This window comes from Panthera pardus, unplaced genomic scaffold, assembly GCF_024362965.1.
Source record: "Panthera pardus isolate Hobbes unplaced genomic scaffold, ASM2436296v1 HiC_scaffold_26, whole genome shotgun sequence".
Lineage (NCBI taxonomy): Eukaryota > Metazoa > Chordata > Mammalia > Carnivora > Felidae > Panthera > Panthera pardus.
In genome coordinates, this window is record NW_026526832.1 from 3,784,579 (window position 1) to 3,928,757 (window position 144,179).

Below are 144,179 nucleotides of genomic sequence, written 5' to 3' on the forward strand. Positions count from 1 at the left end.
GATATGAATATTAGTGTAATACTTAGTTTCTGTTATAAATAATATATGTATAAAACAAATAGGGCTGCCATTACTTATATACTGCAATAAATACACAAGAATGAATACAAATTAGTTTTCATACAAATACAATTTCTAACCAACTTAGGAGATTTCCAATCTATGAGGACATTAAATACTGTAAATACCAGGCAGTCTCCTCTGTTACAGAATGCCAGTCAGGAGAGATCTGAAAGAGATTCTTTATTGGTAGCCATATACAGTTGATTATACCATCTCTGTGTTTTCTTGCTATTTAAGAAAAAATATAGAACCTGGACATTTAAAACATTATCAATGCAATAATCACTACAGACTGTCACTGGATCTATTAAAATTTTGTTAAAAATTACCAAAGTCATGATGAATACAATTATTGCAGCTACATCATTTGAAAAAGTAATATAAATTATGCTGCTGAAGACAAAAAACATTGAAACACATAAACATCACAATGTAACACAGCAATAACTCATAACTATTTAATATGAAAAACTAAAAAGTTATGTTAGAGAACTTGGGAATTTTCCACTTTAGCAAAAACAATCTATGTATCTCCAACTTCTATGATACAGTATACAATAAAATACTTTTAAAAGATAGGACATTCAAATGCTTCATTTACACAAATAATATTGCCAATACTAATAAAAGTGATGCCCTTAAACATGAACTGCTCTGCTAATTGTGATTTTAAAAATGTTTTCTTTACTTAATTTTACATTTTAGTTAGCAGTTAGCATTACATATTAATCAGTTCTGGGTTGACAAATAGAGAAGATCCTAGTCAAAATACTGTTGCTCAAAAGTAATGTACATCATATTGCTTGAAACTAACAACCATATAAAAGTGGTAATCGTTTATCTAAACATTGATTATGAAAGACAACTGGCATATATTTGGGCAGAGTGTTGAGTTCATGATGGTTTATTTACGATAAAAGTACTTCTACCGAAGCTAACATGATAGATAAGTTTCTATGTCAATTACTACAGTCTCTTAAAGTTATAAAAATATTATATAAAATACCACAGGCTTTAGAGGATATAACTTCATGTGGTTCTGATACTAGCAGCTGAAAAGTATTTATAATTTAAAAATAAATAAACTATAGAGGTAAACCAGTTACAAAACAGCAGAGGACTGCAATAGTCACAAGAGTGAAAAGAACCGCTTAATTACACAATAGCTAACAAAATGGTGAAGCAGTTGGATCAAAAGTTTTAAAAACCTCTTTCAGAGATTTGTCATCTGGTTCTTTACCGGGATCATTTTCTGGGGTGGGACTCATCTGTCCTGGCTGTCTTGACTGCCTTGGATCGCTGTACTGGGGTCTAATTAAGCCTGTTAATGCCTGAATAGGAAGACTGTGCACTGCTGGGACCTGAACCACACCAGAACTCCTGAGATTATCTGCCTGTGGGTCAACTGGCCCATCAACAGTGACTTCCACGTTCGGACTGGTTTTCTGTGGCGGGATTGCCTCTCCGGGAGAAGGTTCATTTTTGTCACTACTTTTTAAACTACCACTTTTTTTCTGGTTCTCTGCATTTTCTGTTGCTAGCTCTGATGTAGATGATGAACCATGCTCCCTAGGGTCATACAAACTAATGCCACTAAGAACTGAACTTGGAGTTCCCAGTGGAAGGCCAGCTGAAGAGGAGAGTTTAGGGGCATATGGAGGCAAGGCCCCGGGACTAGAATTGCTAGTTATTGCCCCTGAGGGCTGTGATGAACCAGGGTTTGATCTGGTTAAGTGAGGGGCACTCTTTAATGTATGTGAATCCTTTGTAACTGCCTGATGAGACTCTGTACCATGCTGTCTATGAAGTCTAGGATCAAAATTTTTTTGTAGCCTAGGATCTCCTAACTTACTTCCTGAACTATGTAAGTCCCCAAATTGTTCTAGGTAGCCTTCTCTGTTTGTTGTGTTAATTTTGGCTTTGGCTGCTAATTTTGAATCAATGGGCACGGTGTTTTGATGAAGATCGCTTTTTGTATTCCATAACCTATTGAGCCTCTGGTCAGCTATAAGAGGGGGTAGAGGTAAATTGATTGAAGATACTGGGTCAGGTTTAGGTAAGGGGACTGGAAGTAAGTCTTCCGGAGCCCACACGATGTGTTTTGCAAAGTTGGGTTTGGTTAGGATAATATCCATTTTAATGTGACTGAACTGTCTCAGTTGTGACCTTGGATCCTGGAGGATTATACCAGGGGAAGAATCCAAAGGTATTAAGAAAGCTTTTTCTCTCAATTCTCTTTCTGTATCTTCATCATCATCATCTCCTCTTTTGTGTTTGACAGAGCCAGCGTTTGCATGGTGTGAATCAAACTTTGTTCCACCAACGGAAGATCCTGTGTGACTACTTCCATTCCCTCTTAATTTTCTGGGATCCCATGCAAGTCTAAGATCCAGCGGGGCAGACTCAGAAGCTTTTCTCATGTCTTGCCTTGGGATAGTACGAAGTCTAGGGTCAACAACTTGGTTTCCTTTACTTTTCTCTTTAGCAAGTCTTGGATCAGTAGGAGTGCTGAGCTCTGTGGAAGGTTGTTGCTGATTCCTTAAAGTTTCTGTTTGTTTCTGTAATGTTTTCAGTATTGACTTGACACTGCTTCCTTCTTCCTCTTCACTACTGGAATACCAGTTAACAGTATCATCTAAATGTAGACAAAAACTTATTGTAAAGAATGAAACAATCATATTTGGCCTTAATTGAGATAATTTAAAAAACACATGCTATTTCTGAAATAAGTGTAGTCTGACTTCAAGAAAATGCATCATAGAAATGCCAGAGTTTCAACACTGGAACAAAATTAGATGTGGGATGACAATGATCAATTTAGTCGTTATACTCCATAAAGAAAGAAGTGTGATACTAGAATATGTGTAATGTCCTTCCAGCCAGGAGAAAGTCAGAACCTTTCATTCCGACTGGCCAAAGTGTGTGTGGTATGACAGAGTTGGGTAAGAAGAGAAATCCTCTTGGAAAAGAACACCAAATGTTTTGGATGTCTTTAATTCAAGTAATACTCAGGTTTCATAGCTCTGGATTTATCAAGATAACAAGGGAGAAATACTTTTTAAAAATCTGGAAAGAAAACAAAAACACTAATAGTACTGGTTAAGGAAGCAATGGGAACTGACCAAATGAGGGATGACGTAGAGATTTTTCATTTATAGCTTATTATATTTTTAGATGTTGACATATGTGAATATATTAGCTATTTAAACATTTAAAATTAAAAGTAACAAAACTAACATCCTGAAATCTATACACTTTATGGGAACACTTCAGACCTTACTCCTAGTCTATGTAACCTTAGTGTGTTAGATACACTGTTAAGAAGCTTAACTATCAGAGGTATTCTCTCTAGTAGTACAGAAGGGATTATAAACTGATGCTGCAGAAGGGGAGTCTCCTTCCTTTCCATTAAAACAACTACATTAACTCTGAATTGGTTACACACATACACTCATACACACACACTCATACATACATATACATACTAGAATATCTTGGATGAATAGAATATTGTAAATATTCTCATTTTACCTCATTTCATTTCATTAATGTGTTTCTATTACATGGAACTTCAGTGTTACACATTTAGTTTGAACATAGCTTGCAAAACAAGTACTGAAATTTAGGCTGAAAAGTGTGGTTTAAAATTGTACAGACTGGGGCATGCGGGTGGCTCAGTCGGTTGAGTGACCAACTCTTGATTTCGGCTCAGGACATGATCTCACAGTTGGTGAACTCGAACCCCGCTCAGGCTCTGCACTGACAACACAGAACCTGCTTGGAATTCTCTCTCTCTCTCTCTCTCTCTCTCTCTCTCTCTCTCTCTCTCTCTCTCTCTCCTTCCCCTCTCTCTCTCTGCCCCTCCCCTGCTCTCTCTCTTTCCCTTTCAAAATAAATAAACATAAGAAAAGTCTTAAAGTAAATTTCAAAAATTGTATAGATTATATCACAATGGAAAAAAGTTTTTTTTTTTAAAGATTTTATTTTTAAGTAATCCCCCTGCCCAACATGGGGCTCAAACTTAACAACCCCAAGATCAAGAGTCGCATGCTCCACCGACTCAACCAGCCAGGTGTCCCAACACAACTGAAAAAAGTTTTACTCATATCTCAGTGTCTGAAGAAAACTACTTTTAGGGGCATCTGGGTGGCTGAGTCAGTTAAGCTTCCTGCTCTGGATTTTGGCTCAGGTCATGATCTCATGGTCATGAGATTGAGCCCCATGTTGGGCCCTGAACTGATGGTGGAGCCTGCTTAAGATTCTCTCCCTCCCTCTCCCTTGGGCCCTCCCCTGCTTGCGCTCTCTTCTCAATAGAAAAAAAAAGTGAGCTAGCTTTCAAAACAACAACAACAACAACAACAACAACAACAACAACAACAGGCTACTTCTACACACTAGATCTCTTTTCTTCTTCTCAGTGACCTCAGGAAGCCTAAAGCTTTTACCTATTGCCATTATTTTAAATACTTCTGTATAGGAATTTCACTCCTCACAGAATTTGTTACTTGATCCAAATAGGTAAGATGATCCAAATCTGATCCATATAAGGAAAATGCTATTTTATTTTGACTTTCATATCTATAAGCAATCTTAAATCCTATTTGGAATGAGAATGAGTATATGACAGAAGGAAAGCAAACCAGTAGAGATAGCCCAATGGAAAGGAGATATTAGATAGGAAATGACAGTTATCAGCTTTTTATCAAAGGACAGATAAACTTATAAGGGCATTAAAATTTATAAAAATGAACACAAACACAAAAAACCTAGCTGTTCAAGATTTTTTCTGGACACAGAGAAAAAACTCTCATAAAACATCACCAATTATATAATACTATAGTACAAAATTTTATATCTAGAAAATTTGTAATTTTCTTATTTATGAAAATACAAATGTTTGTAAAACTTTATAGAAAATAATGAAAATTGTTTTTTCTTAAAATTAAGTTTTAGCACTTAAAGGAGCAAACATAAATTGTACAGGAAATTAACTTATTAGGAATTCCTCGTTTCCCCATGATGTTAAATAAATGAAAAGTTAATGCTACCTTCTTTGAAAAGGCAACAAACAATGTTTATATAATAGCTTGTAGCTACCTAATGTTATCTAGTTCTACACAGTTATTTATAAATTTTATATTTAAGAGTGGGCAAATGGGCACCAGGCTGGCTCAGTTGGTGGAGAGTGTGACTCTTGGTCTGAGTCGTGTGTTTGAGCCCCACAGTGGGTGTGCAGTTAAGAAAAATACACACACACACACACACACACACACACACACACACACACACAAAATAGAGTGGGTAAACACATCAATTTTGTAATTCATAAAAATTTGATGCTTTAAGCTTTCTCTCAATTAACTAATTGCTATACACTTATCAATATCAAAACCACTAGGGTAAACTTGGTGTCTCCACATAATCTTTAAAAAAAATTTTTTTTAAATAATGTTTTTATTTATTTTTTGAGACAGAGAGAGACAGAGCATAGCAGGGGAGGGGCAGAGAGAGAGAGAGAGAGAGAGAGAGAGAGAGAGAGACACAGAATCTGAAGCAGGCTCCAGGCTCTGAGCTGTCAGCACAGAGCCTGACGTGGGGCTCAAACTCATGGACTGTGAGATCATGACCTGAGCCGAAGTTGGACGTTTAACCGACTGAGCCACCCAGGCGCCCCTCCACATAATCTTTTATATTAAAAAGAATACTCCTTCATAATATAGTAGAACCTGAAATACACAGCTTGTGCCCATAAAAACTTCTCTAATAACTGAGTCATTTTAAACTTGGGCTAGAAGTCAAACTTCCTGAACTGGAAGATGTCCTGTTTCTGTTCTATTTCTTTCTTCCAAACACAGGACTTATTAGCAAGTCTGCTCAGCCAGGCCTCATACTATAGCTTCAGATCAAACTTTTTGCAATTAATTACTAAAGCATGTATGGCCCTGGAAACCACAATCAATTCCAAGCAGATAGGAGCTACGAGGTAAATTGGAAATAGAATAGATAGTTTAGAGGAACTCCTTTTCCAAGTTTTAACCTATTCAAGACCGTTTCAGGAACCAAGTAATCCAAAGTAAGATGCTATCACAGCACCTGACACACCTTCTTCCTTGCTTGGTGCCCTCTGAGGTTGGGTGCTGCTTGGTTCATCTTCTTCTTGGTATTTCTGAGTAAGTCTCACAAAAAGAGCTCTCTGCACTGCAGGAAGGAGACCTGGTGCAGGCAGGGGGCCGTGGCCCGTCGTGTTGCTGCTGCCGTCAGATCCGCCACCCCGGTTTGGGGAATCTTGAACAACCGGAGGCTGATGCTGGGCAAATTCAACATGCCACATGCCATCTATACACATAACACAGAAAGACACAGATGCGAATTTAGCACAGAACTCCTCTAGAGGGCACCACGGTTATATTATATATATTATATTATAGTTATAACAAATTGAAGCTCTAATACTAACTACATTTGATTACCAAATTATTATGTGATTGTAAATATTTTTTAAAACTATCTAAAGTTCTGGTGTAACCAATGTTTGGTTAAATTTAAAACATATTTTATGGTTTTGGGGGCACCTGGGTAGCTCAGTTGGTTAAGTGGCCAACCCGATTTCGGCTCAGGCCATGATCTTGTGGTTCATGAGATCAAGCCCAGTGTGGGGCTCTGTGCTGACAGGGCAGAGCCTGCTTGGGATTCTCTCTCTCCCTCTCTCTCTGTCCAACTTCATTTGTGCTCTCATGCATGCTCTCTCTCTCTCAAAATAAACTTAAAAAAAAAAAACATGTTTATGGTTTCAATTTCATTACATTTTACTTAGCTTTATTTAAAACATACATTCTTATGTTTTTAATGAAAGACAGATAACTCCAAAGATTTTAAATTAAAAATGAGTTATTTCAAAAGGAAAACTTACCACCAGAGTTATTGGGTGGCTGGAAATTATGTACAACATGCTGTGAATAGTAATTATCATAAAACTCGGCTGGGTTTTGTACGGACTCGTAACTGGTGTTGAGCTGCATTTCACCAGTACTTTGCAGGTATGACGAACTTGGAGAACAGTGATTCTCTCTAGGTACTTTCATCATGTGTTCTGGAAAGCCTGGGCAATGGTAAGCACCACTCATACTTGGTGGTGTCAAAGGTGGATCTGGTTGAACAAGTACTCCAGCTTGACTGTGAGGACCTAAAATTCCAGGTGGACCAGGTGGCAAAGGTGGGCTGTGCGGCACGGCTGCACACGGATGATGTCCGGGGGAGCCTGGGTGCATCACAGGACTATTATGTCCCTGAGACATATTGGGTCCAGGACCTGGACTTGATCCAGAACTATAGATATGTTGAGGATGTGGACTGCCTTCCTGAAACTGTGGTCCTGGTGGTGAGGCACTATTATAAAATGCTGGTGGCCTGTAGACAGAAGGAATATTTCTTAGCTCAAAGAAAGAGGCAAGTAAGAATGTTACATTTTTAAGTAAGTATTGGTTGAATGTGCTTTTCTATATCAGAACGTGTTTTTAAGAAGCAGTTTATTCCATATTATCTCCAAGTGAAAACACCAATACATGCATCTTGCTTTCATTTTCAGCTCACAGTCTTAACTGCCACTCACTATCACCTGTTCTAAAACTTACTCAGAGATATTTTGAAAAATACAGAAAAGTACAAAACTAAGTAAGAATCACCTCTAATCCCACCACCCAAAGATAAATTTTTCTTTATTAGTTCTCTCCTAGTCTAGGCATACACAGAACTTTTTTAATACATAATGAAATTAAAATTATACTATATAAACATACAACTTTTCAATTTCTGATTGATTACTGGTGGCATATAAAAAGACCTTTAGGTTTTGACTATTGTTCTTCTTTCTGGATATCTTACTAATTTAACTACTATTTCTAATAGTTTTGGCAGTTGGTTCCTTCAGGATTACTGAGGAAAACTGCCCAAATAATGGCCTGTCTCTCCAGGCCATTTTATATCTTTATATCTATTATATCTTTCTCTTTTTGCATTGACGAGGATCTGATCTACAGTATTAGCCAACAGTGCACATACCTGTCTTCTTCTTGACCTTAATAGAAATAATTTTAATGGTTCACATTAACTATGATGTTTCTTATAGAGTTCTTGTTCCTCATTTGCTGACATCTCACTGTTAGGGATCCCTGAGTATTCAGGGTTAAAAGAACAATCAACAATAGGACTTAAGGCCCACCCAGGTGCACAGACCCTGCGGTGTGGGTAGCAAGGCTGGAATGGTGGTGTTAGAAAATGCAGATCTGGATCCAGCTTATCCAAAGATGTTCCTCTACTAGCCCAAGGAAATATTTCTCTAAAAGAACTAAATATTCTTAAGCCATGCTAATGCCACTATCTGAAGGTGTTATCAGTATCCATGCAGCCTCCTAACAAATTGGGAGAAATATCAATTCATCCACCTGGCAGTGCCCTTCCGGATGGATTACTGTGTGGAGAGGTTTCTGAAGCTGTGTTAAGGATTCCAAAGAGAAAAGCGTGGATGGCATGCAGTGGAGGGTGGGGACAAAGAGAAAGTAGGAAGTAGCAACTGGGGTGAATGCCAGGTATCTGCTATCTCTACTTAAGTTTAATTATATGATTACCGTGGAATACAAGTTAGTTTCTTAATAAGAATTTTTAGGAGCAAAAATGATATCACTAAAAAAAAATTTAACTTACTTCTTCCCAATCTTATGTGCTAAATCCACAGTAGGTTTCACAACGATTTCAAAAAGAGATGGGATTTTCTTGAAATCATCAGAGAGATCTGTCTGAAAATCATCTTCCGGATCAGAAAAGGGAAAATGCTCTGGAGGGGTTGGCAGAAGCCCAACTCCTGGAGGTGGTTTGGGAAGAGGAGTTATGCCCCGTTTTCTAAGTTCTTCTAATTCTCTTTCATCTTCATTTGTGGCTTCTTCTTCAGTGTTCAACACCTAAAAATAATTGGCAAAGATTACTATTTCAACACAAGCTTTCTTCCTTACATTTAAAATTTTTTTCAATGTTTATTTTTGAAAGAGAGTCAGAGAGAGAGAAAGAAAGACAGGGACGAGTGCAAATGAGGGAGGGGCAGAGAGAGAAGGACAGAGGATCCAAAACAGGCTCTATGCTGACAGCAAGAGAGCCAACATGGGGATTGAATTCACAAACCATGAGGTCATGACCCCAGCCAAAGGTGGATGCTCAACCGACTGAGCCACCCAGGCACCCCTCTTCCTTACATTTAAAAACTGTGAACACTTTAATGAACTAGTTTTGATATTAGAAAATTATCATTTTAAAGTTAAAATGGATCAGAGAGAGAAAACTCATTTTTGATAATGAGATTCAAAATGGTAAAGGATATTTCTCAAAGTACATAAGCTTTTTAATGGCAGAACAAGAGTAAGAAAAGATTCTTAATTCCTAGCCCAATATTTCTGCTTTTCTAACACACTACATTAAAAAAAATTTTTTTTAATATTTACTTTTGAGAGAGACAGAGACACAGACAGAGCATGAGCAGAAGAGGGCAGAGAGAGAGGGAGACACAGAATTCGAAGCCGGCCCCAGGCTCTGAGTTGTCAGCACAGGGCCCGATGCGGGGCTTGAAACCACAGACCGTGAGATCATGACCTGAGCCAACGTCGGACACTTAACTGAATGAGCCACCCAGGCGCCCCTTTAACACACTACGTTAATGGATTAAAACCTAAAATAGCAAACCCTTGATTTCTCAGGAGGGTTTTATGAAATGTAATTTGTAAAACATGATTCAAGTCAAATGAATTTGTGGTGAGACCTAACAAATAACTGAAGTGCAAAAGACAGTACTTACTTTGTCCAAAAGTTTCTTTGTTTCTTTAGTCAGATCATCATGGGAAAATTTACAATTGTCGCCTTGGTAACATTTCGCTCCACTGTGATAGAACTTACATGGAAATTCATGTAAATAAAAATATTAAGGAATAAACCAAGTAAAATCAAACCCCAATATTTTTAAACCACAAAACATAACTGTGCTGAGTCAATCATATCATACTAAATTTTCTATAATCATGTCAGATTAGACGACTTATTTTTTTATTTTAAGATTAAGTATTTTAATTAGGCAGCAAACATTCAAAAATTTTAAATCTTTCTTACTATATTAAACTAGAAATTTTTTAAAGAAAAAATACTTACAATTGTAATAGCAAATACTATAGTATTCTAGTTATGTAAGTCCTGTAATTTTCCATAATAAAAATATTATATAAAACAAATTTTGTAGCAAGAGCTTATATCTATGAAGAAAACAAAAGGGCTTGATATGTCATGTTAAAGTCAAATATCCCAACATGAAAACTATAAGCAAATCATTCTCATGATTTTGGAGACAAACCTCAAACTTCTAAAGAAAATATTAAATCCATTAAGTTTATTAAAAAAATATACCATTTGTGTTTATGTTCAGGGAATTCCTGAGTGGTTTTAGCATATTTATTACTATAATCATTACATTGACAAGATCAAGAGAGAGAAATCATATGATCATCTCAGCAGATACAAAAGGCAACTGCTAAAATTCAAAATCTTTTTTTGACTTAAAAATAAAAACCTCTCAGTAAAATAAGAACACAGTTACTTAACTTGATTTAAAAAATCTTAGGGACACCTCAGTTGGTTAAGTGTCCAACTTCGGCTCAAGTCATGATCTCACAGTCTGTGAGTTTGAGCCTGCATCAGGCTCTGTGCTGACAGCTCAGAGCCTGGAGCCTGCTTTGGATTCTGTGTCTTCCTCTCTCTGCCCCTCTCCTGCTCTCTGTCTCTCTCTTTCTCTCAAAAATAAATAAACATAAAAAAAATGTATCTTAGAACTATAGTCACAAGGGGTGCCTGGCTGACTCAGTCGATGGAGTATGGGTACCTCAATCTCAGGGTTCTATTGTTGAGCCCCACATTAGGTGTTAGAATTCACTTAAAAATAAAATCTTAAAAACAAAAACAAACAAATAAAAACCTACAGCCACAAGCCAAAGCAAAAAAGCACTATCATTAAAACATGTATTATGTCTGTCACAATCACTACTGTTGAACATCATGCTGGAAGTGTAGCCAATATAATGAAAATTAAGAAGCTTAAATGTGATAAAAGAAGTAGTTATTATTATTTACAGATGACATAACCCTATGGGGAAAATGTAAGAATAGGCTGAAAGCTTTTATTTCAATAAGGTGTTTGGTTTCTAAAGAAATATGCCAAATCTTAAAAAGATTTCCTTTTCTTGAGTAAGTCAAATTTATTATAACATTTTGATAGAGAAAGGAGGATTATTTGCCCTACTACATATCAAATATACTATTAGAGAGGGGAAAAATCAAACAACACAATGTGTAATAGTAGTATAGAGGTAGATCTGGTCAAGATGCCATTTTAAATCAGTGAAGATGAGACAGTAAGTGTAACCATCTGGAAAAAAAATAAGGTCCTTACTGCACATCACACATTAAAAAATAATCCATATCAACTGAAGGTATAAATATTAAATTAAAAAAAATACAACCTTAACAACCATAGCTGGATCACGTTTTTGTAAAAACTTATGTGTAAAAATATATACATATATATGGGGCGCCTGGGTGGCGCAGTCGATTAAGCGTCCGACTTCAGCCAGGTCACGATCTCGCGGTCCGTGAGTTCGAGCCCCGCGTCAGGCTCTGGGCTGATGGCTCGGAGCCTGGAGCCTGTTTCCGATTCTGTGTCTCCCTCTCTCTCTGCCCCTCCCCCGTTCATGCTCTGTCTCTCTCTGTCCCAAAAATAAATAAAAAACGTTGAAAAAAAAAAAAATTAAAAAAAAAAAATATATATATATACATATATACATCCAGTCATACACACATACCTCAGCATGGAAAAAAAATCTTGAAGGCTTCACACCATATTGTTAGCATGGTTATCCATGAAGAGTGAGATTACTTAGGATTAAAAAAAGTCAACTTGAAAATTATCAAACATGTACCAAAGTAGAGAGAAAATGAGCTCCCTCCTGCTGGCCATGTAGGTTCAACAATTTTCATCATTTGGAATTCTGTGAGATCTTTATCACTCCTATACTCTCTTCTCGACTCTCCCCACAAACACTGGAGTATATGAAACACAGCACATTCCAAATACATTACGTCAGAAAATGTTTCCAAATTTATTTCAAATGGATAAGGAATATTTTTCTTAGCAATCACAACCTTACCATCAATCTGAAAAAATTAACGCATTAATTTCATCTGATACTGTCAATACACAAATTTTCCAGACTGTTTGCAAAAAATGTCTTTTTATATAACAGCTTTATTCACATCAGGATCCAAACATGATCCATAAATTGCATCCAGTTAATAGACCTCTCAAATTTCCTTTATTGATCTCTAGAAGTCCTCCTTGATTTTTGTATCATTTGTTAATTTTACTATTTGTCAATAGATGGTGTTTAAACACTCTGTACTGCATCGTATTAGGAGGCATTTAACGTATAGTTGGCTTTTTTTAGTGAGGTTAAGACCAAGCAGTCAGCCCCAGTGCTGTCAGCCCAATCTACCAATTATAAAGTTGCTCACCAACATTTCACCTAATGAGTTTAGCAGCCATCAGTAATCACTGCCCAGACCAATTAGAAAAGGGTGAATTCACATGTAATTTTGCCAGAGCCTGCCAAGCTCCCATCTATAGGCATGAACAATTGTGCATTCTTACCACAAAGTTGGAATGTCATCTGTTTTTTCACAGCCTTGCTAACAAACCTTGCTCTCACTTTTAATTTTTGCAAATCTGGAAGCTACAAATGGTATCTCAACATACATTATATTATGAACAGGATGGAGCATCTTTTTATAACATTTTGGGAACATCTGCATTTCTCTATGAAAATTATCTGTATGTCTTGCTCATTTTTCTTTTCAATTTTTAGAAACTCATGTATTAAGGCTGTTATCTCTCTGTAAGTGATGTAAGTTGCAAATAATTTTTCTCATTTTATTATTTATCTTTGGCTACATAGGTCATATTTTTGTCATGCAAGTTTAAAAATTTTTGTGCAAATTTTCAATCTTTTATTGCTTCTGGATTTTAAGTCAGACTTGGGAAAGTTTTCTACTCTTCTGGATTATGAAGGAATCCATTCATAAAAATCATTTGATTTGTATGGTTTCATTTTTTATATTTAGCTCTATGATAAAAAGGGATTTTTTACTTAATTTGTTAATATTATTTTTTGACCTACATAAGACTATTTTAAATTTTAGGTGGAAGAAATAAATGTGAGGATCTGTGAAATATCAGTTTGCTGGCAAGACAGAAATAATCACAGCAAAGCAACACAGACATTAGGGCAAACAGATCCATGGAGCCCAACAGAAAGTCCAGAACAAAACCAAAACATACATGTAAACACTTCATCTACGATGAAGATGGAGTTTCAAATCAGGGAGGAAAGGCTCCATTAGTTATAAATGGTGATGAATAACCAGCAACATAATGGGGGGCAGTTAACATGGAAAGATTCATGAGATTTAGATATAGATAGACACAAAGATATAGATATATATAAATTTTTTTAAAAGAAGAATTATGTATAATGAAATACCAATTTGAGTGGGGACAGGAGTTACAATTTAAATGTATAGATATCCAAAGAGAAATAGGGAAGAATGTACTGTGTTTGTCACTGTGTGATAAGATTTGATGAGACTTCGGTTTTATAATGTTCAATAACTTAATACTTATATTCATAAGTAAAATAATTAAGTCATAGAATAAACAGTTTGCCAACTACTCCTTTAGGAAGTACAGTTGCTTGAAGTACTTATAAGCTGAGTATATTAAATATAAAGTACCTTTAGTTCACAGATTTTCTTTTCCAAAGGGAAGTTATTTTATTTTCCTAGAGAATACCTCAGTTTGCCCTTTCGAAGCACAAAGGCTACCTAGACTTGGTTTATGTAATGTGCCATTTTAAATTTACAACCAAAGTAGACTGTAGAGGTTGTAACTAGGATTTTTAAAAACCTCAGTAATGTTAATAAATAAATAAATAAATAAATAAATAAATACCTCAGTAATGTTTTACAACTTCAATATTTTGGTTAACATATTTTTAATAAAGGATATTATGCATATAAATGCAGTTCTCTCCTTTGGTACAATATCCTTGTAAATAAAATTTGCAGATCTCTTTTCTCTTCTCCAACTCTGCATCATGATCAAATTTACATTGATCTCCCTGTCACAAAAAAGAAAAGCAAAAAAAGAAGAGAAAAAGAGAAACATTGAATTTTCTCTTGGTATTTCATGGTAGAACTATGGACACATCTTCAGTCTTTAAATAAAGAGCTAATAATAATTCAAGCAATCCCTTGGAATTCTTGCCCAAGACAGTGGATGTGGCCATGTACAGAGGCCGCACAGTGAGCATGGCCTCAGAGGCTACTGCCTGGCTCTACCAGCACTCATCATTTCTAGCTGAGCTACTGTGGTCACTTAATTAATCTCCTGGTTTGGCCATGTTTAAAGTGGGTAAAATATGAGGTGCCTGGGTGGCTCAGTCAGTTAAGTGTCTGACTCTTGGTTCCAGCTCAGGCCATGATCTCATGGTTTGTGAGACTGAACCTGCTTCAGCTCTGTGCTGACAGCACAGAACCTGCTTGGGATTCTCTGTCTCCCTCTCTCTCTCTGCCCCTCCCCTACTCTCTCTCTCTCTCTCAAAAGAAATAAATAAACATTAAAAAAAATAAAAAAATAAAGTGGGGAGAATAACAGTAACTACTTCATAGGTTTGCCGTAAAGATTAAAATGTTTAATATTAGTGATCCACTTTGAACAGTACTTGCCACATAGTCAGCATTATGTGTTTGTTAAATAAAACCTGATTTAACAAAGTATATTACTGTCCCAGAATATAATTAAATGAGCTCTGTGGTACAGTATTTCCATGCAAGATACATTTCAAAGAAATAGCTTTATGACAACTATATGAGAAATGAAAAACCTAACCACCCCCAAAAGACTAAATTTTAAAGATTATTTTGGAAGTTAAAATGACTCATGAGATATCACTATAAATTTACCTTAATACATCTCCCTTCCAGAAAGTATTTACAGATTTGTTTTCCTTTGTGTTCCACTGTGTGCTGATTAATGAATTCCTGAGTCATAACCTTCCATTTCTTCGCTGGTTTATTATACTGCGAGAAAAAAACAATTCATTTGAATACAACATATGAAATATTAAAGGTATTAAAATGGATTGAGAAAGCAGTATAATTACAACCTAAAGTGGCCAAGACTGGACATTCCGATGCTATCATTTATTTGGAGTTATGTTTCTAATACACTGCTTATTGCTACTAGTGGTTCAAATAACCCTATTTCTATTTTAATGAGGATGTACAACTACTTTTTAAAGATAAAAAGCTTGGGGCGCCTGGGTGGCTCAGTCGGTTGAGCAGCCGACCTCGGCTCAGGTCACGATCTCGCGGTCCGTGAGTTCGAGCCCCGCGTTGGGCTCTGTGCTGACAGCTCGGAGCCTGGAGCCTGTTTCGGATTCTGTGTCTCCCTCTCTCTGACCCTCCCCCGTTCATGCTCTGTCTCTCTCTGTCTCAAAAATAAATAAACGTTAAAAAATAAAAAAATAAAAAATAAATAAAGATAAAAAGCTTGAAAATTAACAATAATACTCAGTGTTGGCAAAGGTATGATAAAGTGTGCACTCTCATATTATTCTTGATAGCTATGTTATAAAAGACTTATAATATCCATATTGTTAGACACAGAATTTGTACTTTTCAGGAGTATTCTGAGGGAATCATCAGGGAGGCACACATATATTTATTCACAAAAATAACTACTGCAGAATTACTTACATGATAAAACAACAAACAAACAAAAATCTAGAAATACTCTACACATCCAAGATAAGAAGACCAGTTAAATACCTATCAGTGGTAGACTACTATGTAATCATTAAAAACTGATGAGATGGAGGAGCGCCTGTGTGGCTCAGTTGGTTAAGTGTCTGACATCAGCTCAGGTCATGGTCTCACAGTCTGTGAGTTCGAGCCTCACGTCAGGCTCTGTGCTGACAGCTCAGAGCCTGGAGCCTGCTTCAGATTCTGTGTCTCCCTCTCTCTCTGCCCCTCCCCGCTCATGCTCTGTCTCTCTCTGTCTCAAAAAATAAATAAAAACATTAAAAAAATTTAAAAAAACTGATGAGATGGAGAGATAATTTGGGGACATAAGAAATGTTCATAGGGGTGTCTGGATGGCTCAGTTGGTTAAGCGTCCCACTCTTAATGTCAGCTTGCATCATGGTATTGCTGTACATGGGATAGAGCCCTGCATTCTCTCTGCACTGGCAGCATGGAGCCTGCTTGGGATTCTCTCTCTCCCTCTTTCTCTGCCCCTTGTGCACTCTCGCTCTCTCTCTCAAAATTGATAGACATTTAAAAAAAGAAAGAAAGAAAATGCACATAATACTTTACTAAGTGAAAAATTGATCCCAATTTTATAATAAAAAAAGACTGAAGAATAAAAAAGAAAAAAGACTAAAAGAATATACCCCCACATTTAAAAGTGTATGTCTTGGGGCGCCTGGGTGGCTCAGTCGGTTAAGTGGCCGGCTTCGGCTCAGGTCATGATCTCACGGTCCGTGAGTTCGAGCCCCGTGTCGGGCTCTGTGCTGACAGCTCAGAGCCTGGAGCCTGTTTCAGATTCTGTGTCTCCCTCTCTCTGACCCTCCCCCGTTCATGCTCTGTCTCTCTCTGTCTCAAAAATAAATAAACGTTAAAAAAAAAAAAATTAAAAAAAAAAAAAGTGTATGTCTCTAGGTGTACTCCAAAAAAAATTAGAAATTTTTTGAATTATTTTTGTACTTCCTTTAAGAAAAAGAGGAAGGATATATTTCCTTTAGCTTTTAAATTAAAAAACAAAACAAAACAGAAAGAAATTGTATTGTAGAAAATCTCACAGCCCTACATGTTTCCTTAGTTCTCCTTTAACCCCTATTCAACTTTTTTTTTTTGTCCCTATTCAACTTTCGCTAGGAGTACAAGAAGATTGATTTGCTAACAAAAGTATGATGCTTAGCCATGCTAAGGACTTAAGATTCATGAGCTCTATAAAACAACGCTATTTTTCAAACACCCGGTATGCACCATGCTTGGCATACAGTAGGAGCTCAGTAGCTACTTGCTCTTATAATTTGATTTGTTTCCCTTTCCCTCAGTTTGCTGGAGATGGAGAACAAAACACAACCTACTGGAAATAGGAAATTTCCAGCAAACACTTGAGGCAAGAGATGGCTAGACTGAAATCTGACCCTCAGCACTTGCATTTGAAATATGCTTTACTGTAGGAATTCTTGGGGGAAAAAAGCACAAAAATACCAAGAAAACAGACAATCCTATAGGTTCTTTAAAAAAATATAAGCATAATCAAATTGCCCCAGGGAAACACAATGAAATTGCTTATACTATACTATGATAGAACCATTTAAACTGTCTTAAATTTATGTAGATTTGACTCACAAACATTTTCTATTTCTAGGTTCACTTAGAACAAGTAGATATAAATGACCAGCTCATATATGCCTTCTCTACAAAGAATGGTGGCTATAATAAAATAGGAAGCCAAGGAGAATGCATTACACAAAATCAATGGGCCAGCTTGAAGAATATAACTCTGAAATTAAAAAGTAAAAAATTAGGTAATCACCAAAAAAACCCCACCCAAACACCCTGAAAAACACACCAAGTTGCACCTATATTTCATTAATAACTCATTCTATGTTACTTTCTAATGATATGCCTCATTGTTGTAATAGAGGATAGTGGTTTTTTCCGTTTTGTTCTTTTTTTTTTTTTAATTTTTTTTTTTAAATGTTTATTTATTTTTGAGACAGAGACAGAGCATGAACAGGGGAGGGTCAGAGAGAGAAGGAGGCACAGAATCTGAAACAGGCTCCAGGCTCCGAGCTGTCAGCACAGAGCCCGACGTGGGGCTCGAACTCACGGACTGTGAGATCATGACCTGAGCCGAAGTCGGCCGCTCAACCGACTGAGCCACCCAGGCGCCCCCCGTTTTGTTCTTTAGTTTGGTAAAAAAGTAGAAAGTATCTCAGTATCCATAACTGTGAGAAATCTAATTATAATCATGATATTCCAGAAAATCTAACTTTAACAATAAAATTTTAGGACAAAATAAAGTGCCTAGAAGATCTGATCTTTTACGTCTGAATCTACAGAAGCAACATGAATGTCCTCTACCCTTAAAGATCACTTGTAATGTAAGAGCTGGAAGAATCAGTCATCTAGTTCAGCACCCTCACTGGACAAGTATAGAAACTGAAGATTAGAGAAATTAGTGACTTGCCAAGGGTCATATGGTGAGTGAGCAGGCAGGTTAGATAGAACTCTCTGCACTGTATCACAATTACCTCTAAGAAAACACAATTCAAGAAAAGAGGAAGAGAAAGGAAAAATGGAGGGAGAGAGAGAAAGCTAAACTATCTACTTGGTTATTTTAAAATTTACTCTAGAAGATGTATTACACTGGTATAAGGAAAACAAGCATAAAATATTTTTTAAATATATAAAGAAGAGGAAATGAAAGGATCTACCAGTAAAATAATATATATTTACAGAAAATTTAACAGCTGTTATAAAGACAAAAAAAATTTAGATGCTTTATGGCTAACAGAATAAATAAGTCTTTCAAATCCATCAAAACTTTGCTTGTTCTGTGCCTACCCTTGAGTTTTCAAGACTGTGTGAACATACAAGTATCTGTGAGTTTATCTGGCTTTAGGAAGATCTTACACTCCTTGGAAAGGATGGATCTATATTGGCCACTTTACCATGTTCACTCTATCCTGAATAGGTCTCCCCTAGACTACTCCCAAACATGAGCTACATGCTTGGGCTCTGGCACTCTTCTGGTTGTTTCTGGAATAAAAAGAAATCTCTCTTGACAGCCAATAAACTGAAACAGTTGGTAACATTTTAACCTTAATAAACAAAAGGAAAAAATATTCTAAATCTGATGAATGTAAGAGAAAGAATTTATTCTGATTTTCTATACCATGATAAAGAATTTTTTAGTTACAGTCCAGATCTGTAAACACCAAAATGTCAGTGCTTGGGGTGCCTGGGTGGCTCAGTCAGTTAAGCGTCTAACAATGGCTCAGGTCATCTCACGGTTTGTGAGTTCAAGCCCTGGGTCAGGCTCTGTGCTCACAGCTCGGGCAGAGCCTGGGGCCTACTTCATATTCTGTGTCTCCCCTCTCTCTGCCCCTCCCCGCTCACGCTCTGTCTCTCTCTCAAAAATAAACAAACACTGAAAAACAAAAAACATAAAAAAAATAACATGTCAGTGCTTGAAGGGCTCCTTAGAGTTAATTTAATTCCATACTTTCATTTTACACATTAAGCAAATTGAAACTCAGAGACAGGTAGTAACTTGTTCAAAGCCACACTTTCTTGGAAGCTAATTTTTTTTTCCAGGTATAGCGTGTAGGTATTGGTTATAGGAGAAAACTTACTTTAGAAAGTATTCACATTAATTTAGTCTAGGGAAAGTAGCACATTCTAGGGGAGTCTAGGAAGATGGACAGACAGGTTATAATTACTCAGAAATTTCAAGCTTGTTTCCAAAGCTGCTATTCCATGGAACAGTGAGTGGTTCAATGAATGTTAATAAATGTGGGTGGGATGAAGGAGTGAGTTCAGGGTTAAGTAAAATTTGAAAACAGTGGATTGAACAAAGTAAAACAGGATTTTTTATATCTAACTTGCAAGGAGCCTTTAATACATTAAAAAAAATTTTTTTAATGTTTATTTATTTTTGAGACAGAGAGACAGAGCATGAATGGGGGAGAGGCAGAGAGAGAGGGAGACACAGAATCCAAAGCAGGCTCCAGGCTCTGAGCTGTCAGCGCAGAGCCTGACGCGGGGTTAGAACCCATGGACCATGAGATCATGACCTGAGCCGAAGTCGGACGCTCAACCGACTGAGCCACCCAGGTGCCCCAAGGAGCCTTTAATACATTAATGTTAACTGAGAATCCCCAAGAGTAGAGTGGTATGTGTTGGGTTTCACTAATTTACCTGGGCCTGAACTTTTTTTTTTAGCTCATACTTATTAACATCTCCCTAAATAGTGTACTAACGAATACATATTAAGAAATCTATGCCCATTATCTTTAAACCCAGACATCAGAAAACCAAGCATTTTCAAATTACAATACATTGCTATCAGTTTGTTCCCACTCAAGGTTGCAGCTTTTAATAATCTACCCTTGCTCTGTATAATTCAATCAATCTTACTGGAACAGTGACAGAATACTGAAATTGGGCCACTTAATCCAGAGTTGCCAAAAGGCTGAAATGTACATGTTCAGAGTTCAAATCAACACATATTTATTCAATATCTACCAAACACAAGGTACACAAATTCATCTTTCCAACCATTTATATCTCTTTTTCCTCTCTTTCAATGCTTTCAGTTTTACTAAGTTAATTTACCACTACAGTATCTCCCTTCTTATCAGCCCTGCTACATATTAAGCTATTATCATTTTAGTTCCATTTGCATCTGGGGAAAATGACTCCTAGGAAAGGAAAATACAGCAGAGAACTAATAGACCATACATTTTTGTTTTCTGACATACCAATTTTATTTTGAGGTGCTTTCAAACACATCCATTTTATTTCAAGGTGACCTAAATTTGCATCTCTATACTTGTATCATGACTATTAAAACAATTCTTTAATTATTTTTTTAAGAATCTGTTTATACTCATTTGATCTTAGCTAGAGAATTTTCATTTACTAGGAAAGTAGCATTACAATCACAGTGATTTCTCTGCAGCCAAACAGGTTAAAACTAGTACCTCTTGAAAGTCATCCATTCCTGAAAAAATATTAGGCCCTTTATTGGTTCTTCCCCCACGGTCTTTGCGTTTGATTTTCTTCGGCAAACCACGTCCACGACCAACATTAAAACTTTTAACCCTCTGTTCAATACCTAAAAGAGTTAAAATGTACTTCAAATATTACAGAAAAACAACGCAACTGTCAATCTATTAGCTTATAAGGAACAGCATATTTTAAATAGTATATAATATACAGTGCATTCTTTTTCTTTTTCTCTAGATTCAATGAAAAATATTAATTAAGTTTTTCCATTTTACTTTCTGGGTATTGCTTTTCATTTTTTTCTTTTTAAGGGATGTTAATGATAATAAAAAAGCAAGGCACAAGAATACACATGACTAGAGAAGTTAAATCTAGTTTTGTTCTTTTTAATTTTCCTTAGAATAAGAAAACAGTTTTTCAGAGAATTAAACATTATATTCATCCCTAAGGAAGACATTATTGATATTAGCGATTAACTTGACCAAATTGAGTTTCTTTTTTTTTTTTTTAACGTTTATTTATTTTTGAGACAGAGAGAGACAGAGCATGAACGGGGGAGGGTCAGAGAGAGAGGGAGACACAATCTGAAACAGGCTCCAGGCTCTGAGCTCTCAGCATAGAGCCTGACGCGGGGCTCGAACTCACGGACCGTGAGATCATGACCTGAGCCGAAGTCGGACGCTTAACCGACTGAGCCACCCAGGCGCCCCAACCAAATTGAGTTTCTAGTGATAATTTTGAATAGATATCACATATATTTCCAAGTAAAATTTATACTTGTCTTACTTTTTAAAAACTTGGTATTAAAAGTATCTAAAATTACCAAAATTAAATATTAGTATAGAATACAGAGTATTTCTCATTTTACCAAAGTCCCATAGAACTAATATATTTTCTTACGTATTACGTGATCTTAAACCTACAAAACAGCAAATAAATATATGAAAAAAATGTTTTTATCAAAAAGAGTCAAAGAAATTAAAATTTTTAAATAACATCAATTTTCACCTTTTCAAAGAATAGGGTTGGTAGGGATTTGGAGAAATTGGCATTTTCACACACTGGCATGCTGTTAAAAAATTGGTCTATCAACTTTTTGTAAATCAACCTTGGTATGTGGATTAAAATTCTTCAAATATGTGGCTATATCTTTTGACTCAATTCTGCATTTCAGAATTTATTCTTAAAAAGTATTTGTGAAGATGTTTTCTGAGACATGTATAAATATGGTTAATCACAGAATTAAAAAAAAAACCTGGGTGCAACTTAAATGTTAAGTAGCACTTAAATCTCAAGTGGTTACTGTTACACAAACCTAAGACTTTGTTAAACAAATTATCGTATATCTATTTAATTGAATAGAATGCAGACATTAAAAGCTACTTGTTAGCGGAAGAATGAGATATACTTCATAGTTAAGGGAAAAAACAAGTAAAACAGCATGCATAATTTTTTGTTAAAAATAACTGTCAGAAAGATTCTGGAAGAATGTACACCAAATATACTAATGGTCACTGTTTTTGGGTGTAGGGATTCAAATTGCTTTTGTTTTATCTTTGATCTTTGTTGGGTTATTGTTTCCACACACAGAAAAGGTTTTCTGCATTTGGCCATGTATTACTTTCATATTTCAGGGGGAGGAAATGAATGTCAAAAATAAAAGAATACTCAATTCTTTAACAGAGCAAACAGGAAGAACTTGAAAGGGAAAACCCCAGGTGGGAATGGATGAGCGAAACCTCTCTATGTTCCCTTATTCCCCAAGTGGAATGATTCCTGACACCACTATGTCTAGACTTCAGGAACAAACTTACTAATTACAATAGCATATGCACAGGCAAATTCTTTTCCTTTTTAGGTCAGCAAAGCCTGGATACATATTTTTCAAAGGAATTTTGCTAGGAAATCAAGAAAAAATAAAGTCATAAAAATTACCACATTTACTCTTAACTAATTCCTTTTTTCAACAATAATTAAAGTATAGTAACATAGGGTTTGGGTGCTCACTGCTTGACTTCAGCCTCATCTTACTCCAGTTTTCATGAAGCAGACATTGAGTGGACAGTTCTTAAGGTTGATTTGACCCTTATGTGACCCACAGTTTCTGTGGCAACTTGCCATGCTCTCTCCAGGCACCATGTGCCTCAATACAGCAGATGAATTGATGATCACTCCAGAAATTTCTTTAGTTTATGTTCTTATTTCCAATCTTGAAGAATATCCATAATCCTAAGTATAAGTACATTTGCACAGCAAAGATGATCACCATCTTTTAAAGTCTAATAAAAGAATAGCTTCCTAGAATTCTCTCCTTACAGGTCTAAAATATAAAGCAATGCATAGAGTAACAGAAACAACTGAAAAAGGTAGGCTATTTTTTCAGTAAACTGGTATTATACAAGGAAAGGGAAAAAAAGTAATGGGAAAATTGTTTTACATTTTTATACACTTTTAAAATATTAGGGTATCTTTCTAACTCAAATATTAAAATACTATGCAGATTAAAATATTTGTAGATGTTTGTCCTCAAAATCTAAAAATAAAGAAAAAAGAATTCAGGAACCACAGGAATAAGCCGATCTTGAGAAGGGACTGAGAAATTTAAGTTTTTACTCCATTGCTACCTGCTGTAATAAGGTTCCCATATTAAAACACAGCCCGACAATTTCACACTTACCTTGCTGAACTTTCATTCTTTGTTTTTTCCCTGGTTCTTTAGAAAATGATCCTAAAGCAGTCGTTGAGGTTTCTTTAGCTTGTCTGTATTGTTTCAGCTGACTGGCAAAATCTTCCTCTGTTTCCTGACTGTAGGTACCAAAGTTGTCATCACTGTAGGTACTGTACTCATCATATTCTTTACTTCTAAATTTTTTGTTATGTTGACTCTTCTTTGATGTCATGTAGCTTCCTGATAAATGTCCATGCTAAGTGAAAATAGACAATAGTTATCAGGATTTTTCAGCTATATAAATGAATTGATAGTAACACAGGACATCTTTTTTCCCCCCAGAAATCTGGAGAAAAAAGGGGAAAGACAATTATAGTTCTGACTCTTGGCTAGTACTTGTCTATGACAGTATTTAAAACTAAGTTCAAAAAGCCAAGTGCTACTCTGGTATTATCAAACATTATAATTAATGTTCATAGATCCTTGCTAATGAGTGTGTTTTGTTCCCTTTTTGTTTTCCATGTCCGGTGTCTCAGTATTTGTACACAAAAGTATACTTAAAAATCCACACCATTATACATGAATTCCTTCTCTAAAAAGTTGAAAACATCTTTTGGAAAATATATGGGTACCTGGGTGGCTTAATAGGTTGAGTGTCTGACTCTCGATTTTCGGTCAGGTCATCATCTCACGGTTTGTGGGATAGAGTCCTGTGTCAGGCTCTGCACTGGCAGTGTGGAGCCTGCTTGGGATTCTATCTCTCCCTCTCTCTCTCTGCCCCTCCCCTGCTCACATGTGTTCTCCTCTCTCTTTCAGAATAAATGAACTCAAAAAAAAAAGAAAATAAGGAAAATATAGTAAAATAGCTTGAGGTGGGAGAAAATATATATTCTCCTAACATTGTCCCAAATGACAAGTTTAAGCATCTTATACTTAACAAAAAATCTGTATGTGTGGAAATTTTAGAAAAAGAATATTCTTATTTCTGAGGCCTAACAAGGATTTCTCTAAAACTTAAAAACATCTAGTGAATAAACTGCTGTTGGAAACTATTTACTATACTATACATGATTAATTTTATTAGTAATTTATTTTACTAAAAGCATATGAAAAATAAGAATACATTTTAGTCCTATAGTTTTATTTAATGGTAGTATTCAATTCTACCTCTATTCACTAAAATACTTTTTATTAGTTCTATCATATCTTCTGTCAATCTTTTACAAGAAAGGAAGAAAAGATGCACGTAATTGCAATTTGAGGATCTAGCAAAAACCGAGGCCATGATTCATCTCCAGCTTAGCACATTTAAAATATAATGCAAAAATACTGCCTACGCTGGCAGATTACCAACATGAGAGTATGTGTTTTTAATAAAACATAGAGAAATATTAAGATCTCTTCAGTAATTATAAAATAGAAAAAAAATAGTTAAGTAAAAATATCAAATCAATTGGCTCATCAATTTTAAATTTTGAAGACACTGTATTAGATTTCTGATTTGTTTCAAGTAGTATTTTTAAAATTTATAAAAAATTTATAAACTGGTCTCATTTAGCACTTCAGAAATTCAGAAGGGGATTAAGAATTGCAGCCAAGGGGCGCCTGGGTGGCTCGGTCGGTTAAGCATCCGACTTCGGCTCAGGTCATGATCTCTGGTCCGTGAATTCGAGCCCCGAGTCGGGCTCTGTGCTGACAGCTCAGAGCCTGAAGCCTGTTTCAGATTCTGTGTCTCCCTCTCTCTGCCCCTCCCCTGTTCATGCTCTGTCTCTCTCTGTCTCAAAAATATATAAATGTTAAAAAAAAAAAAATTAAAAAAAAAAAAAGAATTGCAGCCAAAGGGCAGTGTTTCTCAAATTTTTTATAAAAGTACTATGAAAATAAAATAATTGTTTAGATTAAGTTGAAGATTAATTTTTAGTTGAGTAGTGCTTATTTTTCCTTTTATTAAAAAATGTGATTCTATGACATACCAGACCAAATGGATTTCATAGATATATTCAGAACATTTTATCCTGAAACAGAATATACATTCTTTTTAAGTGCACACAGAGCACTCTCCAGAATAGATCACATATAAGCCACAAAACAAATCTCAACAAATTAAAAAAGATCAATGTGTCTTTTCTGACCACAAGACAATGAAACTAGAAATCAATCACAAGAAAACCTCTGGAAAGATCACAAATACCTAGAGGTTAAATAACATGCTACTAAACAATGAACAGGTTAACCAAGAAATCAAAGAAATAATAATAAAAAAAAAAAACATAGAGACAATTGAAAATGAAAACACAATACTCCAAAATCTTTGGGAGGCAGCAAAAGTGGTTCTAAGAGGGAAGTTTACAGCAATACAGCCTTACCTCAAGAAGCAAGAAAAATCTCAATAACCTAACCTTACGCCTCAAGAAATTAGAAAAGGAAGAACAAATAAAATCTAAAACCAGCAGAAAGAAGGAAATAATAAAGATAAGGGAATAAGTGATATAGAAACTAAAAAACAACATATCAATGAAACCAGGAGCTGGTTCTTTGAAAAGCTAACAAAATTGATTAAATCTCTGGTCACTCATTTAAAAAAAAAAAAAAAAAGAGGACTCTCATAAACAAAATCAGAAACAGAAGAGGAGAAATAACAACCAACACCACAGAAACACAAACGACTGTAAGAGAATATTGTGAAAAATACATCAACAAACTAGACAACCTAGAAGAAATGGATAAACTCCTGGAAACATAGAACCTAACAAAACAATCAGGAGGAAACAGAAAATTGGGACAGACAGATTATTAGCAATGAAATTGATTCAGTAATCAAAAAACTCCCAATAAACAAAAGTCCAGGGCCCAGATGGATTCACAGGTGAATTCTACCAAACATTTAAGGAAGAGTTAACACAACAGCCAAAGTATGGAAAGAGCCCAAATGTCCATCGATGGATGAATGGCTAAAGAAGATGTGGTATATATATACAATGGAGTATTACTCGGCAATCAGAAAAAATGAAATCTTGCCATTTGCAACTATGTGGATGGAACTAGAGGGTATTATGCTAAGCGAAATTAGTCAGTCAGAGAAAGACAATTATCATATGACTTCACTCATATGAGGACTTTAAGACACAGAACAGGGGCCCCTGGGTGGCTCAGTCGACTGGGCCTCTGACTTCGGCTCAGGTCATGATCTCGTGGTTTATGGGTTTGAGCCGCGTGTCGGGCTCTGGGCTGACAGCTCAGAGCCTGGAGCCTGCTTCAGATTCTGTGTCTCCCTCTCTCTCTGCCCCTCCCCCCTCATGTTCTGTCTCTGTCTCCTTCAAAAATAAATAAACATAAAAAAAAATTTAAGACACAGAACAGATAAACACAAAGGAAGGGAAGCAAAAATAATATAAAAACAGGGGGACAAAACATAAGAGACTCTTAAATATGGAGAACAAACAGAGGGTTACTGTTTGTGGGAGGGGGGATGGGCTAAATGGGTAAAGGGCATTAAGGAATCTACTCCTGAAATCATTGTTGCACTATATGCTAACTAACTTGGATATAAATTAAAAAAATAAAATTAAAATTAATAAAATAAAATAAATTAGAGTTAATACCTACTCCTCTCAAACATCTCCAAAAAACAAAAGAGGAAAGAAAACTTCCAAATTCATTGTATGAGGCCAGCATTACCCTGCTTCTAAAACCAGATAAAGACACAACCAAAAGAGAACCACAGGTATCTCTGATAAACACAGATGCAAAAATCCTCAATAAAATCTTAGCAAACTGAATTCAACAATATGTTAAAAAAATCATTCATCACATTCAAGAGGGATTTATTCTTAGGATACAAGGGTAGTTCAATATTCATAAATCAATCAACATGATACATCACATCAGTAAGAGAAAGGAAAAAAATATGATCATTTCAATAGATGCAGGAAAAGCATTTGACATAAATACAATATCCATTCACGAAAAAATTCCTCAACAAAGCAGGTTTACAAGGAACATACCTCAACATAATAAAGTACTTATATGAAAACCCCATAGCGAACATATTCAATGGGGAAAAACAGAGCTTTTCTGCTAAGGTCAGGAACAAGACAAGGATATCCACTCTCATCTCTTTTATTCAACATAGCACTGGAAGTCCTAGCCACAGCAATCAGACAAGAGAAAGGAATAAAAGGTATCTAAATTCGTAGGGAAGGAGTAAAACATTCACTATTTGCATATGACACAATACTATATAGAAAACCCTAAAGACCACTAAAAAACTACTAGAACTGATAAGTGAATTCAGTAAGGTCATGGATACAAAATCAGTGTACAAAAAGCGTTGCATTTCTATACACTAATGAAGCAGCAGAAAGAGAAATTAAGAAAACAATCCCATTTACAGTTGCACCAAAAATAATAAAATATCTAGGAATAAACTTAACCAAAGGGGTGAAAGATCTGTACTCTGAAAACTATAAAACACTGATAAAAGAAACTGAAGATGACACAAGCAAATGGAAAGACATTCCATGCTCATGGACTGGAAGAACAAATATTGTTAAAATGTCTATATTACCCAAGGCAACCTACACACTTAATACAATCCCTATCAAAATACCAACAGCATTTTTTACAGAACTAGAACAAACAATCCTAAAATCTGTATGGAACCACAAAGAACTCAAATAGGCCAAAGAAATCTTGAAAAAGAAAAACAAAACTGGAGGGGTGCCTGGGTGGCTCAGTCAGTTGAGTGAGCAACTCTTTGGCTCTGGTCATGATCCCAGGGTCGTGGGATCAAGCCCAGTGTCAGGCTCCGCACTGAGGATGAAGCCTGTTTGAAATTCTCTCCCTCCTCCTCTGTCCCTCTCCCACTCTTTCTCTCTCTCTCTCTGAAAAATAATTTTGAAAAAAGAAAAACAAAACTGGAGGGATCACAATTCTAGACTTCAGCTTATATTACTAAGAAAGCTGTAGTAATCAAAACAGTATGGAACCAGCACAAATATAGACACATAGATCAATAAACAAAACAGAAAGCCCAGAAATAACCCCACAATTATATGATCAATTAATCTTCAACAAAGGAGGCAAGAATATTCAATAGGATAAAGTCTCTTCAACAAATGGTGTTGGGAAAACCGGAGAGCTACATGCCAAAGAATGAAATTGGACCACTTCCTTACATCATACTTAACAAACTCAAAATGGATTAAAGACCTAAATGTGAAACCTAAAACCATAAAAATCCTAGAAGAGAGCATAGCAGTAATTTCTCTGACATTAGCCATAACATCTTTCTAGATCTGTCTCCTGAGACAAGGGAAACAAAAGCAAAAATAAACTACTGGGACTACATCAAAATACAAAGTTTCTACACAGCAAACAACCAACAAAACTGTTGAGTATTTCTTTTTTTTTTTTTAATTTTTTTAAATGTTTATTTATTTTTGAGAGAGACAGAGACACAGAGCATAAGCGGGGGATGGGCAGAGACAGAGGGACACAGAAGCAGGCTCCAGGCTTTGAGCTGTCAGCACAGAGCCTGACGTGGGGCTCAAACTCACAAACTGAGATCAAGACCTGAGCTGAAGTTGGACGCTTAACCAACTGAGCTACCCAGGCGCCCCAACTGTTGAATATTTCCAAAAAATAAATCTAACTGCAAATGATTAAATTTAGGTATCACATCAGTGTTTGATATATTAAATGGATTTAAAACCTTTGTCATTAGGCACAAAAATAATTCTAGCTATTAAAATATTCTGAGAAATGGCAGCTCCATTTACTCCAAAATCAATAGACACACTGAATATACAGATATATTGACCTAACTAGATAAAATTATTAACTAGAGTATAATCCTTTTTAAATTTTAAAAGATATTATAATAAGCATCATTTATTCAATAGTTATTGAGCAACCTCAACTATAAAGAAGGCAACAGAATAATGAAAGGCAATAGAAAGAACTCTAACATAGTATTTTTTTTTCTAAGCTTATAAGAAATTAGGAACACCAAATTAGGAAAAAGAATATAGCTCTGTCTACAGAGCTCTGTCTACAGAGCTGTATTCTTTTTCCTAATATGGTGTTCCTAATTTCTTGTAACAGACCAGCAGAAACCAGAACTCAGAAAGTCTAGGATTTTTCAGATAGGTGCACAATGATCTGAATACTCCCCAGTGTTCCTGAGAGCATCGTGATTTTTCTAGCATAAAATACGATTTATACTGAAGACTTTGTTCAGATAACACAACATGCCTAAGAAAAATATAAAGTATATCCTATTGTTTAAATTTTTTTCTATTTAAAACACTTCAAATAATTTTTGCACTTAAAGAGGTAGATGTCACAAAATTTGTATGTGAAAGCTCTAACCCCCAATACCTCAGAATGTGAGTGTATTTGAAGACAGGGCATTGAAAGAGATGATGAAGTTAAAATGAAGTTGCTAGGGTGGCCCTGATCCAATCTTACTGGTGTCCTTAGAAGAGGAAATTTGGACACACAGAGACAAGAGGGGTGTACATGCACAGCAGAATGACCATGCACGACAGCAAGAAGGTGGCCATCAATAAGCAAGGAAGAGAGGCTAAACTGATCTATCTCTTATGGTCCTCAGAGAAAACCAACCCTGCTGACACCTTGCTCTGGCACTTCTAGCCTCCAGATTACTAGAAAATAAACTTCTAATATTTAAACCACTAGTCTGGGATATTTTGTTATGACAGTGGTAGCAAACAAATATATGCTGTATGATTTTCAAAGACTTGAAATTTGTGGCATAGGCCTACAAGAGGTTCACTTTAGACCCAAAGACATCTGCAGATTGCAAGTAAGGGGATGGAGAACCATCTATCATGCTAATGGACTTCAAAAGAAAGCTCGAGTAGCCGTACTTCTATCAGATACCTAGACTTTATTTATTTATTTATTTATTTATTTATTTATTTATTTATTTATTAAAAAAAATTTTTTTTAATGTTTATTTATTTTTGAGAGAGAGAGACAGAGCACAAGCAGGGGAGGGGCAGAGAGAGAGAGGGAGACACAGAATCTGGAACAGGCTCCAGGCTCCGAGCTGTCAGCACAGAGCCCGATGCAGGGCTTGAACCCACAAATCACAAGATCATGACCTGAGCCAAAGTCCAACGCTTAACCAACTGAGCTACCCAGGCACCATAACAACCTAGACTTTAAAACAAAAACTGTAACAAGAGATGAAGAAGGGCACTATATTGTAATTAAGGGGTTTATTCACCAAGAAAATCTAACAATTGTAAATACTTATGCCCCCAACTCAAACAACCCAATATACTAATCAATTAGTCACAAACATAAAGAAACACACTGATAATAATACCATTATGGTAGAGGACTTTAACACCCCACTTACAACAATGGACAGATCATCTAAGCAGAAAATCAACATGGAAACTATAGCTCTGAATGATACACTGGACCAGGTGGACTTAACAGATACATTCAGAACATTTCATCCTAAAGCAGCAGAACACACATTCTTCTTGAGTGCACATGGAACATTCTCCAACAGATCACATACTGGGTCACAAATCAGCCCTCAACAAGTGCAAAAAGATTAATACTGTGCCATGCATATTTTCAGACTACAACACTATGAAACTTGAAATCAACCACAAGAAAAAATTTGGAAATACCACAAATACTTGGAAACTAAAGATCATCCTACTAAAGAATGAGTGGGTTAACCAAGAAATTAAAGAGGAAATTAAAGAGTACATAGAAGTCAATGAAAATGAATACATGATAGTCCAAAACCTCTGGGATGCAGCAAAGGAGGTCATAAGAAGGAAGTATATAGCAATCCAGGCCTTCCTAAAGAAGGATGAAATGTCTCGAATACACAACATAACCTTACACCTAAAGGAGGTGGAAAAATAATAGGAAATAAAGCCCCAAACCAGCAAAAGAAGGGAAATAATAAAGGTTAGAGCAGAAAACAATGATATTGAAATTAAAAAAAAAAAAAAAAAAAAAAAACAGGGGCACCTGGGTGGCTCAGTCGGTTGAGCGTCCGACTTTGGCTCAGGTCATGATCTCACAGTCTGTGAGTTCGAGCCCCGCATCGGGCTCTGTGCTGGCAGCTCAGAGCCTGGAGCCTGCTTTCGATTCTGTGTCTCCCTCTCTCTCTGCCCCTCCCCTGCTCATACCCTGTCTCTCTCTCTCTGTCAAAAATAAATAAACATTAAAAAAAAAAACAAAACAGTAGAACAGATAAATGAAATCAGGAGCTGGTTCTTTGAAAGAATTAACAAAAATTGATAAACCCCTAGCCAGATATATCTAAAAGAAAAAGGAAAGGACCCAAATACATAAAATCAAGAATGAAAAAGGAGAGATCAAAACCAACACTGCAGAAATACAAATAAAAATAAGAGAATATTATAACCAATTATATGCCAATGAATTGGGCAATCTGGAAGAAATGGACAAATTTCTAGAAACATATAAACTATGAAAACTGAAACAGGAAGAAACAGAAAACTTAAACAGACTCATAACCAGTAAAGAAATTGAATCAGTAATCAAAATTCTCCCAAGAAACAAGAGTTCAAGGCCATGGCTTTCCAGGGAAATTCTACCAAACATCTGAGAGTTAATATCTATTCTTTTGCAGTTGTTCCAAAAAAAGAAATGGAAGGAAAACTTGCAAACTCATTCTATGGAATCTATTTGATTCCAAAACCAGACAAAGACCCCACTAAAAAGAAGAACTACAGACCAATTTCCCTGATGAACATGTATGTAAAAATTCTCAACAAGATACTAGCAAACCTAATCCAACAATACACTAAAAGAATTATTTACCACAATTAAGTGGGATTTATTCCTGGGATGCAGGGCTGGTTCAATATCTGCAAATCAATCAATGTGATAAATCACATTAATAAAAGAAAGAGTAAGAACCACATGATCCTCTCAGTAGTTGCAGAAAAAGCATTTGACAAAATACAGCATCCTTTCTTGATAAAAACCCTCAAGAAAGTAGGGACAGAGGGAACACACCTCTAGATCATAAAGGCCATATCCAAAAGACCCACAGCTAATATCATCCTCAATGGGGAAAAACAGAGCTTTCCTCCTTAAGTCAGGAACACGACAGGGATGTCCACTCTCACCACTGTTATACAAGATAGTGTTGTCCTAGCCTCAACAATCAGACAACAAAAAGAAATAAAAGACATCCAAATTGGCAAGTAAGAAATCAAACTTTCACTCTTTGACACAACATGATACTGTATGTGGAAAACCTAAAAGACTCCACCAAAAACTGCTAGAACTGATATGTGAATTCAGCAAAATCGCAGGATATAAAGTCAGCGTACAGAAATTGGTTGCATTTCTATACACAAAGAATGAATCAGCAGAAAGAGAAATCAAGGAATCTATCCCATTTACAATTGCACCAAAACCCACAAAATACCTAGGAATAAACCTAACTGAAGAGGTAAAAGATCTGTTTATGGAAAACTATAAAAAGCTTATGAAAGAAATTGAAGACAGAAAAATAGAAAAACATTCTATGCTCATGGATTAGAAGAACAAATACTGTTACAATGTCAATACTACCCAAACCAATCTACATATTCAATACAATCCCTATCAAAATAACACCAACGTTCCTCACAGAGCTAGAACATACAATTCTAAAATTTGTATGGAACCAGAAAAGACCCTGAACAGCCAAAATAATGTTGAAAAAGAAAACCAAAGCTGGAGGCATCACATTCTGAACTTTAAGCTATATTACAAAGTTGTAATCATCAAAACAGTATGGTACTGGCACAAAAACAGACACATAGATCAATAGAACAGAACAGACAATCCAGAAGTGGACCCACTAATGTATGGCCAACTAATCTTCGACAAAGCAGGAAAGAATATCCAATGAAAAACAGGCTCTTCAGCAAATGGTGCTGGGAAAACTGGACAGCAACATGCAGAAGAATGAACCTGGACCACTTTCTTACACTATACACAAAAATATTCAAAATGGATGAAAGACCTAAATGTAGACAGGAAACCATCAAAACCCTAGAAGACAAAATAGGCAGCTACCTCTTTGATCTTGGCCGCAGCAATTTCTTACTTGACATGTCTCTGGAGGCAAGGTAAACAAAAGCAAAAATGAACTATTGGGACTTCATCAAGATAAAAAATCTGCAGAGTGAAGGAAACAACCAACAAAACTAAAAGGCAACTGACGGAATGGGAGAAGATATTTGCGAATGACATATACAATAAAGGCTTAGTATCCAAAATCTATAAAGAACTTATCAAACTCAAAACCCAAAAAACAAATAATCCGGGGAAGAAATGGACAAAAGACTTGAACAGACACTTTTCAAAAGAAGACATCCAGATGGCTAATAGACACATAAAAAGATGCTCAACATCACTCACCATCAAGGAAATACAAATCAAAACGATAATGAAATACCACCTCATACCTGTCAGAATGGCTAAAATGAACAACTCAGGAAACAACAGATGTTGGCAAGGATGTGGAGAAAGAGGATCTCTTTTGCACTGCTGGTGGGAATGTAAACTGGTGCAGCCACTCTGGAGAACAGTATGGAGGTTAGTCAAAAAATTTAAAATAGGGCTTCCCTATGACCCAACAATTGCACTACTAGGTATTTATCCAAAGGATACAAAAATGCTGATTCCAAAGGGCACATGCACCCCAATGTTTATAGCAGTGCTATTGACAATCGCCAAATTATGGAAAGAGCCCAAATATCCATTGAATGATAAATGGATAAAGAAGATGTGGTATATACATACAATGGAATATTACTCAACCATCAAAAAGAATGAAATCTTGCTATTTGGAACAATGCGGATGGAACTAGAGTGTATTATGCTACGCAAAATAAGTCAGAGAAAGATAAATATATGATTTCATTCATATAAGGAATTTAAAAAACAAAACAGATGAACATAGGGGAAGGGAAGAAAAAATTAAAACAGAGGAGGCAAACCATAAGGGACTCTTATACAGAGAACTGACAGTTGCTGGAGGGGTGTTGGGTGGGGGGACAGGCTAAATATGAGTGATGGACATCAAGGAGGGCATTTGTTGGGATGACCACTGGGTGTTACGTGTAAGTGATAAGCCACTAAATTCTACTCCTGAAACCATTACTACACTATATGTTAGTTAACTAGCTTGGATTTAAATATAATCAGAAAATAAAATAAAATAATATCTACAGCATGTGTATACATGTCTCTTTTTCCATACTGAAAATATAAAATATTTTTTCAAAATATCAGAAATCAAAGAATAAAACTGAAAATTGCATTTCTCTCCTTAAAGGCAATACCTCAAAACCACAATAAGAATGCCACTTCAAGGAAGAACAAATATTGTTAAAATGTCAATACTACCCAAAGCCATCTACATATTCAATGCAATCGCTATCAAAATAACACCAGCATTCTTCACAGAGCTAGAACAAATAATCCTAAAATTTGTATGGAACCAGAAAAGACCCTGAATAGCCAAAGCAATCTTGAAAAAGAAAACCAAAGCAGGAGGCATCACAATCCCAAACTTGAAGCTATACTACAAAGCTGTAATCATCAAGACAGTATGGTACAGGCATAAGAACAGACACTGAGATCAATGGAACAGAATAGAGAACCCAGAAATGGACCCACAAACGTATGGTCAACTAATCTTTGACAAAGCAGGAAAGAATATCCAATGGAATAAAGACAGTCTCTTCAGCAAGTGGTGCTGGGAAAACTGGACAGCAACATGCAGAAGAATGAACCTGAACAACTTTCTTACACCATACGCAAAAATAAACTCAAAATGGATGAAAGACCTAAATGTAAGACAGGAAGCCATCAAAATCCTCTAAGAGAACACAGGCAAAAACCTCTTTGATCTTGACTGCAGCAACTTCTTACTCAACATGTCTCTGGAGGCAAGGGAAACAAAAGCAAAAATGAACTACTGGGACCTCATCAAAATAAAAACTTCTGCACAGAGAAGGAAACAATCAGCAAAACTAAAAGGCAACCAAAGGAATGGGAGAAGATATTTGCAAATGACATATCAGGTAAAGGGTTAGTATCCAGGTTCTGTAAAGAACTTATCAAACTCAACACCCAAAAAACAAAGAATCCAGTGAAGAAATGGGCAAAAGACATGAATAGACACTTATCCAAAGAAGACATCCAGATGGCCAACTGACACATGAAAAAATGCTCAACATCACTCATCATCAGGGAAATACAAATCAAAACCACAATGAGATACCACCTCACACCTGTCAGAATGGCTAACATTAACAACTCAGGCAACAACAGATGTTGGCAAGGATGCAGACAAAGAAGATCTCTTTTGCACTACTGGTAGGAATGCAAACTGGTGCAGCCACTCTGGAAAACAGAGGTATGGAGGTTCCTCAAGAAATTAAAAATAGAACTACCCTACAACCCAGCAATTGTATAAATTGGATAAAGCAATTGGATAAATACTAGGTATTTATCCACGGGATACAGGTGTGCTGTTTCAAAGGGACATATGCACCCCAATGTTTATAGCAGCACTATCAACAATAGCCAAAGTATGGAAAGAGCCCAAATGTCCATCGATGGATGAATGGATAAAGAAAATGTGTGTGTGTGTGTGTGTGTGTGTGTGTGTGTGTGTGTGTGTATATATATATGATGGAGTATTACTCAGCAATGAAAAAGAATGAAATCTTGCCATTTGCAACTACGTGGATGCAACTGTAGGGCATTATGCTAAGTGAAATTAGTCAGAGAAAGACAAATATCATATGACTTCACTCATATGAGGACTTTAAGAGACAAAACAGATGAACATAAGGGAAGGGAAACAAAAAGAACATAAAAACAGGGAGGGGGACAAAACAGAAGAGACTTGTAAATATGGAGAACATACAGAGGGTTACTGGAGGGGCTGTGGGAGGGGCGATGGGCTAAATGGGTAAGGGGCACTAAGGAATCTACTCCAGAAATCATTGTTGCACTATATGCTAATTTGGATGTAAATTAAAAAAAAAAAAGAAGAAGAAGTAAAAACTACCAACAACAACAAAAAGAATGCCACTTCACACGTGTTAAGATGGCTATTATAAAACAAACAAACAACAAAAAAAAAAAAGAAGAAGAGAAGAAGAAAACCTAAAGCAAAACAAAATAAAACAGAAAACCCAGAAAATGAGTTTGGCAAGGATGTGGAGAAACTGGAAAATCCCATGCATTGTGGTGGAAATGTTAAACAGTGCAGCCATTCTGGGAAACAGTTTGGTGGTTCCTCAGCAAATTAAACATAGAATTACTATATGATCTAGTAATCCCACTCTTAGGTATACAGTCCAACAGTCAACAGTCAGAAGGTGGGAGAAATTCATGTGTCCACCAACAGAGGAACAAACAAGATACGATATATCCATACAATGGTATATTATCCAGCCTTAAAAAATGAAATTCTGATACATGCTAGATGAACCTTTAAAAAATTATGATGGGGTGCCTGGGTGGCTCAGTCGGTTGGGCGTCCGACTTCGGCTTAGGTCATGTTCTCACAGTTCGAGGTTTGAGCCCCACATCGGGCTCTGTACTGACAGCTCAGAGCCTGGAGCTTGCTTCTGATTCCGTGTCTCCCTCTCTCTGGCCCTCCCCCACTCCTGCTCTGTCTCACTCTCTCAAAAATAAAGAAACATTAAAATTTTTTTAAATTATGATAAATGAAGTTGGACACAAAAAGACATATACAGTATGACTGCACCTATATGCCTACGGAGTAGGCAAATTCATAAAGACAGAAAGTAGAGGAAAGGGGGAAGTGAGATGTTCTCATTTAATGGGTACACACCTTCTGTTTGGGATGATGAAAAAGTTCTGGAAATGGATAGTGGTGATGGTTGTACAACATTGTGAATATACTTAATGCTACTGATTGTATACTGAAAAATGGTTAAAATGGTAAATTTTATGTTATGTATATTTGACCACATTTTTAAAAAGGCAATACCTGAGAAAATGGAATGTCATAATCCCTGTAGAAACCAGCTCTTTTTTTGTGGGAACTTTCTGTATGTTCAACATCTGAATCGAGGCTGTAGTCTGAACTATCATCACTAGACGGAGAATTATGCTAAAAGGGAAAACACAATTATGTTACATTTGCAAAAGGAAGAACATTTAACTAGTAACTAGATAGACTTGTTTCAGCCAGAAGTGCCAACCAATAGACAGTATTAGCCTAGTAGGTTCTGAAGTATTAACTGAAAAATCCTTGCTCTACTACAGGCCACCACCACCCCAACTTCTCTAAAATTTTCTGAGGAAAAGTATATCTTCCCCTCTTCTTAGGGACTTAAGAGCAACATTATCATCATCATCCCTGTGATCCAAGGAACTGTGCTCCACTATGCTTAAAGTGATCTTAAAGTTAATCTCTAAAGAATAAAACTAGATCCTCAAAGAGGAACACAGAACATGAGTAGAGTATGAATCAATTTATTTTTACCTAAAATAGCTTTAGAATTCTTATTCTTTTGTGTAAGTACCCTAAAACTAAAAGATACCAAAACATTCCAAACTATAAATATGAAATAAATCCAACCCCAAAAATTGAACAAAAGTGAAATGGAAACCAGAAGGAACTGATAATGATGAGCAGATATCAAGAGTCAGCTTTTTAAAATATGTGTGCATTTCTTTAAAAAAAGTCACCAAATCTCGATGTAGTCAAAGTAATTATCTTCTCAGGTTAAGCATTCTTTTTAAAGAATTCTTAAAAGTTCTTATCAGTGAAGATACTCAGTAAAACTTAGGTGAACTAAATTGAATTCGGATGCTTTTACAATAGAAGGATCTGTTTTCCTCTACCCCATTCTTTTTTTTTTTTTTTAATGTTTGTTTTTGAGAGATTGAGACAGAGCATGAACAGGGGAGGAGCAGAAAGAGACCAAGACACATAATCCAAAGCAGGCTCCAGGCTCTCAGCTGTCAGCACAGAACCCCATGCAGGGCTCGAACTCACAAGCCATGAGATCATGACCTGAGCCAAAGTCGGACATTAGACCAACTGAGCCACCCAGGTGCCCTCCTTTACCCTTTAATTCTTAAAGGTTCTTTTAAGAAAAACAAACTTTTCCTCCACTTTGTTCTTAAATGTTTTCAGGTTTTGTTTTGTGGTAGTGCTATTCCTGTTTTTGCTGATTTGATAGGTGATACGAAGCAATCTTTTCATAATTATGTTATGAAATCCTTCAAACTTAACTATCTACTATTTGTTAATTAGGGCTTGAAATAATTATTGCCCATTTAAACATTTTTTTTAATGTTTATTTATTTTTGAGACAGAACATGAGCAGGGAAGGGGCAGAGAGAGAGGGAGACACAGAATGTGAAGCAGGCTCTAAGCTCCAAGCTGTCAGCACAGAGCCCGACGTGGGGCTTGAACTCGCGAACCATGAGATCATGACCTGAGCCGAAGTCGGACGCTTAACCGACTAAGCCACCCAGGTGCCCCAATTATTGTCCATTTAAAAGCCAAGTTTGCTAAGTCACTAGCAGAAGTCAGCTCCAGTTCCAAGGAAAACCTTTCAGTTGAAGATCACAGAAGGGATAAAACTTGATTAAGAAGAAACTCAGGGGCACCTGGCTGGCTCAGTTGGTGGAGCATGTGACTCTCAATCTCAGGGTTGTGAGTTCAAGCTCCACGTTGAATATAGAAAATACTTAAAAATAAAATCTTAAAAAAAAAACAAAAACAGAAACAGCTCAGACGAAGACAGTGCTTCAGGAAAAACCACCAGGGAAAAGAAGGTTCTGCTTAAGGGAGAAGTTTCTTCAGGCTACTCCAAAAAAGTGAGGCTAAAAAACATATTGACTTTAAGAAGGCTATTATCAAAATATATATACATGTGGCTCATATATAGTAATAAGTAATTATTACCTGAAATTAGCAACTTGACTACATTAAAAATAGGTAGTAAATAGAATATATCAGAAAAGATGGTGTATCACTTCTGAGATTATGTCATAAAAAAGACTATAATTTTCATCTTGGATGCTTTCTCTTGTTCTCTCTCACTCTTGGGTCACCTGCCTTGGGGGAATCCAGCTGACATCAGTGAGGACACTGAGGCAGCCTGTAGAGAAGTCCACATGGTGAGGAACTGATGAGGCCCACCAAGAGCCAAGTGAGTGACCACGGAACAGGATCCTACCTCTGTCGAGCCAGCCATGAGATGACTGAAACCTCATGAGAAAAGGTGAGCCAGAATCACCTTGTTTAACTGCATCCAGTTTCCTGACTGACAAAAGCTGGGAGATAAATCTCTGTTCTTTTAAACTTCTAAGTTTGGGGTAATATGCTGTTCAGCAATAGTTAACTAATAAGATACTGGTGTCTGGAAATGCTGTGCTTCCATAACAAGCATCTAAAAGGCAGGAGTGATTTTGCTACCAGACAGTGGATGGATATTGGAACGACTTTAAGGAGAGCCTTAGTGAAAGTCTAAATTGCCTTGAATGAGCAGTGCCTGGCTGGCTCAGTTGGAGTAGGCAACTCTTGACCTCTGTGTCATGAGTTTGAGCCCCACGTAGGGGACAGAGATTACAAAATAATAATAATGATAATAATAACAATAACAATACATAAACTGCCTTGAATGATTGTTAGCAAAATTTTGGACTTTGAGGCAACTTAAAGGAAAGTGAGAGATAGCTTATTAAAACTGGAAGAAGGGACATTCTTGTTATGCAGTGGCAGAAAGCTGAACAACACAGCTGCATTCAATAACATGCAAAGTAGAAAATGTTATCTAATGAACTAAGTGATCTAGTTATGATTTTTGAGCACAATGTTGAGGGGTTCCTGGGTAGTTCAGTTGGTTAAGAGTCCAACTCTTTTTGGGTCAGGTCATGATCTCACAGCTTGTAAGATGGAGCTCTGCGCTGGCAGTGCAGAGCCTGCTTGGAGAATGATTCTGTCTCTTCTTTCTCTCCCTCTCTCTGCCCCCTACCTCGTCCTTGCTCTTTCTCACAAAATAAACTTTTTTTAAAAAGTTTATTTTTTGAAATAAAAACGATTTTAAAGCAAAATATTGAAAGTAACTATCTGTCAAAGAAAATAGATAAATGAAAGGCTGTTAAAAAGGAGATGAAACTTGTTAGTTTTGAAAGTTCTTAGCTTCAACAGAGTGAGTTTTAGTTTTGCTTTTCCCTTTTTTCTTTTCATTCTCTTTTTTCTTAGGAAGGCTCTATGCACAATGTGAGGCTTGAACTCAGATTCTGAGATCAAGAGTTCCATGCTCCACCGACTGAGCCAGCCAGGCAATCCCCCCTTTTTTCTAGATTAGTCTGGCCGAAGATTTATACATATACTGTTGATCTTTTTTTCGTAACTACTGACTTTTCATTCTAATTCATTAAGTTCTGCTTGTAACTTTATCAAAAGTCCTTCTTTTTGTTTCTTTTGTTTTGATTTGCCACTTTTCTAGCCTTTAATACTATAATGCTATAATTTTCTCCTGATAACTGCTTTAGACATATTCCACTAGTACTTACATATCAAGAGTTCTCATTATTTTCATGAAATTCTGCAGTTTTAATCTGTTTTCCCTATATTCCACAAGCTATTTATAGTAGGTATTTGAATTATAAAGTAAAAAGGCATTTGTTTTGACTTTATTAGTAATGTCTAGTTTTATTGTATTGTGGTTTGATGTTGCTTTTTGTAACATTTCCACTCTATCAAAGTAATTGGAGCTTATAAGGCATACTATGTGGCCATATAATGAGAGGATGATGTGTTCTCAGGATTCAGAGCTTACAACTTATTTATAATCTCTCTTTAACATCCTTACCACCTTTTCATCCACTTGATTGATCTAAGAAAGGCATATTGGTGTATCTCCTGTTATTACTATATTCCTATTTCTTCTTGTAGCTCCCATAGTTCCTGCTTTTCAGAAGTTGCTTTTTGGGGGGATATAAAATATTAATAAACTTATATTTCATTATCAGTTGTAAACTTTAACATCATAAAATGTTCTTCTTTGTTTCTTTCAATTCTTTTTGACCTAAATTTGACTATCTCAGATATCAACATTATGACTTCTGCCTTCTCTTTCTTTGCATTTGCCTCGCATGTCTTTACCCATTTTTAAAATATTTTTCTTGTACACAGAGTTGGATTTTGCATTGTTGGGGTATTTAGAAAAGTTTATATTTTTGTCTCAATTATTTTTTTCATACAGCCTTTTTCCAATAACCTTACTCCCTGTCCCTTCTTTGCATACTGTTTCTTTTTTTTTTTTTTTTTTTTATTGAGAGAGAGCGAGCACACACGCAGGGGAGGGGTAGAGAGAAGGACAGACAGAATCCCAAGCAGACTTTGTGCCATCAGACCAGAACTCAGGAACTGTGAGATCATGACCTAAGCCAAGATCAAGAGTTGGATGCTTAACCAACTGTGCCACCCAGGTGCACATACTGTTTCTTTACCAACAGGACCAATACTGAAGTTTGGCAGTAACCTCTTCTCCTTTCTCTCTTTTATTCCCAGGATAATAATGTGAAGCAACATCCTTTTACTGTCTGTTAATAACTATAAGGCAATCAGTAACCTTATTCTTCTTGCCATATACTCTTCTGCTTTTCCTGATATTTTTTTCTAGTTGTAATGTACAGATACATAACATACTGCTCTTACGTCCATCATTTAGTCTTAATTTTATAAGGAAATATATGCATGTATATAGATCCCTCTCTTTCAACTAGTCATTTTGGTTATCTAAACTTGTTCTCTAGTAGAGTCTGTAGGAAGGCTCATGATAACAATACTTCCTAAGTTCTACCATATATAGTTTTTCTGAGGACTATATATCTGAAGGTCAGTATTTAGCTGGATATAAAATTCTTGAAACCAATTCTTATTTAAATATGGCATTCCATCATCTTTTGGCATAAAATACTGATATCAAAAATTTCTATATAAATCTGATTTTTCTTAGGGGCACCTGGGTGGCTCAGTCAGTTGAGTATCTGACTCTTGATTTCAGCTCAGGTCATGATCCCAGGGTCATGGTATCAAGTCCCACGTCGGGCTCCTCGCTGAGCATGGAGCCTGCTTAAGATTCTCTCTCTCTCTCTCTCTCTCTCTCTCTCCCTCTCTCTCTCTCTCTCTGTCCCCTCAACTGCTTGAGCTTTCTCTCTCTAAAATAAATAATTTTTTTAAATCTGATTTTCTTTTCCTAATAAGGGACTTGGTCTTTTTTGCCTAGATGACAAAAGGATGTGTCCTCCAAATTGTATTTATGCTGTTTGATCATAGCTTTATATTGCTTTCTTAATTTTTTTATCATTTTGTAAATTAGGTTAAATATTTTATATGTTTTGTGGGAATTCTTTCTCTTTTGGAAGAATATTCTCTCCATTATTCACCCTTTTTTTTAAATAGTAACTTACATGGAATGTGATCATGGCTTTATCTTGTTCTCTAGGGTTATCTGTTCTGTTGTTTGCATGAAGTATTAATAAATATGGCTATGTATCCCCTGAGATATGCCTCCCTTGCTTCTTTCCCTCATTTTTTAAAATCTATTTCTTTCCTTGCCTGGTCCTAATATGCTTGTCCTCTTAATTTAGATTCTACTGTGAGCAGTTATGTTCTCAGTATAGGATTCTGTCCGAGAGAGGGATTTGGTTGATCAGTAATAGGAGTTCATCAGGCCCAGACCATTCAAGCATCATTGAAATTCATGTGATCACCTTACACTCACATGTGAATTGGAACTAGTAAAGCCCCCTCTCACTTTCTGCTGCTGTTCTCAGTTTGGCCTATGGACTTTTCATGTTGAGTGGCAGGGGGATCCCTCCATTTGAGATAAGATGGCAATTAGTTTTCTAGAGGTCGCATTACCTTCCCTCTGCTTCAGTATGCACAGTTGCTGATCCTATACTGGTCTTGTTGCTGTCTGTAGTTTGGCCTTAACCATTTGTATTTTTAAGGTTTGTAGGGTAACTTGTTTCTTTCATTTTTTAAAATATTTATTTATTTATTTTGAGAGAGAAAGAGAGAGAGCAAGATCGCACTTGCGAGCAGGGGAGAGGCAGAGAGAGACAGAGAGAGAGACAGAGAGAATCCCAATCAGGCTCCACACTACCAGCAGAGAGCCCAGTGCAGGGCTTGATCTCACAAGCCATGATAATGACCTGAGCCAAAATCAAGAGTTGGATGTTTAACCGACTGAGCCACCCAGGTGCCCCAGATTTTGCTATCGTTATTGCTCTGTTTTATGGGGGGAATTTCAAAAGCTACCCCACTACAGCTGCCAACTTTTCCCTGAGTTCTCATCAGCATAGATATCCTTTCTTTCCTATCCCAAACTACATTATTTTCTATCCAGCACCCTACTCTTTTTTCTTGATCATATTTTCATTTGTTTATTGCCTTCTCCTTCCACTTTTTTTTTTATAAATTTTTTTTTTTTAACATTTATTTATTTTTGAGACAGAGAGAGACAGAGCATGAATGTGGGAGGGTCAGAGAGAGAGGGAGACACAGAATCTGAAACAGGCTCCAGGCTCTGAGCGGTCAGCACAGAGCCCGACGCGGGGCTCGAACTCACGGACCGTGAGATCATGACCTGAGCCGAAGTCGGCCGCTTAACCGACTGAGCCACCCAGGCGCCCCTCTCCTTCCACTTTTTTTTTTTTTTTTTTTTTAACATTTTTTATTTATTTTTGGGACAGAGAGAGACAGAGCATGAACGGGGGAGGGGCAGAGAGAGAGGGAGACACAGAATCGGAAACAGGCTCCAGGCTCCGAGCCATCAGCCCAGAGCCTGACGCGGGGCTCGAACTCACGGACCGCGAGATCGTGACCTGGCTGAAGTCGGCCGCTTAACCGACTGCGCCACCCAGGCGCCCCTCTCCTTCCACTTTTAATGTAATCTGTTAGAGACTGTTTCACTCATTACTGTAACTTTAACACAGAGCACAGAGATTTCCATAGCAAGCACACAATAATACATATGAATGAATAAATAAATAAATGAATGGCAATGCCAATGCTGCTAATTTAGATCTGTAGAGAATAAAACTTTCTTAACCTTTTATCATCAATTAAAAAGATTTATTTTAACTTGCATTAAAAGTTACCTTAATTTTTAAATCTTTGAGATAATTCATATAATCTTTGTGTTTAGAAAATATATTACTCACATAAATAAAAGTATCTAATCAATAAGTTTTATAATAAAATAAGCAATGATTGGGGCACCTGGGTGGCTCAGTCGGTTAAGCGTCCGACTTTGGCTCGGGTCATGATCTCATGGTTGGTGGGTTCAAGCCCCACATTGGGCTCTGTGCTGACAGCTCAGAGCCTGGAGCCTGCTTCAAATTCTGTGTCTCCCTCTCTCTCTGCCCCTCCCCCACTCATGCTCTGTCTGTCTCAAAGATAAATAAACATCAAAAAAAAATTTTTTTTAATTAAAAAAATAAGCAATGATTTATACTTTCTAATTTTCAGTATTTTAGATTTCATAAAAATTTACTAAAAGAATTAAAAGTAGATTTCAACTAACCTTATGTTTTTCACGTTTTCTCCTTTTGGATTTTTTCTTCTCTCTTTCTTTCTTGTGTTTTTTCCTTGATTTTCTATAGGCTTTCTCATTTTTCTGCTTCTCATCCTCTTTTGCTTCCTGTTCTTGTGTTTCTTCAAATCCTGCATCATCTATTTCACCATCTTCTAATTCACCATCTTCTCTGTAGAAGACAATTAAATTTTTATTTTTAAATGTCAATTTGAAAATGAATCTTCAACACTTCCAAAAGAAAAATAAGCACATCCAGTAATTTGAGTTATATTCATTTAGACCATGGGTGGCAAATTTTTCCTGTAAGGCCTGCAGGCCACATATGGTTTCTGTTGTGAATTCTCCCTTTCTTTTGGAACAACCTTCCAAAAATCTAAGAACCAGTTTCAGCAACAAATATTTGCCAACCTGTGATTTGGATTAAGATCACGGACTTTCACCAAATGAATGAATAAATGCATGAATGCGGTGCTAGTAGTTACCATTTACTAAACCAAAGGTTAAACTAAAATACTTTCGGAAGTAAACATTCTTACTACAGGAAGGAATTTTTAACTTAGTGGTGTGTAAACAACTATAAATAGTTTTAAAATGAAAGCAATCTACATTAATTTTCACCATCACAGTAAACTTCAATAAGAAACAGATTTCAATAGGTAGATAAATAGCAAAACCTGAGCCACAGAAGAATCATAAATTAAATCTGAATCTGTAAAAAAATATTTGTAGTAAAACCATAAATTGAATTCTACTTTCCAAATACTAGTATCTTTGCTATCATGGAAACTGAACTAAAACAAACTTTTATATTGTTTATGACATTTTTATAGTTAAACAAGCCAAAAATATTCAGTATCTTTAAAGGCAAATTAAACAATGATCCTCATAAGAAGATAAATATATAAAATAAGTTTAGGGGTGCCTGGGTGACTCAGTCAGTTGAGCGTCTTGATGCTTGATTTCAACTCAGGTTGTGATCTCATGGTTCATGGGACTGAGCCCCATGTCTGGCTCCTTGTTGACAAGAGTGGAGCCTGCTTGGAATTCCCTCTCTCCCTCTTTCTCTGCCCCTTCTCCATGAGTATGCGCAAGCTCTTTCTCTCTCAAATAAACTTAAAAAAATAAGTTTAGCATTTAATCATGCTTCCATACAGTTTGAAAAAATGCAAACTGCTATAAATAGTACATGGTGGTGCAGAAAGACAAATGTCTGTATAACGGAAGCAAATGAGAAGCAACTAACTATGGTGTACGCATTGTAAATATACTTTGAAGTTACTAGGGATATGTGATTTCTAAAATGCAAAATTGACCATGTACTATCCTGCTCAAAATCTTCAATGATGATATGATGTCTCAAATGTGCTTTAGAACTATTCACTGGGGGAGGGGAAAAGTGGTATCAACAAGATTCGTCATGAGTTGGTAATTGCTCAAATTGTGGGATGTGTAGGATTCGTTTTACTATTCTCTTTGTACGTGTTTGAAGTTTTCCATAATAAAAAAAGACAGTACCAATGATTCCCTTCTGACCTAAGAATGATGTCAAAACCTGATATTGCCAAAAACCCCTTTATAATTGAGTCCCTGCTTACCCAACTACTTTCAATTTCTTGTCTCTCTAAGCTTTAAACATTGTCTTAAAAGCTCTCATTGCACTGCTGTTCTCAACGCCAACTCCCGCCCCTACACCTGGCTAAGTCCAGTTCATTCTATAGGACCCAGTTCAGATATCATTTTCTCTGAGATGCTTCCACTGACTACCCAGGTTTAGGTGAGATGTTTCACCCTAAGTACTCCCCTAATAATTCTCATTTCTTTATCTCTGTGCTCTATACATTATATTCAAATGACCTGAACATATTGGTTGGGGAAAGTAAACTATGACCATGTCTTTCATAGCTGTATCTCTAACACATAGCATGGTTCCCTGCTGTTCACTGAAGGAATGAATGTTATAATATCCATAACCCTTGCATTACAGAACAGGCACATGATACCACTCAAAATTGGTTGTGAAGTCAATGTTATTTTTCCCCAGTTTCTATTATAAAATCAAAAAGGTATATATCCATTTAGGCAGACTTGAAATTTTCTTGTAAGGCAGGCTTGGCATTCTATTTTAACAAAAAAAGTTCTAAACTTTTATAACACTATAAAACCTTAAGGCCCAAGAAAAATGAGTGCATATATTGACGAAAAGATAAGCACAGAATGTTCTATTCTTAGTAGCTTTAATCACAATTGTAAAAAACTGTCAAAAAATTGTAAAAAAAAAAAAAACAACAGTAAATGGATAAATACACTGTGCTTTATTTATATAATGTAATACTACAAAGCAAAACAAATTCACCACTGCTATACACAATATGGATGAATCTTATAGACACAATTATGAGTAAAAGAAGCCAGATACAAGACAGTACTGTTTGATTCCATTTATATACATATTTCAAGAAAAGGCAAAACTAACCTATGGTGACAGAAGCCAAAATTATGATTACCTCTTGGAGGGTTGTAACTACCAAAAAAAAAAGGGGGTACGAAAGAACCTTCTGGGGTGTTGAAATATTCGGTATATTGATCTGTGTGGTGATCAATGTGTAAAAGTCATCAAGTTGTACATTTAAAAATTGAATACTGCCTATATTTATACCATAATCAAATTTGAACAGCACCAAGAAAATCTATGGGCATTCATCCTTTCTTTTACCATCCTTCTCCTCCAAATTGAGCTCCTTAAAGCATAAATCATTTTATATCTTAAAATCACTAATTCATGCTTAACATTTTGACTAGAGCTATTTAAGTACCTCAGTATTCAAGCTAAAAATGCTGCATATGAATTTATGATCTACTTTACATAAATTCTTTAACTGTGAAATATGGGGCATTTATATCTATCATTAGACAAAAAACACTGAAAGGTATTTTACTTTTCTTTCTTCTCCTTAGCCAGCATTCACACAATAACAAATTTAAACTTGTGAATTCCTGTATGCTTCCAAAAAATAGGATAGAAAAAGGACATAAAGAACACCGATCCCCACATCTATGAACTGTTTACAAATGTTTTACAAAAATAAGCTTTGGACACAACGGAAAGCATGTGTGGTGTAATGGGAAGAGGTAACTTCATGGGAAGACAGCCGGATTCTAATTCCAGTTCTGTCACCAAAACAAAACAAAGCTTTCTTGATTGAGCACTTACTAACGTATCAGATACTAATCTAGTTCTGTGAATCAAAAATGGAAGAGATAGTAGATATAGTTAAGAGTGCTTGGCATTCTCTAGATCTTGAATTAGCTCAACGACATTATGAAAGCTGTTTTATTTACTAAACCCAAGATACTTTTCAAAAATTAATAAGTCAAAAAGAGAAACTCCTACCTAGGTCAATTCTATAATGGATGACTTTTTATTAATGTAAAATAATAGAGTGGTTATGACCTTTTTAGGAAGAGACATATTCATGTTTATGGATATGTAAATAATTGTTCAGTTAACAAACAAAATTATTTTTAAACGAATTTATCTCTTAGGCAAATCCATAGAGACAGAAAGTAGATTAGGGACTGCCAGGTAGTTTGGAGGAAGGAATGAGGAGTGATTGTCAGCGGTCATGGGGTTTTTCTTTTCGGAGTGATGAAAATGTTCCAGAATTTTTTTTTTTTAAGTTCTAAAATTAGATAGTCATATGACTGCACAACTCTGAATATCCTAAAAACCAGTGAATCATATACCTTAAAAAGGTGAATTTTATCTCAATAAAGCTATTATTTTAAAAACAAGTTTTAAAATATTTTATCTCTAGATTTAACTACCTAGATTGCAGACAACTAGAGAAAATCATAATACACTGGTATAAATTTAAAACCCTGAAATTGGTCAATGCCAATGATATGTTCTTATTCTGAGGTAAATTATTCACTAAATCCTTATAAATCGATTTGCTTCATAAAGGATTCTACTTTTCTCCTTTCTGATATTGTTGCTATTAAAACAACTTAATCTGAACCAGTCTTACCTCCACAGGTAGTTTCTGCTTTTTCTTTATGCTTGCCTAAAGGCTCCTGTTACAAGCTACAGATCAGAAACTGAGTCTTCTGGAAGAAACACAAAAGCCTCAATAAAAGACTATACACATACTCCTGATGGATGATATTAAAAGATATTACTCATAAATACAAGCTTCCTGAGATAAGCTGATATTATCACCAGAAAAAAGGTATTTCTCAGAAGGTACCAAGTGACTGTCAGGATGTCCAGGATGTCTTTACATTCCAGAAGCAGATGACTTTATAGAAGTAGGCTGCTTATCCCAAGACCAATAGAACATAAATTTCCAACCTACTTGAAACTATTGCTTGTAATACTTCTTTTCGTGCTTTTGTTCTAATTCACCTTGTCATTTCTCTTTCACCAAGGATAATGGAGAAGAACTGCTCTGTACTCATACCCTGGCGACCTTACATGTCTCCACATAGGCAGGCTTAACCACAGGCTGACCTAAGCTCTGGCAGAATGCCTCATGATACTCCAGACTATGGAAATATATGCAGTCGTGGCAGGTGCTGCTACAAAGCTCTCTCACCCACTGCCCTGAACTCTTCTGCCTGGCCACCGTTCCTCAGACACAGGGTATCCTACCACTCGTGTTGCCTGTGATTATCTGGTTTCAGTGTTACCCAGTGAGACAATGGACAAGAGAAGCTGACACCATGGTGATCTGTTGTCTATGTAAGTAATAAACTGAATTTTACTGGCTGAATTTGTCAGCGTGCTTAACAGAAAACTTCCTTGGCTATAGGCTTGCCCATGCCTACTCCGATCTTTTCCCTCAACTATATAGCTTACATATGATCCTCTTGACAAAGCCTTGACCTAACTCCCTACCTTATACTTCCCAAACTAGGTATTTCTTCTCAAGGGAAATACTGTCTGGTCATACCAGGGCCATGGAAGAGTTACCTCACCTGAGTTTTTACGATTTTATGTTTATCCCCAAACTGGACCTTGAACATTTATATCCTAGATGACTCATCTTATTTGTTTCAGAAAAAAAGTTTCTCTTTACAAACTACCGTGGTAAAATCTGATGGATATCTACAACATTTAAAGTGTTTTTATCTTTATCCTCTATCTAACAGGTTCTTACAGCCTCTGGAATGTATTTGGTTTGCAGAAACTCAGCTTATCCCTTTTTGACTGTCTATAGCCATGGCAAGTTTCATTACTTGAGCCAACCTTAGAATTTGTCAAAGCCTCAACTCAAATACAAATTCCTTCAAGAATGAGATTTTGCACAAATTTATGGGCAAAATTTTAAATTCTAATTAGCCTAAGATCCTGCATAGTCTTATGACAATCCTTCCAAATTCTGCTTAACTCTATGTAAGTTATCTCTATCCCAGAGACAACTAAGAATCCCTTTCTTACTCACTTTTGAGCAATTCCTCTTATGGTTTTACATATGTGACCCTTTTAATCTTTATTTTCTGAATCAACAACATCATCCTTATTCATATTTGCCTCATCAAAATCTAACATATATACATATAACAACTGTATATAAAAATATAATAATTAGACGATTTCAGATATTTCCTTCCCATCTCCTTCAAAACACTATGCTTCTGTGGGAGTGTCTGAAGGAACAATGATTTATCTGGAGGAAAAAAAAAACCAGACACTCCCTTTATGCTAGAATCATTGGGGCTCTATTTTCAACTACAGAGGTCACGTAACTTGAAAATGTTATCAAAAATTTGTGACTAACATTGACTATAAAGATAAATAATACTGCAAAGCCCAAGAATTACAACAAACTAAAGTCATTGATCTAAGTGGTGTGGATAACAGCATAGTCCTAAATTTCTTGCTGGTAAGCCAAGAAAAAAATATGAATTACTGCTAATGTTTCCTGCTGCCCATGGAGTAGTATCACAGGGAAAGTTGACCTATGTATATTCAAATAAAAGATAAGACAACTTGATTATCAAAAGTAGACTCAGAAGTCTGAATTTTAAGATCTGATCTCCTAATCAAAGTGAGAGAATATCTGGTCACTCTAAAGTAACTTCCAGTCTCTTCTTATAATAGTTATGGCTATTCTTACTTGTCTGACAGTCTTCTAATTCCAATGCTTGGTCTCCAGAGTCATACATGCTTCTGCACAGCTGTTATTTTATCAGATGATACAAAAATTCATTTTGCAACAGAAGGAAAACAAAAGGACTCTGATATTCAGTCAGGCTAAATACCAAGGCCTTTGATCACAATTCCTCCAAAAATCATAACACATACAGCAGTGAATATGTAGCATACTGTTCTATACCGATAGGACTAAGGCAGTACTGCTAAAATAAAACTCTACCAAATTCCTAGCAGGTGCATACAAAAGTGCTAACTCTGTATCTCTGAGCCTAACAGATACTCTCATATCCCACCTCATACCTCTTTATAAAGAAATCTCTGTACTTTTGTGACAGCAGAACAAAATCAAAAGGAAGAATTTCTAGTTCCTAAATGACCCAATCAGAACATAAAACCTAGGGGCGCCTGGGTGGCGCAGTCGGTTAAGCATCCGACTTCGGCCAGGTCACGATCTCACAGTCCGTGAGTTCGAGCCCCGCGTCGGGCTCTGGGCTGATGGCTCGGAGCCTGGAGCCTGTTTCCGATTCTGTGTCTCCCTCTCTCTCTGCCCCTCCCCCGTTCATGCTCTGTCTCTCTCTGTCCCAAAAATAAATAAAAAACGTTGAAAAAAAATTAAAAAAAAAAAAAAACATAAAACCTAGAATTCCTCCTAATACATAATAAACTTTTTTACTTTTCCCCTCTTTTTCACTTTCAGCATGGAGAGACAGGGTGAACTCATTTCTCACCCAGCAAGCAGATTCATAGCTTAAAAAAAAAAAAAAACCTCAGGTGAATTGTATTATTCCTTGAAAGCTATTTATAGAAACTTTTATTGATCAAAATATAAAATATGTTACAATTCCAAAGATTAAGATGAAGCTAAGACTAAGATTAGTTTACACAGGGGTATGCCAGAAATCTGACTCATTTTTAGATGTGAGCTGCAAATTTGGCTCTGACCTTCAGGAAACAAGGATTAGGTACAAGAAAATGGTGCTTCTTTTTTAAAATTTTTTTAAGTGTTTTATTTTTTTACTTTTGAGAGACAGAGAGAGCAGGGGAGGGGCAGAGAGAGAGGGAGACAGAGGATCTGAAGCGGGCTCTGCGGCTGACAGCAGAGAGCCCAATCCAGGGCTCAAACTCACGAACCTTTGACATCATGACGTGAGCTGAGCTTAACCGAATAAGCCACCCAGGTGCCCCAAGACAACAGTGCTTCTAAGACAAATACAGACCAGTTGCTCGAGAGGCATCTTCTTTTCTAGGAGTGAAACCAGAAAAATTTCTCCCCTGAGTGCTCATAAAGACATTATTAGCTGGTACAATGGTCAGTACTTCACACAATGGACACTATCTTCAGTGCAATAGTTTATCACCTACAGCATGCCCCAATTTGAACCAAGGGTTTGCAGTCAAAATCCAATTGCAAAAAAGCAATTATATGAGGAAACAAAGTAATATTGTTCAAGTATGCAATTGTCTGATGTTCCTATTTTTTAAAATATTTTATTTTATTTTTTAAGTAATCTCTGTAGCCAACATGGGGCTTGAACTCACAACCCAAGAGTCGCTTGCTCTACTGACTGAGCCAGCCAAGTACCCACCCCTCTGAGATTCTGATTTAATCCAAGGATGAAATTCACAACATCTAGAGCAGGGATTCTCAAAAACTTTATGTATATAAGAATTTTTAGTCCTCCCAACAGAAAGGGAGGGGGGGGCATTTGTTCATTTAACATGTATTTATTCACCACCTTCTCAGTGGGGATACAATGATAAACCAGAAAGAGACATGGTTTCTTCTCTCAAGAAGTATTTAATCTAGTGATGGGGGAGATAGACATCAATGAAAGAATCACAAATATATATAAAATAACAACCATACAAGTAAATGGAGGAGGTAAATAGTGCTATGAGAGCACAGAATAGGAGAAAGTCATCTGTCAGGGAAGTCTGAAAGGCTTTCCCTGAGGAAGTCATGAATGAATGGAGGTGATGAGTTAGCCTAAGAGATAAAGGGCTGGGGAAGGACCTCTGGTAGACAGACACAGCAAAATTTCTGTGTAGAACTGAGACAGAAACTGAGACAATGCCAATGTCACTGGATAATAAAGAAAAAGGGAAAGTTGGTTCAAAATTAGGCTGGTTGCTTCTAGATCATGCACAGCTTTGACCATATTTGGAGTTTATTCTAATATAAATGAGAAAGCACTCAAGTGTTTCCAGGAAAGAAGGTGATATAATTAGATCTTCATTCTGAAAGATAGCTTTGGGAGTAAAAAACAGATCTAAAGGGGAAATAAAACAGTTGCAGGAAAGCAGGATGCCACTGCAAAAATCAAGCAAGAATCCAAAAGAAGAATGGAATATATTTGGAGAATCAGATAACTTGACACTCTCCACCCAAATACATACATTTTACCACAGATGGGGATGTTTATTCTCTAACAGTTCTGAGGCAGAAAAAATGAGCTGAAAATCAGTAATACTGAGAAATTAATAAACCATTATCCTTCAGGCAATTCTCCATTAATATTACAAACATTCCCATAATTTGTATATTTAAATGTCACCTCATTATTCCTGAGGTCATTCCTTTGAATGGGGTCAAGATTTTCCTTAAAAGTAGTAAGGAGGTGAATGAATAATGTGTTAATCTTCTATATCACAGGAAGACATAATCCCCATCATTTCAGCCTCAAAATTTTCAAAGCAGGCATTATAATGATCTGACTCAGGTAATGAATTTATCAGTAACATATTAATGAAACATGTGAATTCAAGCAATGTAACTTCCTGATAAACCTCCCAATATAAATTTGGTGCACAGTATACCATTAAGTTGTTAATTAAAAGACCTGAACGAAGAAAAGGAGTCCTTAGAAGATCTATGCTTTTATTTAAACACATTTTTCAGGAGCACCTGGGTGGCTCAGTTGGTTGAGTGACCAACTTCGGCTCAGGTCATGATCTCACAGTTTGAGTTTGAGCCCCCGCATCAGGCTCTGTGCTGACAGCTGACAGCTCGGAGCCTGGAGCCTGCTTCAGATTCTGTGTCTACCCCCCTCTCTGCCCCTCCCCTGCTCATGCTCTGTCTCTCTCTCTCTCTCTCTCTCTCTCTCTCTCAGTAATAAATAAACATAAAAAATAAAATAAAATAAAATAAACACAGTTTTCAGGAAATGAAAAGGTTAAAAACAAATGAACTATATATTCAACTCAAGAATTCAGAAATGGGCAAACCCAAAAGAAGAATGAAAATAATAAATATAAGGACAGAAATAAAAAAATACAGAAAACAATAGAGAACATAAATAAAACTAATGGCTATTCTTTAAAGAAAGCATTAACATTCACCATTCACTGTAGTGCCAGCTTGTCTCAGTAGTCCTGCAATCTCTCAAATCTAGATATTAATAAACAGAAAATGCAAATAATTCCATTTTAGCTTTTCCTCTTCTAAGAAAAAGGGTAAGTTAACTTTGTTATTTTTCCCTTAAAGTCCAAAATACTGCCTGGAACAGAACCTTTAAAAAACTGGGGGCCATCAGAGGATTATGGATATGTGACTTTAACAAATAATTTAAAAATAGTTTTCAGGGGGCATCTAGGTGGCTCAGTCAGTTAAGCATCCAACTCTTGATGCCAGCTTAGGTTGGGATCTCATGGTCCTGGGATTGAGCCCTGCATAGGGCTCCGTGCTGAGCGTGGAGCCTGCTTGGGATTCTCTCTCTTTCCCTCTCTGCTCCTCCCCTCCCCTGTTCACATTTACCCACACACTCTCTCTCAAAATAAATAAACATTAAAAAAATTTTTTTCCAGCAATTTTTAGTCTACCCTTTTTATTATCTAATTCTTTCACTACTTAAGACTATCTTCAATTCCAGCAAATGTGTGTATGACCAAGTAATTGTGAAGTAAAATAACATCTTGAATCAGGTTAGTTAAAAAAAAAAAAAAACAAAAAAACAAAAAAAAAACTAGTATGATAGTTAACAATTACTGAATAATTACTATGCTGCAGACATTTTTGATCCATTTGCTTCATTTTCATGTTAACTCTGAAATATATTATCCCCAATAAACAGGTGAAGAGAAGGGACAAAGACCTTAACTGATTCTGCTAGTAAATGACAGAGCTAGAGCCCAAATTCAAGACAGTCTGATTGCCAGACCCATAGTTCTTAACCATATTGCTCTAATAGCTTCACACATTTGGTCACAGGAGAAAACTGCAAATAGCCAAACCACTTAATATCAGCTAATGTAAAGAAGATTATTTAAGAAGCTCACCAACTAGTAGGTAGGCTATGAGGGTGTTTACTACAAACTTCAACATCTTTGCATGTTTGAAACTTTTCACAATAAAATGTTGAGGAAAAGAAACTTCAACATGCGTTTAAGTGGTATTTTAAGAGACGATACAGAGAAACTGTTAAGGTCTAAAAGTTGCATTTCTGACATGCAAAAGTAAATAATAACTACTTCAGTTCCACAGAAATTATTTTAATGTTTGTTAAGGAAATGGCAGCCACCAGGCTAGATCAGTTCAACTGATAATATGGGACTTGGAGTTATAAGGTGCTATAGGGTTTTCTTTTTATTAAACAGTATTTTTCTCAGGGACTCAAAGAAAATTAGTCCAAATTTTGTATTATATATATATTTTAAAAAGAAGTAAAAAGAATCAAATCATGCAGAGCTGGAAAATGGGGTTCCCTGTTCATTTCAGGGTCCCAGACAAGCTGATAAAGTACTGGTGTAGTTTAGCTGGAATGTAAATTGGTGCATCCACTGTGGAAAACAGTATGGAGGATGGTCCCGTAATTCCACTACTGGGTATTTATTCAAAGAAAATAAAAACACTAACTTGAAAAGATATAAACACCCCTATGTTTATTGCGGCATTATTTAAATACACAAAATATGGAAGCAACCTAAGGGTCCATCAGTAGATGAATGGATAAAGAAGACGTGGAATATTAGCCATAAAAAGAGAATGAGATCTTGACATTTGGGACAACAGGTACAGACAGACATAGAGAATATTATGCTAAATGAAATAAGTCAAAGACAAATACCATAGGGTTTCACTTACATGTGGAATCTAAAAAATTAAACAAACATACAAGCAAACAAAAAACAGAAACAGATTCATAAATACAGAGAACTGGTGGGTGCTAGAGTAGAGGCGGGTAGGGGAATGAGCAAGATAGATGAAGGGGACTAAAAGGTATAAACTTCCAGTTATAAAATAAATAAGTCACAGGGGCACCTGGGTGGCTCAGTCAGTTAAGCGTCCAACTTCGGCTCAGGTCACAATCTCGTGGTTTGTGAGTTTGAGCCCCACATAGGGCTCTGTGCTGACACCTCAGAGCCGGGAGCCTACTTCTGATTCTGTGTCTCCCTCTCTCTCTGCCCCTCTCCCGCTCATGCTCTGTCTCTCTCTCTCAAAAATAAATTAAAATGTTAACAAAATTAAAAAAATAAGTTACGGAGATGAAAAGTACAGCATAGGGAATATAGTCAATAATGTTGTGTAATAACATTCTATGGTGACAGATGGTGACACTTATTGTGAGGAGCACAGAGTAATGTACAGAATTGTTAAATCCCTATGTTGTACACCAGAAACTAATATTATATTTTATTGTCAAATGTACTTCAGTAAGAATTTAAAAAAACATGTATTATCCCACTGCTTTCTGGTCTCCAGGGTTTCTGATGAAAAGTACTGTTAAATTTGATTAAAGATCACTTATGGGACTTGGAAAAGAAAAATGGCGTAGTTTAGGCAATAGCTTACTTAAGGTGAAAGCCTCCATGTCAAAGTCAGAAGATGGAAAGAAAAGAAAGGAATGCTGGAAGTAATGGAAATTGCTATGTTATCACTAGGGTTTGCTGTTCAATGAAAACGAAAAGGGGCTAAGCACCAACATCCAGAAAATAGAGCAGAATACTAATGAGATGGTTGGCTGCCAGAATAGCAATTTTCACCTAACATTAAAGAGGACCCACACCCAAATCAATCAATCAATCAATCAAACAAACAAACAAACAAAACCACCTTATTTAATGAGGACCCAGGATTCTGGCAAAGAGAGATCACCTGAACCTGGAAATTAAAGCAGGAGTGCTAAACAAGAATAACCAAACTTGTGACACGTGAAAACTGGTTACTTAAAAAGGTACTGTAGTAAGGTAGAAGAACAAAAGCTTTAGAGTCAGCAAGATATGGGTTCAAATTCTGCCTCCCAGTCATATACAACCTATATACTAACTTGAACAAATTATTTTACCCCCTAATATTCAGTTTCCTCATCTGCAAATAGGATCAATTAATTTACCATCACAAAGTTGTTTAAGGATTGAGATGAGTAGCCCTCAACTGAAGTTTCCTTTCCTCTTTTGATTTACCTGAAATATATGTCTTTTAAACTGATAAGAACAGATACTACACTTGATCTTAGCCAAAAGGCCGAGAAGCGATGAAATATATGCGATGGCCGAGAAGCGATGAAATAATAGAATGGGTATGGTAGATGACAGGCACTTTCATAGAAATTGGGAAAGGATATAAACCCAAGAAGCATGGATTCCAAGGGGGAAATTTCCTTTATTTTTCTTCAGAAAATAACAATGAAAAATTATCTCAAACAAGTAAAAGCAGAAAAGAAGCTGTGGTAGACCAAATTTGAAGTCTGTTCCTTAGGGTATTTCTCCATTATCCTATCATTAAGCAACACTTGGGTACAGTCTGTATAAAAGCCTCCCATATTTCCAAAGTCTCCTGAACACAACAAGGAAATACAAAATGGAGTATAATACCTAAGGTTCATAGTGATTATGGTGACATTAGATGTTCATGATGATCCAAAGTAACTAAGAAAAGGATAAATCAGTAACTGTCTAGTTAGTACGACAAGAAGGCATGCCATATAAGAGTTCCTTTGAAAATATTTTTAATAAAATTAGTTTCTGATAATCAAGTATCTGTTGATGCTAAATTCCCTGCCTCTATCCAATGCCAGATAAAAGAGGTATTATTGTATATTAATCTATGAAATGAAGAATTTTAAAAAATATCCTTGAGCTTGTATGTTTGACACCATGAAGGATAACCACATTACTCCTCAAACATACTTTATGCCATAAGCAAGACAAACTATTATGGGAATAAAACAAAACTGTGTTAACTTGTCATAAGTTTTTTTGAGACTACATTTTAAAAATTATTCTTTTTTTTTAAATGTTTTATTTATTCTTGAGAGAGACAGAGCATGAGCGAGAAAGGGGCAGAGTGAGAGAGGGACACAGAATCCAAAGCAGGATCCAGGCTCTGAGCTGTCAGCACAGAGCCCCGTGTGGGGCTCGAACTCACAGGTCGTGATATCATGACCTGAGCCAAAGTCAGACGCTCAACTGACTGAGCCATCCAGGTGCCCCCAAAATTATTCTTTTTAAAATTTCATCTACTATCTCAGGTATCTCACTAAGCTAAAATTAATTTAGTCTCATTCCCTTTCAATTTATCCTTCTGACTTAGGCTCTCCAATATAGACTGGAGAAGCTAGAAACTCAACAGAAACAAATCTCAGCAAATACAACACTCTTAGAATTTGAAAGCTAGAAAATAATCTACGTGTCATGTCATCAGAACAAAAGTTGAAAACATCTTGTTGCATGAATCTGTAGTGAACTGGGTAAAACTGCCTACAACCCAGTAATATCCAAAAAAACCCACTCGGTCTGTAAATCTTAAATATGCCAAATTAACTGATATGAGATTACCTATATGAGGCTCCAGGTTTTGGGGAGGGTGGTAGATTTTTTTTTTTTAAGATATGCCAAAATTAGTCTTTGGCCTAGGTATCCAGCTAAAGCATGTTTCTCCATTCTGCCTTGGCCTGCTTCAAGCCATTTCTGGATCCCTGGATATGACATGACTGGAAATTACATGATCCTTAAGTTAGTTACTATTATATCTAATCAGTGCAACAAGGTCATATATATGCCATGTCATCTGGATTTACTATTGTATCTGAATTTTCATTTTCCAGGTTTAGAAGGTATTACAGGTAGAGCTTAAAACAAGAATCTTCTTGTGTGTGTTATATATTGAAATTTTATCAATAAGATGAAGTACAAATGTACATTAATGTAAGAGAAAAATGTGTAATTAATGATTATGAAAACCATTTTATGCACAAAAGAAACTAACAATTTTCAAATAGCCAAGTAGAAAACCTGAGTAATATTATTGATAGGGTAAGTTAGCTATTGATTTTAAGAAGAGTATAACAGAAGTCCCTGGGTGGCTTAGTTGGTTAATCATCAGACTCTTGATCTGGGCTCATGTCATGATCTCACCACGGTTCATGAGTTCAAGTCAGGCTGAGGGCTGGCAGTGTGAAGCCTGATTGGGATTCTCTCTCTCTGCCCTCCCCAGCTCACTTGCGCTCTCAAAGTAAATAACTAAACTTAAGGGAGAAAAAACAACAATTAGACCACTAAAATTTCTAATAACAATTTGAGGGATAATATTTCAGAATTATTTACATATTCCAGAAATTTAATCTATGGTGGGGATATTAACTTTAGTCTGAGCTTTGGTCAAACATTGGTTTTCATACTTGGATATCTGGTATTCCAAAAATATATATATATTTGCTACAATATGTATATACAGCCAAACTATGTAGGTATTTCTTACATAAATGCATTATTCACTTCTGTTTTCATTTGCTTACATAAAACATATTTTTTAAGTAGGCTCCTATGTATCCCAAGGATACAGAAAATAAACCAACCCACAAGCTCCTTTATGGGCCAAAGAATAGACTTCATGAAAAATTCAAAGCTCAGACACAAGACCCAGTGATCTAACATTTTATTGTCAACTGTCAGTCATCAAAGAAAATTCAAGCAAAAGAGGTATTGGCTCTTCTGATCTCTATGCATTTTCTTTTTTTTCTTTTAAGTTTTATTTATTTTGAGAGAGAGAGAGACAGAGTGTGCATGTGAGTGGGGGAGGGGCAGAGAGAGAGGGGAAGACAGAGAATCCCAAAGCAGGCTCCGGACTGTCAGTACAGAGCCCGACTTGGGGCTCCATCTCATGAACTGTGGTGAGATCATGGCCTGAGCATAGATCAAGAGTCCTATGCTTAACCAACTGAACCACCCTGGCACCCCTCAATGCATTTTCAATAAATTGTCTTAAAAGGTTAAAATGCATATACAATAGAAGAATTCTTGTTTACTACAGCTAAAAATGTGCACAGTTACTAAGATTGAACTGATTTCATACTCTTTTAAAAATATGTGAGAAAATTAACCTTCTTTATACATTCCATTCTTACTGTTTTAGGATTTAGAAAAACTCTTTGTCATAGAAAATGAATTTATAGTAAAGTAGGCTCAAATTGCCGTGATCAAGTAATATCTAAAAGAAGAAAAAAACAAAACCCAAGCCCTTTTAAGGATCCAATATCCCAATCCAGCATCAGTAAATGCAGTAAGATTTACCACCATTAAGAGGCAGCAAGGCAGAGAGTTCGAAACCGAATGCAGCAAGACATAGACTGGTTCTCGCTCAGCTGCTTCATCACCTTGGACAAGTTATTTACCCTCTTAACCTGTTTCCTAAACAATAAAATGAAGATAATAATATCTGTCCTTTCTATGTGGATCAAAGGAATTAAAGCATGTGGATTAGAAATAGCAATATATGTAAAATATTAAGTATCGTGAGTTCTAAATCTAGGTTCTTTTTTTCTACCATTTTTTTTTAATGTTTATTCATTTTTGAGAGAGAGAGACAGACAGAGCGTGAATGGGGTAGGGGCAGAGAAAGAGGGAGACACACAATCCAAAGCAAGTTCCAGGCTTTGAACCATCAGCACAGAAACTGATGCAGGGCTCGAACCCACGGACTGCAATGTGAGATAATGACCTGAGCCAAAGTCAGATGCTCAGTCAACTGAACCACCAAGGTGCCCCTTTTCTATCACTTTTATAAATAGATTGTTGTTGATTTTTACATGGTTTTATCCTTTTAATGATAATTAACTTAGGATTCCCTTTAAACACTTCTTGGGACTTGCTTTGGTTACTTGCCATTCAAAAATGTGGGTATGATTTATGAAAGTTGAAGTAATAAAAAAGTTCATTTGGGGCTCCTGGGTGGCTCAGCTGGTTGAGTGTTGGACTTCAGCTCAGGTCATGATCTCACAATTCGTGAGTTCAAACCCCATGTCAGGCTCTGTGCTGACAGTGCAGAGCCTGCTTGGATCCCCATCTCTCTCTCTCTCTCTCTCTCTCTCTCTCTCTCTCTCTGCCCCTCTCCAGCTCACACTCACTTGCTCTCTGTCTCAAAAATAAATACTTTTTAAAAAGTTCATTCAAATTAGTAATGTTAAGTCATGAACTCACATTAAAAAAGTAAAGCAAAAGAAAACAAATACAAAATCATTTTACAATAGAGAAACGTTGCTCTTTGCCAAGAGTAGTAATAATCTGCTAAAACTGCTTTTGCTAAGGTCATCCAGTAACTACTATCTGGGTTGGTACATGGCATCAGCAGTCAAGTAGTATCTCCCAGGAACCAAACACTTCAAAAAAGATACAATAAATAGGAATGACCTCAGAAAGTTCAACCATAAAATGAAAAGAAGATGAACCAAAACAGAGATGAAGAAGTCAGACACACAGGACCAAGTAAAAGATGACTAAATTTAAGACATTAACATGCAACGAGAAGAAATGTACCTATCAGAAAGGAGGGCTGTTTAACAATAGAAATGTTGAAAAAGGAAAGGTGAAGAGACAAATGTGGCCAGTGCCCATGTAAGCACTGCTCAGGAAAGAGGATATCCTGTAAAGCTGATAGATGCAAGTAACTGCTTGGCAGATATATTATGAACTTTATTACAGCCTGATGCCATTTAAAATTCCAGTCATTTACAATCAACTCCTTCATTCTAATCCCATACTCCTGTTCATTAAGCAACTTTTGATAATTTGGTTTTCCATATAGCAGCCTATATGGAGAGAATACCCTCCCTGGTGAAAACATCTTATCCTCATTTTTTGAATTGGTATTCTGATATACACATACACATTCTCTTGTGATAGAGATGTCTATACTCAAATAAAAGTGTAAGCTCTACAATCAGATTACTTGAGTTCCCACTGATTTACTCTGTGACCTTGGAAAATTCATCAGTCTCTCTTCATTTGTAAAATGAGGGCTGTTATATAGGGTTATTGTGAAGATTAAATGAAGTAATTCATGGAAAGCACTTAAAACAGAACCTGGCATATAGTAAGCACCATAAAAATGTTAGCCACTGTTGGGGTGCATGACTGGCTCAGTTGGTTAAGTGTCCAACTTTGGCTCAAGTGATGATCTCGTGGTTCGTAAGCTGGAGTCCCGCATCAGGTTCTGTGCTGACAGCTCAGAGCCTGAAGCCTGCTTCAGATTCTATGTCATTCTCTCTCTGTGTCCCTCCCCTGCTTGTGCTCTCTCTCTCTCAAAAAGAAATAAACTTAAAAAAAAAGTTTTAAAAATGTTAACCACTGTTACTATTTTTTAGCATGAATTAACATCCCCAAGTCTGATCAGCCCTGAGACTGATCAGTTTCTGAATCTGAGAGATTAAAGCAAGACCACTGGGGGCATCGATGCACAAAATATATTCTGACAGCCCTAGACTGGCCGGAGGCTTGACTTGGTGAATTCAAGGTCACCCATCTCTCTGAGATTTTTTTGGAAGTCAGATCACCTCTGTCTATCCAGGTGAAAACTTGACTTCATCGCATAACAAAAGGTCACAAACTCAAATGCATAAGTGGTCAGCAAGTCACTTCATAAGCAGACCTTAGGTGCTGAATATGCAAAGAAAGGATCAGTGAAAAGATTGTGAAGGATGAAGACCACAAGTCTAGTGGCATTCAAGCACAAGTATTGTTAAACATCCTGTCAGGCAAACAACAAGATACTTGGTCTGAAGGCCAGCTGTTTGCAAGCCCTGCAGTACTGTTTCATTCATGTTTTTAAAAGTCCTAATTTAGTATATCCTGTGACCAGTTTTCAACCCTTTCCTTTACCTGCTCTGTGATCACCCTTTCCTTGAAACGTTCTCCTCCCTTGGCTTCCAGAAAACCTGTCTTCACGGTCTACTACACATAGCTGGGTGATCTCAGCATCTAGACTAACATCTTTGTTAGAAACTCTCAGATCTTTACCTCCAGTTCTATCAATGCTAAGAAATATCCCATGAATTTTGCCTTTTGTCTGCCTTCTTACTGTCAATGCTTTCGATTAAGTCCTCGTTACCCAATTTCTAGATTTTTACAGTGGCTTTGATTCATTCCTTTTTTTCATGCTCCACACCCATCAGCAAATCCTATTGGTTCTATCTTCAAAACATATCCAAAATCCAACCATTTTCACCTCCTTGGCCTAAACCATCATCACTTGTCACTTACATTACTTCAAGCAACTTCCTTTTTACCATTCTTTTACTATAGCATCACCTTGTACGTCCTCTGTTCAAATCCTCCAGTGGCTCCCATACCACTCAGAGTGAAATCCAAGTTCCCTAATATGGCCTTCCAAGGCCCTACACAGTCACCCTTGCCCATCCAACTTCATCTCTTCTCTTCCCCTTGCTCATTCTTTTCTCTAGCCACACTGCCCCCTTTTTTCCTTAATTACACTAGGCTCATTCCTAGTTCTAGGCTTTCTCCACCTTCTGTTCCCTTTATCTAGAATGCTTTTCTCCCAGATGTACTGGGCCTGGATTGCTCTTATTCTAGGGCTTTGCTCAAATGCTCCTTTTTCAGTTGAATGTTTCCCTAACATACCCTACTTAAGATGGAAATACCCTTCCCACACCCATAGGATAACCCACCTTCCTTTCTATCAGCATTGATCACATTTGTTTTTCATGTTTATCATCTTTTTCTCCAAAGAAAATGTAAGTTCCATTGGGTAAAGGATTTTTTTATTTATTGCTATCTTTCCCAAGTCCAAAACAATATATACTAAATATTAGCTGCTTAATATTTCATGAAAATCATTGAAAGCTCCCTAACTTGTCTTCCTTCTACTGATATCCCTTTCCACAGTCTGCCTCCTCCTAGCCTCCAGGTATCATGCCAAAAAATGCACCTGAACATTCTCCTGCTTAAAAAACTTGATGAGAGGGGTGCCTGACTGGCTCAGTCAGAAGAACATGTGATTCTTGATCTCGGGGTCTTGAGTTTTGAGCCCCACGTTGGGTAAAGAGATTACTTAAATAAACTACAAAAAAATCAAAAAATTAAAAACTTTGATGAGATCTTTACATCATTCAGGGTCAGATTCCTAATTCACGGAAGCCTTTTCCTCATTCCCCAAAATATGTTGTACATGCTTCACATACTAACACTTTTATCATCTCTAAACCTACTATGCCATTTTACTTCTTCATGCTTTTCATATATTTGTCTCTGGCCAAATTTTTACTCATCCTCCAGACATGATGTCTCCATGAATCCCCCATCTATGCCACTACCGCCTTCAATTTATACCTCTATTATATGACTGGTGCTGCAATTATATATTTACCAGTCTGTTTCTTTTACTAGATTATAAGATCCTAGAGAGCAAATTCAGTGAGATTGTATTCAGATTTGTTTCCTCAGTGCTTAACACTATATACTTGGCACAGAATTCTGCTGAATGGAAATTTAATCAATGAAAATTCAAAAGTAAATGAAACGATTTGTTTATGAAGGGCTAACAAAAGAAAAATGTCTTTCTAAGAGTCAAAGTGGTTTCCAACATCAAACCTGAACATGACGTAGAACTTGAGTTTTTTATATTTGCTAAAGAAAAGCTCACTTTGGTAGTTTTCACAATAGTTAAATGAGTAGATTCAGGAGTAAAAAATAAACTAATGATACAATTTAAGTTTTGCAAGACGAAAAGAGTTCTGAAGATTGGTTGTATAACAATGTGTAGGTCCTTAACACTACTGAACTGTACAATTACAAATAGTTAAGATGTAAATTTTACATGTGTATTTTACCACAATTAAAAATAAAATAAGGCCGCCTGGGTGGCTCAGTCTGAGCGGCCAACTCTTGGGTTTCAGCTCAGGTCATGATCCCAGGGTTGTCGAATTGAGCCCTCCATGTTTAGCAAGGAGGCTGCTTGAGACTCTCTCTCACCCTCTCTCTCTCTGCCCCTCCCCAACTTGCATGCAAGCTTGCTCTCTTTCTCTTTAAAAAGAAAAATATATGTGTGTGGGTGTATACATATATATATACACATACATATATACATATATATAAACATATATATACACATATAAACAAATATATATATACATATTTATGTAAACATATATATGTATAAAACATTAATTAATAGCCTAGTGAGGGAAGGCATTTGCTCAAGTATACATACAAATTTACAAACCAAATATTGTATAGAACATCAAGTGAACTCTAATGTGAGATAAAGCATCTGCAATTTTTTAAACTAAAATTATTGACTAAAATGGGAAGAGAGATGAGTATCACCTAATTCAACTACCTTATTTCACAAATAAGATAAATAATCATGAAAAACAAAAAATATTAACCAAGTTAGAGGAAAAATGATCAAAACTCAGGTTTTACTGCGAATGCAGGGGTTTCTTAGATTTACCACATTACAACCCACAACAACTCAGAAAGTCAAGGCTGGAACTTAGCACGCTGCATCCCTATGCAGACTTAATGAAGAGTGAAAATAATACAAGTAGAAGTTTGCATACCTGTGCGCTATCTAGTCTCCATCTGTGGGATCCCCTAGACAAGGTACTGAATGCTGTAATACTATATGCCTCCTCATGGGATTAATGTGAGAATCAAATGAAAGCCCTATTACAAATGTAAAGTGTAATCATCTTCTACATCCTCATCCCTTCAGATTCTCCAGTGCAGTCTCTTAGTAAGGTTTCAATCATTATGTGCAAGGGAGAGAGAAGAGGGAAATAATATAAACTTGTATAGGGGTGCCTAGGTGGCTCAGTTGATTAACTGTCTGACTCTTGTTTTTGCCTCAGGTCATGATCTCATGGTTTGTGAGAGGGATTCTCTCTCTCTCTCTCCCTCTGCTGCTACCCAGCTTGTGTTCTCTCTCTCTCTCAAAATAAATAATCTTTATATATATTGTACACACACACACATATATGTATATATACACACATATATATGTATGCATACATATATACATACACATACATACACACACCGTAATTCTGACTAGTTGGGAGTTTTGTTGTTCTTGTTTTACATGAGGAAGAAAAGTGGGGAGAGGAGGAAAAGAAGGAGGTGAGGAGGTGGGAAGGTTGCTCATAATGGGCAAAGAATAGCTTCCTCCTAAAGGAAATTATTCTACACATCTCTTAACAATTAAAGACTCTCAGAATCACAAGGTCTTATATTGTTCATGTTAAAATTACCATTTTTCCCAGTGCAGGCCCTGTAAAACTCACTTTTAGAATATTTCAGAAAATTATGTAATACTTAGGTATGTATCTATCTTTCCTACTCCACTGTACATGTGTCCAAAACAGGAACTCACAGTATTTAGCCTTTAAAAGTTGTTTGTGAATTGTTTTAATTGGATTAACACCCTGTGAAATACAAAGCTAGGTGGCTGAAGCTGTGCCAAAGAGAACTAGATGAAAGGGAAGAACTGAATGAAAAGAGGTAAGAATTTTGTCTCACTTTGGATTCTCCCCAACTCCTTCTCCACCTCTTATTGATTTCTCAGATCCTATGCAGAAGTCCTCTACTAACATTCTATATACCCACAAATTTATTTATCGGTATTATTATATTAGTTAACACTAATAAAAATACCATGTTTTCACTCCAGACATGAAAATATTTAAAGAAAAGTACACCAAATGGGTATTTTTTTTTTTTTAAAGCTGGCAAACAAACCTTGTACAAAATGTTCATCATGTAAATCATGTACAAGAGGAGTGCCAGGGTGGCTCAGTCCGTTAAGCATCCAACTCTTGGTTTTGGCTCAAGTCATGACTTCACAGTTCGTGAGATCAAGCCCTGAATCCCGGCTGCCAGCAAGGAGGCTGCTTGAGATTCTTTCTCTTTCTCTCTCTCTCTCTCCCCCCATCTCTTTCTGCCCTTCCCCCAATTGTGCACTCATGCATGTGCGCTCTCAAAATAAATAAATGTTTTTAAAATGCAAGAAAGAGGTTGCCTTCTGAGAATTTCCATTCCCATTTAAAATCTTGTTCTGACACAGAGTCCAAGGGGGGAGAAAGGCTCAATCCCACAAACTGAGATCATAACCTGAGCAGAAATCAAGAGTCAGATGCTTAACCGACTGAGCCACCCATACGCCCTGTAATTCATTATTTTAAAATTCCAAAGTCTTTTTAAAGTCTGGCATCAGAGTTCCTTGCTAGCAAAATTATTTCAATATCTGAATTTGGTGACATGGTTTCTTCATTACATAGAATACATAATTCTACATATTGAAGCTGCTTTGTGAACAGAGAACGTATTTCCTTCTTCCATACAAAATTATGAACTTTAGCTGCATTAGCAAAACCCAGTCATTGGTTTGTCCACAAATATTCAGAGTGGGAAATTTCTCAAAATATTAGTTAACCCATTCCAAGAATTATGTCATTTTAATGACAAGATAATGTAAAATAAGCATGAAAATATGTCAAGTGCAAGCCTAAATAGCCATAATTTTTAGGAGTGTTTTTTGTTGTTTTTTTTTTTACTTTCCAAAAATTACTGCATGTTTAATTGACTTGCTTGGTGATCTACTTGTATTATTACCATATGAGAGTTGTTGAAATATCTGTATCACTCTCAAGGTTGCCAAATATTTAGATATTTCGAATTTCAATGATGTTTGTTATTTCTGCTTGTGGTTTTTTTTTTTTTTTTAAAGTGTTTGGAATGCTTTACCAAAAGCATATCACATTACTCCACAGGTAAAATTTAAGCAATTTGTACGGTTTAGACTAGAGTACAACGTATACTTTTGATTACTTCTATTCCCTAAGGAGTCACTGCAGAGTTCCATATTTTTAAATATTCTAAATAAGAGTTAGATTCAACAGATTTCATTCCAGTAATTTTAACGAACTAAAGCCCTCCTTTTTTTTAATGATTAAGATAGATATCAATGTAAAATAAAAACCTAACCCAAACTTAAATATGCTATTTGCGCTACTAAAATATGTAAATACGCCCAAAACACTAAAAGAACCAAAACTGTTCAAGGCCTAGCAAAAATATCAGAATCTCAGTTAAATGTTCAAATTATACACAGTATTTAGAAAATGCAGCTAGATGGGATAATCCGCGGGGTTTTCACTTTAGAAGAAAACTGTGCTACACTAAGCTTTGCAAAACCTAACATTTTTAACTTGAAACTTACTATTTCAAATTCCAAGGGGGTAAGACTATAAACACATGGCCTTTGGGGGTTTAAGTTTTTCCTTAAAAAAAAAAAAAAAAACAAAAAACACCAAGTTTATTTTTAGGAGTGTGCTAGGGTAGTAGTCAAACAGAACACCGGCTATTACAAATTCCTGGCTCGTCCCATCAGGAAGTGAACGGCGGACCCTGGGCTGGGAGAGGCTTCATTTCAGCCCAGGCTGGACCGCAGCACCGAGCCCGCACGCGGGAGGCGCCGGGCGCAGACCGAACGGCAGACGGAGCCGCCCGGGGGCGGGGGGCTCGCACGTGCGGGCCGGGGGCGGGGCCGGCCGGAAAGGACCCCGGCGCGGGGAGGCGGGCGCGGCCGGGCCGACCTCCCCCGCGGCCGCCAGCCTGGGCTTTACATAAGGGCGCACGTCATGGAACTGATGGAGCCACACAGAGACGTCTAAGTCATGCAGGAGGCGCGCGGCCCCGGCCCGCTCCCGCCGCCCCAGACCCCTCCTCTCATCCGACAGAAAGACAGACAAGAAGGGTTCCCGACCTGTCGTGCCCTGCATGTTCAGAGTCTGTCATGTTTGGTCAAGAACGGGGCGGGGCTGGAGGACAGGTCTGCGAGGCCGGCGGCGGCGGGGCGCGGGGAGGACCCCTGCGCCGCCTGCGGGGTACCTGCTCCCGGCCGCCGCCGAGAGGTGACGAAGTGGTAAAAACTCACGGTTACTAGTGAGCGACACAGACACAGACTTTCCAGTCTATTAACAACCACGCCAGAGAGATGGGACTCTAACTGCAAACACTGGGCAACGGCCCCGCGCTGCCGGCGCTGCCGCTTTAGTCTCTATTCGCCGCCGGTGGCTGAGGCTTGGGAGCGGGCGGGCGGGCGGCGTGCAGCGACGCGGGGATTTGGACACTGGCCGTAACGGTGATTTCTCCTCACCAACATGGCGGCACCCGAGACAGGCGGCTCGATAAAATGGCGCCTGCCGCAACACCTAGCCCGGGACTAAAGGGCAGGAGAGATTCCTCCGCGTGCAGCGGCCCTTGCCCGGCCCGCCGGGGCCGAACGCGTTGCCCATTGGAGGAGGCAGTCCGTCAATCACCTCCAGGGGCGGGTTCCCATCCTTCTCGGTGAACGGCGGAGGCGGCAGCTAGCTGGAGGGGCCGGGCGGCGCCTGGAGTAGTACTGGGCGGGGTAGGAGGCCCGTCGGGCCTTCTTCGGGCCCTCCGGGCCCGTCTTGTGAAAGCCCGCGGGGAAACGGGCGGAAGTCTGGTTCAAGACGCCCCCTAACAAACGGACCCTCAAAGCCCTTCTGCGGCGTGGTCGGGTGGGGTGATAAAGCACTCGCGGGTAGAGTGAAAAAAAAAAAAAAAATCACTTCGGTCGCTTAAATAATGGGGAAATGTACATTCTCTTACAAAGTAGCACCTATCTTTTTGTAATGTTCAGTGCTTGGGAATGCGCTTTGAGAAAAATGGGTTGACATGTGACTTTTTCTGATAGTTAATACTAAATTTACCTACCTGATTATTAGTTAATAAAAGAACACAAAACTAAATCAGATTTAAGTTATATAGTAAAAACATTAACATTCCATCTGGAAATATACACGAATATTTTATATATATATGTATATATTAACTAGGGGTGCCTGGGTGGCTCAGTCGGCCGACCCTCGGACTTTGGCTCCGGTCATGATCTTGCTGTCCGTGCGTTCGAGCCCCGTGCCGGGGCTCTGTGCTGACAGCTCGGAGGAGGTTTCAGATTCTATGTCTCCCTCTCTCTCTCTCTGCCCCTCCCCCGCTCATGCTCTCTCTCTCTCTCTCTCTGTCAATAATAAACACACACAAAAACTAGCCGTCACATGTTTTTATACTTATGAACAGTGTGACCCTTGGAAATATTTTTATTTATTTTTAAAAATATTTTTATTTATTTTTGAGACAGAGACCGGATGAGCAGGGGAGGGGCAGAGAGAGAGAGGGAGACACAGAATCCGAAGCAGGCTCCAGGCTCTGAGCTGTCAGCACAGAGCCCTACGAAGGGCTCGAACTCACAGACTGAGGTCATGACCTGAGCTGAAGTCGGATGCTTAACCGACTGAGCCACCCAGGCGCCCCTGGAAATAATTTTTTAATGATAACTCAATGTTTTGGCCTATTCAGTAAATTATTTAGTTCCAAAGGAAAGTTCCTTGTTTTGTAATGAAATGACGGACTTAATGGTAAACCTCTCAGATATATGACTTTGTGGTATAAATGCATCTGGCTAATGCGTAAATGCAGTGCATTCGGAAGCAATCGCAATTAGTAGGTTAAATTTTAAAACGAAAAAAAAATTGGATATGTACATTGAAAAAGGAAAAAAATAGCACTTTTTTTTTTTTTTTTTTTTTTTTTAAGTTGAATGTAGCCATTGATAAGACCTGCACACTGATAGATAATTCTGCGGGCATCCACCACATTTCGACATAATACATTACTAGTAAACATTCAAAAAGTAGATCTATTTTGTCGGGAGTAACAATTAGCATTCGGAGTTAGATTAGAATCTCAGGACCTTATTTATTGTAAACTATTTTACTTAGGTCTTATGGTAGCTAATTTGGATAGCCCACTTCTCATTTTCCCTTTATTTTTTTAAAAATAGCTTTTTTTTTTTTTTTAATTTTTTTTTCAACGTTTTTTATTTATTTTTGGGACAGAGAGAGACAGAGCATGAACGGGGGAGGGGCAGAGAGCGAGGGAGACACAGAATCGGAAACAGGCTCCAGACTCTGAGCCATCAGCCCAGAGCCTGACGCGGGGCTCGAACTCACGGACCGCGAGATCGTGACCTGGCTGAAGTCGGACGCTCAACCGACTGCGCCATCCAGGCGCCCCAAAAAATAGCTTTTTTGATATTAAAACATATGCCTGAAAATTTACCCACTTTAAGTGTACACTTATATGACTTAGTAAATTTACCGAATTATGCAGCTATCACCAACATTCAGTTTCAGAACATTCCCTTCCCCCAAGTGCCTATTTACAATTAATCCTGTCTTGCCACACCGGTGCCAGGCAACTGATAATCTACTTTCTGTCTCTAAAGATTTGCCTTTTTGGACATTTCACGTAAATTGAATTATACATTATTTCATTGTCCCTTTAAAACACCCAGTCACCCCTGCACAACCTGGAGCTCAGCTCTTTCTCTGAATAAAAACTGAATAAAAATATTGCTACTTTAATGCCTGGCTTTGTTTATCTTTCACAATCATCCCCACCCCTAATGCACACAAAAATTGTAACAACTATAAAGGTGCCAACAGGGGAAGGAGTGCTACTGGCATCTAGTGGGGAGAGGCCAGGGATGCTGCTAAACATCCTATTATGCACAGAACTGTCTCCCACAATTACTCAAACCAAAATGTCAAAATGTTGAGGTTGAAAAACTCTGCTGACCAGTAGAACCCAAAGTTTCAGCGATTACAAGCAAAAATTAAAAAAAAAAACAACAAAACAACAACAACAAAAACACAAAAATTTTACTAGGATGTCAGAGAGATGATAAAGGAAGGGTCCACTCCCATTTCCATGGTTTGACTCCCAGACCCACGAATCCTGACTATGGGAGAAATAGCACCATATTATTGATTGCTGATTTATAGCATATGTCCACAAAACATACTTTGCATCTAGCTGGTACTGAAACTGGTCCTCAAGAGGCCATTCCAACACCTTATTAGGTCAGTTGCTTTTTTGTGTGTGTGGTAAAATATATGATATAAAATTTGCTGTTTTAACCATTTTGAAGTGACAATTCAGTGGCATTAACTACATACTGCTGTGCAGCTATCACTGTCTGCTTCTAAACTTTTTCATCACCCCTAACAGAAACTGTAACCATCAAGCAATGACTCCCATTTCCCCCCTCTCCCAGCACCGAAAGTCTCTAATCTATTATTTGTCTCTGTGATTTGCCCATTCTAGATACCTCATATAAGTGTAAACATAGTAATGTATGCCTTTAAAAAATTTTTTTTTTTACATTTATTTATTTTTGATAGAGTGAGACAACGCATGAGTGGGGGAGGGGCAGAGAGAGAGTGAGACACAGAATCCGAAGCAGGTTCCAGACTCCGAGCTGTTAGCACAGAGCCCGACATGGGGCTCGAACCCACGAACCGTGAGATCGTGACCTGAGCAGAAGTTGGACACTTAACCCACTGAACCACCCAGGTGCCCCAGTAATTTATGCTCTTGAGGCAGACTTACTTCACTTAGCATACTGTTTTCAGGGTTCATCATTTGTAGCATGTGTCTGAATTTTATTCCTTTGTATGGCTGAATAATATTCCATTGTGTGTATATACCACAATTGATTTATCCATTCCTTGGGTTGTTTCCACTTATTCGCTCTTGTGAATAATGCTGCAATGAATATGAGTATGCAAATATCTGTTTGAGTCCCGGTTTTCAATTCTTTGGTGTATATACCTAGGAGTAGAATATGATAATTCTATGTTTAGGCCAGCTGCTTTATAATGATAGGGACATCACTTATCTATTGCTGCATAGCAAATTTTTCCAAAACTTTGTGGGTTTAAAACATAAATGAGACAGGGACCTTGGGAACAAAACCCTATGCACCCGGAACTCTCCCACATGGCTGTTAACACTTCTCTTGCAGAGCAGCCCGTGAGCTGTTACTGCTTTTTCTTGCAAAGCCCCAGCCAAGGAACAAGACTAGACCAGGTTCAGACTAGTCTGATATAAGATGGGCAGCAAATTTATTTTCACTGACTTTCCCCCTCATTATAATGCTAAAAAATGCACCCAGAAGTGGAGACAACACCCAGAACATATGTATGAAGAAGCATGTTTTGTCAACTGGGCCTGTGCCCCAAATTTCCTGGAATTCCTCACCCCTACATGCTTAAACATCCCTCCTTTCCCACCTCAGTCCCTTTAAAAGTTCCCTTGAGGGGCACCTGGATGGCTCAGTTGGTTAAGTGTCCAACTTCGGCTCAGGTCGTGATCTCACGGTTTGTGAGTTCGAGCCCCACATCAGGCTGTGTACTGACAGCTCGGAGCCTGGAGCCTGCTTTGGATTCTGTGTCTCATTCTCTCTCTGCCCCTTCCCCACTTGTGCTCTGTCTCTCAAAAATAAATACATGTAGGGAAAAAAAAGTTCCCTTGACCATTGTTCAGAGAGCCAGTTTGACACCTTTGTCACTACCTGTCTCTCTCCAGCTGTAGCTGTTGCCCCCATAATAAAGCCTTGCCTGTGCTTTTAAATTTTGGGTCCAGCCTCATTTCTACTATGGCTGGGTCCAAAGACCTGAGTCCAGTAACATAATTATTTATCTTCTTATATTTTCTGTGGGTCAGGAATCCAGGAGCTACTTAGCTGGGGTGGTTCTGTTCCAGATTCTCCTGAAGCTGGAGTCTCATTGGCAGATCAGCTCCAAGATGGCCACTCGTATGGCTGGCTTTTCACAGGCTGCATGAGTACTTTATGAAATGGTGACGGACTTTCCTTCAGGTAGGTAATTCAAGAGCCTAAGGCAGAAAGAGCGATGCTTTTCACCATCTGGCCTTGGAAGTCAGGCACCATCTAACAGTGTTACTTATTAGGAGTCACTAAATCTAGTCCACATTTAAGAGAGGGGAATAGGCTCCACCTTTTGAAGGGAGAAGTGTTATAAAGAATTTGTGAAACTACAGGGGAAAATAAGATGTCTGGCTTCAAAGAACTTTCCTTTGTATGGGAAGCGGACTCTGATTCACGCTAGGAATCAGTCTCTCACTAATAGGAGTGAGTCATGTTCGACGTCATTAGCTAACCTACAGATTGAGCCTTCCTTTCATTATTCCCACAATCGCCACTCTTCCCCCGGCGTTGTAGTAAGCAAAACTGAACAATTCCGTTTCCCATATATATGCTCTATTTTCCTGCCTTGACACAATTCTCTCCACCTTGGGATGCCCACTTACCCCTAATGAAAGTGAAAGAAAGAATCCCAAGGACTCAGTTTAAAAATTCTAGTAAACATTTTGGATAACAGATCAAAAAGGGAACGGAAAAAGACTACACCTAAACTGGCGCGTGCGCAGAACCGCGAATGAGCAGGAGACAGCGGGCTTGCGCGGGGACGGGGCGGCGCATGCGCGGGGCGACCTGTGGCCAGTGTGCCGCACTGGGTCCCTTTTCCTCACGCGGTGGCTGTTACTTTATAGCTGCCGGGTCCTTGTGAGGGTGATGGATTTTGAGAATCTTTTCTCCAAGCCCCCCAACCCGGCCCTGGGTAAAAATCCGACCACGGACTCTGATGAAAGGTGATTCCTCATCTTTTTCTACTTTGGTCGCAGGGGCTCAGCTGTGTTCCGCCTTTTGGTTCCATTCGGAGGCCGCTGGGGCTGCGCGTGGGCCACGCCGCGGGGTCGCGCGGGGAGTGCGTGAGCGAGCGCGTGGGGTTGGCCTGGCACACGCGAGGGTCGGACGTGGAGAGGTCGTTCCGGAGCCGCGGGGACGGACGCCGGAGGTGGGGATCCGTTCGTAAGCCGCCACGGCTCTGGCCGGGACCCTGCTTGAGGTTGAGGGGACCGGCGGGGTCCAGGCGGCGACCGAGGGGGGTCGAGGGAGGCGCCAGGATGCTCCCCTTTCCTTGCGCTCCTGACCCTGTGAACCAGGTTAGAAACCCAGTGGGTTCCCAAAGTACTCCTACTTCCACCGGACCATCAGCTCCTAGGGGACAGATTGTCATTTCTCACTGACACATGCTAACCGCTTTTTTTTTTTTTCTTGTAGAAAAAACCGAAACCCTAAGTTCATTAAGCAGTGAAGGGTGAATAGTTTGCCTTTAGTGCATTGATTTGCCTCAAAAGACCCTGAAGACCATAATAAATCAGCAAACACCTTTGAGATGTAACATCTCCTTTAGGTTGAGAAAGTCGGGGGCACTGCTGGCCAGACGGTGCTAGTTTATTGATCTCATTCTTAGAGACGTGTATAGTGTAGTTTCTTTACACGCAGATACTAATTTACTTTTTTTTTTTTTTTTTTTTTTTTTTTTACTGAGTTTGAAATGCAAAAACCAACTTCTAAGCTTTTAATGTATTTTTTCCAATTTCCCTAAGCTGAGACTGTGACACACAGTCCTTTGTTCCTTTATTTCTCTCGTTGTCAATATATCTCTTATTCTGGTTGATTTTACCTTCTGATATCACTCAAATCTGTTCCCGTCTCTCTCAAATACCTTAATTAAAACTATTACCTTAATTCAGGCTACCATCAAGAGTTTTATTTAGTGCTTTACATGAAATACGTCATTTGATCTTAACCTTGAAGAAAAGAACTATCCTCGTTTTTGCAGATGAGAAAATTGCAGAGAAAGGATAAATAACTTGTCAAGATTGCACAGTGTAAGTGGCAAAACTAGGATTAAGTTACCCAGTCTTACTTCAGGAGCCATGATTTGATTTCATTGCTGTGTTTCTAAGGCAAAGTGACTAAAATAAGATCTATAAATATTGAAAAGAGACAAAGACACTAATTAATTGCAGATGGGTGATCATCTACAAAGGAAAACAAGAGGAACCAGTTAGTAGAGTATTGAAATACGTAAGAGAATTCGGCAAGGTGAATCATCACAAAAACAATAGCTGCATGTAAGAAAACAATAGGGTCTGTCGGTTTGAAGATGTGTTGGACAAAAGATTCTATTCACAAGAGCTTTACTGAACTACATACTACACTTGATATTAGCCAAAAGGCGGAGAAGCGATTTTACTGAACTACATAAAAGACACTTCTGGATTTCTGCCAAAGTATTAGGTGGAGAATGGTATTGAAGTATGGAGAGCATCTGTGAACTGTTCCTTGTTCATACATATCCTTTGCCTGTTTTTGTTGGTCTTTCTCTTTAAAATTTTAGGATCTCTGGTCTGCAGATAGTTTACTTCCAATTTGTTGTCTTTTGACTTTGCTTATGGCTTTATTTTCATTGCATAAAGGTTTTTGTGTTTGCTTTAAGTAAGGTCAAATGAATTAATCTTTAATGGTTTCTGGGTTTTTTGCTAGTAATTTTATGATGGGATTACTCGTGTATTGAGCACCTGCCACGTGTGAGACATCCTAGGCCCTGGGGCTATAGCAATAAATAAATAAGAGATAAAAATCTCCATATTCATGAGATTTATATGCTTGGTTCACAGTACATAAATAGATAGTGTTTTAGGTGATGATAAATGCCTGGGAGAAAACGAAAATGATAGGAAGTGAGGATGGGATTGTCGGGAGAATGTAGATGTTTTAAAGAAGATAGTTAAAGCCTCAGTGATATCATCGATAAGTAATATTTGAGTAGGGACTTGGAGGTGAGGAAGATTGATTTCTAGCAGAGAGAACATAAAAGCGCGTATAAAAGTCCTGAAGTGGAGTGAACATGGTGTGATTGGGTCATTGGAGCAGAGGGGCCAGGAGTAGCAGGAGTTGAAGAGAAGTAATACTCTAGAGGTACGCATGATAGGGTCAGGGAGGCAGATCATGTAGGGACTTGTAGATGCCATAAGAATGACTTTGCCTTTTACCCTGAATGAGATGAAAGGCTATTGGAAGGTTTTCAACAGGGTGACATTTTAGCAGAGTCATTCTGGTTGTGTTGAGAGTAGACTGTAACAAGTCAAGAGAAGCTTGGATCATAGTATTTAGTAGCAAGAAGTGGCCAAATATGGGTATATTTTGAAGATAAACTGGATTTTCTCACAGATTGGATGGGGATAGGAGAGAGGAGTCTATGTTGACTTCAAGGTTTTTGGTCGGTATCATTAGAAGGGTAGAATTGGTGTTGAAAATAGCAAGAGGAGTAGATCAAGAGTTCAGTTTTGGCTCTATTAAAAATATGTCAGGTAGCAATCCAGGGGGATATGTTAAATAGGTACTTGGCTCTGCCTGCCTGGGCTCCAGTCTCAACTCTTCCAGTTAACTAGGTCTGTGGGAAGTTTTATAAGCTTTCTGTAATTCAGTTTTCTCGTCTGTGAAATGGTCTGTGTGTCTTAAGGTTGTTGTGATGTGGGTAATATGCATGGAATAGCTTCTGGCAGAGGGAAAGCATAATGCCAAGTGTTAGCTGCTGCTGTTAATGCTATTGTAGTCATTACTGTCGTTATTGCTTTGCCTCAGGGGAGGTTGCCTCCTACTCCATGAAATATTTCATTACTGTAACTGGAGCAATGAAGGCTCACAGTATGTGGCTTATTGGCTCTTGTAATAATGGCTTCTGTAGAAGGCTCAAACTTGGTGTCTTATCTGAAGAAATTTTGAGGCTCTAACTGGGGATAGATCAGTGGTAAACTGTTGAATTGGATTAAGTTGTGAAGCCTGAGCTCCTCCTAAGTTTGAAAGAAGCTCAGAGCCACTCTTCACATTCTTGCGCATTCCATTTGTAACACGTTTTTTTGAGAATGTACACATTGCCTAGTCCTTACCTTTACCTGGCATGTAACTCCTATCTTAAGCTTTTATTCAGTAGTCACTACTTGTCCAGACACAATTACTTTCAGTCTCTTGTATTTATAGTATAAGCCATTATTTAGCTTTACCCATAAATTTCATTGGCATCTTTGTTCACCAGCTTCTTATATTTCCCATCTTCATCTTTCATTTTTAGCTTTGCCAGAATATTCTCAAGTAATTGTCTCAGATGACGTCTCTGCATGTTTAGCTTCTCAGTCCTTGCGAGTCTGGAAACAACTTCTTTTTTATCTTCCCACTTGCTTATAAGTTAGGCTCTCTCCTGACCTTGAAGGACACCCTGCATTTTACCTGAAATACTTTTCTCCCTTACATTCCTCCTTGTTTGCTAACTTTTTAAAAAGTTTACGTGTTTATTTATTTTAAGTAATCTCTACACCCAATGTGGGGCTCAAACTCATGACCCCAAGATCAAGAGTTGCATGCTCTTACAGCTGAGTCAGCCTGGCACCCCTGTTAGCTAATTCTTATATACCTTTGAGGCTTAGAAAACCCTTGGCTCCCAAATGTAAGTTAAGTGTTCTTCATATATGTACCAATGCTTATCAGACTATATTGAAATTGCTTTATTTTTTTTCTCCAAGAATATAGGAAGTTCTCACAAGGCAGGGACAAAGTCTTTTTCATTGTTGTGTTCCAGGATTTAAGGCCTACAGCCTGGTATATGGTGGATACTCAGTATTTGTTGAATGAATGGAATGATGGATGAATGAATGGGTGGTTTCTATAGCTGCTAATACTAGAACATGAAGGTTATGCATTAAATTTCAGGTTTGTACTTTACTTACAAACACATGTTGACATTTACTGCTTCTGTAATTTTGTTCTTGGAGTATTTGGAGTAGAATTTGAATTTGGAATTCCTTTGAGGGCAAGTAGAAGATAAGCCAAAGCAGTGAATTTTAATGGTGTGGTATGAACCATTTCCAGGTTGAAAAACCCTTCTTGTATTATTTGATATTTTTGCTACAGAATCGATGATGAAATAGATGATACAGAAGTTGAAGAAACACAAGAAGAGAAAATAAAATGGGAAGTAAAACTGGAGTGTGAGCAAATACCCAAAAAAGTAAGATTAAGTTGGCATATCAAAAAACCAGACAGGAGTGGGTGTGAGAAATTTATCAGGGGTCCTATTTGTCTCAGTATAGTCAGCATTTGAGATCTAGTTGCTTATATCAAGGAAACCTTGGTTACACGGTCAAAAAACATATTAAAAAACTTTAGTCATTTAACGTGAACTGTTTTAGTGTATTGATTTTATTTTGGTTGTCTCTATTTCTGAAATGGGTTGTAGTCTATTTCAAAACCTTTTCAAATTAGGTCACAATTTTTAAGGGTTTTGATTTGCTGACTCAACTAACCTTAGTGATTTACAGCTAACTCAACTAACCTTAATGATTTACAGCTAACTCAACTAACCTTAGTAATTTACAGCTTAAAGCTTAGATGAATTTGCTAGGACTGCCCTAAACAAAGTACCACAAAGTGGGTGACTTAAATAACAGAAGGTTATTGTCTTGTGTCTCTGGAGGCTGGAAATCTGAGATCAAGGTGCTGGCAAGGTTGGTTCCTTCTGAGGGCTGTGAGGGGGAGTCTGTTTCATGCCCCTCACATAGTTTCTGGTGGTTTGTTGCCAGTCTTTGGTGTTCCTTGGCATGGCTTCCAGAAGCATCACCTTGATCTTTACCTTCATATTTGAATTGTGTTCTCCCTGTGTGCATATTTCTGTATCTAAAATCCTTTTATTTATTTTTCTATTTTTAATGTTTATTTTTGAGAGAGAGAGAGAGACAGAGCACGAGCGGGGGAGGAGCAGAGAGAGAGGGAGACACAGAATCTGAAACAGGCTCCAGGCTCTGTCAGCACAGAGCCCGACGCAGGGCTCGAACTCACAAACCACGAGATCATGACCTGAGCCGAAGCCAGACGCTCAACTGCTCAACCGACTGAGCCACCCAGGCACCCCAAAATTAATCCTTTTATAAGGACACCAGTCATATTGGATTAGAACCTACCCTAGGAACCTCATCTTAACCAATTACACATGTAATGGCCCTATTTCCAAATAAGCCCACATTCTAAGGTTAGGACTTCATCAAGAGAATGTTGAGGGGGTGGACACAGTCAACCCATAACAGCTAGTATCTATGCCTCTCTTGCCTCTTTCTCTCTTTTTGAAAATTTTTTTTCTAAATTTTTTTAATGTTTTTTTGTGAGAGAGAGACTGAGAGAGAGCAGGGGAGGGGCAAAGAGAGCAGGAGACACAGAAGCTGAGGCAGGCTCCAGGCTCTGAGCTGTCCACACAGAGTCCCATGAGGGGCTCAAACTCAACTGAAATCATGACCTGAGCTGAAGTCAGACATTTAACCGACTGAGCCACCCAGGCGCCGGTGAAATTTTTTTTTAATTGTGAATTTTAACACATTACCAAGAGATGGGTTTGAGTGGGGAGTGAGACTCACAAGACACAAATAGGCTTTAATGTGATACTTTGCAGGCTCTGCATTGCCGGTGCGGAGCTGGATGTGGGCCTGGAGCCCACGAACCACAAGATCATGACGTGAACCAAAATCAAAAGTTGGGCGCTTAGCGGACTGAGCCACCCAGGCATCATTTAATGTGCTACTTTTATACTTGGCTTTATAAAAGGATACAGACAGATAATGCAGCAGGTACATCATCTTCAGCTTCTCAGCTACCCAAGTATATAACTTCTTTTGCCCTTTGGGGCATGTGTGGCTGCTGTGGACAAGAACCAAGGTCTTGACACTAAGAAACTGTAGCCTGGATTTCCCCCCAATTTTTAATACTCTTTTAGTCATACAGACCCCAGTTCTTCATACCCACTTAAGCTTCCCTAATCCATGTATAATCCTATACAGGAATTAGGCAGATAGAACATTCTACAGTTAATCTTTTTTTTTCAAAAAAAAATTTTTTTTTAACGTTTATTTATTTTTGAGACAGAGAGAGACAGAGCATGAACGGGGGAGGGTCAGAGAGAGAGGGAGACACAGAATCTGAAACAGGCTCCAGGCTCTGAGCAGTCAGCACAGAGCCCGACGCGGGGCTCGAACTCACATACCGCGAGATCGTGACCTGAGCCGAAGTCGGACGCTCAACCGACTGAGCCACCCAGGCGCCCCTCTACAGTTAATCTTAAGTAGATTCCAAGAAACAGTACTGTGAGAAGATGGACACCTGCATTATTCCTATGTAGGCTTGCTACAGCCCAACTCTTTACTCACAAGTGCATGAAACATAAATGTACAATATCACAGCTGATTAAAAATAGAACACCCCAGCCAACAATTTGCAAGTCTAGAAAGAACATTACGCGCAAAGTCTCTGATGCCTCCTTTCTCAGTCATGACCCCTTGTTTCCTCCTAGAGGTAACTAGAGACCTAACTTGCATGCTAATAATCACTTCCTTGCTCTTCTTTACAGGTTTAGTTTTACTGCTGATGCTGTCATCCTTAAAGAACACAGTTTTTTCTTGCCTGTTTTTACATTTTATAGAAATAAGATAGTGATTGTATTTTTTTCTTTTAAAGATGATTTTTAAGTTTATTTATTTAAAGAGAGAGAAAGAGAGAGTGTGTGTGTGTGTGCATGTGGGAGGAGGGGGAGGGACAGAGGGAGAGAGAGAATCCCAAGCAGGTTCCGTGCTGTCAGTGTGGATCCCGGCATGGTGTTCAAACTCAGGAACTGTGAGATCATGGCCTGATCCAAAATCAAGAGTCAGATGCCTAATGACTGAGCCACTCAGGCACCCCTTATGTGTTCTTTTCTGTCTTCTTTGTCTCAACATTATATTTACAAGATTCATAGATGTTGTGGTGTATACTTGTTTATTTTCTTAGCTGCATGGTATTCCATTATTGAATATACTAGATTTCATTGTTGGTAGAGGTTATAGGTTATAGGAGATTATAGGCAGTGCTGCTACATTCTTTAACTTGTGTCCTGTTGCACGTGTGTTCTGTATTTACCTAGGAGTAGAACTTCTGGGTCTTAGAGTATAAGCATCTATACCTTTACCTTAATGCCAAACTGTATTCCAAAGTGGTTTTACCAATTTTTATTCCCAGAGGTGTATATGAAAGACTGTATTTCTGCTACTCCACATGTGATATTATTATCCATCTTATTTTTTATCACCTGGTGAAGTTTCTCATTGTAATTTAGTTTATATATTTTTTTATTAAAAAAATTTTTTTTAACATTTATTTATTATTGAGAGACAGACAGGGCATGAGCAGGGGAGGGGCAGAGAGAGGAGGAGACACAGACTCTGAAGCAGGCTCCAGGCTCTGAGCTGTCAGCGCAGAGCCCGACACGGGGCTCGAATTCACAAACCGTGAGATCATGACCTGAGCCGAAGTCGGACGCTCAACCAACTGAGCCACCCACGCACCCCATTTATATTTTCTTAATTGCTATTGGGATTGAGCACCTTTTTGTGTTTGTCCATTTGGATTTCCTCTTTTTTTTTTTTTTTTTGGTGCTTGTTCAGGTCTTTTTGTCTTAGTATTACTGGTTTGTCTGTGATTTTTTTTTTTTTCCCTTGATTTGTAGTTCTTTATTTTGGATTATAAGGGTTCCCTCCTGCCCTTCATTGAGTATTATCTGTTGCAGATATCTGCTTATTTTGTGGCTTTACAGGATGGCATTTTTTGATTAAAAGTTTATATTTTAATGTATTCAGATTTATTCTTCTTTATAGTTAGTGTTCTATGTGTTTTATCTAAATATCCTGAGATAATAAAAATATTTTCCTGTAGTGTCTTCTAAAAGATTTATTGTTTTGCTTTTCACAAAGGCTTATAGTCACCATAACTAATTTTTGTATCTGTATACTGTGAGGTAGAGGTAATAAATTTTTTTTACCTTTTTTTTTTTTCCCCTGTTATCATACCCAGTTGTTCCAGCACCATTCACTGAAGGAAAAGAATGGTCTTTTCCTCCACTGGTCTGCAATGTCACCATTTTCAAAAATCAAATGTTTGTGTTTGAGTGGGTTTGTTTCTTGACTCTATTCTCTTCTGCTGGTTTATCTGTTTAGCCCTCCCCTAAGAGCTCACCATGTTAGTTACTGCAGCTTTATAGTGAGTTTAGATGTCAGATAAGCAAGTCCTCTCACCTTATTTTTCTTCTTTAAGTGTCTTGGCTTTTTCTTAGCCCTATATAAATTTTAAAATTAGTGTTTCCGTGGAAAATTCTGGTGGAATTTTCATTGGGAATACATTTAATCTGTAGATCATTTTGGAAAGAATTGACATCTTTAGAATATTGAATTGTCTAATATTTAGGTCCTCTATAATTTCTCTCAACAGTATATGATACTTTTCTTTGTAGGTATCTTACATACCTTCTGTTAGGTTTATTGCTAGATGTTTGATGAGGCTATTATAAATTACGTCTTTTTTAAGCATCCATTTTCTAACTCTTGGTTTCTCATAATTTTTCAAGAGTTCTTTCTTGTTCTTTGTTTTGATGTTATAGCTTTCTAGCATTTTTTAAATAGATAATGTCTTGAATGTCTCTTTTGCAACTATTTATGGTCTCTTTTGCAACTATTCAACTCTGCTGTTGCTCAGCTCTGCTATTGTAGTGTGAAAGCATCTAGTATAATATGTAAATGAATGAGTGTGGCTGTGTTCCATTAAACTTTATTTATGGGTGTTGAAATTTGAATTTTATATAATTTTCATTGTCATGAGATATTATTTTGATTTTTTTCTTCAAACGTTTAAAAATTCTAAAGACCATTTTTAGCTTGCTGTTACAGAAATAAGTGGCAAGATGGATTTGGCCCGGGAACATAGCTTAATGACACCTGCTCTAGATTTCTGTCATGTGTTTTGTGCCTTCATTGTCCCTTGATTTAAGATAGGCCTGGAGTTGATGGACGGCCTAAACTGGTGTGTTGCCGGGTCTGTGTCTCTGTAGGCCTTTTGTCCAGATGGGAAGCTTGACTGGACATTCTCTGTACATGAGTGGGCTGTGTGGATAAGTGGGTTTCCTGCAGCCTGCTTTGTGCTATGCATCCCTTTCAGCGGTCTGGTGAAGCCCATGGGTCCCTTCTCAGAATAATGTTTTTAAGTGAATAAAATAGAATATGTTGGATTACAAAGGAAATTTATTTTATTGAAATATAGTAATCAAAATAAAATGGGAAAAGAGTAATATGTTCTTTATTAATGTACTAAATAATAAGGTCCAACAGGTCTAATTATTGTAGCTTTGATATAGTGATGAACATAAAAGATATTTTGAGATTTGCAACAACTATAAGGTGATATATGAAAGTAACTATGATTCTATTAGTGACAGTTGCTGGTACTGCTGATACTACTGCTGTTTGTTGGCCTGTGTTTCACAACAGGAAGATGCTAAATGTCAACTTAAGGGTTGATGATGCAAATAATGTGTGATTTTTATTGCCATTCAAGTTCATTGAATTCTGTCCATAGACCCCAGTGGGCGGATCTCTTCTGGATAGTGGGGTAGAACTCCTGTTGTAGGTTGAGTGGATGGAGTATATTTCTGGTGGGGGTTGCTCTCAAATGCCAGAATGTGGAGGACTTCATCCTGGGGTCTTAGTACCCAGGTAACAAGACTTGGCTTTTATCAGACATTTTATTCAATTTCTTTATTCTCTTTTTTGCCCAGGGTAAATTTTTGTTTGTATGTGTTCTGGTGAGGAGTAGGGTAGAGAGAATTTGTTAACAATAGCTTTGTCTGTTTTTATGTAGAATTTTAATTCATCCTCATTTACAGCCCCGTTTCTCACACACCAACGTAAGCCCAGCCTCCCAGTTATCATTTGCTTTTTGTTTTTCAAATGTTTGCCAATAATTTGTTAAACTTTTCTCAATTACTGATGAATGTACTTCATTTCCCCCCCACCCCCACTAATATGGAACTGTTTTTACATTTCTATACTTTTATTTCTGTGGACTTTCAGGAGGCCACACTAGTTCAATAAATCATCCTAAATTAAAAATCTTTTGCTTAAAAAAATTTTTATTTAGACTCCTTCACTGAAGGGAAAAAAGTTATATGGTGTATTTATATGCTTTCTAAATTACATAGAGAACAACAAATATCAAAGCAAGGAGTTTATAGCTAGCTGCATGAAGAAAAGTATTAAAGCAATCATTTGTATTTTGTGTATATCATTGCTCTCTAAGAGTAATCATATCCATTAGGAGTGCTCATCTCTAATGTATAAAAAACAACATGATGATCTTCCTGGTTTTATTCATGTTGCCAAGTCGTCTCATCTTTTCATTTAATACAAATGAATCAGACATATTATTACCTGTTAAAAGGGGTCTGCTTTGGTACATATTTTGTGTGTGAGGGAGCACTTAATTATTCATTTGGATCATTGTAATATTTTGATTCAGTTACGTTGAATAGAATTTCCTGTGTGTTTGACTAAGCTTCGCGAAGCTGTTGCATAATTGGATGATTCTCCCTGTGCCCATTAAATAAAATTAAAGGCGAAAACCAAGGTAAACATAATTATCACAGAAATTGGCCAACTTTTTATAAAGGACCAGCTAGTGCATCATTTTGACTTTGTGAGCCATATTGTCTCTGTCACAACTAAGCCACAGGTAGCAGAGAAGTGAATGAATGGGTGTGATTGTGTTCCAGCAAAACGTTATTTACAAAAACAAGAGGCCAGGCTGATACCTGCCAACCCCTGACTAGAAGAAGATACATTTACAAGTTCATTCTATGGCTTTAGTTTTAAAAGGTGCTCTTTCTTGAAAACTTGGAGACCAGGAACTTGGTGGCCTGATGATTGTTGGATTGGTGGTAGTCTTGTCTGGTGTAATGAAGATGAGGTGTACATTAAGGCCACTGTCAGGTTAGGAAACTTTCTCCACTTGTTTGGATTCTTCAGGCAGGGAGCAAAGTCCTTTTGTAAGCCTACGATAAATCCTCTGGTGGTACGACTCCTAGCTTTGAAGTTAACCATCAAAGGTAAACCATTAAATTGGGCCACTTAGTATATTTTATAATAGTCTTCTGGTTTGTTTGAGTCTGCTGCCTTGATCAGTTATAAGAAAGTAGGTAAGAGACCAGGCCCCAAAGCATGCTCTGGAGCAGGATCATTGGCCAATTTAATGGTAGACATGTCATCTCTTCTTGATATCAAAACAGGAGCCCTTTGACACTTGGACTTTTTAAAATAAACCTTAATTAAAATGTATCATATATAGTAACTATAATTATACAACTTGATCCACCTGGGTTATCGAGTATAAATACCTATATAACCAATACTAGGGAATTCTGGTACTTTAATTCAGAGTACTTTAAGTTGTCTGCTGTGATCATCTCAGGCTGACCCAGGGTCAGTTGCCTTACCTGGCTTGCTCTTCCAGTGTGGGTGCCAGTGTTTGCATCTGTCGCCTTGGGGCAGCTGCAACAACAGTGTTAGAAAACTATTTCTGAAAGTAAAATTAACTTGATTATAGAGAACGGGGCAGTTCTTTCTTCCTTGTTTTCAGTGCTGCCACCTTCTCTGCCACCAATGCTGTGAGTTACAGGAAAAATAATGGACTTCGCTAGCTGTGATATATCTTAGTGTAGTATAGATTTTCACTTGGGCCATTACAGTTTACTTGTTCTTTTATGAAATGATGAGTTATTGAATTAAACCATTTAAAGTATGCAAAGGGATGCAAAGGGAGAAATAAAATGTGAATTGTAATACTATAATTCAATCAAATAAAATTATATCAAATAATTAAGATTTGGGGGTTTCGTCTTTAATTCAGTAGAGTACATCTAGTGTACAAATTCAGAATCTTGTGTTAAGTTTTCTTCAAGGACAATATGTTGTGTTTTTTGTTTATGTTTTTTTTAATTCTGGAAAATTTTAAGTATGTAAGAGTGGAAAGAAAAGTATATGAACCCCTGTATACCCATCACCCAACTTCAACAATGATCAGTTCATGGCTGGTCTTTATTTCTTCTTTATAACCAGATTGCGTTGAATTATGCTAGGTTTTTAAAATTGAAAATTTAATTTTTACTTAGTTTAGGCACTTGGGGAACTCTACAGCATCACCGAAGAAATTGCTACATAGAAAATCAAGAAGTAAGGACTATGATGTATATAGTGATAATGATACCTGCAGTCAGGAATCAGAAGATACTTTTGCTAAAGAGCTTCAGCAGTATATACAAGCTAAAGAAATGGCAAATGCTGCTCAATCCTTACCATTTCCTGAAGAATTGAAGAAAGAGGGAGTGAAGGACACCCAGAAAGGTAAGGGTGAGACTGTTTTGTCATTTTGTGTTTATCTAGAGAAGCATCACAGTTGTCCATATACAGATTGGGGTTTGGGGAGGGGGGGAGTTTTCTCTTGCATTTTATTTCATAGGAAGATCTGCTTTCCATGGATCTTATTTATTTATTTATTTATTTATTTATTTATTTTTGTTTATTTACTTTGCGAGGGGGAGGGACAGAGAGAGGAGAGAGAATGCCAAGCATGCTCTGTGCTGTGAGCACAGAGCCTGACTTGGGGCTCGATCTCATGAACTGTGAGATCATGACCTGAACCAAAATCAAGAGTTAAATGCTTAACTGACTGAGCTACCCTGGTGCCCCTCCATGGAGCTATACACCAGATGTGAGCTTGCATGGCCGGAGACCCCCCCTGAGACCTGGCCATTTGGTGTACAAATGCTTAGTTTATAGGAGGAAAGTACAGCAGGGTTATCAAAGGCCATGACTGCTTTGAAAGGGAGAATGCTAAATCCTTTGCCTCTGTATATATGAAGGACAAGATGTGCCTGTTTGTATTGCTGTGTTCTAGGGAGGGATTGATTTCATATCTGTTATAGTGGTATGCCAGACTAAACTCAGAAATAATATTCTTTTAGATTAATCAGATAAAGTTTAGTCATAGATATGAGGACAAATGACCATGGTAAACAAAATTAGTCCTCTTATTTTACTGCTTTTTTTCTCTTGAAATGTTTTTTTGTTTAAAATCGGTCTATAGATAAATTTAATCTATATAAAATGTTTTCTTTTTCTTTTTTTTAATCTGTTTTTATTTTTATTTTAATTTTTTTTTTTTTCAACGTTTTTTATTTATTTTTGGGACAGAGAGAGACAGAGCATGAATGGGGGAGGGTCAGAGAGAGAGGGAGACACAGAATCGGAAACAGGCTCCAGGCTCCAAGCCATCAGCCCAGAGCCTGACGCGGGGCTCGAACTCACGGACCGCGAGATCGTGACCTGGCTGAAGTCGGACACTTAACCGACTGCGCCACCCAGGCGCCCCATTTTTATTTTAAATTAAACACTCTGCCCAGTGTGGGGCTCAAACTCACATCCCCAAGATCTAGAGTTGCATCCTTTACCAACTAAGCCAGCCAGGCACTCATATATAAAATGTTTTCAGTGAAAACTCTGACAGTAGTGTAAGAGGTCATTTTAAACGTTTGAAGGTTTTGCTTTTATAGTGCTATGGCAGTTCCTAATTAGCTCCATTATACTCTGAACACTTCAAAAGGATCTGGCTGGTGGCAAGCAAGATTGATTTCATTAATTATCTTGCTTTTCTTTCTTCCTGACTATACCTTATCTATTAAAAAAAATTTTTTTTAAGTTTGTTTATTTATTTTGAGAGAGACAGAGGCAGCATGAGTAGGGGAGAGGCAGAGAGAGAGGGAAAGAGAGAGAGAGAGAATCCCAAGCAGGCTCCGCACCATCAGCACACAGCCTGATGTGAGGCTTGAACTCATGAAACTGCCAGATCATGATCTGAGCCGAAACTGATAGTTGGACACTTAACCGACTGAGCCACCCAGGCCTCCCTACCTTATCTATTTTCATAAGGAGTGAATTGGGGATCCAGAATATATTAATTCTCCTTTTGGTCTCTTAATCCCAGAGCTTCCAGAAAGGTCAGCATCGTACCACTTTTCACTCAGTGAGCAGTGGAGAACTCCTCCTGGATTATTATAGAATGTACTTTTTTTTTTTAGGTGTTTATTTTATTAATTTTTAAGAGCAAGAGAGAGCACGCAAGCGAGCAGGGGAGGAGGAGAGAGAGAGAGACAGAGGATCTGAAGCAGGCTCTGAGCTGCCAAAGCACAACCCAATGTGAGGCTTGAACTCATGAATCATGAGATCATAATCCATGCTAAAGTCAGATGCTCAACTGACTGAGCCACCCAAGCGCCCCAGAATGCACTTAAGAGTAAACTGCCGGGGTGCCTGGGTAGTTCAGTCAGTTAAGTATCTGACTTTGGGTCAGGTCATGATCTCCTGGTTGATGAGTTTGAGCCCCACGTTGGGCTCTGTGCTGACAGCTCAGAGCCTGGAGTCTGCTTTGGATTCTGTGACTCCCTCTCTCTCTGCCCCTCCCCCACTCACACTCTGTCTCTCTCTCTCCCTCTCAAAAAGAAACAAACGTTAAAAAAATTTTAAAGTAAACTGCCATTGTACTTTTATGTCATCATAAATTAAAATTAAGCATTTTAAGATTTAATTTAATGTTTAAGATTTAAACAGAATTAACTTTTTTGTTTTTAGTTGTTAAACAAAAAAATAAAAACCTTAAAGCTGTACAGAAAAATGGTAAACAGAAGAAAATGAAGCGAAAATGGCCTGGCGCCGGACACAAAGGATCCAACGCTTCACTGAGGAACAGTGGCTCACAGGAACAGGTACAAGAGTATGGGCACGTAGGAGAACGCCTACATGCTGCAGGATATTCATCTTGCACCTACCTCAGTGGCAAGCCATAAAACGAGGGTTCTCTGACGGTGAAAAATCTCCTCTCACCATCAGTTGGCTCTCCACATTCTTCCTTGTCACTATTGCAGCTCCTTCCCTCTCCCTCATGAGCTGCCAGCACCTGTGTTAAGCCTTAACGTTGAACCTGTTTACCTGAATACGTGCACACAAGTCCCTTGATTTTGCAGTGTTGTACTGTCAGAGACTGGAAAAGCAGGAGGAGCAGGGAGAAGGTAAAGTAGCCCAGAGAACACTTCAAAGGTCACAGAGTCTTACAGAGTTGCTATGAGTGCGGTTCCTGGTCTATCAGTATTTGTCTCCCCTCTGGAAATTAAAAATGAATATTTCTGAGCATTGGCTTACAAAACACCCCCTATCCGCTTGGTGTTTTGATTTTGCTTTGTAGAAGTTCCTCTTCCTTGGTCTGCAGATGTAATCAGGGTAGAATAGTAAGTGACTCCTCTGGACTCTGCTTTTCTGAGGTGTTTTAAACAAATTTTTTTGTTAGGCTGGGTCCAGAAGACAAGAGTCAGGGGTGGTAAAATATTAGAAATACCAAATATTATGGATTGAAACATATTTATATATGTTTCCATATTTTACAAATGAGGACTCTGAAGCCCTGGGGGTTCAGGTGTCTGCTCAGTCACACAGGGCCAGGCCACAGCCTGTATCTCCTGACCCTGTTGGTATTCCCTTCATTTGGTTTACATGGACTCAAATGATTATTTAGCTAAAGTTGACAGCCCTTCTACATGAGTAGCAAATTGTAAACCTGTGTTAGAATTTAATAACATAGTCAAATAAAACCAAAGATTTAAACTGGCACATATTGGACACATAATTTTGATGGTGTTAAGTAGAAATTTAACGTCATTACAAAGCAGATCACGTAAATGTAGTCAGGTCTCTTCTTTGCACATATTTAATTCCTAAACATGTTCAGAAGTTTGGGATGAAGACATTGTATGTAAATTGTACCACAGGTTAAGGTGCTAAAATGGTTTAGGTTTCTAAAGAGCTAAAATGTGGGGCGCCTGGGTGGCGCAGTCGGTGAAGCGTCCGACTTCAGCCAGGTCACGATCTCGCAGTCCGTGAGTTCGAGCCCCGCGTCAGGCTCTGGGCTGATGGCTCGGAGCCTGTTTCCGATTCTGTGTCTCCCTCTCTCTCTGCCCCTCCCCCGTTCATGCTCTGTCTCTCTCTGTCCCAAAAATAAATAAAAAACGTTGAAAAAAAAAAAAAAATTAAAGAGCTAAAATGTATTATGAGATTCCCCTTTTGTTTTTATATAAAGGTCACCTTTTGTTTTTATATCTCTGTTGCCATCTTTGAGGTTATATTTGTTTACTAGATAGAGCTGGTTATTATTCTCCGCTCTCACCCAGTGAGCATCTCATTGAACTTAAAGAGTATACCGCTTTCGGTTTACCTTACAGTCTCCAGTTTTGTCTCCGTCGTTCTCAAGAGCCTTATTCCCGGATTTCATTTTTTATCACAAGTAGCAGCATTTTCATTTTAAAAAATTGCTTATTCAATTTTTAAAAATAAGGGCAAAGTATAGTAAAATAATTCAAATTGACCAAACACGTTGAGTGCTGGAATTCTGTTGTAATTGGCAGAACATTTATTTTTCAACTGATGTGCAAAAGTCCAAATCTTACACATGTAGGCCAGTTTAGAAGAGTCACTTTTTAATGTTTTAAAGGTGGTCAAAATAATTTTGTGCAGTGGAATAAAATATTTAAATTTATATTTCTCACATTTACTTCTTTGTTTTTGTTTTCAAAGGATGGTAAACCGAAAGAGAAGCAGCAGCATGTGAGAATGAGTCAGGGATTCATCAACCAACATACAGTGGAACGCAAGGGGAAACAAGTTTGTAAATATTTTCTTGAAAGGAAATGTATTAAGGTATAAAAAACTGCGTAAGCAAAAATATACTAAAATGTAAGGTATAGCAAAAATGTACAAAAGCCAACTCCTGTCTCCATTGGATACTCTAAAAGCATACCTGTACATTTTATAACTCTTTCCTTCTGGAAAAGGTTCAGTTAGAAAGCTTTACTGAAGTATTATTTTATGTTTAAAAAAGATACTTTTTAGGGGCACCTGGGTGTCTCAGTCAGTTAAACTGCTGACTCTTGATCTCAGCTCAGCTCATGATCTCACAGTTCGTGGGATTGAGCCCTGGTGGCAGGCTCTGTGCTGGCACTGTGGAGCCTGATTGGGATTCTCTCTCTCCCTCTCTTTCTGCCCCTCCCCTGCTCATGTTCAGGCTCTCTCTATCAAATAAATAAGCATTTTTTTTAAAAAAATACTTTGTGTTAAAAAGGTTTAGGATGTAACAAGATTTTAAGCAGATACATGTGGAGTGGTTATACGATAGCTCGTTAAGAATTAGACTGTAGGGCTTCTCAGATTTTTTTCTGGAACCATTTGCTTATTTTAAGATTAGTAGGAACTGCATGACTTAACTGAGAAATAATGGCTTGTCCTTGTTCTTTCCTTTCGCCCAGGGAGACCAGTGTAAATTTGATCATGATGCAGAGATAGAGAAGAAAAAGGAAATGTGCAAGTTTTATGTACAAGGATATTGTACCAGAGGTGAAAATTGTCTGTATTTGCATAATATCCTTTATCACAAGATATAATTTTACTTTTTATAAATATTTACATGAACATTTTAAGTATGTATAATTTTGAATAAAACCCGTGTTTTAGCTATGGCAAAATTATGTTACCCAAGCCCAAATCGATATCAAAGTGGTTAAATTGTGTGATTTTTTTTTTCCCCAAGAAAGAAAAGATGGATTCTCTAATAATTCTCTCAAATGAAGATCCTTCACTTGGATAGCATAGCAGCAGGTTCATGAGACCTATTCAACCCACAGAAAGACTCAGAATTTCTGCTGTGACATTAACTAATTATATCTATGTTCATAGAGATATAGCTATGTATGTGTATATACACATATACAACTACTTTGTTGTTATTAATGATTTTCTATTTAAGTAATCTGTACCCCCAGCGTGGGACTTGAATTTACAACCCTGAGATTAAGAGTAATATGATCTACCAACTAAGCCAGCTAGGCACCCTCATATGAGTTACTTTGTTTAAAAAAAAAAAAAAAAAAAAAAAAAAAAAAGGCGTCATTTGGGAGTACTTGTTTTCTGTATAGTCTGTACTGAATTGTCCTTTAATTTGGAGAATAACCTTAACTCTTTAATGCAAATGGTACAGACAGGTTGTAAAAACATAGAACATAAAAATTTTATGGTAATAGCACCTTTGGGTACCACAAAAGTTGTTTTCCTTCAGTCATGCAGTATAGGGAATCTCAAACTCTAACTTGAGAGTTTTTTTTCTAGAAAACAATGTTGAAGTTGTTTAAGTTCATTCTATTTTAAATAAACCTAATATATAAAGGATCCAGATTTGTAAAACCTATCATCGTCATTGGCTTTATTGCCTCTACCCCAAAAGAATGCCTTAAAAATAATCACATTTCTGGGGTGCCTGGGTGGCTCAGTTGGTTAAGCATCCAACTTCAGCTCAGATCATGATCTCATGGTTTGAGCCCCACATTGGGGCTCTCTGCTGAGCCCACTTCAGATCCTCTGTCCCCTTCTCTCACTGCCCCTCCCCTGCTCATGCTCTCTCTCTTTCTTTCTCAAAATAAATAAATAAACTTAAAAAAATTATAAAAAAATAATAATCACATTTCTTAAAGTATTTAAAACACACAAACTTTCCTTACGTCATTGAAACAGACCTATAATTTATTATAAAAATGAATATGAAGGGAAAGTTTCATGTGATAGCCAATAAACTTGATTTATTATAATTATCCTAAAATTAGATGTTTCATATAGTTCAATTCATAATTTATCATATTTTAAATAGAGAATTTAGTGTTTCTACTAGGAGGAAAGGCCTTTATACAGGGAACATAAAGTTAATAAATTATAAATTATTTTAGTTGGATTAAAATTGTTCTCTTCCTTAACACTTGGGTTACATGAATATCCTTGCAAGTTTTACCATACAGGAACAAAATGTTATCAGGGTGACTATTGCAAGTTTTCACATGCTCCACTGACTCCTGAAACACAAGAATTGTTGGCCAAAGTAAGTAGAATTTTAATTTTTGTTTTTCTTTTTTAAAGAATATGTTTGAACTAAGGGCAAGAATTTGGAAACATACTATTCTTTAAGGAGAATGCCTCATAGGTTACCATTTGGGATATGTTAGGATTGACAATCTTAGAATTTAATTCTGTTTAGAAAATTATTCATTTGTATATATATTTTTTGTAGCTTAAAGGAAAATATATACTTATTGCTGGTAAGAACGTTATACTTATGCAAGCAATAAGTATAAATTGGAATGTTCTTAAAACTTTCAAAGTAGTTAGTAACCTTAGTAGCCAAGCTAACCAAAGGAAAACAAAGCAAATAGGAGAACTAGTACTCCTGTTATACTCTTAGAAGGAAAGCTAAGAATCATTGTGTGATGAATGTTTTAAAGTTATGTCATAGCATCCTTAAATAGTTATTTCAAAGTTTTCTTCAAATGTTCTTCCAGTCAGTGAGGAAAGATAATTGAAAAAATAGTAATTTATATTCTTTCATCTCCCATATGTTAGTTAGAGTCTGTGCCTTTAAAATTAAATTGAAATTTAAGCGAAAATGAAAGATTCTTCTAGAACCAAGCCATATCATCTTGTGGCAGAAGTTCTCTTGAGTGTGTGCAAATATGAGAAAGTCAGAGGTGCTTATTTATGGATATTTTTATGTTGTAAAATATGAAGGCTTACCCTGGAATTAAAAGTCATACCAAGGGGCACCTGGGTGGCTCAGTCAGTTAAGTATCCGACTCTTGATTTTGGCTCAGGACATGATCTCACAGTTTCTGAGTTCGAGCCCCATGTCAGGATTGGTGCTGATGGCTCAGAGTCTGCTTGGGATTCTGTCTCTCCCTCTCTCTCTGCCCTGCTCACATGTGCGCGTTCTCTCTCTCTCTCAAAATAAATAAACTTAAAAAAAAAAAGTCATACCAAGTATTTTGTTATTAGTATGAAATATATATGGAAAAAAGAGATGTAAAAGTTATGTTTCAGTTGTTCTTACGGTATTATAATTACTAGGATAAATAGTATTGGAATCATTAGAAAATTACAAGACCATTATGATGTACCTGAATTTGATATTGATGCATAAAAATGTGTGGTTTTTTTTCATATTAGGTTTTGGATACTGAGAAGAAGTCATCATGAAAATAAAGGTATGAAAAAGGTAAAATTAGAATTTAGCACATTTCCTTTTATTTCTCTGAAACACCTCTAGAAATTGGCATGGAAACATAGGGCTTTTCCATTTTCTAAAATAGAAATCTTTTTCTTTCTCCTCCCCTGCTAAAAAATTATAAAATATCTGATACATATACATAGATATATATCTCCCGTCTCCTTGGACCTGCTTCCCTCTGTTTGTCACTATCTTTTGTATTTTTATTCTCCTCTTGTTTCTATGTAGATTCGCCAATGTATGCGATTCACTAAATACTGTATTTAGTTTTGCTTGTGTTTGGATTTTATTTAAACAGTTTGGATTTTTTTTTAAATGCTTATTTATTTTGAGAGAGAGAGAGTGAACGAGCGAGCATTGGGGGAGGGGCAAAGAGAGGGGAGAGAGAATCCCAAGCAGGCTCAGCACAGAGCCCAATGGGGCTCAATCTCATGAACTGTGAGATCATGACCTGAGCCGAAATCAAGTCAGATGCTTAACCTGCTGAGCCACCCAGGATCCCCACCAGTTTGGATTTTTTTTTAAACAAGTATTCTGTGTATTTATTGGTGACTTGGTATTTTCACTCAACATTATGTTTCTAAGATTCGTTCATGTAGACCCACAAAGCTCTTATTCATTAATTTATACTTTTACATAGCATTTCATTCTGTAAATATGTTAACATTTACTTAAACATTCTACTAATGATGGACATTTAGGTTATTTTCAATATTTTAAATATAAAGTATTGCTAATAATGTGTAATTAATATATCTAATAACATACATGTCTTTTGACGTAAATGTGTGTAAGTTATCTTGGTTATAAACCAAGGAGTAGAATTGTATCTTAAAATTTTAAAACAATACTAATCTTTTCGAAAGTAGTTAGAATGGTTTGTATTCCCGTCAACTGTGTAAAATAAATCCTTTTACTCTATACTTGCCAATACTTTGTATTGTCAAGTCTTTAATTTTTTTTTCTACCAGTTTATTGGGCATAAAAGTGATGTCACATAGCTTTATTTTCATAAAGCTCAGCGTCTTTTCTTATGCTTGCTAGCTTTTGAGTTTCATCTTTGGTGAAATGTCTGTTAGTGTTTTTTGCTTACATTTCTATTGGGCTGGACTGTCCTTAAATTGATTTTACATATTCCTGATATAATCCTTTGTGAGGTATGTGTGGCAGGTCTCCCCATTTTGTAAACTGTCTTTTCACTTTTTCTGAGGTGCCTCTGGGAGCAGAATTGCTTATTTTGGCAATCTGTTTAAGTTTTGGGGTTTTGCTTTTTACATTTATTTTTTACTCCTTTGAAAAAAGTACCTGGTGGGGTGCCTGGGTGGCTCAGTCGTTTAAGTGGCCCACCTCAGATCATGATCTCGCGGTCCGTGAGTTCGAGCCCCGCGTTGGGCTCTGTGCTGACAGCTCAGAGCCTGGAGCCTGCTTCAGATTCTGTGTCTCCCTCTCTCTGACCCTCCCCTATTCATGCTCTGTCTCTCCCTGTCTCAACAATAAATAAAACTTAAAAAAATTAAAAAAAAAAAAAAAAGTACCTGGTAATAGTTGCTAATTTAATGGTGTTAACAACCACAAACTTCTCAGCATGTAAAAATAAACATTTCTTTTTTCTGTGCATCTGCAGATTGGCTGGGAATAGCCTGATCTGGGCTGGCCTTGGCTAGGTTGGCTCTGCTTCTTAAAGCAGGTTGACCAGGATGGTTCTGGCCCATGTTTGTCTCAGTCTCCTCCTGGCATCAGTGGGCTAGCTGGGATGTGTTCTTCTCACAGCATTGGCAGAAGCTCAAGGCTGTTTGTATCATCACATTTACACACAACCCATTGGCCAAAGTAAGATACATAGCCAAGTCCAAAGTCGGAAAGTAGGGAAGTACACTCTTGTAGTTTCCATGTAGGAGGAGCCGCTAAATTACATGAAAAAGAGTGGCTGTGGCTAGTGGGAGATGAGAAGAATTAAAACTAACTGATTTCTTTTTTAACACCTTATTTTCCCTCTCTTTCTTTATATGGATAAGCATTCTCTCCATACCATTCAACTGAAAACACTGCCCTTTCCCCACTGATCTGTAATGCCTGGTCCCTCTGGTATAGATAAGTTTCCTTCAGACAAAGATCTATTTCTGGGGTATCTGTTCTGCTTCATTTGTTTTTTTTCTTTAATACTCTGTCTTAATTACTGTAGTTTTACTGGATTTTATATACTTTGATAGTTTTTCTAATGCTGTTCTCCATGAATGGCTTGGCTATTTTGGGCCCTTTTACTTACTTTGATATAGTTTTCACTTGTTTTTAGTGTAAAATTTAATACTTTTTGGTAAATTTAAAAGTTGTGTGACATCACCAAATCCAGTTTTAGAATGTTTTTGACATCCCCCAAAAGATCCCTTAGGCCCATTTTAAGTCATTCCCCAGTCCCATATCCAGTTGTAGGTAACCACTGATCTTACTATTTCTAGATTTGCCTTTTCTGGGCATCTCGTATAAACTTTAATATGTGGTCTTTTGCTTCTAATTCTTTTCACATTGTATGATGTTTTTGAGATTCATTCATGCCTTAGCATAGATCACTTTTTGTTTTAAAGAAACTTTGTTATTTTTTTAAAGATTTATATATTTTTTATTTTTAGAGAGAGAGAGTGTGTATGTGAGTGGGGGAGAGGGGCAGAGAGAGTGAGAGAGAGAGAATCCCAAGCAGGCTCCATGCAGGGCTTGTTCTCACGACTCTGGGATCATGACCCGAGGCAAAATCAAGAAAGAGTTGGATGCTCAACCAACTGAGCCACTCAGGCACCCCGATCTCACGTGTGTGTGTGTGTGTGTGTACACATATAAAATTGCCCCCATTATTCCATTGTATGTTTTGGAGATTCTGGGTCTTACAGTAAATGTATTTTTAACTTTTTAAGAACTGCCACATTGTTTTCCAAAGTGGCTGCATCATTTGGCATCCCAGATAGCAATGTAAGAAGATTCTAGTCTCTTCACATGCTCACCCACATTTGTTACTGTCAGTTGTTTTGATTGTGGCTGTTCTAGTGAGGTGGTATCTCATTATGGTTGTAATTTGCATTTTTCTAATGATTACTGGTGTTAAGCATCTTTTCATGTGCCATTGGTCAATTCAGATCTTTACCCATTCTTTAATCGGATCATTTTCATACTGTTGAGTTGTAAGAGTTCTTATATGTTGGATACAAGTCCTTTATCACATATATAATTTGGAAATATTTTGTCCCAATATGTGACTTTGTCTTTTTGTCCCAGTTTGTGCTTATATTTTTAAAATAGTGTCTATTAAAGCATGAACATTTTAATTTTGATGCCCTAAGTGTATTTTTTTTTTTTTATGGATCATGGTTTTGAGGTTCTATCTAAAAATTCTAACGCAAGATCACAAGATTCACCTATGTTTTCTTCTAAAAATTTTTATAGTTTTAGCTCTTTCATTTATGTCTATAATTCATTTTGAATTCTTGAGAAAAGTGTGGTCTAAGGATCTAAATTTTTCTTTTTGCATATAGATATCCCATTGTCCCAGCCGCATTTCAAAAAAAAAGACTGCCCTTTCCCCAGTGAGTTGCCTTGGCATCTTTGTCAGAAATCAATTGACTATAAATGTAAAAATTTCTTTCTGGACTTTCAGTTGTGTTCTGTTGTTGTATATGTGTATCTTTATATGTTATATGTTAGGCTCTATATGTTTATCTGTTGCTCTGTATGTTTACCCTTATATGTTATCACACTGTCTTGTGATAGTGTCTTGTGATTCTATAGCTTTATACTATGTGTTAAAATAAGGAAATAGAAGCTGTCTGGTTTTGTTCACCTTTTCAAGGATTGTTTTGGCTAATTTAGTGTCTTGTGCTTTTCCATATAAATTTCAAGATCAGCTTGTAAATTTCTGCAAAAAACCTGTGTTGGAATTTTGACAAACATTACGTTGATCTGTGGAAAATTACAGTGTTAATTGAATCTTCTGGTCTGTGAATATGGAATGTATCTCAATTTAGATCCTTAATTTCTCTCAGTTTTGTACTTTTCAGTGTACAAGTGTGTTGTTTACACTTTTGTTAAATTTATTTACATGTATTTTTCCTTTGATGGTGTTGATGAGAGGAATTAAACTTCATTTTTGGGTCATACATTCATGGTAAAGAGAAATAGAATTAATTTTTGTATTTTTTTAAGTTTATTTATTTTTGAGAGAGAAAGCATGAGTAGAGGAGGGGCAGAGAGAGGGAGGGAGGGAGGGAGAATCCCAATCAGGCTCCATACTGTCAGCACAGAGCCTGATGTAGGGCTCAAACCCACAAACTGTGAGATCATGACCTGAGCCAAAGTTGGACACCTAGCCAACTGAGCCACTTGGGAGCCCCTAATTTTTGTATTTTGATCCTGTTTGCTGAGACTTAGCTGAACTCATTTATTAGCTGTAGAGTGTGTGTGTGTTTGTGTGTGTGTGTGTGTGTGTGTGTGTGTGTGTGTGTGGGTATGTTCCTTAGGAATTTCAACATATTATATGAGAATAAAGACAGTTTTACTTCTTGCTTTCTAATCTGGTTGCCTTTTATTTCTTTTTCTTGACTGATCTCACTGACTAAAACGTCCTGTGCAATGTTAAATAGAAGGGACAGCAGATAGCATTGCCTTTTTCCTGATATTAGGCAATAAGCATTCAGTCCTTCACCATCATATATGATTTTAGTTGTAGGTTTTTCAGAGATACTCTTCATTGGTTTGAGGAAGTTCCTTTCTATTCCTGTTTTATAGAGAGCTTTTATCACGGATGGGTGTTGGATTTCATCAAGTGTGTTCCCCCCCCCCCTTTTTAAGTTTTTATTTATTTATTTATTTTAAGAGAAAGAGAGCCCGTGTGTGTGAGCGGGGAAGGGGCAGAGAGAGAGGGAGAGACAGAATCCTAAGTCTTCGCGCTGTCAGCACAGAGCCTGAAATGGGCCTCTATTTCAACCACTGTGAGATCATGACCTGTGCCACAATCAAGAGTCGGATGCCTAACCAACTAAGCCACCTAGGCACCCCATCAAGTGTGTTTTCTATGTCTACTGAGATATTCTGTTTCCCTCTTTCAGCTCCTCCCCTGCTTCTGCTCTCTCTCTCTCAAAATAATTAAATAAATTTTAAAAAAAAAGAATGTCCTCAATGAAACAGTAAAAATGTTTAATGTTGTTAAACACCAATTCTTGAGTATATGTTATGTCAGTAATCCGTAGAGTGGATTGGAAGATGGAAGATGGAAGATGTATAAAGTATGGGTTAAACATCCATCCTACCTACAGTATAGACTAATAGGTTTTAATGTAGAAGTACAAAACGTTCCTTCTAATTGTTTCAGATTTTACATTGCAACTGGAAATTTGGTTACATTTGCTTTTAGTATTTATTTGCCCACCACTTTGTTTTTTAGCTTTTCTGAGTTAAGTTCTAGCCTTTCTTATATAGCATGTATAGTTTGGGTTTTGTTATTTGAGCCAAACCAAAAATCCTTTACTTCTTTTGATAAGTGGATTGAGCCCATTCACATTTATTGAAATGACTGAACGTTTGGGTTAGCTTCTGTCATTTTTTATTATAGTTACTGTGTAAATTGTTATATTTATGTGTTTTCCCTCTCTATGATGAATTTTCTTTTTTTTATTCTTTTATAAATTTTGCTTTCTTGGGGCGCCTGGGTGGCGCAGTCGGTTGAGCGTCCGACTTCAGCCAGGTCACGATCTCGCGGTCCGTGAGTTCGAGCCCCGCGTCAGGCTCTGGGCTGATGGCTCAGAGCCTGGAGCCTGCTTCCGATTCTGTGTCTCCCTCTCTCTCTGCCCCTCCCCCGTTCATGCTCTGTCTCTCTCTGTCCCAAAAATAAATAAAAAACGTTGAAAAAAAAAAAAATTTAAAATTTTGCTTTCTTCATCTCATTTTTATTCTTTGTTCTTTTTCCACTTTTATCCAGTAACCCTTATTGTTTCCATTCAAATCTGTCTTATAATATAGGCTATATTTTTGACATGATCTCTTTTTTGTATCATTTCTGAGATCAGTCAGCTCTTGTTTCATTACTTCTGTTTTTTTGGTTCAGTGTTTGTTTTAGTTTTTGAATTTCGATTCAGATTGTTTTTTCATATTCTTAAACAGGGATATTTAATTCAGTTTGGATTTTTGTGTTACAGTTTGCTGCTGCTGCTGATTTTTGGGGGGAAGGGAGTAGGGTGTCTAAAATTGGTAATTTTCAGCAGCTGATGTATTTTTGTTATTTTCTTCCATAGTTTTGTATGGATGAAGAGTACTTATGTCTACGCCTGTTCAAGACTGTTGATTTGGAGTGGTTTACAAGAGTCCTCATTTAAAGCGCCCTCTTGTGTCATTATGATGTTGTGCATCTTCTCTAATCGATGGTGGGAGGGGCAGAATCTAGTGTATAAGTGAGGGGATTGGTCTTCACCAAGCTGTTCCAACCAGTGGAACAGGAAAGGAACATATACGGCAGAGATGCTGCTGGCTGGTAGGCAAATGTTGTGGTAGTAAATTGCAGAAGTCTTTTCTGATGGAGTTTTGTCAGTAAAATAGGAAGGAAGATTAGGCTGAATGCAGATGCATGAAGAGATACAGGAGATTGAAGAGAAAACTGTTAGGTTTCTCTAGGAACACATTGGGATAGCAGGTGGATGATGACTATACAGTTAGATCTTTTCATGTCATTAAATACATTTGCAACATATTTTTAATGGTTGCTCACAATTTTGTTTTATGGTTTAAATTACAGTTTTGTGATTTTTTAAAACCACTTTCCTGTTGTTTCCAATTTCTTAGTGTTGTAAATAAAATGGAACAATGTTTCTTGCTATACCATTCCTAAACTTGGAGTTTTTAACTTTTTTGTTAAGCTATAAGAATGGTTATCTTTCTCATTGGTGCATAAACTGTAGTGAGACTGTACATTTGTGTAAAATGTAAATTTTAGAAATGTGATGGCATCTCTAACATAATCGTCAAATAGAAAGTTCTCCAAGCACAGATAATGAAATTCTAAATATGCACTTTTATATAGTGGTACTGATTATTATTAGAACAATACTATGAGCCTGAAACTGTCATTATCATATTGTTATATTGCTGGGAAGAATAATAGCATCTCTAGCTTGCTGGATACATAGAGTACACCAAAGGTAATGACAATTCTTAACAAAGTCCTGTTTGAAAACATGAGTCAGTTATTTTGCTTATAACCTAATCCTGCTAACATAAGAAATGGAGTTGCGAATATTTCAAGCAAAGGTTTATCAGACAAGACCTAGGAAAACAAGAAACCAGGATAGTTCCTGGGCCCTTAGCATAGGAGTCTCTGAGCTAAGAGTGTCATCTCTTCATGGCCCATTGCTATCTGCCAGGTTGATTGGTTTATTCCCTGGCTGTGGCTAGGGAGGAGGGCAAGACAATGCACTAGTGGCTGCCAGAGGAAGTCACAGAGGAGAGAGGTTGAGTTGATACTTCAAAAGGATCCTTTGCAAAAGCCTTCGATAATTTAATGAAATTGTGCAAAGAAGTGGTTATATCACCTGTAGAATTGATACTTTGTATCTTTAAACATCATATACAATTCAAAGGATTTCCACATCTGTCATAGCTCACAATTGCAGAAGGTCAATTTCGTGGCAAATTTATATGTTAGTTAACATTGGTGGACAGTAAGCTAACATTTATGCACACTTACCATCCATGTGCTGTATGCTATTTCATTTAATACTGTTTAACGTTCTTATTTAAGCCATATAACTCTATGAGGTGGATATGGGATCGACTGCATAGAAAAGGGAATAAATAGGAACATTTACCTTCTACTTTCCTATTTCTAAGAACCTTGATAGTACTTAACATTTAATTTTCTATGACAGTTTAACAATTTATTTCCTTATAATGTTAATTCACATACAGTTTATTTCTGATGAGGCACAAATGTTTACATATATGTAAAGTTCATTTTAAGAAAAAAATTTTATACTTCAAGTGGCAGTATCCATCCCACTTGTAAACTTAAAAGACCGAGCAGAGTTTTCAGGGACTGAGAAGTCAGAGAAATTTAAAAAGCTCTTATTTTATAGGCGCCTGGGGGGCTCGGTCAGTTGAGCATCCACCTCTTGATTTCAGCTCAGGTCATTATCTCACGGTTCATGGGTTCAAGCCCCGTGTCGGGATCTGCGCTGACAGCACCGAGCCTGCTTGGGAATCTCTCCCTCTCTCTCTTTCTCTGCCCCTCCCCCATATGTATGTGTATGTGCATGCACTCTCAAATGAACATTTTTTAAGCTCTTATTTAACAGCCATTGTTTTGGAGAGGCAGACGTATTTGTGTCCATGAAATCTCTTCACTTCTGTTAAATCAGGTTGAGGAGAGCCAGTTCTCTCTGATGTGCCCTTTGTACCTAAAGGAGTCATTAGGCTGTGAGTCTCTTCTATCTGAGTTATTATAGCACCTTCCAGCGAAATCTCCTGCCTCCATTTTCTACTACTTCTCTCTAGTTACTCTCTTTTCCTCAGTTAGAGCCCATTTCCCAGTGTCCTGCTTCAGCCATCCCTGCCCACGTGTAGTCTGAATCAAGATCCATTCGTCTTCCAGGTCTTCAATGCTTTGTCGTATGGCCATCTCAGCCATACCACGTTTAGTTGCTGCTGCCTTCTCCTCACTGCTCCTCTTGGTTTTCTTCTGTGAAGTAAACGTCAGTGAACCTTGATGCAGCTCCAAGCAGATACATGAATACTAAAACCATAGTTTGGAGTGACTTGACTGGACCAGTCAGTAGAGCATGCAGCTCTTGATCTCAGGATTGTGAGTTCAAGCCCCACATTGGGCATGGAGCCTACTTAAAATAAAAATTAAAAAAAATTTTAAGCCATCATCAGTTAAAAATATGGACCAGAAGAAATGTACATAAGAGAGTTGTAATAGGAAAGTCTGTACATGGATTTCTGTATCATTTGGCCATCATGATTCACATGGCTATATTAAATTTATCTGTGATCTTTTTTTGGAGCCAAAACAGAAAAGATAAAGTGGTTACCTGTTTGACCTCTTTTGATCAGAAAGGAGGTGATATGTAAAAACCTCACCTCTTCTAATAATTCATGTAAACAGTTCTTATGTGAGTCCTCATTGTGGAAATCACTAAGTAAAGTGAACAAAATTTTTATTTCTAAGATTCTGTGTAACAGGTTTCATATAACTTTTTTTTTTTGTGGTCAGTTACTAAAAGCCACAAGACTGTAAAACTCAATTTTTTTCAGATGGTAAGACACTAGAAGTTGAGTGTGTAGTCTTTTGGTGTTTTGACTTAATACAATTTTAGGATTTAAGGAATTAGGACTCACAGATGTTAAATGACTTGTCCCTGTCTATTAAGAACCTATTAAGGTTTCCTGACTTCTAGCACAAGTGTCTCAGTTCACTGACTGGTTTTGATAAGTATAACCATTGGGGGAGGGGGGGTTGCATTCAAAGATTTCTTCTGAGCTGTTGCTTGTTGAGGTCAGAATACCATGTGATTTGGTGATCTGGCCTAAGGAATATGGGGCTCATACTGCCAATTAGAAGCACAAATGACACATTTGGAGTTTACTGAGATCAGAATATCTCAGGTTAAACACCTGCTGAATGTTAGGATTATATATATGAAATCCTTTTCAGTACCCATTACAACCCTATAATAGGGATTATTATAGCAATGGTAGCTGAGGAAACCATGTCTGTAAGAAGGCGTTACCTGCCTTGAGTATCCATAGCTTATATACTTAGTTGCATACCATTACATGTGTTTTCTCCCCTTCTTTTTTTTTAAACTTTTTTTTTTAACGTTTATTTATTTTTGAGACAGAGACAGAGCATGAACGGGGGAGGGTCAGAGAGAGGGAGACACAGAATCCGAAACAGGCTCCGGGCTCTGAGCTGTCAGCACAGAGCCCGACTCGGGGCTTGAACTCATGGACCTCGAGATCATGACCCGAGCCGAAGTCGGCCGCTTAACCGACTGAGCCACCCAGGCGCCCCTCCCCTTCTTAACAGAATTTTAGTTTTGCTTGGGTGTCGTTCCTTCCTCCATAACATCATCTGTGGTTTGTAGATGGTGGGCTCTGACTTCAACCCTTCGAGTTGTATCAACAAGAATATGAAGTTGTGATTCTCAACCTTGGCTTCTCATTGAATTCTTTTTAAAAGGAAAACTTAAAAAACAAAACAAAAAAACAACTAACTGATGCCTGGGGACTACTCCCAGAAATTCTGAATTTTTTTGGCAGGGGATAGGGTTACAGGGAGGCCTGGGGTGTGAACGTGAGAATTTCAGTAGCTCCCAGGTGATTCTAAAGTATAGCCAAGGTTGAAAAACACTAATGGAAATGCCATTTTTGCCAGTAGTTGGTTTAGGCTTGAAATATGATAACATGTCCTCTGGTACACTTCTGGGAAAGTTATCATTTGTTGAGGTACACAAGAAGGAGGTTCGACATTGCCATGTCTAAATATGACACCTGGGGGGCGCCTGGGTGGCGCAGTCGGTTAAGCGTCCCGACTTCAGCCAGGTCACGATCTCGCGGTCCGTGAGTTCGAGCCCCGCGTCAGGCTCTGGGCTGATGGCTCGGAGCCTGGAGCCTGCTTCCAATTCTGTGTCTCCCTCTCTCTCTGCCCCTCCCCCGTTCATGCTCTGTCTCTCTCTCTGTCCCAAAAATAAATAAAAAACGTTGAAAAAATAAATAAATAAATAAATATGACACCCGGAACTGATGCTGCCACCTTATGACCTCAAGGGGAGCTAGCTAACCAGCTGAAGGTGACACAGAAGGAAGTTGGGAAGAAGCTGGGTTCTTGATAGCAGCTGAAGCATGGAATCTACCAGCCTTAGGAGATCCCAACCTTCAGATTTTGTGTTATGCCACATGAGTAATTCAACATATGTTCTTTTCCTTTTTTTAAAGTTTGAGAGAGCACGCGAGCAGGAAAGGGGCAGACAGAATCCCAAGCAGGCGGCTCAGCACTGTCAGTGCAGAACCCAGTGTGGGGTTCGAACTCATGAATTGTGAGGCCATGACCTGAACCGTAATCAAGAGTTGGCTGCTTAACCGACTGGGCCACCCGGGCGCCCCTCAACATATTTTCTTTACTCTTTTAAGCCATTTTGATTTGGGTTCTCTGTTACCTACAGTCAAGGGCAAGCTAATAAATGTGAGCCAAGAATCAAACCTCCATTTGTCTGTCCAAAGTTCGTGTTTCTCTCCAATCACCTTCTTCCTTGAAGACTGTGTTTCCTGTCTCTGTTCCTGCAGACAGGAGAGAGTAAGAAATGGGTGTGAGAAAGGAGGAAACAGGACAGTAGGGAGTGCTCTGTTCCCAGCATGGAGCAGAAACTGGGAAGGAAAAGATCTATTTAAAGCAAAGGAGAGAATGTATATGTTGAGTTGGGAAGGGTAAGATTCCCAGCTCAGCTCAAAGTGATACTGATTCCTGTGAAATTTGCAACACTCTTCACATTACTTAAAAATAAAATAAGAAAAAATAGCCATATCTTTAGTTGCTGTGTGTCATTCTGGGATATGCATTTTCATAGTTAACATCTCTGAAATTGGAATGTATTTTACAGCTGGTGGAATATCACATTTTACTCGGCAGGTTATTTTTTCTTACTGGTACATAAAAAATGGTGGATCTTATTAGTGACATTCGTGTATGATTGAATGTAATTTTTTAATTGAACTTATATGTGCGTATAGTCAAAAGTTTATTGTGACATAAGTTGTTAGGAAATTTATTTTGGATTAATAAATTATGAAAACATAAAAAGTTTTTTGTGTGAAAAAGAGTGGTTCCATGTCTCCCAACTTCCCCTGCCCCCTTAGTGGTAGGCAGAATTCAGATGGCTCCCAAGATCCTTTGCCCTTGGTGCACACCACCCGTTTAATCACTTCCCTCTGTGGGCATTACTATACGATGGATTTTACTCCCATGCTTATCTTTTATTATATGTCAAAGATGAAGTGGTTTTATCTTTGGTATAATTGGGGTCTTAAGTCAGTTGGTTTGGAATTTAATCAAGAGGGAGATGATTCCCAAGTAGGCCTAAGGTATAATCAGATGAACCCATAAAAGAGACTGGGGCCTTCCTAAGGCCAAAGATTGGAATGGAACTTCTCTTACTGGCTTTGAAGAAATGAGTTGCCATGTTATGAGAGGGCCATGTATCTAGAACTGAGAACAACCTTCAAATGACATGGAAGAAATGAGAACTTCAGTCTTAAAACCACAAGTTATTGAATTCTGCCAACCACTTGGATGAACTTGGAACAGGTGGTCCAGGCTCATTTTGTATGTTCCCACCTGAGCCCTCACATCAGCCATTTCTCAAAGGGGCCCAGATTCCTTCTAATAGAATAGTATTCATAATCTGAGATGTAGGTGCTGAATGTGCTTACTGCTATTGTGCCTGGTCAGATGAAAACAGGCCCTGAGAATATAGTGTGAACTGTCCTGCAGATCAAAAAGTGACAGTCTGGGGATGCCTGGGTGGCTCAGTTGGTTAAGCATCCGACTTCAGCCTAGGTCATGATCTTGCCATTCCTGAGTTCAAGCCCCGCATCAGGCTCTGTGCTGACATCTCAGAGCCTGGAGTCTGCTTCAGATTCTATATTTCCCTCTCTCTGCCCCTCTCTCTGTCTCTGTCTCTCTCTCTCAAAAATAAACTCAAAAAAGTTACAAAAATGTGATAGTCTGGGGGGAATGAGGCTTTTGAGGAGCTCTGAATCTGTCCTCCCCTCTCGGAAGACCACTATGGTTAGGATACCGGTTTTCACAGTTACTATAGTTGTGGGCTGTTGATCTTCAAGGCTACTCTGGAGCCGGGGAGAGGAGAATGAGATTAGGGCAAGTCATTGCCACAAGTCATTTTAACAAGATTCATCTGTCTTTCTTGAGTAAATTCTCTGTCATAAGCCTTTAATTTCCAGATACCTGAAAAAATTGGTTTTGACTGTCTTTGCCATTTCTCTCATGCCTTTTATGGGGTGGTGGATTTTCAGAGATCCTTGGTCTGCCATTCCGGAAGTAGAAACGCTGGTTCACTTTTAAGTATTGTTTGACATCATAATACATTTTTTCCCCCCTCATATCTGCACTTCAGAAATACTTACTTGTGACTGGTATAAAGACTGAATGTGTGCCAGCTTATAGTCCTTTTATTTCAGAATTCCCCCTTTCCTGCCTCCCTGTCCAGGGACTCGTCTTTCTGGCAGGATGCTCCTTGTTTCTGAGTATTCAGGCCCTTCACTCCAGTTCCAAAAACTTAACTGCCTGTTTTAGGAGTTCCACAGAAGTGGTCTTATTTGCCATTCGCATAAGTCTAAGATAAATACTAGTTCTATATCCCAGCTGTGTCCTATGCAAAAATACTTCAAATTTATTTGCCTGCATGTGTTGCTTGGCAGGTATATTTGTTACATAATAATATAAACTGGGCTTTAATCTTGGACTTCCTGAACAAATTTGTGATTCAGCCCCATATCTGCTGACACACCAGCTCTTTTCAAGCTTTTCTGTATGCCCACGGACTGCAGGCCAATTTAAACTTCCTCGTGTAGCTGAACTCAGTGAGGTGAACCCGGAATCAACAGAAATGCTCCTTATTTCAGCCAAATGCCCATAAAACAGTCATTTCGGTCCACGAAGAAGGAAAACCTGGTCCCAGTGAATTCCTGATTGTCTCGGAGTCTGAATGCCTGTCCTTGTGCCGCTGTGAAGGGTTCTGTGTTCTCCCCGAGCCGGGGGGAGATGATGTGCAAGGCCCCGCAGGAAGCAGAAACCTGGCCAGCCTGCCCTGGCCCCTGCTGCCCCAGCCTGCCAGCAGTTCTGCGGGGCTGTGTTCTTTGGGATGCACCTCCGGCTAAATCCGTACCAGGAGAAAGCAAAAGGAAAAGAATGACCCTGACTTTCTCAATGGGATGTGCAGGCCCCTCTGTCTGGGAGCCGAGAGGCAAGACAGAGAAGAGATTGCCCTGTAACAAATGAGGAGACACCGCTGGTGCCCATGGGGCCTCTGTTTTGTCAAATCTCCACCGGGCTGTAACAAGGCCGTGGTGTGGGAGCTGCATGAAGCATCGTGACAGGCCTCCTGGGCCTGCCCTGGAATCGGCAAGGCTCCTTTGTTCAACGCCCCAGGTCAGAATCCAGGATTGGAAGATGGGGGTTCACGACCTCAGTAGCACCTGCAGGTGTCAGTCGCCTTGTTGGCCTGCTTTCCTCTGAGGCCTCGCCCACATCTCCTCTGTCACCAGGGGACAGCTTTAGTGAACATCAGGCAAGGTGCCCTTCACCCTCCACCCTCTTCTAGGTCTAGCAGCCCTCGAACCCCTTGTCTTAAATTGCCTTCTCTATTCTGGAAGCAACACAAGGGTATTCAATGTCTCTGTCTTGTTCAAGGTGGTATTCCCTGAAGGATCAGGCACACAGAAGACCCTCACTCAGTGTTCGTTAAATTATTAAAATATTCAAACCTTAAAGGGGCACTGCTTTTTGTTCCCCAACTGTATGAAAACAGACCTTTAGGTGAAAGAATAAAAAGGAATTTCTAAATGTCAAGCTTTGAAGTGGTAGAGGTCAAACCATGGAACAACATTGATGGGGTTAGTGTGTCCTTCTCAGGTAATTCAAGAAAGCCCCAGGCAGAGGCAGAAATGGAGGAAGGCAGCTGAGAGGGGGGGGGGGGGGGGGGGGGGAGGAAAGTGCACACATGCCTCCCGGCATAGATGGTCCTGACTTTACAGTGGTTCGACTTCACGTTTTTGCGACTTTATCATGGTGCAGAAGTGGTACTCAGTAGAAACTGTACCTAGAATTTTGGACTTTGATCGTTTCCCAGGCTAACAATATGCAGTATGATCCTCTCTTGGTCCTTTTGGGCAGCGCCGCCAGCCACAGCTCCCAGTCCCAGCCCCGCGATCACCAAGGTGAACAACAAATACACTCACGGCCATGCTGTACCCGTATAGCCCTTCCATTTTTTATGTTCAGTACCGTGTTCAAAGAGGTTTAACACTTGGTTATCAAATAGGCTTTGTGTTAGATGATTTTGCCCAACTGTAGGCTAAAGTGTGCTGAGCTCATATAAGGTAGGCTGGGCTAAGCCATGATGTTCTAGTTAGGTGCATTAGATGCATTTTGATTCACCATATTGTCAACTTACGATGGGCTTACAGAGACATGACCCCATCGTAATGGAAGATCTGTGTGTGACATTCACATGCACGTGTGAGGTGTCTTCGAGCCTTTACACAGTTCCTCCTGAGCAGCCCATCCTCCTCCTCATTTCCAGCCTCTGGGCTCTTCTTAAAACAAAAAAATTTTAATGTTTATTCATTTTTGAGAGGGACAGAGCATGAGCAGGGGAGGAGCAGAGAGAGAGGGAGACACGGAATGCAAAGCAGGCTCCTGGATTCGAGTTGTCAGCACAGAGCCTGATGCGGGACTCGAACTCATGAATCGTTAAGATCATGACCTGAACTGATGTCAGATGCTTAACTGACTGAGCCACCCAGGAGCCCCCCAGACTTGAGACTCTTAATGAGTGCCACCCCCAACCACCTAGTACGCGTTCAACGTTGGGCACCGCACACCAGTAGGTCCAGGGACCACAGGGGAGACCACTGGTTGCTCAAGTTGAGAGCTGATGCCTGTCAGTCAAAGACCACCCGGAACCCACTTAGAGTCAACGATGCCAGGTTTATGATTTGCCACAAGAGAGGGATTGCATTTCAGGGGGCTGGGGGCCACGTCAACAGGAGGGAGTTAGGGAAAGATAATCTGTTCTGGAGACCGGGGTGAGTCATGGGATGGTCTTGGCAAGGGTGGGTCAGATTTTCTCAACTAGAGAGTTGCTTCCAGGGTGTTATCTGTGAGGGAGCGAGTGTTAGGAGTTTACACCGGGACACTCTGTGGCGTGCATGCTCTGGATGGATGCAGTAAAAGGGTTATGTGAGTCGTAGGGCACTGCATTTTGGGAAGTTGTGGTTTCTGTTTCAGTTCCTGGTTCTCCCCCACAGCCTGGCTGGTGGCAGAGCAGTTTTTCACTTTTTTTTTTTTTAATTTTAAAAAAATATTTTATTTTTGAAGGAGAGAGAGACTGAGCGTGAGGAGGGAGGGGCAGAGAGAGAGAGAGAGAGAGAGAGACACAGAATCCGAAGCAGGCTCCAGGCTCCGAGCTGTCAGCATAGAGCCCGACGCGGAGCTTGAACTCAATAACCGGTGAGATCATGACCTGAGCGGAAGTCGGATGCTTAACTGACTGAGCCACTCAGGCGCCCCGTCAGTTTTTTACTCTTTATCAAGGAGAGAGCGGGGCAAGAGAGAGAGATGGGGGAATGCTAGGCTGTGTCCCCCGCCAGCCGTGAGAGGGGGAGCTGTGTATTGTAGTGCCGGTGGAGACTGCCAGGGACGTGTCTCCGATTCAGGGCCTCCTGCCTGGCCTCGGACAAATTTCTGTGGAATTCCCATCTGTGTGTGTTTTGCCTCACTTTTGATCTAGATTAGAAGTCATACTCTTCTGTTTGTATAAGAGGAAAAGGAAATGCAGGCCATGCGTCTGGTTCTTAGGGCACAACTGGCCTGTAATCAAGTCCCCCACTTGCTCTGCAGGGTCACCTGATGTTAACGAAAACAGAGACTGTCACAGGAGTGCTTGAACGCTGGCAGAGCCAGCCGAATTCTGTGGGAATCCTGGGGGGATGGGGGGGGGGGGGAGGGCAGGGAGGGGCACACCCCGAGGGGAGAGTGGCTTTGATTTTGTTTCCAGTCCTCTAGGCTAATCCAGGGTTAGGATTAAGAGTCCAAATTCCTTCCTTATTCTTGGAGTCAATGACTCTCTTTATGAAATATGCTGATTGAGCCCTTTGTTTCGGCTGGTACTGCGGAAAGAAGTAGAATTATGTCATTACTAGTTAGAACCTTAGCCAATTTCTCTTGCAAAAAAAAAAAAAAAGAAGAAAGAAAGAAAGAAAGAAAAGAAAGGGAAAAAGTTTGAAAATCAATCTCCAGAATGTCTCCAGTGTGACTTTGTACTCCTTGCAAGAGACCTTCTTCTGGGACTCTAAGTTTAGCAATTACAGTAATAAAGTGATGATCTTTATCACTCTTAAGTGAGTCAAGATTATTGACCCAAGAAGAGAATGGCTGGGTCAGGATGTGGTGAAGAGAAGTATGTGCTTGCTGGATAGTGGCTGTCCATGTTCTCCAGGCTGGAGATGACCCCTCCCTCAGCAGGTGAGAGGACTGACCCTCGGCAGCTGACAGGGTCTTATGTGTGAGTGAGCGAGTGTTAGGAGTTTACACTGGGGTGTCACTAGTGTAAACTGGAGGGGAGACTGTAGAGTATAAGGTATAGTTGTTTCCTGGGGCTGCTGTGACGGAGCACCACAGACTGGGTGACTTACAACAGCAGAAATGTATCCTTTCACAGTTCTGGAAGCTGGATGCCCGAAAGGTGCGTGCTGAAAAGATGCCCGCTCTCATGGAGCTGGGAGTCAAGCCAGTTAGAGCCAAACAACAAGAACTCCATCTCCACCCCATTTACACCACAACCACATGATCTCATATAACAGGGAGTCCAGATGGGGAGGAAAGGTTCAGACCGATATCACTGGGACCCCAACTCCATTTCCCTTGGCTCTGCTTGTAGCCAGGAGGCTTTTCCCTTATACTCTCTTCTCTCATTGTCAAAAACATGGCTCCCAGCAGCAACTGTGATGACGTATTTCCTCCCATTCAGTGCAAAAGAGAGACCTTTCCAACCATATCCTAAGAAAGCCCTTCCCTCCACCCTGCCTCAGACAATCCCTGGATATGTAGCCCTCGCCTGGGGAATGCTGTGCATGGCTGGCTCTAGTCTGGGTCTCTGACACTCAAGGACCAAGTATGATTCACTGTGTTGCCTTGGAGCCTGGAGGGTGGGTGGTGGGTGGCCACCTTCCCCTAAGACACAGGCTGGAATAAGAATTGTATTTATTGGCTAGGGCTGCCATAACAGAGTAGCGAAGACCACGTGATGCAACAACAAAACGTTATTTTCTCACAATTCTGGAGGCTAGAGGTCTGAGATCAAGGTGTCAGCAAGGTTGATTTCTTCTCAGGCCTCGTTCCTTGACTTGTAGATGTCTGTCTTCTCCCTCTGTTCTCATATGGTCTTCCCTGTATGTGTGTCTCTTTCCTAATCTCTTTGTATAAAGACACCAGTCATACTGGATTAGAGCCTACCCTCATGGCCTCATTTTAACTTAATTACCTCTTTAAAGACCCGATCTCCAAATACAGTCACATTCGGAGGTACTAGGCATTGGCACTTCAACATAAGAATTTGGGGGGTGGGGGGAGAGGGTAACAGAGTTCAGGCCATAACAACGAGGGAAGGTGGTCTGAACAAAACAGGCTCCTTTTGGAAGGTGGAAAAGGAAAATGGATAGTGGGTGGGCAGCCAACAGGGTCTGCGCTGTGGGAAGAGACAGAAAAAAACGGGTAACAAACACAGTGATTTCAGATAGTAGCTTTTCAAGAAAATACAACAGAGTAAGATAATCAAGAGGGACTGCAGGGGGTGAGCAGCACCGGCAGGGGGGGGCTGGGACAGCCTCTCTGAGGGGACATTTGAGGCATGCCACACAGAGGACTGAACAAGGAGCACTGCAGGAAGGAAGCAGCAAATCCAAGGCCCCCAGGCAAGAGTGAGCTTGGCAGAGTCAAGGGGCAGAAAGGAGGCCAGGTGCGTTTGGGAGTATCACGAGCAGTGGTCCAGGAGGTCGGCAGGGGCCAGACCACTCAAGACTCTAGGGATTTGGAGTTACATTCTAAGATCCAGCTGCCTTAAGAACACCATGACTGTTATTGAACATGGAGTGTGTTGAATTTCCACATGGCCAAGTAACCGCAGAGATATGTCCTGTGGACAGACTCCAAACCACCTAAAACCAGCACTGGAGTGAGAAAGACCCCCTTAGAGGGCAGTGTTCTCACCTCCAGCATTCAAGACCCAGCCCTCAAGCCAAGTCTGCCACCCCCTACTGGCCAAAGGCGGGAATGAAGGAAATAGTACGGTAACTGATCTTGACCCATAGGACTTGGTAGGGGTGAGGAACAAACTTTCTGTGATAGAACTTGGCAGCTTGGGTATGGAGGACAGATGCATCTGAGATGCAGAGATCTTTGTCTTCAGAAACATGTCTGACGACTCAGCCAGCTAGAAGGGGAAGGAAGGTGGACCATTGTGCAAGTGTCACAGTGTGACTGTTGTGAATCCTCACGTAAGTAAGCAAGTGGACATACCATACAGCCTGTTTTCACCCTAAAAAATATGTCTAATGGATAAAGAAGATGTGGGACATACACACAATGGAATACTACTCGATGAAAAAGAATGAAATCTTGCCATTTCCAACAGCGCGGATGGAACTAGAGGGTATTATGCTAAGTGAAGTAAGTCAGTCAGAGAAAGACCGATATCATATAATTTCACTCATATGTGGAATTTGGGAAACTCAACACATGAACATAGAGCAGGAAGGGAAGGAAAAACAAGATAAAAACAGAGAGGCAAATCATAAGAGACTCAAATACAGAGAAGAAACAGGGCTGCTGGAGACGTGTTGGGTTGGGGAATGGGCTAAATGGATGACGGGCATTAAGGAGGACACTTTGGGGGATGATCTAGGTGTTGTATGTAAGAGATGAATCACTGGGTTCTACTTCTGAAGCCAAGACTACACTGTATGTTAACTAACTTGAATTTAAGTTAAAAAAAAAAAAAAGTCTAAAGAGCTTCCTGGAGATAACCAGATTGCTAAAAAGTAATCATTTGAAGGTGTTCAGATTCAGAAAATTCCACCAGCCCAAACCCAATTTTCACCAAGTCATATTGTCTCGTTTGTAAGTCAGCAGACATTTCCGTGGCTTTGCCGATGCTGGATTTTGTGGGGGATCCTCCTGGTGACAGTGTATACGGCAGGACGTGGCCTACATTTCCCACTAGAACTCCTCTGCTAAGAACCACTTTAAGTGCTAACTTCACGAACTGGTCCTGACCCTTCCACTGGTCTCTCTCCCCCCACCTCTGACCTTGGCGAGCATGCAGTGCCATGCTCGTTGGACTTCAATGCTGTTTCTACCATTGTCGAAGGTACCCCCTTGTGATATAAGTGAAGATCTTAGTATGAGTTGTGTCTTAGGCTGGGATCACCTGTTTGAAAATGACACCCAAAAGAGGTTGAGCAAAGGAGGACTGAAGGGACACAGGGCGGTCTGATAATACCCACAGACTGGAAGCCAGATCCCATGAGGCACCAGAATCCTAAACAGGAAACTAGAAATGGCAGTTTTAAAAACATGGCCATGAAATCCTTTAAAACTTCTCAATTTGCCGCAGCTCGACTCAGTGAGGACTCACTGGCCCATGTGCGCTTCCCTTGACCCAATGGCTGCTTGTGACTACTTCAACCAACAGAGTATGGCAGAGGTGACCCTATGTGACTTGTGAGGCTGGGTCATAATGGCCATGCACACCTTGTTTTCTGGAACACTGAAACCAGGAACTCTGAGCCACGATGTCAGAAGTCTGATTATTCTGAGGCCACCGTACTCTGAGGAAGTTGAGCCACACGAAGAGCCCAAGGATGGCTGTTCTGGTCATCATCAGTCTTCGTTTCCCAGCCCGGGCCAGACATGTGAGTGAGTGAATGACCCTTCAGGTAACTGGAGCCCTGGCCCTGGCAGCCTCCTGACTGAGGGAGGTTGCAGACATTGTGGAGCAAATATAAACCGTCCCCCTGTGCTCTGAATTCCTGACCCACAGAATCCATGAGCATAATACCACAATGGGATATTTTATACAACAGTAATAACCAGAACACAGAATTAGGCTCCCCTTGGAGTGCCCATGGTCTTTCGTTTCCTCTCTTTCCATGTCAGCATCATTGTTCTCTCTGTAGATGCCTCTCCTTTGTGCTCATAAGCCAATGTGGTCATCCTACGTCTTGCTTTACATCACTCCTTCATTCAGACACTCAAGATTCTGGGTCATAATTCCAAACACTGAGAAATGGGATCCCCCTGTCGCCACACATGATTACAGTGTTTGCAACATCTAGGCTCTATGGATCACCTGTCTCTGTGGATTTGTGCATACATTTGCTATATACCGACATCCTCTTCTGCTGCTTTTATTTTCAGAGCATGCATCCCTCTTTGAAATGATGTACTTTCCTTGTTTTCATGTGCATTATCTTCTCACTTGCTGAAACGGAAGCTTCATGAAGCCAGGATCTCTGTCAATCTTGTCAACCATTGTATCCTAAGCAACTAAAACAGTGCGTGCAACAGAATAGATGTTCAGGAATATTATGCTGCTTATAAAAACCTGTAGATTTTCATAGGTACGTGGTAAAAGTCATGAAAGTCCACCTTTCCATCCCTGCAGTGTGAGCTTGGTAAAAGCTGAGGCAGTGGCTGGTGGAAAGTGACCCAATCAAGTCTGGCTTCTTCATGGCCCTTCTTGGGGCACATACTTAGATTCCCAGTAAACCCATCAAGTTTATTATGAACTCTGCAGTGATATTTTGTTTTAGGGGCACCTGGGTGGCTCAGTCAGTTAAGTGTCCGACCCTTGGTTTTGGCTCAGGTCATGATCTCACAATTCGTGGGTTTGAGCCCCGCATCAGGATTCTCAATGATGGTGTGGAGCCTGCCTAGGATTTTCTCTCTCCCTCTCTCTCTCTCTGCCCCTCCCCTGCGCGCACGCTCTCTCTTACTCTCAGAATGAATAAACTTAAAAAAAAATGAAAGTAAGATGACTTTTAAAAGTTATCCAAAAACTTAGCTAACTTTCCATCCCTCCTGAGTCAGTGATCCAGCTGGCTGGTCTTTCATCTCTTGCTGGTGGCTGTTGACTGCTAGAAGTCCAAGACAGGTAGGTGGGCTACTTGTGGCATAGCTCTACATTCGGGCCTCTATCTCCTTCCAAACGAGGGTCTGGTGGGTGTGCAGATGTGAGGACTAGGGGCCTTCTTTGATTCAGGAATAGGAACTCTCATACACTGTTGCAGACAGAAAGCAGTATAATCTCTATGGAGGAAAAATTGGCATCATAGATACAAAGGGAAAAATACAAAAGACAAATGCATATGGCTGCAATACTTTTAATAGCAAAGGATCGGAAACAACCCAAATCTCAATCAAGGGTGACTAGTTGAATAAACAACGGTATGTATGACTTCATAATGGAGCATTGGATAGGAGAACATTCTATCTGGTTCTATGGAATGATATTCAATATATTGTTAAGGGAGGGGGGAAGCAAGACCAAGGAAAGTGTGAAATAGTGTGCTATCATTTATCATTTGTATGTGTGTATAATTTTTTTTAATGCAAGGGTGAAATGGGAAAAAAATTACTATCCAAGGGAAAAGGAAGAAATAGGTGGAGGGCAATGGGTTGGAATACAGACTTCTCTCACTGTAGCTCATTCTGTGGATTTGGCTTTGGAGCCATATAAATAATTTACATAATTATAAAAAAATTAAAATGAAAATAGCAATCTCTAAAAATTTAAGCAAAACAAAGTGAATACTCATAACCCTGATTCAGGTTTAGGACATAACTACTATTCTAAGTTATTTTAAAATAGTAATTTGAACATGTCTAATGGCATAAACCCTACGGACAAAAAGAATTGCAAAAGAAAATTTTTAACTTTTCCACAATTATTTTTTATAACTTGTCACTGTTATTCTGAAGATTTAAAACAATATGTAATTATTTTGGTGGTTTTGAGAAAGAGGTTTTCAGAATGAGTCAAAGAAGAACAGATGTGAGATCAGGAAGGCTCCAGTAAAAACCCTGTAGTCCTGAGTTGGATTGGAAGTGTCATTATAAACTCGTGTAGTTAAAAAAACAAATGAACCCAAAACTCATAGTAACATATTTCCTAGTTCTGTCCACTAACACCAAGCCACTATCAATGAGCACTCCTAACACCCAGATTTTGGTCTCTAATTATTATTTCCCACTAAGAGGAACCGGGGATCTCTGGGAACCACTGGATGACTTCAGGGCTAAGGCATAAAATACACAAGATGAGCTTGAAATATCTTGTCATATGAGATAACTACGAAACTATCGGAGACACTGGGGTCGTCTTGATATATGGCTGGATCACTAAACTGGCAACACACTTCCTCTCGCTCCATCTCATACCAAGGCAAATACAAAGATATTTAAAATAAATGTCTGATGAAACGTCACCTAGATTAATGTGTATTTGGATACTGAAATCTCCTCACAGTTCAGCTGGCTTTTAAGTTTTAAGTTGAATTGTCTCCTCCACCCCATCCCATGCTCCAGCCAGTGTTTTCTTTCTTCAGTTACCTGGAGGGCACTGCCCCTTGGCTCTTACATCAGAAGTACAAGGCCCTGCGGGGCGCCTGGGTGGCTTAGTTGGTGAAGCGTCCAACTCTTGGTTTCTGCTCAGGTCATGATCTCAAACTTGTGGGATTGAGCCCCACGTCGGGTTCCATGCCGACAGCGCCAAGCCTGCTTGGCATTCTCTCTCCCTCCCTCCCTCTCTCTCTCTCTCTCTCTCTCTGCCCCTCCCCCACACATACACTCTCTCAAATAATAAATAACTTTTTAAAAATTAAAAAACAAGAAGAAGAAACAGAAGGCCCTGGGATCAAAGTAAACGCAAACATTTTCTTAAACTCACCATGGCCAGATGTTGCCTTACCAGTCTCTCATCTGGCCAAGCAAAATTTTTTTTTTTTTTTTTTCAACGTTTTTTATTTATTTTTGGGACAGAGAGAGACAGAGCATGAACGGGGGAGGGGCAGAGAGAGAGGGAGACACAGAATCGGAAACAGGCTCCAGGCTCCGAGCCATCAGCCCAGAGCCTGACGCGGGGCTCGAACTCACAGACCGCGAGATCGTGACCTGGCTGAAGTCGGACGCTTAACCGACTGCGCCACCCAGGCGCCCCTGGCCAAGCAAAATTTCTATTGGTGGAGCAATCCCAAGGTCACCTCCATGTTTTCTTTCTTCTTCATTCATCCCAGTGGGTCTAGCCTAGACAAGAAGAGAGCCAGGTATCCCTTCCTAGAAGGAACTGGGCTAACTCGTGTTCAGGAACAGCCAGGTGGGCACGTAGGAGCAACAGACTTTATTTCTTCTGTTATAATACCAGGTTATGTTCTGAGATACGAGTTCTCAAAAGGGAATTACTTCAGGCAGAACTTATGCTTTAATGTTGGTTCCTTGGTCTAGGAGAATCTGCACAGGGGTTCCAGGCCCTGCCACGGGTTTCTGATGAGAAGCCCGGCAGGCATGTCACAGAAGGGAATGCAGACAAGAACAATACGCCGGGCTGTGGCAGGAGACCCAGTCCCTATGCCCACACGTGCAGGGGCATGATCCGGCCCTCAGCATGCTAGAGGCTTGACTACAGCAATGCAGAGGGCTGACAGTCATCTCAGACACATATCATAAGCTTTTCCCTCCCCAGCTGGTTCAAACTCACAAAGCCATTCACCCAGCATTTTGAAAAAACCGCCCATTTCCCTGTAAAAAAGACTTGAGAAGGTTAGTGCATAATCTACAGGAAGAGCTTAAAGCAGAAAGAAAACGGTGATGGCAGCAGTCTGGGTCCTGTGGCTGCCCTTCTGTGCCACTCCAGGGAGGAGTGTGCGCGGTGCCCTAGAAACCTGGGGGCACAGGCAGGTGGGCAGGTGGGCAGGTGGGCAGGGACAGGGCAGGGGCAGGGCAGGGTGGGGAGAGAGGTCTGTCGCAGTCAGGGCCCACAGCTAAATCTCTGAGGAAGAGAGATGAGCCCAGATCTCTGCACCGCAGTGATCCCACAGCTGCCTTAGAAGTCATAAGGGGACACAAAGATGGTGACCTTGGACACATGGTTGGCCTGGAAGGAGCGGTCCAGGTATTCTGACATGTCGACGTCCACCTCTAGCGTCTGAGGCCCCTCCAGGGTCTGGACGAGGATCAGCTCCCCCGTCTGCCGGTCTGAGCGCTGCATCACAAAGTGACCTCGGCTGTTCCCACCCACGATCCCAAACCGCAGGCTGTTGGGTCCGGGTCGGCCGGGGGCTGAGGCCGTAGCCATGCGGAAGAGCGTGATGGGCGTCTTCAGGTTGGAGGGCAGAGAAAGGTAATGGAAGGAGATGGTCTTGGGCAAGTGACGGCACGGTCTGCTCTCCATGGGGCAGGGGTTTCGCTCACACTGGCTGGAACAGAGAGGCAAAGTGGAGGGAGTCAGCCTTGGCGAAACTCAGGAAGGGCTGCCCTGACGTGGCTCGCCTGCCCCACTGCCTTCTGGCGGAGGCCAGCAGAATGACCTTCCCCAGCCACCAGCTCCTCACCACAGGTGCACAGAGCCACAGGCAAAGGAGCATGGGTGGTGTCAGGTGTGGCCAGGGCACAGGTGCTCCCCTGACCCACTTGTGTGTGGATGTGCATGTATATTTATATATGCTGTTACTATAGTTTTCACAGAAAACTAAAGCTGGGGAAGATTAACTAGTGATGGCCTGGTATTCAAACCAGGTGCCCCTTCTACATGTGCCGAGACCTCTCTCAGTAATGGTGGGACCCCGGCAGGTAGCTGCCAACACTGGAATGTGGCGCTCTATATGGGGCGAACTTTCCAAACACCCAGTGTTTACTCTTAAAGAGGGAACCCTGTCTCTCTTAACAATTTGGAATCAGGATCTTGTGGAAGTGCTTCTGAAATTTCTCTACCTTACCCAGCATAAAAGACAGATGCAATTCAGTGACCCATATAATCACAGTTATGCAGGTTGAATACGGTATCTGGCTGTTAAGCAGGGCTGTCCCCGAAGGCTACGACATACAGTCCCTTCACTACGTGACTTCTGAGGAAGATCGTGATGCCTTCGGGCTCAGGAAGTAACTGCCACTCTTTAGTGCCACTGACTTTCTCAATGCTTCTATTCTGTCTGCTACAGTGCAAAAAGCAATTCAGGCATCTGAGCTTGTGAAGTCAATTCACTCTAAAGACAATGCTAAGGCTCTTGTGATCTCCGTTTCAGAAGAAAATACATGCACTCTGTGATAGTTGTAGTTATTCTCCTGGAAGGCCTGTCTCTCACCTTTTGAAAACAAAAACTACTACGTGCTGAGATTCCTGAAAATCAAAGCTCCTAATCTCAGAGGAAGAGCAGATTAATATAATGCAGAGTGACTGGAACCTACCAGTTACCAGTCATGTGAACACGAGAAAACGATCTTCTCCCAAATCTGTGTAATATGTCTCTGCCTCCTGGTAATGTGACCACAGTGGTCTTCCCTCCAGCGGCCCCCACCCCCAAAAGTGCTGCAGCAGGGTGGCTAGAATTCAGTCATCCTCCGTGTCAGCAGGGAGCACTTGGAACTGTACCCCTATCAGGGCAAATTGGGTTCTTGCTGCACAGAGCAGCAAGGCACTAAATGCAACCACCGAAGGGAAACGGAAGCTCAGAGAAGCCAGACTCCCAGCTCCCGCCTTCCATCTTTCCTTGGATATAACTGTACCTTTTCCTAAGAACTGAGGCAGAATCTGGCCCACCCACCCTGGGAGGCCTGGCTGAGGGACGTATGCGCCCGGCCGTGGGTGGCCCTGGCTATACTCACAACGGAGACGTCTTCACGTAGCTCACGTTGCCGCTGCCCTCGGGGCACTCCGGGCTGACGCACTGGAAGCCTCCACCGGTGTTGATGCACATGGTTCCCCGGGGACACACGTGCTGGGGGCTCACACACTCATCGACGTCTGAAATAAGGGACACCCCAGGGAGGGTGAAAATCCCAATGTCCCTTCTGTCACAAGACCACATGAAAAACCTCAACAGGCACTGGAATGTGGTGAGCTTTCTAAATACCTAAAACTTATTTTTCAAATTAGGAAACCGTGTCATCCTTAGCTATTTGAAATCCAGCCCCCGTGGAAGTGCTGGAGAACCCTGCTGGGGAGCTCGCCTCCCCAGGATCCTGTCCTTCCACAGGGTAGACCCGTCACAGACGTGCTAGAAGCACAAGAGCATTACCAGTCACAGGTCACAACACTTCTCTCAGATCTGCCTCCTCCTCAGCCTGAGTGCCCCAGAGTCTCCCCTCGATGGCTATTATCAGGCCCTTTAGGAGCCAAATATTCCGGAAAGCCTTTCTACTCCGCTCACCTCACCCCAAATGCAGATGTCCTCACTCTCCTTACAGGAAGTCTCTGCTGTTGCCTTCACCCCAGCTGGAAGCTGTTTCTTCCCAATCTGCACAATCCTACCTGGGCCTGCCTTCTTGAGTACTTGTGGGATGGATGGATGGATGGATGGATGGATGGATGGATGGAGGGAAGGAGGGATGGATGAACGGGGGATGGATAGAGGGAGGGAGGGATGGATGAACAGATGGAGGGATAGATGGCTGGAGGGAGGAAGGGATGGATGGTTGGTTGGGGGATGGATGGATGGAGGTGTCTTCTCCTTCCCCAGTCCCAGGTTACTTACTCCTCTGATCCCTGCAGAGCCCCTAGTGGGGCTCCCACCAGGATGTCACTGGAGAGCCACCTCTTCTCTCACATTGCACTTCAGGCCGTGGAGATGCCCTCTGCCTTCTCTCCTGCTCCTTCTCCCCCAGTGGCTAAGAGCTGCTGTTCGAGACCAGCCAGGCTCTCTCTTGAGCCCTGCAGCCACCTGCCTCTGCAGCAGCATCACTCACCCTCACAGCTCTTCCCGTCGGCCATGGTCCGGTACCCGCTGGGGCAGGCACAGCGGTAGGAACCCGGGGTGTTCACACAGGTGTGCATGCAGAGCCGGGGGCGTCCCTCCTGCCCGTAGAGCTCGCATTCATTCACATCTGGGGACAGAAGTGCCCAGTATGAGCAGGAGCCATGTGGTGAACACCCACCAACCATGACCCAGGATGGCCGCACCTCAATTCCTGGAGGGGATGGCCACTGTGGCTAAGTGGCTGGGCCTGGTGGGGTAGGGAAAGCCCGTCCCCAGCAGAGCATCCAGAAGAAGAGCAGGTGTGCTCCCCTTCCTCCCCAGCCAAGGGCCCACAGGGCCGAAGGGAGGGGTGAGAGGGACCTACGTGGTAGACCCTAGATGGGTTCCTCTAAGGCTGAAGACTAACAGAAAGGACCCTGCAGAGGCTGGCAGATCGGGCCGGCAGCCCAGACTATTGGCTTGGATCACAGCCCCACCTCAACTGGCCTCATCTTTGGGCATGGAGTAAGAGAGGCTCTCATTTCTGCTGCTGTAAAATGAGGTAGTTGGCACAACCGGCCAATTCTCAGGTTTGGGCCTGCTTAGTTTGAGTGGTTCTTAGAAGGCACTTTGGTATTAGGAGAGGTTAGCTGCAGTGGCTGGGTCTGTAAAGCTAAGTGGAGAGGGGACCAGGGAATTGGGTCCCAGACCCTTGCACAGCTCAGGGGGCCTGTCTCGCCAGCACAAGGACTCAAGCTCCTCTCTGCCACCTGCTCGTGTCACTGCAGCTGGATGGAGGGGACAAGGGGCCTCAAGGCCCTTCTAGAGGAGTGTCCGTGGTTTGGATGGCACCGTGCTCGAGTTCTGGCATGGGAGCAAGTGTGGGCACCCATGGCTGCTTTCTCCAGTCTTGATTCTCACGATGGTCCCTAACGTCTAGTCTCAGCAGCCATCAGGTCGACACTTACCTAAAACGCAAAGCGGGTCGGGCTTTCTGAGACTTTGCCCGTCCCCTGCGCTGGGTCGGGCAGCAGGAGGGCAGGGCGGCGGGTGGGAGCCCCGTCCTCGCTCCCCCACCCCCCCAGTCCCGCCCGCTTCCGGGCCAGAGCCCCCGCCTACCCTGGCAGACGCTGTCGCCCGCGGCGGCGCCGCTCAGGTGGAATCCGGCCTCGCAGCTGCAGTGCTGCGCCCGCTCCACCTGCGCACAGCGCGGCGCGCGGCTGAAGGCGGGGTCGCCGGCCACGCTGCCGTCCGGGGCGGCTGCGGGGACAAGACACCCTCAGCGCCCGGCCCTGGCGCACCCGCCGCGCGCCCAACCTCGGGCAGGGGCCGGGAGGAGGGCCGGGCCGGGGGCGCGCCCCCTCGTCAGGGCTTACGCTGGAGTCGGGAAGGAAAGGCAAGTCGTTAACCAGAAACCCGCAGCCGGCCGCAGCCGGCCGCAAATCCCAGGGCAGAGAGCGCAGGCCACGCGGCTGCGCCCAGAAGGACCGCAGCGGGGTCAAATCTCCGTTTTCTCTGCAGAAGGCTTAACACACCAGCATGCTAACAGTGATGCCTGGAGTTTGAAACTAGGGAATTTATTTATTATTTTTATTTTGAGAGAGACGGAGAGCGCGAGCAGGGGAGGCGAGGAGGGAGAGGGAGAGAGAGAGAGAGAGAGAGAGGAAGAGAAGAGAGAAGAGAGAAGAGAAGAGGAAGAGGAAGAGGAAGAGGAAGAGAAGGAAAAGACCCCAAGGAGGCTCATTCAAAGGCGGGGCTCCATCCCCACAAATGGCGAGATCATTACGCCAAAAACAAGAGTCAGAGCCTCACTGACTAAGCCACCTAGATGCCCCTAAAACTATGAAATATAAAACACTACTTTTGTGGGGTTCTTTGTTGTTGTTGTAATTTTTATACCTTTCTAAGGAATCTAAGCTTTTCATTTTTAAACCAAGGACATCAATTTTCCAATCAGAAAAAAAAAATCTTTTTAATTAGTTTTTGAAAGTTTTCAAAAGATTTACAGCTTTTTACGGTTAGGGGAGGTGGGAGAGGCACAGGTGGTGAAAGAAATGGCGCTGAACCTCTTCAGCGGGGACACAACACGAGGGGACTCCATTTATGCAAAGTCTTCAGAGTAGTCAGATTCATAGAGAGCATGTAGAGTGGTTGTGGGGGAGGCTGGGAGGGGAGGGAAAAGGGAAGTACTGTTTCAGGGGCAGAGTTTCAGTTCTGGAAGACGTGGTGAGGGCTGTCTAACTAATGTAAATGCACTTAATGCCTCTGGCCTGTACCCTTATAGTGGTGAAAATGGTACATTTTATGTTGTATATATTTTACTATAATAGGGAAAAAAGAGGGGAATGGATTTTTTCAATGTTTATTTTTGAGAGAGAGAGAGAGAGAGAGCACAAGAGGGGAAGGGGCAGAGAGAGAGTGAGACACAGAATCCAAAGCAGGCTCCAGGCTCTGAGCTGTCAGCACAGAATCTCCCATGGACTGGGAGATCATGACCTGAGCTGAAGTCGGAAGCTTAACCGACTGAGCCACCCAGGCACCCTGAGGTGAACGGATTTTAAAAAGTATTCAGAGAGGGGCGCCTGGGTGGCTCAGTCGGTTAAGCATTCGACTTCAGCTCAGGTCATGATCTCACGGTTTGTGAGTGTGAGCCCGGTGTTGGGCTCTGCGCTGACAGCTCAGGGCCTGGAACCTGCTCCACATTTTGTGTGTGTCTCTCCTCTTTGCCCCTCTCCTGCTTGTGTGCTCTCTCTCTCTCTCTCAAAAATAAACAAACATTTAAAAAAATGTTTAAAAGATATTCGGAGAGGGGCTCCCCCTCAGAGCTGGAAAGACACGGGCAGAAATGATGGGAAGGAAGGCTCCAGGCGAGCAAGAACCGGGCCTCTGCTGGGCTGTTAGTGGAGACCATGAGGACATCCACTGGCTTCAGACGCACCTGCCCACTCCCTCCTCCCCTTCCCTGGGGAGGTTCTTGTCGTGGGGAAATCTTTACATATAAAGTCGCACCTGAGGAGCAACTGCCTACAGGTCCTGACGGCACCAACCCTGACATGTGGGGTTTAGGACACTCAGGGTCTAGGGCCAGCACATTTGGCTTGAAAGAAGGCCCGTTTCTTGTTCTTTCCTGTTTGTAAGTAGGAGGAGAGGCGATGGGACTGTTTCCACGGAGAGCAGCTCCCCGGATGGGAGCTGGAAGGAGGCCTCCGGGCTCTTGGGGAGGGCAGCTTCATTCCGAAAAAGCACCGGCGAGGCTGAGTCAGCTGAACAGAACCAAGACAATTAAGCGGCAGCTCTCTGGGGGCAAAATATTTAAAACTGGCCTTGGACGGAGTCTGATGCAAGAATATCAAGTACCGACAAAGCTCCTACTCTCTGGACACTAGCGCTAACCACCAGTTCCTCCTCCTCCCCACACCGAGATTCCGCACCGAAACCCAGACAACCGGACGGGACACTCCAGGGCTTTCTGGCAAAGAAAGAGGACAGCTTTAGGATTTGACTTTTTAATCTAAGAAACGTTGGCTACAGCACAGTGGGGGGACCCTCATAGATATCTTACTGGATTATCTTGCCATCTGTGAAAACAGCCACTATGTGGCCTCTAGACCTGCTAGCTAGGGACGTGTTGGGACTCAAGATGTGGATAATGAGCTTCCCACCAGTCAGATGTCTGGTGCACAGCTCTGAGGGTACTTTGGCCTGTATCAGTAACTGCTGATTTTGCTGGGAGCATCAGAAAGGAAGAGCCATTCCGTTGATCGGCAGAGGAAATGCTGACCGAGTGAAGGTGGAGCAGGGAAGCTTCTCAGGCCAAATTCCCAGTCTGGGGAGCTCTTACATTAGGGGTCAGTACCTCCACCTGCATTTTCTTACATGAGAAGGATCAAAACTCCGGTTACACGGGAGACCTGCATTCCATCTCAGATAACCACAGCAGGAACTGGAGGGATCAGGGGACAGAAAGCTCACTCTCGGGTGGGGAACTGAGCTCCTGACACATCTGCGTGTGGTGACCCGTGACCAGGGTGCTCCTCGCTCTACAGTGGAACGTCCTCACCCAGCCCCACGGCAGCCACGTACCTGTCTGGGCCTGGTGCTGACAGTGGCTCCCCGTCTTCCCGGGAGGACAGATGCATTTGTACTGGTTGACTCCTTCTACACACGTGCCGCCATTCTGACAAGGCTGGCTGGAGCATTCGCTCATGTCTAGGAACAAATAATTTTCAAATAGAAGTAGTTGAGTTCTGATTCTAAAATGAACCCAAACCAAAGATGGGTTACTTTTCTTTACATGGCAGGAGGACTTCAGCTTCCACTCTCCCGCCATTCGGCAAGCCACATACCCTGCTACACACCAGGAGCTTGCCTGGGGCTCTGCCTGCAGGAGCTGGCGCGTCAGCCAGCCACTCTCCACCAGAGGCACCATTTTCTAATTTGCAGGGTGGACCACTGCATGAACCCACATTGCCTTTGAGTCAAGCTGTACTGTCCTCAACTCTGCCCTTAGCAGCCAGCACCCAGGAAGAACACCTTTTCAGGGGAGTTATAAGAGTGATAGATGGTCCATCAGTGTCCGGAGAAGGAGGAAACCAGCTCTCTCCAAATTCCCACCCGGAAGCTCTCCTGTACTCATTTCCTGTGCAACCAAGGAAGACTTTTTGACTCTCTACATTTCCTAAGTGGTGGAAAAGGGAAATGTTCCTTGCTCATACACACAGCAGTCCTGTGGGAAAGCAATATATAGAAAGAGATATAGATTTAAAAGTTTAATGGATTTCTCTCTGTGTGGTAGGATTACAGGCAATTTTTCTTCATTTACACTTTTTTTCTACTCTTTCATTTTCCCACAATAAATTTTCTAATTAGAAAAAAAAATAATTTTTTAAAAACCCTCAGGCCACATCTGCGTGTTATGAATCCTTAAGCCCAGTCTTTTTTTTTTTTTTTAATGCTTATTTTTATTTTTGAGACAGAGAGCTCGAGTGGGGTAGGCACAGAGAGGGAGAGAGACACAGAATCCGAAGCAGGCTCCAGGCTCTGAGCTGTCAGCACAGAGCCTGATGCAGGGCTTGAACTCATGAACCATGAGATCATGTCCTGGGCCAAAGTCGGACGCTTAACCGACTGAGCCAGCAGGCACCCCTAAACCCAGTCTTTTTTGTTTGTTTGTTAATTTTTTTAAACGTTATTTATTACTGAGAGACAGAGGGTGAGCATGGGAGGGGCAGAGAGAGGGGGAGACACAGAATCTGAAGCAGGCTCCAGGCTCTGAGCTCTCAGCACAGAGCCCGATGCGGGGCTCGAACCCACAAACTGTGAGATCATGACCTGAGCTGAAGTTGGACGCTTAACCGACAGAGCCACCCAGGTGCCCCACCCCTAAGCCCAGTCTTAAAGCACAGAGAGCACAGACCCTTTCTACCAAAGAGAGAGGTTTGTCAGTTCACTGAGTTGACCACAGCATCTCAGGAAAGGAAGCTGGAAACCTCTCCTTGTTGGCATATGAGCATCCTTTCCTGCTGTATCTATCAAGAGGAAGAAAGGGTGCTTTGCTCCTGATGAGAACAGCAGCCTTGCTGTGGGTGGGTTGGCTGGGATGCTGGCTTCCCTTCTGCCTCTTCAGAGCTGGGATGTTATACAGACTATTGTATGGTTTCTGTTAGTTGTGAAAGGACCCAGATCATCCAAATGCTGCTTATTCCTGGGGAAGGAGCTTTTTCAGCTTCTCAGTAACCTCAGCCTGCTTGTGTTCTCCCCATACGTTCTGTTCTCAGATGACTGGTCTCTAGGAATGTGTCTAGAGTGACACTGTACACAATATGCCACAGAGCTTGGAATTCCTGCTTCTGCCCATTGCCTGGCCCCAACACTGCTGCCTAGCAGAGTCTGAAAGCAAGCAGACCACTAGTCCGTGATGTTGTGGGCCGAGAGCCAAAGAGTGTGAACATGAGTAGCCTTCGATTTGGCCCCAGTGGGACGCCATCGTCTCTCCCCTCTGATCCTACAGTGGAAGGGACCGGGCCTGGCTGCACCTGGTGGGGCAGGGGTTTTGGGGGGGGGCGGTGGTCATCAGCTCAACAGAGAAATGTACAGGTGGCCCAGGACTCTGTTCTCTGTCTCCCCGTCTGGATCTTGTTGCCCAGGATTTTCGTTTCTAGACAGGCTCCATACAGATGTAATTTCTTATCTTGGTACATTGTGAGAAGCATTCCATGGCCCAGTGCCCAGTCCTGGTGCCCCATCTGTGTCCTGATCGAAGTATAGCTGTCATCACATTCACATCTGTCCCAGGCTGTGCAGGGTGGCTTCAGGGCCGTACAGAGGGCATGGGCAGAGGCTGAGGAGAGACTGTCTAGCCAAAAGCATGGCGGATGATCCTGTTGAACTCTGCTGTTTAGTGAGCACTTACTATTTCCCGGGAGCCGAGCCGCATGTTTTATGCACATGATCTGCTCTCTTCCCGTTTACTTATAATCCTTTCCTGTGTTCTGTCATCTCGTTTCAGATTTTCCATTTCTCCAATCACCTCATTTCTGAGGCTTGCTAGTTTTTATTTGTGCTGTCCTTTCACAGTTTTTATCTTTTTCAAATTTCTTTCAGCTTGTTTAGAAATACCAGGTAATAGTCTTCATCTATTTTATGGCCAGGTCTTTCTGGCACTTCCTCATTGTCTGTAGAGAGTTTTTATTCTATCTTTTTTTTCCCTTATAACAGTTTGTATGGGATTTGACAAGAGTCCTTTTCTGTTACTCATGTTTAGAGGAAACACGTTCTCCTATATGGCTGGTCCAGCCTCCTGACTGTCCACCTGGCGCTTCCGTGGCTGTTTTCAGTGTGGCTCATGCTTTCTCCACGCTGCCCGCTTTGTGTTCCTCTCCCGCTCCCTGGGCCATCCCTTTCGTGTGCACTGACATTCTTTGTTGAGCCACTTGGATCCTCCTCCCATTAGAGTCTCCTCAATATCAGGCTATGTCCTGGGAGGTTTCAGGACTTCCTAGGGGCCAGTGTGCTCCAGCCACTGAGACTTCCTGTTGAAAAGCCAGCCCAGGAAAGCCAGGACTGGGGTGGATCCTAAGAAGATGATTAGATTTCAAAGACCAAGAAAAAATCCTTTGGGCATCCAGGCGAGAAGACCAAGATACTTATGGCAGCAACAGCAAAATCAGCTACGACGGAAGACACAGAGGCATATTTAACACACTCAAGGAAAGAAGACGCAAGACAGGCAGGTGATGTCCAAACTGGCGCCCAGTGGGAGAGCTGCACTCTTTCTGAAAGAGCAAGAACTCGGGGGATTACCCTCAGCGCATCCTGAGGAATAGGCTGCAGAGCCGTCTGCACGAACACCAGCAGTAAGGCTCCCCAAGGCACAGCATCATGAAGGATGGCGGATGGCTCGGGCTTCCCCGCAACGGCATCTACCGCTGTCCGGCCCGCACAAAACAAAAGTCTTTCTTGGATCTCATCAGGCCTCTGCAGTTCACTGCCAGTTTTTAAGAAATCAAGAGGCAAGGGACGCCTGGGTGGCTCAGTCGGTTGAGCATCCGATTCAGCTCAGATCATGATCTGACAGTTCATGTGTTCGAGCCCCACGTCAGGCTCCATGCTGATCATGCAGGGCCTGCTTTGGATTCTCTGTCTCCCTCTCTCTCTGCCCCTCGCTGCCCCCCTCTCAAAAATAAATAAACATTAAAAAAATTAAAAAAAACAAGAAGAAATACAGAGACCAAAAATGTACAAACCTGTAGTTATGAGATAGATAATACTGAGGCTGTGATGTACAGCATGGTGACTGTAGCTAACACTGCTGTGTCGATATACAGGGGAGTTGTTAAGAGAGTAGATTCTCACCACAAAGGCAAAACCATTTCTTTTCTTTTTGTGTGTGTATATGGGAGGATGGGTGCTAAGGAAACTTGGTGTGATGACCATGTCACAATGTATGTAAGTCAGGTGGTTATGCTGCACATCTTAAGCTTAACACAGTGCTGGATGTTAATAAAACTGAAAGGAAAAAAAAGGAAAGAAAGAAAGAAAGAAAGAAAGAAAGAAAGAAAGAAAGAAAGAAAGAAAGAAAAAGAGACTGGAAAATCATGTTAAATGACCCCACAGGGATGCAGTTAACAAAATCAAGGCTGTGGGAAACAAACCAGTTTCTTCAACAAATAAACTGGAAGAGACTGAGGCAGGGTGGCAGGAGGAAGGAGGAGGAAGGGGAGGAGACTGTAGACTAAAAAGGAGTAAGAGGGGCGTCTGGGAGGCTCAGTAGGTTAAGTGTCTGACTCTTGACTTCGGTCCAGGTCATGATATCACAGTTCTGGGATTGAGCCCCGCATGAAACTCTGTGCTGACAGATCAACCAACTGTAATGTGTGGCTCTTATGTGGACCCCGGTTCAACCAAAGTGTTAAAAAAGCATGAGGCAACTGGAGAAATTTTTACCCTAACTAGGTATTTAAAGATATTAAGGAATTTGCTGTATTTGAGTGTGTGAGGATCGTTATACCATTCTTTCTACTTCTGTGCATTTAAAATTTTCCACAGCGATGGCACAAGAATAGACACTCAGATCAATGGAACAGAATAGAGAACCCAGAAATGGACCCACAAACATATGGCCAACTACTCTTTGACAAAACAGGAGAGAATATCCAATGGAATAAAGACAGTCTCTTTAGCAAGTGGTGCTGGGAAAACTGGACAGGATATGCAGAAGAATGAAGCTGGACCACTTTCTTACACCATACACAAAAATAAACTCAAAATGGATGAAAGACCTCAATGTAAGACAGGAAGCCATCAAAATCCTCGAAGAGAAAGCAGGCAAAAACCTCTTTGATCTTGACTGCAGCAACTTCTTACTCAACACGTCTCTGGAGGCAAGGGAAACAAAAGCAAAAATGAACTACTGGGACCTCATCAAAATAAAAACTTCTGCACAGCGAAGGAAACAATCAGCAAAACTAAAAGGCAACCGATGGAATGGGAGAAGATATTTGCAAATGACATATCAGATAAAGGGTTAGTATCCAGGTTCTGTAAAGAACTTATCAAACTCAACACCCAAAAAACAAAGAATCCAGTGAAGAAATGGGCAAAAGACATGAATAGACACTTCTCCAAAGAAGACATCCAGATGGCCAACCGACACATGAAAAAATGCTCAGCATCACTCATCATCAGGGAAATGCAAATCAAAACCGCAATGAGATACCACCTCACACCTATCAGAATGGCTAACATTAACAATTCAGGCAACAACAGATGTTGGCGAGGATGCAGACAAAGAGGATCTCTTTTGCATTGTTGGTGGGAATGCAAGCTGGTGCAGCCACTCTGGAAAACAGTATGGAGGTTCCTCAAGAAATTAAAAATAGAACTACCCTACAACCCAGCAATTGTATAAATACTAGGTATTTATCCACGGGATACAGGTGTGCTGTTTCAAAGGGACATATGCACCCCAATGTTTATAGCTGCGCTATCAACAATAGCCAAAGTATGGAAAGAGCCCAAATGTCCATCAATGGATGAATGGATAAAGATGTGGTATATATATACAATGGAGTATTACTCGGCAATCAAAAAATAATGAAATCTTGCCATTTGCAACTACATGGATGGAACTGGAGGGTATTATGCTAAGTGAAATTAGTCAGAGAAAGACAAATATCATATGACTTCAGTCATATGAGGACTTTATGATACAAAACAGATGAACATAGGGGAAGGGAAACAAAAATAATATAAAAACAAGGAGGGGGACAAAACAGAAGAAACTCCTAAATATGGAGAACAAACAGAGGGTTACTGGAGGGGTTGTGGGAGAGGGGATGGGCTTAATGGGGAAGGGGCACTAAGGAATCTACTCCTGAAATCATTGTTGCACTATATGCTAATTAATTTGGATGTAAATTAAAAAAAATAAAATTAATTTTAAAAAAGATAAGTTCTATTTAAATATATATATGTATGTAAAAGAACATAAACAGTCCTTTTGATTCAGTAAATTTGGCTTTATGGAAACAAAATTTTTTCCACTGCAAAAAATGTATTAAGATTGTCTTGGCATTATTTATGATTACAAAAACCAGGCACAAAAAAGGGATAGTTCAGTAGAACTAGAATAGTTCCCTTAGGGGGAAGTGCTTTGTAATCACTGAAGGTCATGTTTGGGAAGGAAGAGTTAATGAAGACTCACTTCTGTTAATATCTAACCACAAATGTTGGATATGTAAAACTTGCATATATACACCTAGATAAAAGTCTGGAAGGAAGTTCTTAGTTTCTTGTTTTGTTTTTTTAACATAATCCCTCATTCATTCATTCGATCAGTCCGTAAATCAGCCAGCCAGTCACTCAGTAGCTAAGTGGCTATTGTATCAGAGGAAGCTCTTTCTCCTCAAATCCTTTTCTGAAGGCCTCTGAGGAAAGGACTTATACAGTGACCCGTGCTCTGCCCTGACTGCAACATAGCCTCCCAAGCACCCGATCTGGTGCCTCAGCCCTGCTTTTTCAGTCTCCTGAGGTTTGTCTACATGGGCTCCTCCTGTCTCCTGTGCCTTTGTCTCCCTCTGATGTCTCAGTGCCCTTCAGGCCCTGAGCCACTTCCTTTCTGTCTCTACCCTCTCCTCACTGGTGCCCTTACCACCGTCTGTAGATCTAAGTATGTCACCAGCTCCCTCCCTCCCACCCTCCACCTGACCTCTGTGTTGGGAAAGGCAGTCTCGGGCAGTCTTTGGAGCCCCACTTGGCCGAATAAGAACAGGCCTTGGGGCTGGACCGCTTCCTTAACATGAGGCAAAGAGCCCACGGCCTGTGCAGGGCTTACCACCGCCTGGGGGAGACTTCTTTCCCTGTTTCGGGTTCCAAGAGTATTCTTTTTTCTGCTTACGTGTGTATGTCAATGGCCCTCAGCTCTCAATCTTTCAGACTCCGTGGGAAGGGGTTGGGGGTCCTTCCCCTGCAGCACGAGAGGGGTACACACCCGAGAACTGCCCCGTGTCAGCTGCTGAGAGAGACCCGCCAGCCACACTGGACCGGCACCCACTACCGAGGCTGATCTCACTCTGTCTCTTCCCTGTGAGAGCCAAGTGTGGCTCCATCTGGTGCCTGACCGTGCTGTGTGTTCCTGGGTAACTCTAATACTAAGATGCAGTGGGCAGAGGCCGAAGAGTCCCCGCTGGGAATGGTGATATGGTGTTCTGTCGATGGTAGCCATGGGTTCAATTAACGGTTCTCCACCAGGATGTCGTACAGACATTTTAGCTTAATGTGTCCAAAATGGAGCTCTGATCAATGACCGCCCCCCACCCCAAGCAGGGTGGTTAAGAACAAACCTACACTTGTCGCTCAGTGTTCAGTATCTCTGGTTTACAGGTTTTTTTTTTTTTAATGTTTATTTAATTTTGAGAGAGAGAGAGAGAAAGCACAAGCAGGGGAGAGGCAGAGAGAGAGGGAGACACAGAATCCAAAGGAGGCTCCAGGCTCCGAGCTGTCAGCACAGAGCCCGACGCGGGGCTCGAAATCACGAACTGTGAGATCATGACCTGAGCCGAAGTCGGACGCTTAACCAACTGAGCCACCCGGGTACCCGATCTTCAGTATCTCTGTAAATGACACCATGCACCTCGACCTTCAAGCGGAGTTGGGGAGCCTGGACTTCTCTTTCATGTAGACAACCCACATGGGTTTAATCATGGAAAGTTCCATCAGTTCTGTCTCTAGGTTTACTTTCAATCTCCTCTGCCGTATCTCACTCCTGGACTTCAGTAGCCCCCTAAGTGGTTCTCCGGCTCTATTCCTGTCACCTCCGGTCACTTTCTACACAGCAGCAACACACAAATCCAATTACCACACCTCTCTCTGTAAACCTGTTTATTGTGTCCAAACTAAAATCCAGCCTCTGCATGGCCTCCAAGGCTGCAAGAGCGGGCCTGTGCGTCTCTCTACCTCACCTTGCTCACTCTCAGCTCACACCTGTTCCGGGAGCAAGGTCGTGTACTTTCTTTATTCATTTCCTCAAACATACCAAATTCTTCCCTTCCTTAGGGCCTCTTTGTACCTGCTATTCCCTCTTCCTGGAACAGACTCTTCCCCACGCCACCCACCCACTCACCCGCTCATCACATGACTAGACCCCCCACACACACCCTTTCACATCTCTGCATCCCTGTGACTGCCTCAGAGAGGTCTGCCACTATTCCTGCCCCCATCATATTTATTCTCAGCCCCTTCTTAGATCCCTTCAGGGCACTGACCGCACACCCCCATTTCTTTACCTTTGCATTTTCGTCTCTGTTTTGCTTGCTTCCACCTTAACAGGTAAGCCCCACGAGGTTGGGTAGTGTCTCTTAGACTCAGTGGGAATCCCTAGCACTTGTTGCAATCTTTTGTGCGTAGCTGATGTTCGATGAAAATTGGTTGAATGGATGAATAAAGGTTAAAAAGCAGTGTTTTTTGAAGCCTTGGTAGCTCAGTTGGTTAAGTGTCCGACTCTTGATTTTGGCTCAGGACATGACCTCATCATGGTCACGAGATTGAGACAGAGCCCTGTGTTGGGATTCTCTCTCTCCCTCTCTCTCTGCTCCTCCCCCATTCTACCTTTTCTATCTCTCAAAATAAACATTTTTTTTTTAAAGGTGGAGGGGAGGGGATGACTACCAAAAACAATTCTTTTTTCCCAGCATAGGAATAAGAGAAAAAGTTATTTATTTCCCTCAAATTTTTTCTTTGGTTACCGATGTTGTCAAAGTAACAAAGCCCGTGGCTATGATTCTCCCAATTCAGAAAGCTTCAAATCTTAAAAACATACCCTTCCAAGAAAGAAAGGAAAAAAGGGAAATAATCCAGGAAGCTAAATGGCTGCTTTCCATTCTGGAGCTCCAGAGCCTACCTCTGCCCAAGGGGCTCTTTTAATGGCAGGATTATGTGTAATTTCCTTCTATGCCAAGTTGGGTTCATCACCTTCTCTCCAAGCAGCTGACTGTGGATGGGGTGAGGGGCAATTATTAAAGAACTGCTAAATCTTTCACTGTCTCTGACATTTTGGGTCTTGAAATGAATCCCCTGTGATTAAGAAGATTCCTTTGCTTCTGTGGTCACAACACAATGACCACAGGACTGCGCATATGGAAAATGAAGCGGAGGCACGCGTCACGAAAATTCTAGGGCCACCATGAGGGGTGTGTGTGTGGAGGTCACTGGATTTTTGAACCCCAGCCCAAGTCCTGCCCACACTGTTAACACTGTTACAAGAGGTCACCAAACAACAGATCGAGGTTCTATTTCTCCTTCTTGACAGGCTTGGGTGGAATCCCTCTGAGGCTCTTATTGGAGACGGCATCCATTAATCAAACAAATTCCTGCTGAGGACAGAAGTGTCCACACAGGCACCCTAACCCGAGTTGCACCCTGGGCGGTGACAGATCAGAGTTTTCTTTCCCACCACCAAAGGGTGAGCCCCCATACCTAGTTTACACTTAAACAGATGAGAAATCCATCTGAGATCTCCGTGGGGACTGGAGACAATCTTTCCCGGGCTTTAGATAGTAAATGTGGCCCCAGTAGAAGTCCAGGGTGGGCTGTGCCAAGCAGTCCTCGGCATGGAGGTCAGGGAAGGACAGATGGCCAGGAAGGAGGCTGAGGGAAAGGGGAGACAAAGAACACGCGGCAGATCTGGAATGAGCTCACGGGTGAGAGTCAGGAGGTGCACTACATTGGACAACGAGGAGGGCCAGGAGACTTGCTGGCCACACTTGGCATTGGTCCTCCACGGAAAGTCTGATCTCCACATCTCAGGAAAGGAGACTGCTCCGTGCGGCTGGTTGCCCTGATCTTTGTAAGGAAGGGCTAGCCTGGCCTTCCCAAAATGTCAATGCAAGTGTAAGTGAGCAGGTGCGGGAATGTCTTTCCTGGCCAGTGCTGACAGTCAGGACATAGCCCCACTGTTGGCTTATAGCAGGAAGCTACTCTGATTGGTGAGGGCCTAAAATGCATCAGCGCTTCAAAGTTTTCAAGATCTTTTCTGCTTCTGGCAGTGGCAAGAACCAGTAAAGTGGTGTTTCTCAAAATTTAATGTCAGAATCACATTGAAAATGTAGATTTCTAAAGTCCCATTTATAAAGGTCTCACCCGACTCAACGGGTCTTTTGAGGCCTCAGAGCCTGCCGTTTATAAGCTTTCTCAGCGATGTTGGAGCACCTGAAAGTTCGAGAACCACGACACACATGTCATGATTCACTAGGACGCTCTTTTCCACTGAGGGGTCCTGCTGCAGGAAGGCCGGACACTATTACGTAATTAGTACGTGCAAGCTCAAGAGGGAGCTGGCAGATGTGCCCAGGGTCCTCTGCGGAGGCGCCCAGTCAAGCTGCTAAGATGGAGCTGGGCTGCGGGGAACGTTTTGCATTCCAACCCTCGTCAAGCCCCTATGCGGCCCTTTGCTCAAGCTATTCCTTGTGACTGTGTTCCTGAACCTCTGATGTTCCTTACCCATTTGCCTACATTAGCTGCATTCTGCCAGCTATCCCTTCTGATGAATGCGTCTTTTTATTTAAACCACATCGTGCTCGCTGTAAATGCACGTCACTACTGAGACCGACTACGTGGACAATACCCGAGCAAGACAGAAAACAGCACGTGGGCAAAACCTGTTTCTGCACCCAGCACTGCTGGGAGAGTGGGCTGGTGTGGCCCTTTTAAAGAGCAGCATGGTAGTGCTCGGTTCAAAGGAAGTGAGCACACAGCCAGCTGTCCCCTGACTGCAAACCCAAAGAGACAGCCTGGAGACAGAGGAGAGATCAGAAGACCTTGCCAGCACCATTTATGGCAGTGGGGACTTGACTGCCATCTGGGCCTCCATGGTCAGAGGCATGGTCAGGTAAGATGTAGGGGGCACCCCGCAGAGGATGATGTGGCCGTCGGAGCACCTGAGTGCCGCCAGAAAGAAATCAACTGGGGTCCATCATTCAATCCGTAAGTTAAAAATACAGACACTCAAAGCAATGATAATGAGATGTCGTTGTGTTCTCACCTCCTCTGCTGCCATATTTATCATCCATAAAGTGCTTACCCTGGATGGAGACTTCTCAGGGTCAAGGGTAAATCCAGATACTGGCATTTTCCCTGGTGTGTTTGCCAGTGACATGGCTTGTATTTCTTGGCTGCTTCCCAGCTAGGTCTGAGAGCTGGTACCTGTAATCAACCTTAAAAGCATCTGTATTTCCCAAGAGATAGAAAATAGAAGTCTAAATCCACGAATGTGGTTCTGGTTGCCCTGGGCTCCGCAGGTCAATCCACACGATCTGTCTTTAGAGATGACATATTTTCTAATGTTCCTTTATGTTTTCAAGTTATTTATGCATTCAAAGTCCTCTCTACACTGCCCTTGACAACATACTTATTTATGTAATGTGCATTTCCCTTTCAACTCTTGGGCTAAAATCAGGGACATTCTGTCCCAGCAGATGTCCTATGAGACCTGCTTTAAAAACGACTGGTGTCCATGACTTTCTAACCATATTCTTTTGAAAAGCCCAGAGATCATGCATGCCAAGTCTGACTTTCCTCTACATCAAGAAAGTACTGCTGTTGAGCTGAGCACAGAGAGAAGAGAAACCTTTTCATGCCTGCCCTCCATCCTAGTAGTCTCTCCTGGAGCCAGTCTACACCAAGTCCCAAAGCAGACACAAAAGACACTTGAGAATTTCCCCAACCCTACAGGTCACCAACGGCCTTGCAAAATACAGCCCCAGAACATTGGTAAGAACCCATCACCAGTGTCCAGAACAGAGCAAGGTGTTGAGGAGCATAGACTCTGGGGTCAGAGTGTCTGGGAGTGAATCAGTTTAGCCTGCCCCCCAGCTGTGTGGTCTTGGGCAAGTTCCTCCACCTCTCCATGCCTCAATTTCCCCATATGCAAAACAAGACTAAATTGTTGAGAGGGTTTGGCAGAGCTCACGCAGGCCAGCCCAGGCCTGGTGTGGAGGTGAGTCATCGGGCATGTTGGCCACTATTCTGCAGAGGAGGAATGGTAGAGGAATCAGACAGAAAGTGTCCCAGGGGATGACCCTTTCTACCCAGCAGAGCCCTGCTGGGCTGCAACGGGTCCAGCCCACAGAGGTGGGAAGGAGGGGCTATACCTCTGCAGTGGGGCTGCTCCCCCGTCCAGGTGCCGTTGGGAAGGCACACCACGCTGCTGGGCCCAACCAGCCGGAAGCCAGGGTTGCAGGTAAAATGGACTTCGTGATCCACTAAGTACTTGCTTCCAAACTTTCTGCCATCCAGAGGGGCGTTCAGAGCAGGGCAGGAAACTGTGAGGACAAAAAGAAGGACCGTGGTCACTCAACCTCAGTTGAGTTACAACATCTCAGTTACAAGGCTTCTCATCTTCAAGTGCTCCTGTGCTGAGTGCCTCCTCCAGGCTGTGCACAGTGCTGGACATTTTTAATTCTGTGTCCGATCGAATCCTCAAAGCACTCGTGGGCCTGGGTGATATGTGCCCACTCAGTGAAAGATGAGCTGGCACTTTAGCGACGTTGAGTGTTGTGTGCAGGGCTGCGAAGCGTGGGGGGGTGGGGTCAGAACTGGGACCCCCACCCCTCCCTAGGTGTGTCTGACCTGCCCACTCCTGCCTTCTCGGAACTCTAGCCTCACCGGGTTTCTTAGGCCTCCTGAACAGGCCCGGATTAAGCCCACCTCTAGGCGTTGGCTTTTGCTCTTTTCTCAGCCTGGAATGTTCTTTCCCCAGAACTTCTCCTCTCTGGCTCCTTCTCACTCTTCAGGTCTGAGCTCGAACGCCACCCCCTCCCAGAGTGTTCTCTGGCCACCTTGCTTAGCTAAACCACCCCCCAGGCACTCTCTACCCCATGAGCTCACTTTGCTTTCTTCTTAGCATATGTAATTGTTGGAGTTGACTTCTCCATGTATTTGTTTCCATGTTTGTTGTCAGTCTTCTCCCTCCAAATGCAGTTCGAGAGGGCTGGGACTTTGCCTGGCCTTGCATCCCTGATGTGGCCCCAGCATCAGCCTGGTGCCTGGCACACAGTAAGTGCCCAATAAATAATTCTTGAACAAATGAACCAATGAAAAATTATTTACTGAGTGCTTACCATGTGCCAGGCACTATATTAGGCACTTGGTATAACTAGTGAACAAACCAGACAAAACCCAGCTCTCAGGAAGTTCCCTTCTAACAGGGGCGACCACGGACAACCAAGGTCCTTAAGCAGCAGGCACAGTGTGAGAAGAAGTGGTAAGTGTCATGTAGAAGAAAAAAGTAGGGAGTAGTATTGGGGATGACAGGGGAGGGGACCAATTGTGAATGTGGTGGTCAGGGTAGGCCTCACGGGGGCAGAGGTGAAGAAAGGAAGGCATAACCATGCAGATATCCAGAAAGGACAGAGGGAACAAGTCGGTGCCCAGGCCCTGTGGTGGAAGTGTACCTGGCAGGTCTGAGGAATGTTAAGGAGAGCTGGAAAGCAGTTGGGGATGAAGTCAGAGAGGCAACAGGGAGCGAGAGAGGGTTTGAAGTGAGGGTTTGCGGTGAAGCACGAGGTGGCCGATTTACGCATTAACAGCACCAGTGGCTGCAGCCTGAGCGTGAAGGGCCGGGTGTGAGGGAGGATGGAGTGGAGGCACAACCTTGACATGACAGTGGTGTGACCAGGGCGGGAGCTGGGAGTGGAGAAAGGCGGCTTGAACGCCGGCTGTGCTGTGAAGGTGTGCTGAGGGGAGACAGAGCCCCTCCACCTTTTCCTCTGCCCGCGGCTGGTGCCTCCCGTGGTCAGCACTTGTGGAAAGAAAGTCGCCAAATTGGGATAGGTTGGATTTAGATTTTGTTTAGTTGGAAACTCAGAGCCACTTCTGAAATCCTTTAGAAGGAAATTCCAAGTGTCATTTGTGAAAATGCTCTTTGGTTTCAGACAGATGAAAAAGAAGCTGTTGCTTCGGCCGCTCAGGCTGCAGTGAGTGATAGAGAACCGCACAGCATCTGCCATGATGGGAACAGCTGCTCACACGTCCCCCCCACATCCTTACTGGAGCAGCTGTGGCGGGCCGGGCCTGGGCAGACGGGCAGGAGCTGGCCCCCTCTGGTTACCGGGGGGACCACTGCCACAGCACTCTCCTTTAGTAAGCCTTCAACTTGACACCCAGTGGTAATAACGTTGTGAGATGGAAGCGAGTGTGAGTTCACATCCCAAGGCTTGGGAGCTCCCAGGCTGCTGCCTCAGTCCCTGAAAATAAATGACTTTATAGTCCTTTTAAAATATCAACTACGTTATTGTGCTGAAAGGCATATCAAATGCCTTTGGGGAAAGGAGTAGGGTCTCTTTGGGGATAAAAAATCTTTAAAATCCTCAAAAACGAGGGGTGCTGGTGTGGCTCATTTGGTTAAGCATCCGACTCTTGATTTTGGCCTAGGTCATGATCTTATGGTTCGTGGGTTCAAGCCCCATGTCGGCTGACAGCAAGGAATCTGCTTGGGATTCTCTCTCTCCTTCTCTCTACCTCTCCCCTACTCGCACACACACACGCTCATGCTCGCTCTCTCTCTCTCTCTCAAAATAAAGAAACACGCATTAAAACAAAACAAAAACACGAGACCTGTAAAGGACTCTGAAAACAAATCCTCAAAAAAGAAAAACTACCTGCTGGAGCAACTCACAGGTAAATCGTGCCTGAGTAGATGCAACAGTCTCTGGCACACAGTAGGTGCTCAATAAGTGTTAGTAGAATTAATAAGTGGGTACAGGTCAATTAAAAATCAATTTGCAGTCACTTCTCAAATTGGAGCCAAAGGCCTCTGTCCAGTGAAGGACGTGCCCCTCGGCTGGTTCATTATAAGCACGATGTGGTGAGTCTACAGGGCCACAGGGAAGCTCCCCGTGCTTTCTGGAATGAGGTTACTGTGTAAGGCATGAAATCAGCAGTGAAGCAATCCTAGAGACTGGGAGCACGAATGGAATGAGGCTGCCTGGTAAGCCCTGAAGCTGATGGGTTTTGATGTTCCCCAGAAAGGAAAGCTGGGAAAATAGGAGGGAGATTCTTAGGAGCCAGAAAGAGGAAGGCCAAGAAGTCTCCAGGCCTAGAAATCATTCTTCCTGACTCCCAGCAAATGCCCTTAGGAAAAAAAAAAAAGTAAAAGACAGGGCACCTGGTTGGCTCTGTTGGTTAAGTGTCCGACTCTTGATTTGGTCTCAGGTCATGAGCTCATGGTTTGTGAGTTTGAGCCTCACATGGGGCTCTGTGCTGAGAGTGTAGAGCCTGCTTGGGATTCTCTCTCTCTCTCTCTCTCTCTCTCTCTCTCTCTCTCTCTCTCTCTCCCTCTCTGCCCTTCCTCCCCCCCACCGCCAAATAAATATATTTTTTAAGTAAAAAAAAAAAAAAAAAAAAAAAAAAAGTAAAAGATAACTTCCCTACTACCTGCAGGCTCCAGGCCCAGGCTCAGCCTCCTAACCCCTACCCCGCAGTGGGGATCCTGACAACTGCCTGCTTCCATGTCCAACACATGGGAGAGACAGAATGCACTGTGCCAATATTTAAAAAGAGAATTGGCAGGAGCACTTTGTGGCTCAGTTGGCTAAGCATCTGACTCTTGATTTCAGCTCAGGTCATGATCTCACAGTTCCATGAGTTCGAGCCCCACGTCGGGCTCTGTCCTGATCGTGCAGAGCTGGCTTGGGATTCTGTCTTCCTCTCTCTCTGCCCCTCCCCTGCACTCTCTCTTTCTCAAAAATAAATAAGTAAACTTAAAAAAAAGTCTTATAAAAAGCGAATTGGCCACTTAAACTTAAAAAAAAAAATCTTACAAAAAGCGAATTGGCCACTTAATAAAATTTTCTCTGGTTCAAGGAAGAAAGACCCGGAATCCGGCAATAAGAAGATCAATAATTTAACAATAGACCTCTCTATCTACTCTAGTGGACAGAAGCCTCTAATATAGGCAGGGCAGTCTTATGAATTATCTCTTGCAGGTTCTTCTTGGAAAATCCCAAGGACCATGGGAGCTGTGATCCTATGAAAGCAGAAAGGAGCTGTGTAGTTGTGCAGCTAGCAGGAAAAAAAAAAAATCACATCTGGTACCTATTACTGCTAACTTACTCCTATTGGCCTCAGTTTCCTCATCTGTAGCACAAAGGAAGGATGCCCTGCCTGCCTCTCAGAGTCTGACTGTGGGGAGCCCCATTGAAGGCTGGGCCTCACAGTGCCTTGGAGAGTGTGAGGAGTTTGGCATGTAGGTCTAACTCTGTACCGGTGGGGCCGAGGAGAACAGCAGCAACTCAGTGCTGGGGAGACTCTGGATTTGCTGCTGTAATCTCTGAAGAGGTAGGGAATCCAACGCCTTCCACAGGAAACTTCGTCTCACACAACAAAGGAGGCCCTTGATGAATTGTCTGACATGAGTCAATGACAGCAGATATTTCATAGGCTCATGAAGTAGAACAAACATGGTGACTGGCCCCCTGACTCCCCTCACCCTGAGGAGAGGCCAGAGGAAATCCAGTCACCCATCCAATGGCCCCACAGTGAAAACTGTTTACTGGGACAACCTGGAAAACGCCCAGTGTCTGTCAGAGTCCTACCCTCGGAGGTTCCACCGTAACCCTCACCAAACGGGACTTGCCCTCAGCAGCACCCCCTCCCACTAATGGAGGACTCAGGTCAGAGGACTAACGTCATGCCTGAGAAACTGAAGCCAATGTTGGTTGGGGGAGTAGCAGGCATGCCACACTGGTGTGGGACGTTGTGGAGGGGAGGTGGTGTGTGTGTTCGGGGAGGGTGTATGTTCAGGGAGGGAGCTCTCTGTGCTTCCCATTCAGTTTTGTTGTAAACTTAAAACTACTAGAAGAAAATAGCCGATAAAAATTT

General features: G+C 40.3%; 3 protein-coding genes and 1 pseudogene across 10 annotated transcripts in view; 1 reads left to right on the top strand and 3 right to left on the bottom strand.

The window, feature by feature from the left end:
• Nucleotides 1–226: 226 nt before the first annotated feature.
• ZC3H6 (zinc finger CCCH-type containing 6) lies at nucleotides 227–69,923 on the bottom strand. Of its 2 annotated transcripts, none has more exons than XM_053890946.1 (12): nucleotides 69,462–69,923; nucleotides 45,301–45,481; nucleotides 37,731–37,853; nucleotides 23,684–23,930; nucleotides 20,982–21,115; nucleotides 15,163–15,279; nucleotides 14,205–14,318; nucleotides 9,902–10,009; nucleotides 8,764–9,017; nucleotides 6,974–7,470; nucleotides 6,157–6,399; nucleotides 227–2,698 (listed from the first exon to the last, which is right to left on the bottom strand). In XM_053890946.1, exons 1-12 carry the CDS (start codon nucleotides 69,491–69,493, stop codon nucleotides 1,230–1,232), a joined length of 3,519 nt encoding a protein of 1,172 aa, XP_053746921.1. In that variant the 5' UTR covers nucleotides 69,494–69,923; the 3' UTR covers nucleotides 227–1,229. The 2 variants fall into 2 exon arrangements, with proteins under 2 accessions (XP_053746921.1, XP_053746922.1); XM_053890947.1 differs by having other exon boundaries at nucleotides 6,166–6,399; nucleotides 69,462–69,922.
• LOC128773705 (U2 spliceosomal RNA) lies at nucleotides 57,824–57,941 on the bottom strand (annotated as a pseudogene).
• Nucleotides 69,924–75,061: 5,138 nt separating the features above from the next.
• ZC3H8 (zinc finger CCCH-type containing 8) lies at nucleotides 75,062–107,364 on the top strand. 7 transcript variants are annotated; one of them, XM_019445144.2, is made up of 9 exons: nucleotides 75,062–75,238; nucleotides 79,407–79,503; nucleotides 87,502–87,733; nucleotides 90,017–90,150; nucleotides 92,009–92,131; nucleotides 92,737–92,848; nucleotides 94,243–94,352; nucleotides 95,471–95,519; nucleotides 106,500–107,364. In XM_019445144.2, the coding sequence occupies exons 1-8, from the start codon at nucleotides 75,162–75,164 to the stop codon at nucleotides 95,498–95,500; spliced, it is 915 nt and encodes a 304-aa protein (XP_019300689.1). In that variant the 5' UTR covers nucleotides 75,062–75,161; the 3' UTR covers nucleotides 95,501–95,519; nucleotides 106,500–107,364. The 7 variants fall into 7 exon arrangements, with proteins under 7 accessions (XP_019300689.1, XP_019300679.1, XP_019300662.1 ...); XM_019445134.2 differs by having other exon boundaries at nucleotides 95,471–95,508; XM_019445117.2 differs by lacking the exon at nucleotides 106,500–107,364 and adding an exon at nucleotides 101,804–102,381.
• A 12,376-nt stretch (nucleotides 107,365–119,740) lies between these two features.
• FBLN7 (fibulin 7) overlaps nucleotides 119,741–144,179 on the bottom strand; it is a 49,834-nt gene continuing 25,395 nt past the window's right edge. Inside the window, exons 3-8 of the mRNA XM_019445198.2 lie at nucleotides 139,451–139,621; nucleotides 127,389–127,514; nucleotides 124,425–124,565; nucleotides 123,316–123,453; nucleotides 122,236–122,374; nucleotides 119,741–120,830 (exon numbers count right to left, since the gene is read on the bottom strand). Of these exons, the coding sequence (XP_019300743.2) occupies nucleotides 120,458–120,830; nucleotides 122,236–122,374; nucleotides 123,316–123,453; nucleotides 124,425–124,565; nucleotides 127,389–127,514; nucleotides 139,451–139,621 (1,088 nt within the window). The 3' untranslated portion in view covers nucleotides 119,741–120,457. The remainder of the gene's footprint in view (nucleotides 120,831–122,235; nucleotides 122,375–123,315; nucleotides 123,454–124,424; nucleotides 124,566–127,388; nucleotides 127,515–139,450; nucleotides 139,622–144,179) is intronic.

What these genes read in the sequence shown, in the direction of transcription:
- ZC3H6 (XM_053890946.1), bottom strand. Translation starts at nt 69,493, where the DNA reads ATGACAGACTCTGAACATGCAGGGCACGACAG. An exon ending in ATGACATTCCATTTTCTCAG is followed by an intron (nt 23,931 to 37,730) that starts GTATTGCCTTTT and finishes ATTTTCACTTAG; the next exon opens with CATGGACATTTATCAGGAAG. An exon ending in GCACATAAGATTGGGAAGAA is followed by an intron (nt 7,471 to 8,763) that starts GTAAGTTAAATT and finishes TTCTGTCTACAG; the next exon opens with GCCACCAGCATTTTATAATA.
- ZC3H8 (XM_019445144.2), top strand. Translation starts at nt 75,162, where the DNA reads ATGGATTTTGAGAATCTTTTCTCCAAGCCCCCCAACCCGGCCCTGGGT. An exon ending in ACCACGGACTCTGATGAAAG is followed by an intron (nt 75,239 to 79,406) that starts GTGATTCCTCAT and finishes TTTTTGCTACAG; the next exon opens with AATCGATGATGAAATAGATG. An exon ending in TTGAAAGGAAATGTATTAAG is followed by an intron (nt 92,132 to 92,736) that starts GTATAAAAAACT and finishes CCTTTCGCCCAG; the next exon opens with GGAGACCAGTGTAAATTTGA.